General features: G+C 39.1%; 7 protein-coding genes across 7 annotated transcripts in view; 2 read left to right on the top strand and 5 right to left on the bottom strand.

Annotated features, from left to right (window-relative positions):
* The window catches only part of LOC107188991, a 37105-nt gene extending 23763 nt beyond the window's left edge, over window positions 1–13342 (bottom strand). The window contains 2 exon segments of the mRNA XM_015577411.1: window positions 8960–10914; window positions 10917–13342. Of these exon segments, the coding sequence (XP_015432897.1) occupies window positions 8960–10914; window positions 10917–12684 (3723 nt within the window). The 5' untranslated portion in view covers window positions 12685–13342.
* Window positions 13343–33862: 20520 nt separating this feature from the next.
* LOC107188114 (microsomal glutathione S-transferase 1-like) lies at window positions 33863–34559 on the bottom strand. Its single transcript, XM_015576365.1, has 2 exons — window positions 34299–34559; window positions 33863–34216 (listed from the first exon to the last, which is right to left on the bottom strand). Exons 1-2 carry the CDS (start codon window positions 34425–34427, stop codon window positions 33893–33895), a joined length of 453 nt encoding a protein of 150 aa, XP_015431851.1. The 5' UTR covers window positions 34428–34559; the 3' UTR covers window positions 33863–33892.
* Window positions 34560–35249: 690 nt separating this feature from the next.
* LOC107189050 (ubiquitin-conjugating enzyme E2 R2) lies at window positions 35250–79759 on the top strand. The gene is made up of 5 exons (XM_015577486.1): window positions 35250–35781; window positions 56887–56973; window positions 76955–77052; window positions 78351–78485; window positions 78989–79759. Exons 1-5 carry the CDS (start codon window positions 35608–35610, stop codon window positions 79209–79211), a joined length of 717 nt encoding a protein of 238 aa, XP_015432972.1. The 5' UTR covers window positions 35250–35607; the 3' UTR covers window positions 79212–79759.
* A 2216-nt stretch (window positions 79760–81975) lies between these two features.
* On the bottom strand, window positions 81976–83897 carry LOC107189039 (glutathione S-transferase C-terminal domain-containing protein homolog). Its single transcript, XM_015577475.1, has one exon. The coding sequence runs from the start codon at window positions 83813–83815 to the stop codon at window positions 82097–82099; it is 1719 nt and encodes a 572-aa protein (XP_015432961.1). The 5' UTR covers window positions 83816–83897; the 3' UTR covers window positions 81976–82096.
* Window positions 83861–84691, bottom strand: LOC107189061 (protein JTB). Its single transcript, XM_015577497.1, has 3 exons — window positions 84492–84691; window positions 84128–84361; window positions 83861–84041 (listed from the first exon to the last, which is right to left on the bottom strand). The coding sequence occupies exons 1-3, from the start codon at window positions 84545–84547 to the stop codon at window positions 83879–83881; spliced, it is 453 nt and encodes a 150-aa protein (XP_015432983.1). The 5' UTR covers window positions 84548–84691; the 3' UTR covers window positions 83861–83878.
* A 910-nt stretch (window positions 84692–85601) lies between these two features.
* On the bottom strand, window positions 85602–89022 carry LOC107188142 (OTU domain-containing protein 7B-like). Its single transcript, XM_015576394.1, has 8 exons — window positions 88442–89022; window positions 87808–88039; window positions 87316–87731; window positions 86869–87240; window positions 86479–86792; window positions 86247–86405; window positions 86102–86177; window positions 85602–86038 (listed from the first exon to the last, which is right to left on the bottom strand). The coding sequence occupies exons 2-8, from the start codon at window positions 88019–88021 to the stop codon at window positions 85937–85939; spliced, it is 1653 nt and encodes a 550-aa protein (XP_015431880.1). The 5' UTR covers window positions 88022–88039; window positions 88442–89022; the 3' UTR covers window positions 85602–85936.
* Window positions 89023–138533: 49511 nt separating this feature from the next.
* Window positions 138534–144179, top strand: part of LOC107188642 — a 6907-nt gene continuing 1261 nt past the window's right edge. Inside the window, exon 1 of the mRNA XM_015576967.1 lies at window positions 138534–138822. Coding sequence (XP_015432453.1) covers window positions 138534–138822 — 289 coding nt within the window. The remainder of the gene's footprint in view (window positions 138823–144179) is intronic.

The following is a 144179-nucleotide window of genomic DNA, read 5'->3' as shown; positions in this document are numbered from 1 at the left end:
AGCAAAAGGAACGCGTTCCACGTTTAACCCAACAGTTTCTCCCGAGTGAAACTGGCGCATTTATCATACACAACGTAATTATTAAAAAGATACGTGTAAAACATGTTTCTTTAGATTTTTTATCATGGATAGAAGTAGTTCAGTTTTATTGTAGTAAAAAAAATATACAGGGTGAATCGATAAGAACAATCTAAAATAATTCGTTTGTAATGTTTTATTTTATTTTTAAATACCAAGGTGACTTTGAATTTTTTCAAGGTCGATGCATCCTTTTTTTTAATACCACATTGTTGTCGATGGAAGGGCGAATTCAACGACCTACAGCATGATGGTATTAGAACAAAATGCATTTACCTTTAAAAAACACAAGGTTACTTTGATACCACAAAAAAATAAGATACAATGTGATATTGCAAATAAAGTAAAGATATCGAAGAGCAGTGTGTGTGAAATATCATCAAGAAGAAAAAAACGTAGAACTAAAGAAGATAGTATAAGGAATAATGAAAGTTTCTTTATGTTTTTTTAATTCAATCCAGAAGCTTCGAATACTTTTGAACGGCACTGTAGATAGGGCGTGTCGGTGGCCGTTTGAAGATTGTACAATCGAAAACGGCACTCTTTGCGACGGCTTTTAACAAGGCGTGCGAGGGCGTCACGCGAGAATCGACGCTCCACGTATGCTTGGGAACCGTGCAACGACGACAGGTTGCGTTTGAAATTCAAGACAAGGCGGAAGAGAATATTGCGAATTCTTGGGGATGTCGAAGGACTAGCTATCACCCATTCAGCCTTCCGATAAAATGCTCGATCAATTTCGATACCGTACACTGTCGATCGTGTGTCGAACTATTTTAATAATGTATTAAAAAGTTACTAGGATGACGATATAATTTTTTAATTTCGATGAGAATGGCGACTGAATGAAATAAAGTAATAGATCTTTAGTTTATAGCGAATGTTTCGTTGAAATCTACACAGGGTGCGACCGAATAAAATGTACAAACGGGTACGAGGTGATTCCTTATGAAAAAATAAGAACAAAATATGAAATAAAATTTTTTCATTTAAGGCTTAGTTTTCGAGAAAATCGACTTTGAAAATCTGCTAGGTACGGGGCAATTGGACAGGGACTGGACTAGCGCGTCTGTTCATTGTATTCCGTTTCTACTTACTACTATGGTGAATACACATATTTCAGATTAATCTTCGAAGTCGATTTTCTCGAAAACTAAGCCTTAAACAAATTTTATTGCCTATTTTGTTCTTATTTTTTCATAAGGAATCACATCGTACCCGCTTGTACATGTTATTCGAACGCACCTTGTATGTGAGTTCGTAGTTGCGAAAGGGTTAAAACCCAGCAGTCTCTTCGAGGGCTGCTTAACGCCTTTGAGGACATTTATCAAATTAACATCTGAGCCGTTTACTTGCCAAAGTGATTAAGTCTACAAAATTTATGTATAAAATTCATTTTAAATATAGAAAGTTTAATTTAATTTAATTTCATATAATTAAAACTGAAAACGCCCTGGCACATAGATACAACAAATAATCAAATAGAACTGAAATGAGACATAAGAATAAAAATTACATAGATAATAAACTTAGTAATAATAACTGCAATTCCACTGTATCATAGAAAACACTACGTAATTCAAATTTAAAGTTATTTATGTTTGGTGCGAAAGTATCGATCGTATCGTTTTAATTATTTGCCGTGGTGCAAATTCTCTTTTAAAGCTTAAACACCACTCGAGTGGCCTGACATTAAAATTGGAAAAAATTGAAACATGGAGTTAGTCACTTTGGCCTCTGAACGGCTCATTTATCGAATCATAGTAATCTATTATAAATAATACACAACATGTTTTACGGGTATTATGTACTTACTATAAGGAGATACGATAGAAAATTGAAAATGAAATATTCATAAAATTAATCGAACTGGGCTCACTGCAAACGCGCGTGGAATCCAATTTCGATTGTTTCGTTAATTGGATCGGGGGAAAATAGAAGACACGAGGATCTGTTGTATTTTGCCACGGGGTACCTGTTGAATTCACCCCAGGGTGTTGAATAGAATTTATATTCGCGGAGAGTGTGTGTGTCTCCGGGGGAGAACGCACTTCGAGGTATTTCATCGACCACGAAATCAGTGTCGAGCTACCGGTACGAATCCACGTTAACGACGGAAAGTATTACAAACCAATGAGACATCATCGATCTATCCGTCGATGAGTCAAGACGAACGTAAATTTTTATGTCGCTATCCAGAATATTCATTAACCTTCGTGCACTGTTGTGTAAACTGTTGTGTTATTGTTCTTTGAACTGAATTGAGCCTGAATTAAAATCGAATTAATAAAATATATTTTTATAACATGTACAGAGTGACCCAAAAATCACTAGACCATTTCAAAATAGAATAGTTTTTTTATTTATTAAAAATTCATATTTATGTTTTTGTAAACAATAAATATTCTTCTTGGAAATTATTTTTAATTAGTTTTGTAGATTATGTGCTTCAAATGGCAACTACTTTTCTCGAACAGTGCACGAGAATTAATACGTTGACTGCCACAGTGAAAAAAGCCGGGCGTAGCCAGACACACTTTATTTCCTTTTTTAATTCGAAAATGCACGCGTTTAATTAACAAAGGCTGTCGGTCTTGTTTTAAGTTATACTACAATATTATTTTACGGAAAATTTTGTAACGGTATTTAAATAATCCAGCCTCTTTGCAATGTTCGTGTCACCCATATTTAAGTGACGTGGCAATCAAAGCGTTAAATGATCCTTTGGCAAAACTGTAGGAAATGTATTGGGATCTGGTAGAAAATATTTCATGTCCCTGGTTGGTTCTGTTCTACTATGTTGCTAAATCATAATAGTACGATGTAATTATCTATAATAGAATGACAATACAGGAAAAGACATAATTTGCATCATGGACAGGGTAAAAGGCAAGGTCGAGCTGCTCACGAATTAACGTATGTAGTAGAAATGAACAAAACAAACTGAGACATCCGATTACAAGGAAATATTGCGAACGATTAGAACGTGACGCAATTCAGACGCCCTTGTCATGTGCACCGATAACGCGTGCACGAGATATATGACGCGTGTTACCGAAATTCAGCAAAGAAAAGGTAATCGAGAAGAAGAAATTTTTAGTGTTGGAACTTTGACCGTCTTGACGATATCGATATTTGGCCGTAAATTCTGATCAGGCGTCGAGTAGTATCAAAAACGTAGGTACCAAAAAGAATTAATAATTACATACGAAAATATCAATAAAATACCTATTTGGTACTTTTATGAAAATATCGCTACCGAAAATTCCGATTGTTTCTAAACTCCGTGAGTTTGTAGGGGATTTCGATAGAAGCAACGGGCAATTTTTCGTTTACTTATACACTTTTATAGACCATAAAAAGCCATTAAGCTTTCATTCTAACAATTTTGCATATCTTCTACAGTTTGCAATATATACAGGAAAATAGAAAACACATTATCTTTTAAAAGGTAATTTCACCCTGAAGAACCGAATATCAGCAAATAACTAAAGAACTTTCGAGTATCTGATCGTATATAAGAGGGAGGGAGGTGTGATTTTTAAAGAGGAAGAAGCCTACTACACATCATAAAAGTTTCATTAAAACCAGTGATCCGAAGTTGGCCGTTAAATATCGAATTGTTCCAGTATCATCGATATCTATCGTATCAGTCCCATCGCTCGTAACTTCCATCGAACGATACACCTTCGTATAATAGAGACATGCACCCTGAAGGCGAATGAAATGATCCATAACCCGTGTTTACGTTCGATGATGTCAAGTCTCATAAATTCCAGCTGCTGGCTTCGTCGTTCGTCGAACGACTGGCATTATCAACCTGTGCAAGGTCACGAGAAACCGGCACACACGAGTACACTCGGAATTCCGTGCACCTCTGAGACCGTCCTGCACACGGTGACATCATTCACCAGTTTGGTTATTGGTAATTCACCTTGTCGAGGAGACGAGGAATAGCATTAACGTGAATAATATTTACGAGCTAGCTTTTCACATATATCGGCGTCATTTAAATGTAAACAAACGTCTTCGTAGCGGCTCCAACTTCTTTGGAGTGGATCGTAACACGAATAATATTTTGGACTCGTGTATGTTACATAGACGTGTGTTTCATTTTAAGTGTAAACAAACGATTTTGTAGTGGCTCGAACTTCTTCGAAGCAGATCGTACCACGAATAATATTTTGGGTTCGTACATGAGTGAGAGAATTTTGATCTGTTGGGTTTCGATTATTACAAAACTTTCTGTGAAGCTGAAAAAAACGTTTCTTCAGAAAAATCCGTCTTTCCCCCCCCCCCCCCCCCCCAAAATTGAATTTATTTCTTTGATTGCTATTTCTTTTAAAAATGAGAAACGTTAATTATCAAACTGATTCGTTTATATTTTTCCATACCCCTTGCTTTACCTATATTATAAAAAGAATTTTGGGGTCATCAATTTCCAGGTTTACCAATGCACCTACTTAAGGGTTACCTCTTATACACTGTTCAAAAAGTTGTTACATTACCATCCCTCGAATCAATTGGGAATAACATTGAAATCTACTAAAGAGAATATAATCGCCCAGCTGTAATAATATATTCCACTAACATCTTGATCATTCCAGGCATGCGCGACGCCTACAAAAAAATCGACGCGTGTTACAAACGATCGTGACGCTATAATGGGTTCAAGTAAAACGAATCGTAGCTCGCGGCATGAAATCCAATTGACCGCGTATCGAACAGCTCGCGAACGGCCGATGACATCACTTCCAAACTTGGCAGCAACACTCAAACGGTATACTTCCTCGTTTGATTAACAACAAGTGATCGCAACGAACCGATTTAAATGAACACGTTCAAAAGAAAACATCAAAATTTTCTCTCCTGAAACTCAATCATTACCCAGGCACCACGAAAAAAAATAACTCTCGAAATGTCCATCAAGAAGTTCCACGACTCGAAATTACAAACCTCGCGAAAGCAGGTGACGCGCGAACGTTGGTTCGAATCGTGTCACGAAAGCATAAAACACGTACCGCGAGAACGAACAAATCGGGTCAAAGGTAGTCACGCGTTCAAAAACGCTTGGATGGATTGCACGGTGAAAATCGTTCCGATGGGAGTTAGAACCACGAGAATCGAGACATCGTGACCTTAATAAATAAAACTCATAACTTTATTTGACGAAATTTTATAGAAGAGCAATAAAACAGTTTAGAATTAATTGAACTTGTTAAATTGCAGAAAATAAGCAAGTTTTTTGAACTGTGTTTAATTTACAGGAGTTGTGGAATTATTTAGAAGAATGTATTTATTTTGAGTGACACTAAAATGCAAATTGGCCCAAAAGTGGAGTTACGAGGTTTACTTATTAAGGTCGCGATATGAGATCACTGCCGAACATGGACGAGCTCGCGCTTAGATGCAATTATTGTCGCTTTACGTACGCTCGATTGAAGTCGATTGCAGGTGATTGCTGTTGCGTGCACACGACATATTCTTATCAGTCGTTTCACCAAAGAGATACTCGCGCCCATTTCATAACCGTTCCCTTATTAATTCTTATTCACGGGGGCCTACGACCGATCGCAGTTAATCACTGTTTACGCGGATCGAGCGTCAAATCCACGGCTCTCTGTGTACACAGTTCTCGGGAAGGATCGTGCGGCTGGATCGGGAAAATCATCGATCGTTGAACGATCTATCTGTAAACAGAAATATTTACCCGTCCACGGGAATCATCGCGATCTCGTTTAATAGATCGAGAGTTTCATTCAAGGGGACCACTACTATGAAATTTACAAAAACATCGATTTCTTTTAAATGCATTTTGATAAAGTTTAACTCTTCAAAAATACTATCTGAAAATTTGAAATTGATATTCGAAGAATTTACAAAGATACTGTGTATTTTGATTATATAAATAATTTCCAGGCAAACTGTAAACGCGTTTTCTCGAAACGACCTTTTTCTAACTGGCGGCGTACGATAACTTTGTGAATTTTTATTCAATGGACCTGAAACTTTGACAGGATTCTGAAAAGAAAATTATCGTCAATTGCACGTACGAATTTTAAAAGTAGGATATTTTCTTCAGAAAATTTCGATAAAAAAATATCAATTGCTGAAAATCTATTCAAGATATCGCAAAATCCATAGAATGTACATCTTTAGGTTTTGTTATGTAGAAAATAAAAATGTTGGTTTTTTGCTCTAGGTCAAACAGTGCAGTTGTGAGGTCAAACATCGTGAAGAACGTCGCTCGAAAAGGTATTTCCGTATCTCCGCTTGAACGCCGCCATTTTGTAAGGAAAGAAACAAACCAATAATACGACATTTTCTGTCGAAAGTTCTACAATAAAAGGCTTTATATTAAACATTCCATTTATTTCATTATCTTCCCCCCCAAAAAATTGCTGAAAACGACCATGACTTTGGCTTATTCAAGGTAGCCTAACCTCTTAATTGAAGGGCAAGCTAGATGATCGAAACGTGGGCGCGTGTCGAGCGTTTCAGGGGCCCTGAAAGAATCTGTGTTCCGTTTGCGACCGTTTCGAATCCGACACCGCTTCCATCGTGGGGAAAATTACAGGTTGTAGATAGTAGGTACTAGAAATACGCTCGCGGAGGCAATTGGATCGAGAGTAGGATTTATCGGCGTGTTCGATGCGTTTCGCAATCGGAGAGGATGCCTCCTGACACGGAAGGTATAATTAGCGCGAATGAAATCACAGACTGGAGATTTCTTTTCCGTTTTGTAACATGCCCGGAGGAGGGTCCGATTTTAGTAGGTTGTTCGAGGGACATTCTGATGACGTTGGAAGTAAACAATGGACGTGCATTTAGTATTTCGAAAGGAAACGTTAATAAGGGCTTTTCAACAGGGACTTTGTTGTTTAATAGGGGCAATTTTGGATGTGGTGACAATTTTGTCATTCTGTTTTTTAACGTATGTCAAGTTCAAAGTCTACAATTTATTATAATATCTTCAATTTCAATCGAAAATCGCATAAAAATAATTAAAATCCTCTACGAAAATCTTTATGATTACGTTAAATATTCTTGAATTGGCCTTATTATGAAAATGAGCGACTAGAACGTGTAATTTCGAACAATTATGATTTTTTCTTATTTCCGTTCGTTCACAGCACCATCGACATCTAGAGGAAATCATTTTTTGTTGCCTGTACCGCCTTTTTCCTTTTCAGAAATAAAAAAGCATAATTGCTCGAAATTACACCATCAACGTCGAACGTTATTTTCACTAAACAAGAAATCGGAAAGATATCCTGAATTTAAATTGTACTACACCCTTGCTGTAACTATAATTGTTACACCTGATATTTATTAAAAAAATTGCCTATTTAAAATATCGTTTACTGATGCCAACAACTTCTACGGTGACTTCGACATGTAACCCATTAAAATCAAACAGTGAAATAATACGATTTTTATACACAAGATTAATTATTCTTAACAAAATTATATGCCTCGGTGGAAAGAGAAATAATGACGAAAAAATTATTAATAAATTCCTGGAATACTCTTTCATAACCATAAAAAACAGAATTCAATAATGAAAATAGACTGAAAAAAATTAAGAATGAAATGTCATATTAACGCAATATTGGTACTTAATGGGTTAAGGAACTCAAACGTATCGATCTGAATCAACTATGAAATTAATCCTTGCACGGCGCGTTGACCCCGTGTACCAAATGTTCTCCATATTTCTCTCCTTCATCCTGACTAGATATTACGTCAGTATTATATTTGATCGAGCAACGCACGAGAACCTACGACCTTCGCCTGGTTTGGAAGTGAAAGTACCGACCGAGCCTCTTCCGCGAGGTGTGCAGCCCGACTTCGTTTTTACCTTATTTCCTATGGAACATCGACACCGCCGTAACTCGATTATACCATTGATTACAGTCTATCGGTTTGTTCATTGAGAAACCACTCTGTGACCTTATATAGAAGATGCCCACGTAACGTCCCCACTCCTGTTCTTGAATGGAGCTTTAAACACTCCCTGAAACTAAATGTTTTAATTGGAAACGTAGAGACAATAGTTAATCAATTTCTAGAATTCGGTCTTTAAGAAACAAAAAATTAAACTTTGAAGCAGAATTCTTTTAACGCTTATTAATAAGTAGACTGCGGATTTTTATGCAAGATTATATTTTCTAAAGTAATTTACAAAGAGTAGAGTAAATCTAGGAAAGTTTTTCTTCTGTAAACTATCTTATTGGGTTCAGAATAAAATAGAAATCTCGTTGCATGTGACGAATATTTTCCTTTTAATTGTATTTCACAGAGCTCTATTGGCTATAAATGCATAACATCCGCAGTCTATTAATAAGTATAATAGTATATATAATAGTAAGTCGAAAATGAAGAATAAAATTTTTTTGTGTGATGCTACGTTTTTAAGAAAATTGAATCTTTTTGCAATTGCTTTTTACAAATTAAGAAAATATTTGTTTTTCTTTATTTCACACAATCACAAGAGTCTATACCATGGCCGCCATGGAAAGAAAATTTCGTTAAGATGCTCTCACAAACGAACTGTAACTTTTAAAAAATACACATGTTTTTGCTCTATAAAAATATAGCATACTTTACAAATATTATTTAGTAAATATATATATATTATTCAAATTGATAAGTTCAATAGTTTTTCTTTAAAAAATTCCCAAAGATCGCCTTATTATATAGCCGTCACACTAGCATAGCCCCTTAAGAACGCCTTTCGCGAGAACGTTTAATTCAACAAAAGAACAGGGGGCCGGTTGTTGGTTCAGCGAGCGACGCTCCTTCGTGGAACAACGCGGACCACTGTACACTTCCTCCATCGCGAATAACAAGAATTCAGTAATGGCTGGTCGTTACTCACCACGTCTTTACGTGCGTCCGTTGTAAATTCGCTGATGACACGTTCCTCCACCACGTCCCGAACGTCTTGCACAGAGGTGAAGCTGGACGACTGATCGATCACGTAAGAAGACCGCTGGATCACCTCGATATCCGTAGAATCATTGATATCCCTGACATCGTTCACGTCGTGTTTTATAACAGAAATATGTGTGGTGTCCTCTTTTGGAACAAAAGGCTTATCTTTTGGTTTCTCGATAATTGAAGAATCCTTCGGTCTCTTTCCTTGATCTTTAGGTTTCTCTAGAACTGGGGAATCTTTCGGTCCCTTCCTCTGATCCTTCGGTTTCTCTGTACCTGGGGAATCTTTAGGTCCTTTTCCTTGATCCTTCGGTTTCTCTGTAACTGGAGAATCTTTAGGTCCTTTTCCTTGATCAGTTGGTCTTTTCTCTTGATCCGTGGGTTTCTTCCTCTGATCCTGCGGTTTCTCATAAACGAAGGAACCGTCCCAAGTCGAAGCCCCAGGCTTCGTTGGCCTCGTCGATCTATCCAACGTGCTCTTTTCCGGACTCTTAGGTCGCTTCTCTGGTGATTTTCTTCCATCTTCAGGCTGTCGTCGAGTTGGTGATCCAGGAGTTCTATCAAGAGGTCCTTTTTCTGGTTCGTTGGGACGCCTTTTGTCCTCCACTTGATGTGTAACCGTGGTAGAAAATTTATTCGAGTCCAAAACTTCCGAGTCTGACACGAGTGTACGTTCAAGAGTGGTGGAAGTGACGAATTCAGAGGTCTGCACGTCCTTCGAAGTGTCTGACAGAGTGATCGATTTCTCGGAACGGTATGTCGATTGATCCTTTGGCGAAATGTGAGTGGACCTTGGAACATCCTTGGGCGAAATTTGAGTGGAACTTGGAACATTCTTGGGCGAAATCTGAGTAGAACTTTGTTTATCTCCAGGTCGACGGGAGGCATCGGTGGGCGTCTTATCACTTGGTTTCTCCGCAGATTTTTCGTACACGAACGAACCGTCCCAGGTGGAAGCACCTGGCTTGGTAGGACGAACAGATCTATCAGTCTTCTCAGGACTTTTGGGACGTTTCTCCGTTGACTTCAGGTCTTCCGGTTTGGGTCGTTGACTTTTCGGTTCCAGAGGCTTCTTGTCAGGGCTCTTGGCTCCCTCCTCGATCGTCACACTCTTCTGAATGGTCGTTGGCACCCCATTACGGGTAATGACAGTCTCCATGGAACTAGAAGAGAAGTCCAGGTTCGACGAATCCGAGTAGCTCTCGTGCACAGTCGATTGTTCCATGACGATCGAGTTGCTGAACATCTCCGACGTGCTGGACACCTGAGTATCGTTGATATCCAATGTTGTATCACTAATATGTTTCTTGGGTTTCGATAGAGGACTCTCTGGCTGAACTGTATCGACTAAATTCTCTTTAACAGACTCCCTGCTAGGAGGTCTCTTCTCATCGGATGGTTTCTCCGTGACGAAGGTTCCGTCCCAGGTGGATGATCCAGGTTTCGTGAGCCTAGTGTCCTTTCCTTTAGGGGTTTTCTCGGGACTTCCTGGCCGACTGGACGATACATCCTGTCGTGTTGGATGAACGTCGTAAACGATATCATGAACAGAAGACAGACTGGAGTCCTTGACATCGGTGAAGCTCTGCTGACTGGACGAATGTTCGACAACGTAGGCAGCCGTCGAGATTTCCGCCTCGTTTATCGAGTTGTCCTCCGTGACGTCGCGGATGATGACTGAGTCGGTTGGCCGCCTGGTGTCCTTACGACGACGATCAGGCGGCTGAGGTTTCTCGTGAACAAAGCTACCGTCCCAGGTCGACTGGCCAGGTCTGTAACTCCTCGTGGTCGAGTCTGGTTTGATCGTTCTCTGTCGAGACTCATTTTCTCCTGTATCCTCTTCGATGATCGCCTCTGAAACGGCAGTCACCTTTTCGACGTTCTTCACCTTCTCATTTCTTCCGTGATGTCTTGGACGTCCACGGAATCGTGTCGTTTATCGCTCCTTTTGACGACAGTCTTATCCATGGGCGACCTCTTGGCGCCGTCTTGTGGCTTCTCATAGACGAACTGACCGTTCCAGGAGGAGTCTCCGGGTCTCGTGACTCTTCTCGACGGCGATCTATCCTTCGAGACGTCTCTACCAATCGGTTTCCCGTCGATGTAAACCTCCTCTGTGACGTCCCTGCGTTCCTCGGATATGAACCTCGAAGAGTCTGTGGCTCCTTGAACAACGTGGACTATATTCGAGGATTTTTTCTCGTAGGATCCATCGGTACTTTTCTCTGCGAAATCCGTCCTCTGAGTCGACTGTATAACATTATCTCCGGGATGCTGGAAGACCGAAGCATCGGAGACATTTCGTTTTCTAGGCTCTTGATGCTTCTCGGTGACAAAGGTACCGTCCCACGCTGATTCTCCAGGCCTCGAATGCCTGGTCGAACCCTTTTGGGGCGATTCGACAGTAACCAGCTTCTGTCCATCCGCGAAATCAATGGTATCACGGGTCATCGTGTCGCGATCGTAGCTCTGAACGCTGCCTGTTCTTCCCTCGTCGATTATAATCTTCGTGTCGTGGATCACAGTCGACGATACACGCTGATCGATGACGGAACTGTACTCGGAGACATGAACGCTCGACTCGGTGGTCTCCTGGGCGCCAGCTTTGGAAACCAGACGATCTACTTTCGCCACGTCGAGACCGGTGCTGTCCCGATCTCCCCGTGACGTCTCGACGTTTCTCGCGATGCTTCTGTCCTTAACCGGTCGCGTACTTTCGCTAATAAACGTGCCGTCCCACGTAGACTGGCCGGGCTTGCTGCAACGGGTGACAATTTCTTTCGTTGTGCTTTCACTCGCAGTGGATGAATCGTGGACGACCTTGTTACTCGGTCGTATGACGTCATCCGTGTGTTTAACTGGATGACCCAGGTCCGAGGGCACGACCGTGGTCTCGTTGTCGACGCTGCGGCTCTTCGAGGCCGTCGTATGGCCATTGTCATCGTGTTTCTCGCCTGTTTCACGGATTCTCGTCGTACTTGAGACCGTCTGGCCATCCTTTGTCCTCTCTTCGTGCGTCTCCTCGGTCGCTAATCGACTCTCGAACGACTTCGACGAGGTCTGCACCTGTGGCTTTTGCTCTCCGTTGGAGATCGTTGTCTTCGAGAGGTGATCGTGATAATCCTCCATCGACGACGAAGTCTCTAAAACCGTGGTCGATGAAACAGACTTTTGAACAGTCTCCGCTCGAGATTCACTGTGACATTGTGTTTCAGAGGATCTACACGTTTGCCCGGAAGTCTCGCCTCGGAGACGGTCCGAATGGATCTCGATCTCCTTTGTGTTTCGTGGACCGTCCCTTATCGGTTTTCCTTGTTTAACGGTTTGTGTCTGTTCCGCGGCTATAAAATCCTCCGAACTCTTCCCCATTTTATACGTAGACGAACTCTGACCGACAGTTTCCGGAGGTGTCTCGATGACCTTGATCACGTTACCCTTGGAATCCATGATGACCTCCCGACTGGCGCTGGTCACCTCGGTCATGCTGCTCCTGGACTCGCTCTCGACGATCTGCCTCGCCTCCTCTACCACGCTAGTCGAGGACACCACTTCAACTGTCTCGACGGTGGTCATGTCCGTCGAGTTCGACGACGAAGTGGCCATTTCTTTACCCGTTGTCCCTTTGCTCGTCACCCTCGTTCCACCACTCTTTTTACGTATAGTCATATTCACGATGTTTCAATCACACAACCCGTCACCACCGTAATTTCGCATACGAAAACACGCGCGCACCACGAACCCGAGGGAACAATTAAAAAAAAAAACAAACAAATTAACCAAAAACTGTCCGAAATTTCGTGTTTACTTCGTGTCACGGCGGGTCGGTGATACGCGTCTCGCGGCGATCTCTCCGGCCAGACTGAACGCTCTAACACACCCGTGACCGGCCCCGTTTGCAAACTCGTTTCTCTTCGTCCCTGAAGAGACTTTGTCCTCTGTCTGTGTATGTGTACCTTGGGATACGTTTCTTGTCTCACCGTTCCCCTCGTTTCACCTCTCTATCTATCACTGTGTCTTCTTGTTTTGACGTCGTTTCGACTAGCTAACTAGTGTGTATATCGGTGCAGTAAAGTGACAATAATCGCGTGTCCGACGCGTAACGTTGTGGGAGAAGCGATTCGTTGAACCGATGCTCTCGGTTCGGTACCGCGGGTCGATGTGGCATCGACGATCGCTCGCTGGCCCTAGTGACCACACGGTGCTACGTTCCTCTCCGTCACTACCATTCCCGCCGCGAGTACGTACGTGAAACGACCACGGCTCTTTTGCCTGGAGAACGCCACCGCCGTTGCCGATCCCCGCCTGGGCCCTCCCCTACTTTTCTCACCGCGTGTCGCCGCACGGCGTGGGATGTTACCACCGCGTGTATACACTCGTAGCGCGTGTGTTCTTGTGCGTATGCGACTCTTTGTGCGCGCGCGCGTTCTCGTTTGTGCTTGTACAACGCGCACACGTTCCTTCAGCCAGATTCTTATTTGTTCGAACTCACCGTTCTCCGTGTGGGTAGACACGGTACACACTGGGCTCTCTTTCGCTCTTTTACACTCGCGAGAGAACCTTCGTCCTCGTCCCCCATTCGCGCGTACGCGTTGTTCCTGATCGCCTTCATGCTCAGTCAGGAGGCCGAAAAAAGAGTGTTCTTTAGGAATTTTCTTCTCGAAAGCTATGACACCTTTTTCAAAAAATGTGCTTGTGTTCCAAAGATTGCAGTTTATAGTTTATAAGGTAATTTTTTTATTTGAAAATATTTATTGGTAAATAAATGGTGAGCGATATCCCGAGTGTCTCTTCACAAAAATGGGTCTTGGAAGGTTCGCATGATTACAGATGTGACGGAAATAAATATACGTTCATCGTCGGTAGTTTTAGTGTTAATACTAGAGAACTGCCAAAACTGTCGAAATGACGGATTTAGTTGGTGACTTTTTTAACGATGATTGCAAGTATTACAATAATTGTAGTAACAGTGCAAGGTAAAATTTTCCTCTGGGAAAACGTTTTCCTTCGCTGTAAATTTATATTGATTGGAAGTAGGTATTAATCATCCTATCCGTCACATAACTAATCATATGCAACGACCACTGTTTATTTTTTAAAATTTAGCAACCTTTTTCACCTCCTAACTTTTATTATTCATAAATTCAAAATCGATATCATTAAACTCTAAACAAGTACTTTCTATAAATATAAGTATCAACCCAAAAGAAAGGTTTCTCGGAGGAAAAGTTTACATCTAGATTTTTTTTGGATTTTATAAAATCACCGTTTTTTTCTTTGTAGAAAAGATATTCACATATCCAGCTTTGGTGGATTTAGAGATACGGTTGTCGTATCAGGAAACAGCTTGTCCCTTACATACGGTCACAAAAGAGTATACTGTTCAAATTTCATGTTCCTAGATATACAGGGGTTACATAGACATTGATGAATACGTTAACTTTTTATGTATATAGATGAAAATGAAGAAATTGGTTAATTTATTAATTTAACTATTTTCAGAAGATTGTTATAATTATCAATCCGACAGAAATAAATACAGGGTGGATGCACCGCTAAATAAACACGTACCAGTGAGTAAACAATCTACATAAAAGCGAGTAAATTAAGTTATTAAAACGCAAATACTACGATAATTAAATATTGATTTTGTTTCAATTTCTTGTTTCATATTCAAACAATTTTCGCCTCACCAGTCGCAAATGTTCGTATACTTAATAATACATTAATTATATGAATGTACATCCTTAATTAATTACATTTCGCCAATTGAAATCTATACGTTATAAAAAGGGTATAGACATTAAAAAATCTAATTTTCATGTGCCAAACATCTATTAATATTATCATCATTTAAAATTCGACTTTAATAATTACAAAATTTCTCAAGTGTTCATTATCAGTGCGTTCACCCTATTCTTCGTTGTTCTAGTGTTAAGGACGATCCGACACCGTTCGCCTAACCGCCCCCTCTCTGCAAGCGTGATCCATCTCCTCGATCAACGCTACAACATCGACGAACGCGTCCCGTCCCTCGTTTCCGCAAACTTTACAGACTGAACGCGCGACAACGATGCACACGCAACGCCCTCACACGTACATCAACAGCGTTCCTCGAAGAGTACACACACTGGATCAACAGTGCACATTGTATAACCGGCTGTTCCGTAGCCGAAGCTCGCGAAAAACATACATACCACGTACGCTTCTTGTTCCAGTTTCGTACTCGAACGCCTGCAATTATGAATGTACATTCTGGCCCCGGCTAATTACCGATTCCCGTGTACGCCGTCGACCGCCATGGCGGCAACTGCAGCCGGGTAATTGTTCGCGTCGTCGTCGTTTGGAATTCCAGGCGCCACGAGTATGTACGCCAGTTATCGTGGATTCATTCACGCGGTTGTATAACAGCGTTTCCCCCTTCTGAGGTGACGACACCTTCTGTTTCGATCGGGTTTTTTCTGCGGTAAACCGAAGGTGTCCTGTTGTCTATTCGCCGATAGTTACGAGGACACACAACAAGCAGGTTTTTTATTTATTGCTCGGGGATCGGAGATAGGAATTTCGTGGCTCTGTGTATCATTTGTACTTGTAATCTGAAGATGATAATTACATATATGTATGTTATGCAGGATCGACGTAGTTCTGTATTCTTACGGTATTATATAGGGTGGAATAATTGAATCGATCCACTCGAATATTTCGGAAACTGTCGAAGATACTACAAAATACTTCAGACGAGAATTGAATTGTTTTGAGAGGTTCATAATTTAATTTAATTTAATTTTACGGGGATAAACCCTTAAAGAACAATTAGAAACAACAAATCATTAAATGGAATTGAGGTGAGACATAGCAATAATAAGAATAAAAAAGTACACATAACCATTACATAGGTACTTTTTAAAAAGATATATGAATAAAATTTTTTTATTAAAGACTTCGTTTTCGAGATAATTGAATTTGAAAATCTATTGGATACGCGTGTAATTGAACAGGACTTGGCTAGCGCGTCTGTTCGTTGCAATCCGTTTCTACTTACTTCCATCACGAAGTGTCACGAACACACGCGTTTCAGATTAATTTTCAAATTCTATTTTCTCGAAAACGAAACCCCGAACGAAAAGAATATATCCTCCTTTTTCGATTTAATAACTACCGATCCAGTTATAACTCAATTTGGACAAAACCTGAAACGTTCCCTTCACCCAACTATCCGACTAAAACCAATTAAAACAAAAATTACGGTGTGAAATTGTACGAACACATTTTCATCGAAAAAAGGCTATAGTTTCTCACTGACACCAGCGAGCAAAACAACTCCAAGATTCAAGAGCATATCACGTTCGGGTCGTCGAGTCGTTAATTCGCCAAACATTCGTACGGGCCGTTTCACGGTGCATGGCTGGCGAAAAAAAAAAACAGGCCTACGGCTCATGTCTCTTTCGCCGCGAATAGATCCTGTAAAACGTGCCTCTCTATTTTTACGCGGCGCGTTCCAAGCTCGTAAAGACGTGTACATACCCACAGACGTTAGCTCTGTCTCTCTCGGTTCGCGAGTTACGCGAGAAACTCGTACGAGAAAAGTATTCCCGTTCGACGTTCTCGCTCTCCTCGCTTCCCGTCGCGTAAGATTACGCCGGCAACAACGAGCCCACGTACGTTTCCCCCCCCCCCCCCCACTCCACACGTCGTCCCAGCGGCCCTGGTCCGTGCACGACTCGTCTGTGATTCGATGCAGACGCGAGGACAGCATTTTCTCCCCGAGCCGCCTCCTTAAACAGCAAGAGGAGAGAGGCAGCATGGTTCCCTTTCATCGTGATCGATTAAAACTTTCGACATACACCTGTTGTCTCGGGACGGAGGCGTGTAACCGTGGAAAATGAACAAAAAAATAACGCTGCGCCCCGAACGGGTGTGTTGCTTCCGAAACATCGCGCCGCGGCTTTCTCATTGATTACTATTTCACACCGTCTCAAGGTTCCCGTGGCTGGTTTAAGCAATCTCTCCCGCCACCGATCGTTGTTTTCTATTCGACTCCTAATCTATTTTGCAATAATCCAAGCGCCCATTTTACGCCCTTTGAACAACTTTTCGTTATTCTTTCCCTGAATCGAATCATGGTGCCTTCTGGGATTCCATTTCCGCCGTTTCTGTGCATTCTGAAATCGGGGAACGAGCGGATACTCTCCATTATGGCGAACCAAAGTTCGACTTGAGTACGCGAAATGGAGATCTCGTTTTTATTTTCCTTCCCGTGAAGCCTCGCGTTTTTGCGTCTACTTTGCATTCGAATGATGGGCTCCATTCGATGAGCGAATTTAGGTTAGAATTCCTCTACCTCATCCGAATCCCTCTAAAAGCTCGTTTAACCGTGTGATACGGTGTTTTCGTGTTTTGTGGAAAGAGTTCTCGCGAGGGAGCAAGAATACGAAATGAACTCGCGGGAGGAGCGGCAAAGGGGGACACCTTCAAGGAACCGGTCCCCTTGTGATGCCTCGGCATAAACCGAGCGATGACGTAGCCCGCAGAGGCTGCTGCAAGCAGCGTCGTCCCCCTCGAAGGTGTGGGGGCGCGGCAATCGTCATCGTTTTCGCGTGCATACGTCGGTCTGTATTATCAGATTGGACGATTTATCGCAATTTGGACAACTTTTGAATTAAAATTGCGATGAATTTTTTGAAAAAATCGAGTCACAAAATGCACGATTCCAATGTATGTACTGACATTTTCTAAAGTACTTTATAGAGGCAGGCGCAAATGTAGAAAATTACTTTTTTGAAAACTCATTGGATCCGATGAAAGTTTTGTCTTTTGTTGTATTTCACATAGCCCTATAGGCTATAAATGCATAAAATCCGCAGTCTAGTCATTATTCAGGAGTGCGGTATATCATGGCCATAGTGGCTGATTGCACACAGCCGGCCACAGGCCCCGTTAACGAGCCCGAAGAGACACGAATTATCGTCGGACTGGGCCGGTAACCGGTGAAATTTATCGCGTGAGGATCGACTTATCTGCTCTGCTCGAGGGGACAGACTTATGGCCAGTGGCAATGCCACGTTTCCGGGATCCCCGAAATCCTGGCCGTCCTTCATTACAACGATCCCGACGATTTCAATCGATGTTCATAGAAATGATGTTCGGTCGCGTTACATAACCTCGTTGTGCAACGATCGTGATTTTTGTCCGGCGATAACGTCGCTGATGAGCTTTTCTTCGGATCACATCATTTCCAGATTCGTCGACCGTTCAGGGATTACACGAAACGAGCAAGAATCCGTTTGACCTTGTCGGGAAAAAATAAACGAATGATGCAACAGGAAATGCGACGTTAAGAAGGAACGTTTAAGGAGCCGGCCGTTACTCGCGTAACTTGGATCGCAATCGCGGTACGGGCAGAAACGGACGATTTATCGATCTCTCGCCAGGGACCGTTGAATTATCGACGTAGGGACGCGTAGATCGTTGCGTGGGCTGAGCCACGATGCATAGGAAGTATGGTCATTCTTTAGCCTCGTGGCCTTTAACTCTTGCGTCAATGAGCGTTTCGTATTCACTTATGCCCAAGGCACCGAGAATGACTGGAAGAAAGCCACGATATTGTAGCGTTCTGTGACTCGATAGTATCTTTGAACTGGACGTGTTGAGTGGAATGAAAGGTTCTTGAATTTTCTAGATACTAACACTTATTTGACAATAATACGTCTGTATAATTTCTGTCACGTAAGTGATAAAAAACATTAGTGAAATATACGTGGGGAAGATGTTTAGGAAAAATTTAGTGAGACCACCCCTTAAATTTTAATATGTGCTTTCCCATTTTCCTGTACATCTTGAAAATTATAATAGATATCAAAATACTGTTAAAATGAAAATGTAATGTATTTTCATGTACTATAAAATCATGTAATTAAATTGTTAATAATTTGTTTGTTTATTAATTATTTATTTTAAAAACATATCTTTACCAATTTTATTGCAGAAGTTTATAGAGTATAAAAATCAATTCAATTTTTATTGCAATAGTTTTCTTATATCTAAGATAATTTTCAAGATATGCAGGAAAATAGGAAACTACATTAACATTTAAGGGGTGGTTTCATCCTGAAGAACCGAATATCAGCGAACACAAAAAATTGCCCAATACTTCTATTGGAGTCCCCTACAAAACTACGAAGTTTAAAGAAATTTGCGGGGTATCGAAGTTCCCTAGTTAGTAAAGCGAATCTAATACAATTAGGGAAATACATATGACCATTAGTGTAAGCGAACATGCACATGATGAACCACGTCCTAGTCACCCGAAGGCACTAGACAAAGATGATTTCCAATCGACAATAACCATAACTCATTACATCGGTATAAAACAGCTGGGCAATGAAGTCTAATCTCTCGTAAACATGTGTCCGTAAGAAGAAAACACAAGAACTATTCGATCCAGTAGTTCGAAACTTCCTAGTGTGAACCACATTCTTATCATAGTCTAACGATCCACTGTCAACCGGGCAAACCCCGTAACATTCTTCGTTACATTTCTGGTGAAAACCACGAACGCCCAATAAGGTGGCGTTGCCTCGTCTCGTTCCGAGAACGCATCGTTCGCTCTCGATCGTCGCGACGGGTAACCAAAAAATCGGGGCCATCGAGTGCATACGATTGCTCCCGATCAGGGATTTCGGTTAAGGAGCGAAAGTACCACGCCCGTCTACGCGCGTTTCCCGTAAAAAGTGTCGTCGGGTCACCGCGTGGGCAGGAAGCTTGTGTGTGCAGGCCTCGACCACGTGAGAGACCAACTTCGGTGCTCCGTATTTGGTGAATGCGTCGAGGTCCGTAGGCGAACCAGTAACCGCTCGAGCGCGTCATCATCCAGGGACCGACACGGACGGAGGGGGGCCCGGCTAGCGTGTGTCGTAGAAACATCATCGCGGAATAAACGTTACGTGTCCTAACCTATGCATCCTTCTTCTGTTCCGCGATTGGCAGACCGTTCGTGGGACTTTCATCGAACTCGCGACGTGAGTCATTCCTCTCGAACGTTGCTCATTCGCGGGTATTAATTATTTTCTGTCTCACTCGCTCGAGACGCGAACTGTTACAAAGGAATACACTTGTGGGCGTCATTCGGTTACGATGACTGTTGATGGTTCTGGAATTTAGATTTTTGTGGAGTAACTTTCATGAGTAGGAATTCAACGGGAATTTATTTTTTCAGTTATTGGCTTTAGTGTGAAGTACACAGGAGAAAATGTTTTATTGAGTTCGTTAAATATTTATTTTAATGTGATTTATGGATTGACTACTGTTAATTCTCTGTGAATATTTATGGAATTGTTGCACGTTTTAATTGGCAACATCCAGTCAACGTGCACACTTTAAACGTTTGGAATGAAGACAGTTCAGACGTGGGCGTAGTCAGCTTATCAGTCAGGGGGTGGCAATGTAATTTTTTTCCTTCGGGAAAGGGGGCAGAGTCCAATTTTTTTCTTCTAAAGTACTGCGAAACCCACTTTTCCCGTCTGGCTATGCCCATGAGTTCAGATTTCGGTTGTTTGTACGATAAATCGGTAGTTTACTTAACTTTGGGTAATGTTCTTAGCTACTCCATTAGACATCGATTATTATTCTGACCTAATTCGTACACTTTCAAATTCGACAGAACTGATCCTACTTCAACGATATACAACTTCATAATTATCGTGGAAGTATAGATTCCTTGTATCTATGGTTCTTAGGTGGTTTCAAGATCAACAATTCACCAGTAAATATAACATTTCTTTTCATTTATACACGAATCACGTTCCATTACCGCTACACTCCTTATTGCAGTCAAATGACACAACATTGTAGCTACACAGAATAAATAAATAAATTTCATGTGACATCTTGTAATACTCGAGTCGACAATTATTCGCGTTGAAACGTTTAAATATTCAACGCTCGAACAAGCAGCTAAACGTCGATGGGATTCGACTTCGATCGACTTAATTAATCCAACTCATTAACAACAAACAGTAACCGGGTATGGTGTTACGGCAAAAACGATCGTCCACGCAAGAAGTAAAGATCCCTTTCCGATTTCACGTGGGTTCTCCGCGAAGAAGGCTGTCGAACGGATTCCAGCCGCGCCGCGACGCCTTAATCAGACGAGCTCCCGGGACGACGAGCTTTTGCAACGTTACGTGCACCGGATCGAAAATCGATCGTTTCTCACGGCGTGGCTGTCCGAGATCTTTATGGTTAACAGGGTTAAGTATATTTGAAGGAACAAAAAAAAAAAAGAAAAAGAGTCAGTTAGCCTCGCACGAATCAGGCTACCCTTTCCCGTACACCTCTCTCTCTCTCTCCCTCTCTCTTGTCTCCCAGGGGAATCGAAAGCTTGGCCAACTTGAAAGACGCTTCTCTCGGCCAGTCTCCCTTTATAATGGATCGCGCCATAATGAAGCACGGTACGGCGCGTTCTCTTATTAATTAACGTTAAAAGGGAAACTTTTGTAATTCCGCTTTTAAGACGAAGCGATGTACTCTGACCTCCTCCACGCGAACGCTACACCGCCGCCATCTTGGTTCTATCGTCGCCTGAGACTTCGATGTATCGCTGATAAATTGAACGGCCTGTTTTCTCTCTTGAATAAAATAAACAAAAAAATAAATAATTCGTTGTGTTTTCACCCGTCAGGTGATACTGTTCTTTATTCCCAATTCGATCGTATTTTTCATTCTCGTCTCGATCGTATCAGGAACTCTCCTAACCTCTAAAACGTGTCCCCGCCCCGCGTCGAACTCTGACAGGATTCTCGTTTTAGAAACTGAATCACTGCTCGACCAGCCGACTGGGTATTCACCATATACGGAATCGAAGTCGCGGAGAAGTTATTCTCGGTTCTCAATAATGCGTATATGCACATGCAGAACGTTATTCTTACGAATGCGTTCCTGCACCCACCCTCGACACGTATGACACAAAGCGAAACGAACGTACAATACCGTTCAGAAGTATTAAAACACCTGGTCTGCATGAACAGAATACGGTGTTCCATAAAAATTGTAATATTTTAGGCAGTGATGGGATTCAAATAATTTAACAACCGGCACGCAACTTCAGTGTCAACCCTAATAACCAGTTGTGTACTAGTTTCCAACAAATTGTCAGCAATAAGTGACAAAAGTTGTCTGAAAAACCATAGCCATCTGTTTCCGCATTTGACTTGGGTTCTGCAGGCAACGCCAGCTGAGAAAAGGGTAAAGCAAATTGGCAGAAAGTCTAGCAACATGACACATGTCAAATAGATAACATCAAACTTGTAGCCATAACTTTATAACAGACATTGGGCAAAATTTGGCTTTGCAGGTTTGACTGACTGGGAATGAAAGCAAGAAACTTATGATGAAAATTTTGTGAAATAACCACGTAAATATGATTAAAAGTACAATTTTAACAACCAGCTCAGCGAAACTACAAAACTCTTAGGAACCAGATGAGTAGAAACTAGATTAGAAAAAAAATGCGAACCACCTAAATCCTATCACTGATTTTAGGCATTGTTTATTACTAGACTGCGGATATTTATGCATTTATACGGTGCCCTGACTGCAAAACGTAGCTAATTAAAAATTCTAGTAAAATTGAATATTATCTGTGCATTATTATTAACATATTAAAACCCACAATATACAAAAGAAATTTTTGTGTAATTTGGTTTTTTTTCTATATTAGTATCCCAAATTGTAAGTTTGCATAAACATCTGCAGTCTATTTATTACCTATGTAGCATAAACGTTATCCCATCCAGGTTTTAATATCCCCTAAACAATCTTTATTTCATACATTCATCAATTTCGTGATGTTTTCTAACATTTACTGCATATTCGAAAACACTCATGAACGGGACTGTATGTAAGTACGACCACGCATCGCCGCTCGTACAATAGCATGTAATACGTCGTTTGGCTTGAAGAGTCATTAGAGGCGAAGTGTATTGTTATTCGTGCGCGCAGGCGGATAATCACTCTCCGCGCCACGCAGGTGAACGATTCACATCCACCTTCCGGCATTCGATAACACTTTCGAAACACTTTTGCCCGAAGAAATGATCCACCATTGCCTGACGATTTCACCGTTCACTGAAAAGTTCGTGATCGGCGCTGGAACCGTTTCGCTCGATGACTCATCGCAACAAGCCTCGTTCAGGGTATAAGGACACTATTAAGGGAGATTAAAATTCTTTTTTATCTCTATTACTTAACGTCACATCCACCGTTTAGTTGGGTTATTAGCGACGTATGGGATTAGGTTCATAATTTCTTACAAAGTTCAGTTTCTTTGAAAGAATGTAGTAGTCTTTGAATTGATTTTTCGTTCTTTAAATTGTTCTTTAAGATGGGCCTTATGTTGGATTAGTGTCAGTAAGGGTAGTACTTTTTGCAGTACAGACTGATGTGTTCCACTGTTACAGGCATGGTCGTAGCCATGTTATCAATCAGAGGGGGGTTTTAAAATTTATTTTAAGGTAAATTTTATAATATTACTTTAAATGAACTTTAAATTTATTTTTACATACAAAATATTAGTTAATATAATATTTTTATCCTCTGGGGACAGTGAGCAACATCCAATTTTTTTCCTGTAGGATAAGGCAGAGGCCACTTTTTTCCGTCCACGTAGAAAATTTCCACTCCTTATCCTCCTGGCTACATCCATAGTTACAGGTACAGTATATCATCGATGAGTGTTCAGACGTCATTCCCACCACTGAACGAACTCCCAACTCTCAACGATGATTTACTGTACTTTGGATAGGTCGCGTTCACGAAATCTATTAAAGAATACAGCCATAATGCCGGCTGGCAGACTCGCGCTCCGATTGGCCAGGGTTTTTCGTTAATATCTCGTTAACAAAGCCTCGGATAACATTTTCTCTAAGGAAAAATTTGTTTCAAATCACCTCACGAGTCTCCCATTTCCAGGTCCTCCAACATTTTTGTTACACCCTGTATATGACATGAGATAAAGACGGGGGGAGGATGGATTTTAATAAAATGCAGACAACAATGCTGAACGAATGCGCGTTAAACCCCGAAGAAGATCGATTGTCGAGAGCGGTTTAACAGGCTGCGGCGTAATGAAAAGTTCGATAGCGTTCGGAACGTCGACCGACATTAATCCGACGGTTATGAATACATACATACGTACGCGACAACGAGGACGTCCCTGAGTCGCATTGATTTACGTTAAAGGAAGCTGCATGGGCTACATCCGTGACAGGGAAACCGAAGGAAGGAAAAAAAGAAAGCGTTCGTCCGTGGTTGCAGAGGAACAGCCCATATGCGGACATACGAATTTAACGTTCAGCCCAGAATGGAAGGGGATGAACGGGAGAATGCATTTGCAGCCTGTGATGTCATGGACCGTTTCGGTTCGCCGCGTCTCAACTAGAGTGAACCGGGCAATCCGTAATATAGTGATAAATATTCGAGTGCGTTTCACGAAGCCCATCGAGATACGAGGGCAAGACGAGCGCCACCTAAGTAGGGACGAAAGGATCGTGTTTCTCCGTACACGACCATGACACTAAATTACCGACTTACGCAGTGGTTGTCAATCGTGCTCGCTCCATATACGCGCATCCAGACACAATTAATCATCTTTTTCGTGTACTTGAGTATGCCGAGACCCCAATTCGACTCGGTTGTTCTTGGGATGGAAGGAACCTTCGTAACGTAATGAGACATTCGAAGGCTTTCCATGCCGTTGTCAGTACTGAGACTTTGGGGTGCAGGGGAGGGGCGTGCAGTAGCGACCATTTTAGGTTTTTTTTTACTGTAGTTTAGGATAGTCACGGTGGAGATCAACTTTAAAGTGTTTGTAGTATAAATGGAAGTTAACCCTTTGCGCTCCAACGACCAATGTGGCTGGCATAGCAAATAAAGACGATCTACTTCAACCACCAGCTGTACTATTAACGCACTATTTTATTTTATTTCTGTTATTTTGATAAGTTCTGTACGCATATTCTCTATCTGCTATTATTGTTTTGTGAAAATTACGAATATCATTTTTTTTGCAGAACTTTAATTTAGTGACGTCTTTGGGTAGTGTACGAATGCAACCGCCAAGGGGTTTAATGAGAAATAATTTTTCGGAAGACTGTTACATTTTTTCCAAAGTATTGTGATTTACAAAATATGTGTTTTTAACTTTGTGAAACTCCAAATGTGAAATAGGACGAATGTGCTGGTGCAGAGTTCGACACTTGGATATGTGATTATTGCAAACAGCTATTTTCTATTTAACTTTTTAAATATATGATTTTATGACCAAAAATGCCTTAATCAATTTGAAGAATAAAACTATTTCCTGCTTGTTTACCATAAAAATATTGTACCTAATGTCATTGTTCCACATTTAGTTACCTACTCCATATTAGATACACTTTACATTTAGTTCACTATTGAAAATATCTATAACATTAAAAATATAAGACTGCTCTTAAATTGTGCGTAAATATATAATTGAATACCCATAAAAGTCGTTTATTCGTTAAATTTGATTTTGCACGAATGAGATTCGAAAAACAAAATGGTACTCCACATTTGGCTACTTTCCTCTACTCTTCGAGTATAGAAAACTCGAGTTCGTTGTAAAAGCCATGTACAGCTATGAAGTAACGACCGCGAGCCAAAAATCACAACAGGGGAAGTACGACGAATAAACTTGTTCGAAGCATATGCAGGACATCGATTAGTCTCTCGCCTCGAGTGCAACTGGAACGCCAGCCGATTTCCCTGTCACAAAAGGTGGCAGCCACCTGCGACGCCGACCGCGATGTCGACAGGAAATGTAATTACGATCTTGATATTAATTCCAGCGTGAATTGAGTCGTGGCCGTTGAATTGGCCCGCGTGACAGCTGATACAGAGAAATGCCATTTCGGTCTGTGCACACGCGTATAAAGAGGGGACGCTTTTTCCACCCCAACTGGATAAGACACCGTTTATTCAAATGAATTCCTTCTGGCTAGGGAAATCTGCGATCGAGACGAGACTTCTTTTTTGTGACAACTAAGGTAAATGTGTGTGGTGATTGGACACTTTCGTGAATTTTTCTTAATATTAAATTTTTTTGAAAATAATAGCGAACTTCAGAATAGAAAATAATTATCCTTAGTTATTTCTTATCATAAATCATACAAAAATGTTCGTAAAAGCGCGATGTATTATTTAAAAAAAATATTATCATTTAGCAATCATGAATTTGAGGCGACATGAGTGCCTTCGTAAATGTTTCGCTGACATTGAGAGAGCATTTCTTAAACTCGTAAATAATAAATAATTCGTGTGTTTCTATTAAGTAAAGGTTTCTTGAACTTATTAAAGTCTCCAGAATTGATACTAACTCTGTTTTAATAAAACCTTTTTAATGTCGAAATTACCGAGTTTATTTACTGGTACATCAGAATGCTGATTATGTATACACGGTGTCATGTAACTGGTGGTATAATCGAGTGAGGAGTGATTGTACGTGAACAAATAAGTCGAAAATATACAATAAATTTTTTTCATTCGACATTTCGTTTTCGAGAAAATGGACTTTTGAAATTAATCTGAAACGCGTATATTCTCCATGGTAGTAAGTAGAAACGGAATACAATAGCCAGACGGAGTAGCTAAATTCTATTCAATTGCACGCGTATCCAGTAGATTTTCAAATCCGATTATCTCGAAATGGGAGTCTCGAATGAAAACAAATTTATTTTATATTTTCGACTTATTTTTTCACGTCCTTCCCCTAAGCCCTGTATAGAAAATGGCTGGTTCCGAATAATAACTGGTAAAGCGTTATCGTTGTTATACAAAATAGCTATAATAATTACATATTTTAGGGTATTCGATCTTTTTCAGTAAGGGATGATGTTTTCAACTTCGTCAGGAACTAAGGTAACTGGGTCCTGGACGACCATTTGGGGAGTCCAGGTTCGAATTCCGATGGGAGCCATTTGCCAGGTACCATTTCACTGAACTATTATTATTCGAACCTGTACCTTGCAGCGTACCATTTGTCATAAAGTTCTGTCGTTATACAGAGTCTATATAAGCATTTCTTTGTACGAAGTGATTAGTAACCCATGTTGAAATGGCTCGACACATACCCAGACTAGAGTACTACAAAACGTCACCATAATTAACACGAAGCATTTCATCAGTATACAATATTTAAATACATGGTGTCGAATGTTTTGTGTCATTAAATTACGGAATAGAAAAATGAATTATTATTCCCACGATAGACTCCACTAATTTAATCGCATCAGAGTTCGTAAATGCGAATCTAACATGCAAACACATAAATTCTCGTCCACAAATACTAGAAGGCATGTTTTGAGTAGACGAAATGTATGTAGAATAAAATTTTTTTATATACAACTCCGTTTTTGAGAAAATCGAGTTTGAAGATTTATTGAAAATTATCTAGTTCAATAACCTTGATATTGTGATTTTATATCTACGCAACAAAAAAAAATTTTTTTGTATTCTGAATAATTCGCCAAGGATTGTTGAGTATATCATCTCAATGTGAGTTAACACACAAGATTTTTTGTAAACCTCTAAACCCGTCGAAAGTCATATATCGTTGATGTAACTTGTCGTTCGAATACTTTTGTTAACGATTGCATATGCTTTGTCAACAACTGCATTCCTTAGAATCCAACCAGGCAGCGAATGCGTTAAATAGCATTCTTCTCGTGCGTACAAGTACGGGAGAACTTTTTCTGCAACGCAATGACACAATTCGTGCATGAAAGGAACGCGAGCTAACAAGGGAACTTCGGTACCCCGAAAATTCTGACTTTTTTTATAAATTCCACAAGGTCTGTAGAGGACCTTAATAGAAGCATTGCACAATTTTCCGTTTTTACTGATATTCGGTTCTTCAGGACGAAACCACCCCTTAAATATTAATGTGTCTTCCTACTTTTCTGTATATCTTGAAATTCCCGATTTTTTTTAAACTCTGCAGGTTTGTTGGGGACCTCGATAGAAGCATTGGGAAATTCTTCGTCTTTGCTGATATTAGTACCTTTGGGTTGAAACCATCCCTTAGAAGTTAATGTGTCTTTTCCTATTTTTCTGTATACCTTGAAAATTATCGTAGATATAAAAAACCTGTCAAAATAAAAAATTAATATCTTCTTATCCTCTATAAATATATGTAATGAAATTGTTAAAAAATTCTTTGTTTATATATTTACTTATTTAAAACACAAATCTTTAACAATTTTATTGCATAGTTTTATACAGCATAAAAAGCCATTAATTTTTCATTGTAACAGTGTTATAATATCTACTATAATTTTCACGACATACAGAAAAATAAGAAAGGGCAAATTAACATTTAAGGGGTGGTTTCATCCTAAAGCACCAAATATCAACAAAAACAAAAATTCTTTGATGCTTCTATCAAGGTCCCCTATAAACATGCGAAATTTAAACAAAAATCGGAGTGCTGATAGTACCAAAATTCCCTCGCAAGTAATTCGCGGTGATTCACGCGACAACACTGAAATTCCAAGTTCTGGGATAATGTTGCCTCTTGACGGGTATCCCAGTGAGAATTCCACAGATATCGAGGTATTTCGGGCATCGATAGCCCGAATCGATAACCGCGTACAACGTTGGCACGCACGAAAGGGCCTCTTAGCTCAGAAACTCAAGCTGATGAGGTCAATACACTACGCTGCCGTGCAATCGGCCACGTAACCCCCGCGTGACTGACAGGTAATCATATTGACTGTTCGCTAATATTAACGTTTTTCGGAAAGACATTCCGTCGTCCTGGTGGCCTACATGCCGCTCGCGTGACAAAAGCAAGCGTGGCCCGTCTTGTTTGCGCTGGATTCCATTCGAGAGCCTTGTAACAACGGTGATCGCGCCTGTGCACCCCGCGAATACTATGTCTTTGCCACTGCAGATACGGTTACTATAGAGAGTATTGATGAAACAGCTCAGAGGTGCTTGTACGCGATACTGAAAGAGCCCCAGCCGCATTGCTATCTACTTAGAGGATAGGTGCATGTGATGCATCGTTTTTTTCTTTTTTTTGTTTCGGAACTCTGCGTGATAAAGGGAGCAAATCGTGTCTAATTGCTGGCTACTGGAACGTACTGTTGGGTTGGTGCAAAAGGTTTAAGTTACTTGGTAAAACACGGTTGTAAATGAAGTTGCTTGTTTTGAACTAATTTCGATTAATCAAGGCGGTTATTAACCCTTTCTGCTTGTGTAAGTCTATTTGGAGTCATTAACTTAATTAGCGTTTATAACCTGTTATATCAGCCTGAAGGTTGTATGCAGTGGTAATTAATTATTTAATTATGTGGCATAATAAATCATTCAAGGCATAAAGGGTTCAGTGTGAAAATTCAAATTTTGTATTATTTTTGATAAGTTGTAGTAAATGGATATAATATTATTGTATAATTTATGTAATATCTAGTGTTGGTCACGTGTGACCCAGGTTTCATGTCCGTCGTGCGAAAGTTAATTTGTGTTGAACACCTTGAAACCTTAGAGATATTTTTTTAATTTCGTTTATAACAAAAACTGGTAAAAAGGGAAAATTTAATTCCAAATTCAAGTTATCCAGAAAAGAGTTTTGAGCTTGAAGTAAATCTTAAGTAAAATATAAATTTCAATACTGAATTGAACTGTATGGAGGCAGACCTTTCAACGTTGAATAAGTAATGGAACGCAACCTTTGACATTAGACTTAAAGTGCACAAATGCAAATGTTAACATTGAATTATAGTAGAATTATTGCTAGAAATTTAAACATATGATATAGAAACAACTCCGCATAAGGTAAAGATTTGTATAATAATGACAAACAATTCGCACCAATTTTATATAGAGGAACCTACACACTGTTTAGTTGTCGAATAGTAGAAAGAACTGTATGAGTAATGCTACTGAGAACTGCAGAAGTTTTTGCAGTTAACTGCAGAAGCCTTTACGTTTTAGAAAAAAGGTATGATAGATGTACCAACGTAACTCACGCTACTAGAATGCGATGAATGGCAGGATCAACTACGATAAATATCGATCAACAGTTATCGCGTAGATGTACACCGACTATTTTCAAGGTACAACGCAATGCGTTTCGAGGAAACACGGTATCATGATCATTCCATCGAAAGTTTATTACTATCTTACGTCTAGAATGTATTTTCTCGTGTAATATCGTAGTATTTAACGAATAATTACGGGTCACGCTACAACTACCGGTTATTACTTCTCGGGCATCGATACAGTGGCTACACCTTCGATCTTTGTTTTTCTCGTGAGAATAATTAATTACGTTAATCATGATTGATCGATGCTCTATTGAACGCCTAAGGTCTTTAAAGGAGAACGGTTACGGTTATGGAAAATTGCAGTGTGTAAAGCCCCTGAAAGGCGGCGACCGTTATTGCATCGCTGTCAAGCACGCGGCATTGACATTAGCGCTATGAAAGCCTCGCGGTTGCTTCGGGGCAAGTTAATTGCTTTTCCATTTTAATAAATGTTTAACGGCAGCGTTGTAAAAAGAGTTTTCAATTTTTCGTGTTTCGTTAGAGAATTTCTGCTCTGATTCGGAGGAATCGTCGTGCATGAGAAACTTCCTTCAATTTTAAATACATTGCAATGGAAAAAAGAAATAACCTCTGTGCTGCGAGGGAAACACACTTTCTGGAGAAAGGATCAAACACAGGCCCATGTCTGATTTAATGCGGCACGCACAAAGAAACCAGTACTTTTACGCCGGAGTCAAAGGAAAACAGGAATTTACTTTGCATTCCTCAGTCATTCAACTTATCTCGTGCATTGCGCGTGAAGCTTAAGAGGTTGGAAACTACGAAGGACAACTTGTGAATCGCATTCTTGGACTCTCGTGTATTAATATCGAACACTATAAATGAAAGGAAATACTGGCTGTCCTATTTATAGATTGCCGGCGAATGCGAAAATTATAGTTTTCTTACTTAGACTTTCGAAATAAATCAGACTTATATTTCAATTTTTCGTTTCGATTGAATTCTTGATTATTACGAATGACTAAGCTATTCACACAGTCTTTGCAACTATCCGTTTTTCTCTATATGTCAGATCGGTATAATAACGTGGTAATGCAATAATAATAATGTCTGTCAACGTACAGAGCCTACTGCAAACATAGGTGATATATTAATAATAACACAAAGTAGTGTCACACTGTTACATAAGAACAGTAAATAATATAGAAGGAGAATAAAAAGAGGTAAGAAACAAAAATGTCCACGTGGGTTGCATAGAATGATTAATAATTAATATCAGAGAAATGTTTCAATGACTTACTTGTATGTTGTTCTACCGACGTTTGTACATAACGCATCGATGATCGAATTCAAGCGAAATGACAGCGGCCCTCAAATCATTCCCGGAACGCGACATGACAGCACCGATCGCCGCAAATAAAGGAGTTGATACGAAGTGTTTCTTTCGCGATAAAAAACCGATCGGATTGTTTGGTGCATATTCGGTGACGGCGAGACGCCGTTGCACCGACGGCGGTTCGCACCTCACAGAAACATCGCGACGTCTGACGTTCCCGCGCCCATTGGCGTCGAGACGTCGTCGTCATGGCGACCGCGCACAACACCATCTGCACATGCGCAATTCGTTTACACAGGGCGCCTGTTTGCGCGCCAATATTCGAGGTTGACGTGAAAGATTCCCTATCGAAAGTTTCATAAACGTGCTTTTCGAATTGTGCTTATTAAAAAGAGGTTAGTTCAGCCTGTGAATATCAGATACTTTTATAAAATATAGTAAGTACATACATATCTACAATTCCTTCTTACTTTCACAATACTCTTTGCTATGTCTGCATCATTGTACTGCAATCGTACCAGCATGGCTAAAAAATGTAGTTGTCGACCAATGTAATTATGATAGAACCGGTTACCATTGCTCTTTCTGAACACATTTTCAATTAGATATAACTGTATGAATCCTGTACTTTTAGGTTTCGTTAATATTTAATGTTCTAATTAGTCAAATTTTAACTGAGTTCCATTTATAGACATGAGAATCAGTTCTGTTATTCTTATTATATATTTAAACTGTTTACCTGTGATATAAAATGTAAAGGGAAAACTGTGAAGTAAAGTGATATGGTATTACCTAGAAAACAACTTCACCTATATAATTCCTAGGTCTCTTACCAAAATGTATTATAAATACACCATATTTGGTTTAATTGCCTTTACTTCGTCATAAAACCTTTGTGGGTAAAAACTTCAGGGTTCAGGTGGTGTTGTTGGTTATAATGTATAACATATGCTGATATCATAATGTTTAAATCCTTGGTCAATAATACCAGTTTTACCCAACATACAGTTTTGTTGTTTACCTAACAATTTCAGGAAAAGTTGTATATTTTTATAAAACTTCTGTAAATGTAACAATTTACATATATATAAATTACTGTGGACACTTCTAGGCCCATAAAATATATTTATTCAAATATGTACATATCTGAAAGTATCTTGAAGAACCATATTTAAATAGTCCATGTCCTTTAGAGCAACACATGTTAAATTACTTCCACATTCATTTATACAATGCATAATTCTACTTCATAATTTTTATTGAATATGTGGTGCCTGACCAGACACGTGTAATGTAAAACTTATTGTGTTTGCAATGTGTCTGCTCCTTGTTCATATGTCTAGCCTAAAACATAAAATAGTAATTTCTAGTTGGCAACTAGTCAATGGAAGTTAGTAGTTGTTAGTAGTTGTATTTACAATAAGAAAGTGTAATTAGTAAAACTTACAAAAACTTACGTGTTCTTGTTCAACCTGTAAAAGGAAATCTATGAAGTCATTGCATTTTACATTCTATTACATTCCTGATTAAATTCATAAAAAAGATGCTGACTCATGTATGTAACCTTACGCAACTTGAAATACTTAGATAGAAGATACATAGAAGTACACAAACAATATCTCCTAAAAAATACCTCATAGCTAGACTCAGAATCTTTATAATTTTTCATTATAAATTCCAAGAAATATGTCTTTTTCATATTTATTGTACACTTTTTGAAGATATTGTGCAATGTAAGTTTACTATTTAAGACAGAAGAGGTAGTATCAAAGATAGAAAAACTTTAAGTCTTGGGACTCCTTTAGAAGACTAGTAATTATAATAAAACAAGCACTTATAATTCATGATTGCCACTATACTCATATATAGAGAATATAAAATAAATTATATTGAAATTCACATTTGCATTGCAAGAAGCAGAATAATAAATTGTTTTCTATGTTTTATGTAATCTTTTCCAACACTGTTATTCATAGACAGATAAAACTGTATGATAAAGTAACCATGTATGTAATCAATGTTATCAATAGTTATCTGTGATTGGTTTTCTACATGGAAATGATAGTAGATAAGAATGTCAAGTGATCATGTAATATCATGCAAATTTTACAGGAGGTTTTATAAATATATTTAATACTGAAATTTTTAAACATATATTTATTCAATATCCAACAATTACATTTGTGAACATATATTTCTTCATTATCCAAAAATTCATATAAATTAGCTTTGTTCTCAGAAAAATCTTTACATTAAATATAAAAATATTGTACAAAAATATTTCTTAAAACTCTGTTATTATATTCATATAAAATGTTAGTTTCTTGCCTCTATCTGGTAACATTATCTTTATAGGGAAGGTAAAATAAAATTGTACAAAAATATTTACTTCTATTTGTCTTTGTCATTTTCAAATAACAAGTAAAATATCAAAAAAATAACCAAAACCTAATGTTTCTAATAATATTACAAATTATGAATAATAGAGCATAGTACTAATTGCTTGGTAGATTGTAATACCCAATCCAACAAAAAAGGCCAATGCTCTGTATGGTTGCATTGGATAAACAGCGTATACTAACGTATGAACAATCCTAGCAATTACAAAGGATTTGATTAAAATTCCAGCCAACCATGTAGAAGGTCCAGTAGTTAACCACAGAAGGGTAACTATATACCAAATAGGAATATTTTCTAAATCATTTAAATGTGCTCTGCGTACACGTTCAACATCTGGATCGGCATTAGTAATTTTAGCTCCTTTTATGCCTGCAGCATCTTCAGGATTTATAAACACCTGTAAAAATATGGAAATTATAATATTTTTAATTCATACATAATATTTAAATGAAAATTATTATGCGTTATAATGACTGTACCTTTTTCTGAAATCTATAACGTGCGGTTAAGACCACCATTGCGAATAATTTTAGAGCAAGTATACCGCCCCAAAAGCCAAAGACTTTCATAGCCTCTGAATCAATGGCTAACACATTTGAAGCCGACATTTTTATCTAATAAAACAAAACTTTAACAAGACACTTGTCAAGCTGACAAAAATTAAACTTCACGCACTGTACAGAAGTTCCGGAAAAAATGGATCTATCTCGCTGAGTTCTCCTTATAAATGCGAGATAATGCGAGAGAAGGATAGGAGGGAAGAATCTTCAAAACCGGTATAATATGTAGGATTTTGAATGTCATCCTACGTCGGCAAGTCGACAAGGTCAACTGAAACAATAATTGTCACTAATGTAGTAATTTGTAAAATATTGTAAATTTTTATTTTATCCCCCAAATTTTGAAATACGGCCTAGAAACATGAGTATGCGTATTTATGGAAATACATCGCTTAATTGCGTGTCGTCAACAATTTCATATATAAATTAGTATTAAACAACGAATCCTTAGTAAACTATTTTTGTCCAATTCGCTCCAATAAAAAACACGCGACATCGTAACTTCCTCCGATTGGTCATTGCCGTTGGCACGGTCACGACAATTTCAATGAACGTTCATTTTTAGAAGCACAAAATCGAGTCCGATGTATAAACACCCTTTCCCCGCCACGTCACGTGATTGGGGGCCTGCTTTCCAATCAGGAAACAGGAAGTCTAGAAATTTAACAAAGTTAAATACCAAATCGTTTAAAACGTTAAATCGTTAACCGGGATACAGGAAAAGGAAAACATTACTGTATATTGATCATAACGATTGAATTGTTCCCCTCTAATTTTCACAGAAACATCGCAAGAATTAAAGGGAAAAATAGGGGGAGAATTCTAATGCGCATGCGTGGAGGGCAACGCTGACGCAGTAGGTACGTCAGCTGTTTTGTTAGAGTTGCGTGCATCGGGAATGGAGTATTGTTGACTGCAGGGACACTTCACAATTCGTAGCTCCAACCGTATTTCTTTGTTTATCTCGTGTGCGAAACGGTACTGTATCAACGTAGGGAACGTTCTGTCGCGTGTGAAGTATCACGGCGCGTCGAGGCACGGAAAAGGGAACCACGGTGGAGGCTTCGAATTACCCGGTGGAGACCCGTTGGAAATTGATTCACCCGAGAAGAAGCAGTGTTCGCAAAGGCGTCCATACCGTTGTGGTGTTCCGTGCTACCACTTCAGGAGGTTTTGGACGTTCCGTTTTCTGGAACAGGCTGCGACTCGAGTCCCAGAAGGGAAAATAATGGCACAGCCGACCAGCAGCGCGCTCAGGGCGCTCGCCCTCGAATATAGGAGCCTTCAAGAGGAACCCGTCGAGGGATTCCGCGTGAAACTCGTTAACGAGGACAACATGTTTGAGTGGGAAGTGGCTATCTTCGGCCCTCCGGATACGCTCTACCAAGGAGGATACTTCAAGGTAAGTTATCGCAATTATTCTTAGATTTCGCTCGTTCCGGGAACCTCGTCCAAGAGTCGACTCCTTTGTGCTCTCTAGTTCTTTCTTTTTTCCTCGTGTGGGAATAATGCGAACGCGTATGCTTTCCATTTTGTTGGTTAGGTTTCTGATTTCTCTTTCGACGATGTGTTTATTTGTTGTATAAATTTGAAAGTTGCTGGCTACCGTAACCGAATGTTCTCCAAACATACCTGTGACTTTCGTTTTTTAAATGTAACGCTGACAGCACGTCGTAACTGTACACAACGCGAAGAATTATTTACATATTTTGCGTTCGTTGAATGGGCTGCTGCTGCGAAATTCGGGAAAAAAATTGAATAGTTTTCAGGAGTTCTTTCTAGACTGAATATTATATAGAATTCTGCAGTTGTATCTCGCTTCGTTAAGGCATATACTGTTAGGAAGAATTTTTGTTTTGTACGTACAGTGTATATGTGACATAGTATATACAGGACAATTGGATCGGTTAAAATTAAAGTAGCATTGCGTCGTTCCCACAATTTTCCTATTAAATCCACGGAAAACTGAAATTCGTTGTGGTCTATGACAGGTCTTTGGCAGTATGACGCGTGGAAATTACAAAATTTTATAATTAACAAAATGGCGGCATTCTAAAGAACAAAACATTACTCTTTCTTTGATGGACCAACAAATTTACCACAGTAGTTTATACTATAAATCAACTGTATACAAACACTCCTAGAAATTGGATTTTCAAACACATGCAAAACAAACTGTGACGTGTACTCGCAATCTGTTATTCCTTTGTCGTTCTTTCTCATAGAATTCATTTTGCACTACTTTTACAATTCTACAAGCTGTTCTGGTTTCTAAGAACGCGTGTAGCGTCTTGCGCTCCGTTTTCAATCGCGTCTTGTGTTTATTTTCTACACGGAGCTTGAAACTTTCACCGATTTCGCACTCAATATTTTCTGCAGCATTTTTTTGACCCAGCTATAAGATGCCACTATACAACTTTCCCACTTGACAGCTTTAGAAATGGTCCTATTGACAGAACTACCGTTACAGAAAAAGTAAGTTGAAATTAGTCATTCCAGATCGAAATATTTTTACAAGTGAAATCATATCAGGGGTCCAAATGTATTCTAACACCGTTGTCTGTGTGATTGCCAAATGCATCATTATCGTGAAATTTAAAAAAGCAGCTACATTGACCACATTTTTACTCCATGTATATGTATCTAGATTTTTCTACTAGTCTTATTATTTGCATTATATTCACGACACGTCTTTTCAATAAATCAGTTAAAACTTACACTGATGAGCTGTCTTTCCATTTTCGTTAATGCTCTGCTATGTAACCAGTTAAGCCTGGATTGGTCCGCGTTACGTTCTTCAAACGAGTCTCGCAGAAGCCAAACAGATGCGAGTTAGGTTTTTATACCAGCCTATGGCTGTATCTCGTCCTTTAAGCATTCTTTTCTTCTGCATGTTTTCATTCTTCGTATGATCCTTTTCGACGTGTAAAACGACGTTGTTATTATTATTACATTTCTTGATCGACAAGCTATATTCTTTCAAACTAACCACGAGGTTGACTTCTTTTCTACTGTATCTTTTTACACCAAAAAACAATCTATTTGTGACCGTGTTTTTCCCTGAACCTCGAGGAAATGTGTATAGCGGTTAGAAGAATTGTTTACAAACAGACACACTCTAAAAATAATCCCAGAAACGTTTAGAGTATATTATAAATATCATGAAATTTTAAATAATCTATCGATTACCGTTTAAATTTTTCCCGCTGTAATATGTTTGTGATAAAAAAAAAATCCCGAGTGTACAAATATTTCCTTGAACCGCTACGTCTCAAGAAGATGAGCGTTCTTTAGCGTCCCGCGTGAAGCGTATGTGCTGCCCATTGCCTTGACCGGAAAAACGGCAACTCGAGCGTCGTCGACTTTCCGGATTTCGCGGCTGACGAATGTCGCAGAATTTAACAACGACAACTCGCGTGCCACTTAATTATGATGCCATGAATTTTTGCACGGATACGAAACTGAGTCGGCCAACCGACTTCTAAGCAGCCGTTGAGCAATGCTGGAAACCAAGGATTACCCAATGCAGGCGGATCGGCTGACCTGCATTCTAGGGTAATTCTAAATCTTCGATGTGGTACCGGGTTTCCTACCGAGTTGTTCCGCGTGGACGGTTAGCAAAAGATTCCCGACTCCAATTTGAACGATATTTAGTCACTTTATACGACGACGGTATTGGATTCTATACAGGGTGAACCACGAATCATGATCAATAGAGATTACTCTGTTATTAGCAGTCCGATCGAAAATGGTTTTATCAGGTATAGCATGGTTTCAAGAGAGCTTTAACGTGATTATAGCAAAGTTTTTGTCAATTTTAATAATTTATTATTATTTTATATAATAATTAATATAATATGTTTAATTAAAAAATTAAGGTAAAAGTTGTTATGATATTTACCGAATTTGTCTTGAAATCCTCTAACAGATAGGCGTACAAAAATTATAGGCATATTTGCAAAAACTTGAAGGTGACCTTGAAAAATCATGGAAAAAAAAGAGTTAACAAAAAGTTTGCTATAATCACGTTAAAGCTCTCTTGAAACCATGCTATACCTGATAAAAACATTTTCGATCGGACTGCTAATAACAGAGTAATCCCTACTGATCACGATTCGTGGTTCGCCCTGTATACGTCACATTGTACTCGAATTTGCAGAACACAACACGATTAAAAATCTTACTGATATTTCGGAAAATTTCTTTATTACTTTCTTCACGATCTGTTGTAAAAATTCCAGGTGTTTTGGTGCATGAAAGTGTACGAATTCGTATAATCATCCGCTGTTTAATGATAATTGTGGTGAGTAATTTCGGTCTGTATTTCTGTAACCCCTGTGGAGCGTTCAGATAAAAATAAATGGCAGTCTTGTTTACATGGGCCGAATATAATACAGTCAACTGGAATAATCTTCAGATAAACAAATTGAATAGAGCAGTATCAGAAGACGAAACACTGATGTACGGAACAAGGAGTGACTTATCCTCTGTTTTTAAAAAGGTTAAAATTATTTTTTCATTTAAAGATCATTATCAATTCACGTCTTGAGTATTCGTGTTACAGCTAGATCCACGCATTTTCTCTTAGATCACGTTCATTACTTAGGCCGCGAATGTATATATATATATTTGTAAGTAGACTGCAGATTTTTTAGCAGAATTGCTAGAAAAAGCTCCAAAATAATTCATAAAGGCCAGAGCAAATGTAGGGGTTACTTTCTGGGGCCACTCAGGCTGTTAGTGAATTTTTCTATAATAAGAAAAATTATCATGAAATATTTCATATCTTTTCATTGGGACGTAATTATGATGTACAGTACAATTATCATACCGTGGGCCCTCGATGAACTACACTGCGTAATGATATATTTTCGACTTCTGAGGTATCTTACTGCTATTGACTTTATCAATTGTTTTCCTTTTTTTGCGTTTCATATGTCGTATCTTATTGTTTGTAAGGCCAGAGTTATAACGTTCGATAAGTGAAGCGAATAAAAATTAGATTTGTCAATAGACCGGTCAGTCGATACCAATATCACTATAAAAAGTTTATATAAATTGTCCTTGCAAGAACCAACATTGAATTAGAAGATGAAGAGTACTAACATTCAGCCTATTTTAACATTAAACATCGCTATGTGTCTCTTTAATTATATATTATTTAAATAAGTGTATATGTTTCGTTTTTATAATTAATTCTGTTGCCTCATAAATGTTATAAATCACATCTTATCAACATATATAAACAATGCAGTAACGTGTATCATGGGTGGCCCATGCAGCCTGAATGGAAATTCAGGCGAAATTATCGTGTCACTCAACGTGTTAAGTGTCTTATTGGGTTCCGTATAAAGTAGAAACCTCGTTGCACCTAATGAAAGTTTTCTAGGTCTATAAATGTATAAAATCCGCAGTCTCTGAGATACTTATATCTACAAGGCACGATGAAGTACAGGACATTTGCAAATCACTCGATCTGCTTATTTTAATTTTATATTAAAGAGAAAGTTACCGGTGCTTATCATTTCCTACTTTTTCTGTAGAAAACAGAAACCCCGTTGCATTTGATGAAAGTTTTGTCTCTTATTGTACATCAAACAGCCCTGTAGTCTATAAATGCATAAAACCCGCAGTCCATAAGATAGTTCAATCTTCGAGGTACGATAAGTAGGTACAGGCCGTTTACAAATCACTCAATCCATTCATTCGATGAACTATCTAACGATTTCGATGACGTTAAGTCCCCAAGGCAGAGATGGGCAAACTCATCCAGATAAAAAGTTTCGAATAACGAATAAAGGATAAAAAAAATATTTTCTCATTTTCAATTGTTTAAACGTGGAAATTTCAATTTTTATAATAAAATAATACATCTTTATGAATGAATCGACATTTCTTGAACAATTATTTAATCTCATTAACTGTTTAAAGCTCAGGACGACACCCTTAGATACTGCTGCTTTTCCCTGTGTATTATTCGAATAAAATTCTGCCCATCTCTGCTCCAAGGTTCCTACGAACTACAGACCGTTTACAAATCACCGAAACTATTCATTCGATAAAGTATATAACGATTTCGATGACGTTGCAATTTTTACTAAAGAGAAAGTTACCGTTGCTTATCATTTCCTACGCATTCCCCTACCTCTGTTCACCGCGGGACACATAAAGGCGATAGGGTTATACGGTTCGATCGGTTCCCCCACGAACGGCAAACGAATCTCAGCGGTGCCAAGCTCGCGAGCGGTTATATGGTTTTTGTGCAGCACCGGCGCGGCGCGGGCCGCTTTCTAAACCACTCTCCGCTTCGTTATGAATTTACGAACGCTTATTCACGTAACGTCGACGTTGCCCCGTCTTCCCACAGGGCCGTGTAAACCCTCCGCCGCAACGAGCACCGCCGGCAACACGCACCGTTATTCGCGAATCGTATCGTTTCCCCGAGTGCACGTGACCCGAGACTACGTGGGTGTTTCGAATGCTGTTCGAACGGGTTCCAAACCCGCCCCCCCCTTTACCCTACTCCCTGGATCGAGACTGCGAGTAAATCGTAAACGGTGTCGTTGCACGTATCACCGTGTTGTTACGAAGATTTATCGCGATTACGCGACACATTTGTATTAGCAATCATTGTCAGGCGACTAGAAACTCCAACCCCTTTGTTCGTGCACGGTGATTTTGTGTGGGCGCCATTGAACCACTGGGAAAAGAAACCGATCGTTCGCACACAATCGGATTGTAGCGGAGAACACTTATAAGGGAACTTCGGTAGCTGAGAAATTCCGATTTGTTTTTAAGAATTTTGCAGTTTTGTGGGGGACCTTGGTAGAAGCATTGGGTAATTCTTCGTTTTTGTTGATATTGAGATTTTTAGGGTGAAATCATCTCTTAGAGGTTGATGTGCAGTATAAATTAAATTATTTAAATGAATTTTTAATGAATTTCTATGCTCTGTAAAAATGAGTAATGGAATTGTTAAAAATTTATTTATTTATGAAAGAAACAATTTTTGAACAATTTGATTGTACAGTTTTATAGAGTTTGTGAAGCCATTATATTTTCATTAGTTTTTTTATATCTACTATAGTCTTCCAGGTATACAGAAAAGACACATTAACATTTAAGGGGTGGTTTTCCCTGACGAACCGAATATCAGCGAAAACGAAGAATTTCTCGATGCTTCAATCGATGTCCTCTACAAATCTGCGGAGTTTAAAAAACATTGAAATAAAATTTCTAATATCTTGGGCCAAAATGGGCCCAGATACGACCATCCGAGCGTTAAACATCATCATCCACGATCCAGCATCATTATGACGAGTGTTAAACGTCATTATCCAATAAGTAAACGTGTTCTCGCTAAACAGAGCTCAAATGCTAAACAGCGAACCGGTTTATAATCATGTTACAGCTGTAATTACGCGTGTTCGCCAATTATATCAATGATTTCTTTCCGAGGGCGCTCCATAGAAGATAACGCGTGCGTAACATCTCTAACGGAAACGATAATTCACTCGATCCGCGAAAAAGAAGTTCCGAAGGGGCTTTATCATTGTCCCGTTTGGCTCCGTGTTCCATATACGAGTTATCATAAACCGTCGGCTACTTTCTCAGGATTTACGATCGAGAGCCCAGTGGCGAGCAGTCGTAATATGTCCGTCGAGGTTACATAAAACGCCATCGAGCATTGTCTCGGTTTCTATCTTTGGTCAGGATCCCTCGAATCACCTGAACGACTTTCACCGAAACCCGTTTCACTCCAGATCAACACGAGAGTTTTCTCGCGTCGTGAGGAAAAGTCGTCGTCCCAGAAAACGAGATCATCGATAAAATGGGTCTCTTTTGTTCGGTGTGCGTCATTTTCTACGTCCACGAGATCATCCCCTCTTCGTCGATTCTGGCCCATTTAATCCTTTCACCTCACGGCGAGATGAGCATCGTACCTGGAGAGCAACTCGAACCGTGACTGTCTTTTCCGTGAAACTTTTACTGCCTCGAATCAACGTGCAATCGGTTCACAATCTGTGCACCTGGATGCACGTATGAACGTTCCATCGATTGTTCTCCTCGTCAGCCATATCTTTCGTTTGAACATCTTATCTGCGAATTAGAGACCGGGCGCAGCACAGGGATTTAAACTTATCACGAACAGTTACCGGAGACTTAACGGCGTCTGTTCGATAAGTGGGTACGTCGACCGGCTGCGATTGCTCGCAAAGAGGATAAATCAGATTTCCTCTGAATGTATTATGGATAGACTACGGATTTTATGCGTTTATGGGTATAACTTAGCGATGGGAACCGGTTCCAGGATGCACTCGTGAATGTCAGTCGATATTTATGATTCTTTTCAGTCGGTTCGAATACACTCGAAATAGCTTTACTTCGTGTACTTGTTGTGAGGTATTTGACACCGTTCAGCTGTTCTCGAAAGTCGTAATAAGTACATGTGTACATATATGGGTCGAACCTATTCTCGTAAATTCTTCGAACTCGTCTTGGAGCAAAGAGATAGTACTTCCGATAGGGTAGAATAATTTTCAGTAATTTCCCATTCGTATTAAAATAAATAAATGATACTTCCAATAGGTGGAATAATTTTCAGTAATTTCCAACTGGTGTTAAAGTAAATATGTATATGGTACTTCCAATAGGGTAGAATAATTTTCAGTAATTACCAATTCGTGTTAAAATAAATAAACGATATTTCCAATAAGGTGGAATAATTTTCAATAATTTCCGACTGATAGTGAAGTAAATGTGTACATGGTACTTCCAATAAGGTGGAATAATTTTCAATAATTTCCGACTGATAGTGAAGTAAATGTGTACATGGTACTTCCAATAAGGTGGAATAATTTTCAGTAATTTCCAACTGGTAGTGAAGTAAATATGTACGTGGTACTTCCAATAGGGTAGAATAACTTTCAGTAATTCCTAGCTCGTATTAAAGTAAATAGATAGTACATCCAGTGGGGTAGAATAATTTTCAGTAATTTAACTGAACTTTATTGATTTTGTCCGTGCATGCATATTGTGTACACATAAATTGTAACTGTAATATGCTCACGTGTGTGCAGTGCGCGAGTGAATGCGTACATACAAGTACTATTTTTGTTTTATCAGACGCTCAATAGAGGGTTCGAACATACACGATCAGGTTTCGATATTACTTGCAATCTGTATTTAGTTCCAAATTTTTAATTTTTTTATTTCGATTTTATTACTTTCGAATTTGCAACTTGTTTTCCCAGAACGTGCAGTTTCTGAAAAAAGTCAAATTTGAAAAAATAAAATGGCTAATTTTCAACCTTGGAGATGTTTTGTGCTTGTAGAGTAACAGTTACTCAGTTCCATTTTACATTGAAGAATTCAACAACCTGCCACACGAGGTCGATAATTGTTCCATTCAAAAAAAGAAATTTCTTTTCAAAATTTTCCTCACCATTTTACCTGCAAAAGAATAATTTACACCCTGTGATATCTCTCTTCAAACCAAACAACATTTGTAAAAACATGTTTTCGATTAGTTCAGTCCCTCACAAGATATTCCAACATTCCGAGTTAAAAGAAACACCTTGTATATAACGATCAAGCAATACACAAGTATATTTCCTTAATTCGATTTTAGTTCAAACTAATTAATTCAAGGAATAGTAATACAACAATTTATTGAACAATGCACAAGAGTTAAACATCATCACCAAGCAAAACCCATTCTAAAATCACCATTTAACGTCATTACAACGTCCACACCGTCATTCCTATAACTTCCTACAACAAGACACAGCCAAAAGCATCATCCTAATTACACCATGATCACGAGTTTCCCTTCTCTCCAAACTGTTTCACTCCATCGTGCTCATCGAATACAGGAATCGGAGCATTTGTTCCCCGATTATTGCCCAACCCCCGGAGCAAAATTAACCGTACCGACAATTGATCAATATCCAAGAGTACACACACGTTGAACTTGATCCCGCCGTTACTGGCTCTCGTCTCGCGGGCCGAGTGCTATTATTAACGTGGCTTATATCGCGAAATATCGTCGATCGCGGATATAACAGCTGCTAACGGGACGATCCACGGGCGTGCAAAATCTAATCCCGTCGAGTCACTTCGACCAGCAGAAAAAAACCCCCCTGGGACAGGAAGAGTTTCATTTAGGATTGAGGTTCAAGTAAGAGGAGCCGAGAGTTGGTGTGTTGTGCTTCGCTCCTAAATGAACCAGCAGCGACGATGCTCTCGCGAAAAAAAGAATAAAGTTATTTTGAGAGCGTCGACAAGAGAGAGATAGACAGGCACGAACGACGCGCGCATCACGTCGCGCGCTTCCCTTTTGCGCAATCTTTAAACGATTCACCGAATGAATAATGCAGAAATGTTCCTTACATAGAACCATAGAAGGCAGACCCGAGATGTTTCTATCTCATTCTGTCTGTCGTGGCCCCCGGGATATATCCTGAAGGTCGGCTCATCTCTCCGTGCCCCCTTATTGTTATCGGAACCGTGGGTCGGCCTCCGTATGTATTTTCCTTTCTTTCATTTAGCCCGAATCGCCCCTCTAACGGGCGACGTGCTTTCAATCTTCTACTCTCTTTGCCCCTTTTTTTTCTTGCTTTCGAGCAACCGGGTCTCCAGTCACCCAGGGATTTCGATGTGCCAGATATGGGTACTCCGTTTCCGCTTTCCTCAGTGGTTCTCTCCTTGGATGTCACATGAGAAATTTGTGTACGATCGTTGGTACTGAATTTGATTCGAAGGAGCTTGTTCGTTTTGTTTCATCTTCTTGTAATTTAGAGTGGGGGAAATGAGGGCTAGATGAAACAGGGGCCTTGATGATACAAGGGTCTAGACATTACAGAGGCTCTGAATGTTAGGGGGGCTTTAGACATTATAGGGGCCTAGATGTTATAGAGACTAGTTCTTGCAATGCAGTTTAACACGTTCACTACCGTCATGTGGTTTCTAAAACGTTCGTCACAGACCACTCTATAGGTATCCATCGTTCTATTCAACGGAGTATTCTTACTCTCTTGATTAGGAATACATAAAACAGAGGTAATGACTAACATAAGATTACAGTGAAAGTTAGTAGTTTATAGATGCAAACGTCAGTTCTGACGTTCAGCTCTGTAGCTTTGAAAATTTCGTGTCCCCATTTGTAGCAAATACTACACTGACGGGCAGACGGTATTCAGTGCACCTGTGGTAGGCGGAATTTAGTGCACGTTGGCCAAGACACAATAAAAAAACTGTTTCCGTTAACGAAAATGTTGGAACCGGTTAAATTTCTGAGCTATGTCATTCATTGAATACTTCCAGTAAATATTCATGAATTTATAGAATTTTAAAACTTGCCTTCTTCCAGGGTGACGTAAAACTCTCACGGTTCAATAAATCTTTGCACTGTCAAGACTCATTCCAATACTTCCCAATTGCTACACGTTGCTCCTGTCGCTCATTCGCTGCAACAAAGACACAAGTCAAAATTTGCAGTTCTTGAGTTATTAGTGTGGAAAAAACGGTTGTTAACTGTGTTTATTATCGGTTGAATCCTGTAACTGAGCTTCCAAAATCGACCGCATCAGAACAGTCACTACAGTACAAAATTATTGCTATCAAAACATTCAAAAATCATTTTCCTTAAAATTGTGATTTTTTAGTTACATCGTTATTGTAATAAATAAACGATTGTTTGTCTACTAGTTTACTTCGTTACCAACAGATTTTAGCACTTTCCTCGCGAGACATTACGAATGGCGACATTACGTGCTATACTGTATTAGATATAGTTATTCTACGTTCATCGTCGGTAGTTTTAGTGTTGAACAACATGAATATATTATTCTATTGTCCACATACCTTTGCTATCAGTCTCCAAACACGAACGCCTCCTCCCATCGGAATCAGTCGCTTCTCATGAATAGAACAACTCGCGTTTGCCTTCGCCAAGGAATCAAGTTAAAAGGACTCCAGGGAGCAAACAAGCCGTAGTTCGTCTTGTTCAAGATTTGGGTCACCGCCTGATCCTTCCGAACCAGGCACGAACCGCCACCACCGCTGCGTCACCTATATTGTGACCCAGCATCTCAGAAGCGAGGTGTAGGGTCGTGTCGCTGGAAATAGGTCGCGCAAAACTTGTAGGTCATGCGGCGTAGACGTGAAAAAATTGTCGAGTGAACGACCTCGTTTCGAATATCCCGATCACTCCGGAACACGCAGCGCAGTCGATCCGCAGTATACACTGCCAATATTTACGTAAACGAATTGGGCCATGATCGATCTTAGACGTCGGAAGAGGCAGATTTTGTTAGGATATTTGGATGATCAGGTTTAGGACGTTTGGACCATCAGGTTTAGGATGTTGGAACGATCAGGTTTAGGATATATGGACGATCAGGTTTGGGACATTTGGATGATTAGGTCTAGGACATTTGGACGATTAGGTCTAGGACATTTGGGTGATTAGGTCTAGGACATTTGGACGATCAGGTTTGGGACGTTTGGACGATCAGGTTTGGGACATTTGGATGATTAGGTTTGGGACGTTTGGACGATCAGGTTTAGGACGTTTGGGTGATTAGGTCTAGGACATTTGGACGATCAGGTTTAGGACGTTTGGACGATCAAGTTTGGGACATTTGGATGATTAGGTCTAGGACATTTGGACGATCAGGTTTAGGACATTCAGACGATCAAGTTTAGTACATGTGGATGATTGGGTCTAGGAGATTTGGATGGTTGGGTCTGGGACATTTGAACGATCAGGTTTAGGACATTTGGATGATTGGGTCAAGGACATTTGAACGATTAGGCTTGGGACATTTGGGCGATCAGGTTTAAGACATTTGGACGATCGGGTTAAGGACATTTGGACGACCAGGTTTAGGACATCTGGACGATCAGTTTTACAATGCAGACGATCGTAGCGTGCTACTTTTGAAGAAAAACAAAAACTAAATTTGGAGATTAAGGGCTATAGAAGTGATTTCCCTTCGACTTCTAGGGCCCCTAATCACGTATTTAATAGCGATAGGCGTATCATGAACCTGGAGATTTGGCGTGATCATTAATGAGTCCGCTAGGGGAGTGACCCTCTGGGAGCTATCACCCCCTGTGGGCCTTATCGTAGTGGCTTCAGGCCCCACACTGACCATAGTGAACAGTATCCGTGAAGAGGTCCCACAATAGGGTATACAGTGCGACTCTTCCTACTACATTGGAGAGGCCTACCGCCTGCTGTGTCGTTTAAAGCCCGTAGGTACACCTGCTGATCAGCCTATATGTATGTGTGACGGAGACAGAGTGGGAACAGATATTTTCTCTATCCCTGTCAATCACATTCTGCCGATATTTTCAACAATTACTAACTCGGAAACGGAAGTCTCTTAATTTCCGTCTTACTGGGGAAACTTATATGGGAGATGGTTCTTCAAAAAAATATTTGACACGTATTTTTTTTATCGGCTATCGTCCATGTCAAGGGAGCGATAAAAGCCCCCAAAGTTGAGGGATGAAAATATATTTTTCATAAAAAAATTAAACAAAAAATTCAAACTTTAAATACATTATTTAAACAAATATTTTTTCTTAAATTTTTTTATGTGACCGAGATATGTATTCCGAAAACTATATCTTCATCCCTCAATATTGAAGGTTGTTATCACGTCCTTGACATGGACGATTGCCGAAAATGAAGAATATGTATAAAATATTGTCTGAGGAACTATCTCCCATATAAGTTTCATTAAAATCAACATGTACGGGTTCGGTATGTTCCCCTGTTCGACACGTATCACAGAATCCACCCTGTGAAGGTGTCTAGATTTTCATTAACACTCTGTATACTCCTTTCAGAACGAAATGGTTAAAATCAAAGTGTTATTTCTTCAATATCAATAGTGGTCCTTCGATCGAAATTGTTTTTAGTCGATACACCAGGTGTAAATTATTCACCCAAACCCGAACAATCATCAGATCAACACACAGGACCTCATTTCTCTTTCTCGAGCTAAATCGAACAATATCCACGAACCAGTAAAAACCTGCGCTTCTTGTCTTTTTTTTTTTTCATTGTCGATCACGGTATTGTCAAGGTAACGGTTCTCTGTCACGCGGCCGAGACCGCTGCATTATTGAACGGAATCGAATTGCACCACGCTCGCTACCTCGAGGCGCGTATGATAAGCATTGTCGCGATATATTATTATTTTTAACGTCTGGCGGGGTCCCTCCATCGTGCACATCATCGAATCGGTCGACGTTCTCCTGGTCGCACGTTTCCAGCGAATCTTGGTCAGCAGATCTCTCGAGATCGATTGGTATCGCGATCGAAATAATGCACGTGTTGAAATTATGCCGGATCGTTTCGCCGGCATTACGGGAAATACAGAGAAGTCCGTGTAGTTACGCGAATGATCGATCTTACCTGCCAGTTCCAGGGACACACGCTCCCTTCGACCCCCATCGATGTCATGCGAGATCAACGACTGATAAACTGCAGTCGATCATTGTGCCGTGGTAGCATTTGAAAACCGGACCGTTTGTAGTCTTATGTTTCTTTGTTATGAACACTTGATTACCGTTCTCGAAACGAACTGTAATTTGGGACAGATGGGGAAACCATGCTGCTTTTGGCGAAACACTTGCTGCTTTGTGACATTTGGGTTGGTCAGAATGTGCAAGGTTTAATCGGAAAAGTTCCGAGAATTTGTGTATGAATCATTTATTGTTAATCTTGACACATTCGCAGCCGCGGGCGTGAATTCCACGTCATTTTAAATTCTTTATCTGGGTGCCCACTGACGTAAATTCTACGTCATTCTAAATTCCTTTTCTGGTTGCCCACTGACGTGACTTCCACGTCGTTTTAAATTCTATACTTGGTTGTCCATTGTCGTGAATTCACGTCTGAATTGTTTCGATTTTTGTACAAATGGTTCTATGTATGATATGTTAAAACATTTTTTTTTTATATTCACTACTATTTTAATCATAGAACCCTGCTGCGTTCAGCTATAGATTTATGAAAATGTAGGCGTCAGTGCGAATGTGTTAACGACAATTCCATAGGATCACCAGGAGGATAATCTTCTTCTGCCCTTATATACTTTAGAAATCTTTTTTTCTAGTTTTCGTAACCATGGATCGAATTTTATTCCCAGTTATGGTTAATTTTGTGAAATTTTCCATCTTCTTCCCTCGCCTTAAATGGGTGCTTCAGAGATGATACCTTTATGAAAAAAGATTTCAAAGGTTTATAAAATCAGAAGGAGATCATCTTCATGGTGGTTCTATGGAATTATTGTTAAGACTAATAACAAATGATTTATATATAAAGTCTCCAAACTGTTTGATCAGACCTTCCAATGTCGGATTTCTGCAACAGATGCTTTTTTTTTATATAAAATACTGAGTAATTAAATACGTATATATTCTGGAAGTTGATGCTTCAATGCGTGATTAAAAAAAAACATTAAGATTGGGTCAAGTTTTCTTGAACTGACCTTATTTTGAAAATTAACGACGAGTAGATGTACTTTCAAGCAATTATGCTTTTTATTACCGGAAAGGGAAGAACGCGGCACAAACGACAAAAAAGATTTCCGATTTGCATGGTACTGTAAACGGACGAAAATAAAACGTAATTGCATGAAATTGCACCTTCTCGTCATTAACTTCAAAACGAGGTCGATTTAAAGAAATTTAACACAATTTGTTTGAATCAACGCGTTAAAGTGTCAGCTTCCAGGATATGGATATGTTTTATTAGTTAGGAGCAGTGATTTGTATTCACATAAAAAGAGCATCGTATACTGCATAAATCCAACATTACTTTTTGGCCAATCCAATAATTTAAGACTCGAAAAAAGAACCTACTTCCATTGGACGCTGCACTGCATTTTTTAAAAGCAGCTAAATTTTTAATAAATGTTCAGGAATAATTCAGAAAAAAGTGGAGGGTCCTATCGTTGTCCCAATGGTAAAGTTGCAAAACTGCAATTTTTGCAAATATGAGTTAAATACATAATCTTATTTGTTTTTCGCTATTTATTTAACTTAATACCTCGTCATCTATTTAAAAAGGTTACAAATTGAATATGAATACCATACTCGATGTATAAAATTCTTGTCTTCTGAAAAATGAAGTTTTTACAGTTTTCCAACTTTACCATAGGAACGTTGGTATGAGTCTCTCAGAAGCCAAACTAACAAACTCCATTTTCTATGAATTTTTTAACTTTAATAGTAAATACTATATTATTGAACCTACATCTTCATTAGTTTACAGTGTAACATTTATGTCCTTGTATTTCAAGAAAATAAAAAACAAAAGTATCTATATAATATTAACGACTTTCCCTGATGATTTGTTTCATCGAATTAATCGATTTGACTTCTGAGAGGCTCATATATCGTAGCCACTGTGCCCATCAATCCATATAATTCCCGGAATGTTTTTTTTGTAAGAACAAAAACAGGTGATTCTACTGCTCGGACAAGCCGTTAATTAATCAAACCTGTCGCGTTTTTTCCATTTCCTTTACTACGCTCTGACAACAAGACCGTGGTGATCTAATTACATACTAGGTGTACCAATAAGTCATCCAATAATTCTCGACGAAATCAGTATTCATTTGTATGGAAATCAACGATCTATACCAATTCACTTATATTCATAATGATATTCCAACATATCCTACACATTTTTTGCACCAAATTGAGAAGATTAAAATTGAGATAATTAGAACAAATAGTGGATTACTTATTGGTAAACCTGATATTTTCGACATATAGCAAGAGTTCACAGTATTTGCAAATTTCAAAAAGCATACAGTTACGTCTACTCCCACCGTGTATTGGAAATATTCTACGATTAAAAAAAAAATAAAAAAAATGTTCTATGGTCATGTTATCTCTGCCCGAAAAGTTTGCAAACCGCCGATCACTGTTAGACATCTGTGTACAGCTTACGTTCGAACCTTTCGAGGCGAAAGGGTTAATGCGTCAGTTCTCGAAAAATGTTGAAACGCAGTGTGGACGATGAGAGTTGCCAGTTCCACGTTAAATAACAAAGAAACAGTTTAAACCTCAAGAAGCAGACATGTAATATTTCTATCTGGTGTGGTTACATATTAAGCGTAGTATGACAACGTGCTGATCGCTTGGTAGATCGTGATAAAGAGTCCGACGAAAAAGGAGACCAGTCTGTGGGGTTGCTTTAACACGACCGCGTAGAATAATGTGTGAGCGATCCTGGCCAGCACGAACGTTTTCATTAAAGTGCTGGCCAACCAAACGGACGGCTCCGTGGTCAGCCAGAGCAGGGTGACTATGTACCAAATGGGAATGTTCTCTAGATCGTTCAGGTGCGATCTACGCACGCGTTCGATATCCGGATCGTTGTAGAGGACCTTTCCGCCTTTGATCCAATCGCAGTCATCGGGATTCACAAATATCTATAACAAAATAAATAATTCTGATGATCCTTCTGTAGACGGAGAGACTATACGTCGTATAATACAGGGTGTCCCAAAATAGCTTCAACTCTCGGAAATGAGGGGTTCCTGGGATGATTTGAAACAACATTTTCCTTAGCAAAAATGTTATCCGAGGTTTTGTTAACGAGATATTAACGAAAACAACCCGACCAATCAGAGCGCATGTCTAATCGGCTGAGCTTCCGCGGTAGCATTGGCTATGCGCTGCGATTGGTAGCCAATTGGCAGACTCGCGCTCTGATTGGTCGGGATTTTTCGTTAATATCTCGTTAACAAAGCCTCGGATAACATTTCTGCTAAGGAAAAAGTTGTTTCAAATCACCCCAGGTATCCCTCATTTCTGAGAGTCGAAGCAATTTTGGGACATTCTGTATACGGGGTGTTCATAGTATACTAGAGGAGTCTTTATAATCGAAGCTGTATACAGCTGGTACAATGAAATTAATTGAATGATGGAAAGAAATTATGGAAAATAAATTTTAAAATATTGACTGTAACTCTGCCCTCAACCTTTAAGGAACGGGCGGGTTTGTTCTAAACTTTTTATATTTTTAAATTAGAACTTTCATATATTGGTTATAATGTTATACTATGAAAATAAGCGACCCCTCTAGAGCCTAAAAATAGGCGTCTAAAGGTTAAAGACGCTACAAACAATCCAGTACATAGTGAAAAATGATTAATGAGGTGAAATAATTGTTCGCCAAGTGTCTGCTCAGTCCAGGAAAAAGTATTATTTTATTATAAAAATTGGAATTTGCACGTTCAATTGATGAAAAATGGCGAACTGCTTCCGTTTCTCTTTTATTCGTTGTTCGAAACTCTTTATATGGATAATGACCGTCCCTCGTTATTACTGCACAATGAATCTAGATCGGACACGATGTCGTGTGAGACGTGTTTTATCGCTTTTGAGCTGTCCTATTATCCTATTAGATATTTTAACGTATGTCTAGGACACCCGAGTGTATAGAGAACCTTGATTATAATCGAGTTTCTCGGATAGTAGAACCACGATAATAGGAAATACACAAAGTACAAGGAGAGAAAGTTATATTTAAACTTCCGATAAAGTAATTTTCTATGCTGATTCTGGCAAAGAATGTACAGTCGCCTCGTACTGTCTACCACATAACTCAAAAACTGTAAATTTGAGAAGGGAAGCATTTGAAAAATTTCTATTCACTAATATTTGAATACTAATCTGATCATTTATTTAAATTCATTTTGCTTTTGCAAATATTTAGAGTACGCAGAAAAGGGCTACACCTGAGTTTATTTATACAGAAAAAGCAAAAAATCCTTTTTCTTTTAGTTGTGTCACTATCAAAGTAACTCAGTGTGATATTTATTGCTACATCGAGTATTTTATACACTACCAACAACAATTTAATTCCTGCGTCTATTTTCTACTCTATTGTCTCGATATTTTCTTGATATAGCAATTTTCAATCATACCTAATTTTTTCCATTAATCGATCAGAGTGATCTATAATCGTGATTCTATTTGCCGTATTTCGTTGCGAAACGAGGATTACCTTCTTCGAGAATCGGTAACGGGCGATCAACGGTATCATTCCCACCAGCTTCAGGGCGAGCACGGAGCCCCAGAAACCGTAAATCTTAAATAGGTCCGGATCTATGGAAGGCATGTCCGTGGTTCGATATAGTTTTCTATTTCGAGGGGTATATCCGAACACTTGTATACGGCACAATTCACACCGGGGTCTGGGATAACACTTGGTCCTAGTCGAGAACTCGACGGAAGTCACCGGCCGCGCGTAAAGCTTCGATGAAAAATGCAATAGACCCGACGAAACTACTCTATATAGCCGGCAAGAAGTTTAAAAAAAGTTGGGCGGTCAACGGAAACAAATACTATATCCTTGAACATCATTCATATCGGGAACCTTGATTTCAACCGCTGATCGTAAATAGCTTCTTGACGTGATTTTATTAACATAAGTATTACATTACGTTACGATTAAACGCCGAGCCGTGTGCAGATTGCACGTGATAATTATTCTAATATTACATGTCCTGTGCAATGAAGTACCTGCATGCACACTTAGCCGTACCCCGTGTATTTATGTCGGCGCCCATTTTAATAGTGTGACGGTTACAAAGAAGGAACTTACAGAGAAATTTGTTTAATTTCTAAAGTGATTTAATATACATACAAATATACAGGGTGGGACAAAAACTATGTCCACTTGGAATATTGCCGTTATTTGTAATAATATGAAAAAATGTTATTTACAAAACTTACACGGTATAGAGGGGGGCATATTGTGACACAAACATTTTCTGCGTGGGTGAAGGCATAGAGGAGATTTCAAGGTCATCTCTATTTTTTTCAATGGAATGCTATGTTTTTTTATCGCGATGTGATAGCCGGTGTCGAGACGACTTCAGCGAGCTATCACAGAACGTCATGCAAGGTCAAATGTGGTAGTAAAATAAACTTTCTTACATTACAGGAGATGCTCGAAGTGGTGACAATTTGCGTTAATGCAAAGTTGCAATCTTCATATCACTGTAACACGTGTGTGTGTTATTGTTTCTGTATTTATTCAGAATACTTAGTGATTTTAATTCAGCGATATGAATATTGCAACATTGTATTAACGTAAACAGTCACCACTTGGAGCATCTCCTGTAATGTAAAAAATTATTTATTCAGAATACTTAGTGATTTTAATTCAGCGATATGAATATTGCAACATTGTATTAACGCAAACAGTCACCACTTGGAGCATCTCCTGTAATGTAAAAATGTTTATTTTACTACTACATTTCACCAAAAAAATTCGGTACATTCCATTTTCTTCGTGTCGACAAGGTTCTCGGAGATAAAAGCTCGAACCAGGGCAACAGAAGGACCTCGAATACGAGTTGCGTCTCTGATAACGTTCCCCGTACCTATTTACCGATTAAATATCAAACAGTACAACACGGAATGTACGTCCAGTGACTCGTGAATTTACCGTCCCTCTAATTAATCTGGGAAAGATATGACCGATAGGGAGAGATTAATCTCCTTTACAGAAACGTAAACACACGATTCGCGACAGGAAAGTATAAGTTAATTCTGGAACACCTGGTATCCCGAAGGACGAGATGGATATTTGGGCCATGACCAGGTTGCGATCAATATAGCGTCCCGTCGGCGAAACCATCGACGAAAGTCCTGCCAGCAACGGCGGGACCACCCTTACGTACATTTCGCGAAATGGATTCGTTCCGTACTCTGGTAGAAACGAGCTGAATAAGCTGAAATGAGACGTGTCTTTTTTTGAACGTCCTCTACATGCTAGGCTAATTGTCGATAAGCTGAGAATTTAGCTTCTTTTTTTTGTTCATTATCTACTGCTTGGTTGTTGCGTAGTAATCGTCATTTTGTGAACTGTAGAGTTTAATTCCCTCATTACCACCCGCTATATCGTTTCGAAAACATTTGTCACAGACTACTCTAGGTCTCCACTGATCTCTTCGGTAGAATGTTCTTACCTTTTTGATCGGATTATTAAAAACGACAAAACAGAGATAATTAATAACATAATATATAGGTGAATATTAGAGAACACACACTGCTTATCAAAGTAAAGTATGTTTACTTATTGTTAGAATTTTGAGCGTCTCACATACGTTACTGTTCGTAGGACAGAGATACCTACATACAGTGGACTCTAACTATATTGCCATGGTCGGGGCTGTAGGGGAGTAAAATGGCAATGAGTTCAGAGCCCCCTCCATGCTAAGTCCTATCGACATAGCCTTGGCCTCAGCGCCTGCGTAAAAGCTGGATTGTGGTGGGAGAGCGAATTTGTGTGCTCGAAAGTACGTGTGAATAAAATAGAAATTATGAATAAAATATGAGTGAGAAATGGGATCATTTGCTAATACGTATTTACACATATCCTATAACCAAATAAATAAATGTCGAACATATAATAATTGAGAAATAACATATTTATATTAATATCAATTTATAGGATTAAATGAGGTTTCATCATTGAAATATGCTATCAATTGCGGCAGTACTCGGTTGCATAAAGCGTAAACAATGTTGTTATGAAGTAGTCGTTACTGATAACTGACCACCAATCGTATCCATTGAGCGAACTTAGACACTATCAAAGAATTTTCCGATTACCAGTAACAGTGCTAGGGTTAAGCTTGGATAAAACATAATAATACAGTTGTTACATAATCATTAATCTTAATAATAGCGAACTTCATTAACCCTTTCGCTACGAGAATGTAGGCTGACAGGAACGATACGTTTAGTTATGCTTTCGTTACTTCATCGTTTTAATCCCTTGTGTGACCTATTAAATATAAATGTACCCTTCTTTTAAATGTCATAAATTAGTTGGGTAGTTGATTCTGAGGCAACACAAGCAACAATGAGAAGTAAACAAGGATATTTTATTTTAACAAAATGGAAAAAAAAATAGAATTATGGACATAACATTCGATTACGATATGTCTAAAAATTTAATAGTCTCTGATCTATCTTAAAGTCTCTTTTTCACGAACTGTTCACGGTTAGTTTTCGAAAAGCAGACGTCTTTGATACAATAAGAATATTGGAAAGAGTTCGACGAATGGAAGCCTGTATTCTCGCAACATTTGATAAAAATCTTTAAACGCTTATAGCTTTTCAATAAAGCATTTTCAGACATAAGTTTATACGAACTATTTTTTTCCCTACTAAACCTCATTAAGACGTAGTATAAGTTCGGCCCCGATCTTTTTGGACACCCTGTATACTTCCATATTATCTACAACAGTACAAGCAATTCAAATCACAAAAAGAAAGTAGACATGTTTTCCACCACATTCGGTTATTGTACAGACTTCTCTCGATTATCGTGCCTCACTTGGGTCGAGCAATACGCAACTTGTAAATAATTTTCTAGAACGAACATGGCCGTTCTTTGATCATCCTCCTGTTTTTTGTTTCTTATTTTAACGCATATCGAATCTTTCTGTTTCAGGCACACATGAAGTTCCCGCCGGATTATCCGTACAGTCCACCGAGCATTCGGTTTATGACGAAAGTTTGGCACCCGAACGTGTACGAGGTGAGTAAATAGGGGAATTATCGATCCTCCCTTCATCCCCCTTTCATGTTTCGCCCTCGCCGCCCCACGTGTCCACGTACTCTCCCTCTTCAATCTCCTCTCTGCCTGCTCTCTCTCTCTCGTCGCATGTTTTTCTCTACCTTCCCCCCGTGTATATACGGGGTGTTAATAAAGAAAAAAACGCGGGTAAATAATTTTCACAAGGGTGAATTTTGCATGCAAAACTAAGACGCGAATTAAGAATAACGAGATTGCATTTCGAGGCTTCGTTTTCGAGAGTTATTAATTATTCAAAAAACAGGGGCGAAATACGTGTGAATTTTTAGTTATGTATTCTCATTACCTTCACTTTCATCGTTCTTTCGTCCCAATTTTTATTTTTTTTCAATTTTGAAATCAAATTGGCAGTTTGATACATAATTCGGTCAAATAAACGTGACAGGCTTATGCGAACAAATTTTTGAGTCTCTGTCATGATTAAAATTGAATAAAACTTGAAACCCTATGCTTCCTTCTTTCTAAACATACTTTCGATCTAGATCATTAAAAAATACCTTTTTTTATACGACTAAATATGAACAACCCCTGGCTTATATTATATTTACAAATCGATGAGTTAGATATGGCGTTTAAACACTCGAGTCCAAAAGGACCCGGTCACCGTACTCCAAGGTTTAATAACTCGAAAACGAAGCCTCAAACGTAATTTCATCATTCATGATTTTCGTCTTAGTTTCGCAATGCAGACTCCACTCTGTAAAAGTGTCCCATATTTTTATCAACACCCTGTATATCTCTCATCTACTCTCTATCCTCCCGTCACTCTCTCTTTCCGCCGTGCCTCCCTTTCGTTTTCTCCCGGGTCCCTCTTTGTCTCCTCACCCTCCTGTTCGGTTGCTTTCGCGTCTGGCCGGTCTCCGCGAGACCTGCAGCATCTCCCTCTTTGCAGTTCGGTTTCGCCATGGAAATGCCGAACGAACACGTCTGTCGGAGTTCACGTGTCCCGAGGGACATTTAGCCACCGTAATTTTGATAATTGACGGGTCCTGGCTATATATATATATAGGCAGAGAAATTTACCAGAGCCTGTGTGAAATTAATGCTCCTTTCCGGAGGAGTTTTAATCGGGCGTCCACGGTTCACCGAAATCTTTCGCTTCGCTGTTCCCCTATTGTTGGAGGGGTACATTGCGGATGATTCTTGCGAGGGTATACATTTTACGTGGGATTTAGTGATATTTGAATTAACCCTCGGGGATTGTTCGAAAAGCTACTATTTACTGTTCCTAAATTGAATCGGACCAAGGTTGATACTGAATCGAGAAAATAAGTTTCACTGAATGCTAGATTGTTGGGTATTGATGAGTAATCCCTCGTTTATTTTTAATAAACTGATGACACAGTCTAAAACATCTTTCTATTCGTTTTCTTGATTCTGAATGGCGGCGAATAATCGAAGAACGAGGACAAATATCACTGAACTTTCCCCTATTGTTGGTTTCTCTATTGTGTTGGAGGGACATCGTTGCGGATGATTCTTCCGAGGGTATTCATTTTACGCGGGATCCAGTGAAATTCGAATTGATCCACGTGGATTGCTCGAAAAGCTACTGTTTACGACTCCTAAATTGGACCCAGGTTGATATACATGCTTTAAGAATTCGTTTTATACAGTAAATATGGTTTGAACAGTAAAATTACTGTTCTTTCTTTAGTACTATATCGTAATCACTTTACCAAGTCGCGTTTTTGACACTCAGATTGCACTTTCATTTTTCAGAATTAGTTTTCAGATACTAGGTACATAGAAACACGTGTATTTCTTTGTTTCTATATAAATCAGAGTCTCAATTTAATAATATAATTTTGCGTATACAATTCTTTATACGTTACGTTTTTATTAAGTGAAATAAATAAAGTGGAAGTATTAGGGACACTGGCAGTAATTGGGACACTTACACTAACACTTCTATATTCACTTCAGAACCTGGTGTTTTTCTTACCACTGTGTTTCAAAGATGTACATTTTATCTGTTATTCGTTACTAGAAACTAGAGATGACGTGCACAATCACTAACGGTGATTTATCACAGTGATCGCCGAATCACAATCACGGTCGTGATTTAACTTCACTCACGACCGTGATTGTAATTTTTTATCTTGAGTGGATTTGCTCACTGCGATCGTACGTCCTTGATCTTTAAACAGAAAAACGTATTCGATATGATTTTACGATGCATTATATTACTATTTGTGTTTTCAAAAATCAGTAGAAAAGAACAAGAAATTCTAGAAGAATGATTTGCTAGGTAACATGTAGATTATAATCTATAATCATTAATTTATTCATTATTCTTCATTTTTTCTAATTATTCCTTCACTTTATACGATACAACTCGACTTTTTGTTCTGATGTCGTTAAAATAAAATATACAGGTTATGTGTCGCGTGTAAAGAATTGTTAGGTTTCGCCACCAATCAGAAACAATCACGATCACTGTGAAAAATCACCATGATTGGGAACGCACGTGATCACTCGTGATTCACAAGTAGCAGTTCACGCCATCTCTACTAGAAACTCTTTATCCAGATAATCAATTCGCCCATGTACCTCCGTCGAAGGCTTATCGACCTCTTCGAGCGCTCGTATCTCCCGTGTTTGCGACCCTTCAGCGTCCAGCAAAAGAGTCAACGACCGTGTCCAAAGCAGGCTGGACACATGTGTGTACCGCGTGTTCTGTCCAGTCCGCTTTGTCGCGTTGGAACGTGGTTGGGGGACCTAGAACTCTAACACGCCTAACGGGTTAACTGAGAATAAACTCGCGTAAATTTCATGCATCGTGTAACAGGCCGCATTAATTATACATCCCCGGAAGCAGAACGAACGGATAGGATTATTACACGAAGATTCCCGTGGTTTATCAGTCATCTGACAAAAATGGCGAGTTAGGCGCATTCTTTTCCATCGTTGGTTAATTGCTGCAGACGTGTGATGTGAGAGTGATTCTCGTTCTCTTCCTGGGTCTCTCGTGTACGGTGCATACACTACCAGAGGCGGATAGTTTCACTCGAAAGCGATCGTCGACGGGGATGCGTGTAGTGATGGGATTGATACGATATATAATGATAATACGGTAAATACTCGATGAGTGATCGAAAGCTCCTGGACACAGAACGTTAAATATTGAAGGTTTTGGTGTTTTTCCAAATGGACTTTTGATTTTAAATACCTATGTACAGTGAATCCTCGATGAGTGCTCGAAGGTTTCTCGGCACTGAATATGAAATATTTCATAAATTAATATGCAGTTGAAACAAATATTATTCGCTTCGGAATTCAAAGATCTATTCCTGTGCTGAAGATCATCTGTGGACGTGTCCCTGTAACGAACTCCTTTCTAACAAATGGCGTGAAAATCGTTTGAATACAAAACAGGGAAGAAAAAAAAATTAATATTTAATGAATTGCTTATTTTAATAACATAATTCTCTCGTTTTGACATGGTAATGTTCATTCACTGGTGCTTGTTCATTAATCTACGATACCACTCGATATCTGATCGAAATTCACGGTAAAGTATCGCTAGTATCAACGCAGTATCAGTCCCCACGCTAGTGGCGTGCCTTTAATAACCGTCCCCGTGCCGCAGTGGAAAAGAAACGTCTCGTCGTTCCGCGACTCTTGAGTTCACCCAACTTTTCCCTCCTTCCCTCGATGAAAGTTCCTCATCGCTCCGTTATATCGTGCGAACATGGTCGGCTGTTTGAGAGCGCGTGCATGCTATTTTCCGCGCGATGAATACTTTTCCATACGTCCGCGTCGTGTCTTCCTTTTCGACCTCGTGTGGCCAGAGGCCAACGTACTTTCGCGACCGTGTCGTCTCATGCCTCTTCTTTTGCTTCTTTTTTCTCTCTTCTCTTCTCTCAATCTGCTCCGTTCCCTTCTTGGAGAGAGAGAGAGAGAGATTAATCCGCCTCGAGAGAGTGTGACGTTGAACAAGAATACGTGTAATTTGTTTAATGAGTATGTAATGGGTGCTCCGGTGAACATGACGCGAATTTCCCGTCACCTCGGTGAACTCTGTAACCTGGGACCCACGCGCGATTATCAGTCAATCGAAGCGTCTTCTCTTGGGTGATTCTCTTTTTTTGTCGACGGTCGAGGACGGGTAGGACGGGTCGGGTCACTGGGCATTATGATGGTCTCTCATCGCGCTGTACAGGGTGTTTGAAAATTATACATCACGGCTACCATAGCGTTATTCTACACCTCTGGATGGGTGAAAATCTGCAAAAGAACGTCACTCCAAAATTGACCTTGACCTTGAAATTCAAGGTCATAGTTTTATACTATTGCATCGTATTCTGCTCGTCGGGAGGTTAAAAAATCTGGAAGGAACCATTGGTCGCAGCTCAACTGGTCTCTTGGAAAATTATGTTAAAGTTCACACTCATGTAAATTATTTATATAAAAGTGTCATACTTTCTGCTGTTTGAATTGTGCCTTAATGTCCCTTATAATACGATGTAAAAAATTATATTGTTCCATTTAAAAAATCCCATGGTGTCTCTGGGTTCACTTTGAAAAAAATGTATTTTCGAAAAGTTCGTCATCGTTATGTGTTGTCTACTTAAAACGGATAAATTTTAGTTAATAACGTTAATTGTTTTTATTACACCCTATCGAATGGTTCAAAAATCGTGGATACCGTTAAAGTGAATTCCTTGTATAGTGTTGTATCTACCAGGCATCATTCGTGTATTTATGTAAGTAATTGTTGGTAATAATACTGACAGCTGTCAACGATTCTTCAATCGGTAGCATAATTACATACCCGGAGTTTCTTTTTTGCATGTAAATAATTACAGAAGTTGAACCCGTTCATTAGTCATAGCGACTGTAGTCATCGCTGTGAACTATTGCTATATACTGTATACTCAGGACTCTAAAGGTTAAATATAGTCTCCTGTCAATTCCACTCGGTTGAACCAACCACGATTTTCAATAAATATTTCGATTTAATCAATCGTCTTTCGCCTCGATGACCTCTTAAAATAGACTCTTCTAAATTAATTTTCTCGTCACATCTGTTCTGGAAACTCGTTTAGTACTGAAGACGACCCTCCGAGCCTAAAAATGTAGTGTCCCTTTGTGACATCCAGTGGGTTTGCTACCTCGATACACCATTACTACCAAGTGTACACACCAACAATTATACCGTCCATACCAGCGGCTCCCAATCTAGGACACGTGGTGCTGGGTGTTTTAAGGGTTCGCGAAAAAAAATCGAAATAACAGCAACTATATAAATTACAACCATTTTTGTAATATTAGACAGTACAATTTAGGGACATTGGCTGTCAAGTGGTACGCAAGTGAAAAAAGGTTGGGAACCTCTGATGTATACGGTTATATTAACCTACACTACGTCTAGGCCTTGAAGTACATCCTTTCATTAAGAAATCCTTCGGCCACAAATGTGCAAACAAACTTTGATAATTTTTTTCATCTGGGTCGAGAAAAGATTAATGAAATATTCGAACTGTAATATTACAAAGAGTATCGTATGCTACGCCATTGTACGCGTTCCGATGTTGAGTTCTTGCCTACTGTTTGTAAACATTTCTGAACATTAATGATATCTACTGATCACGATTCGTAGTTCACCCTGTATACCAAATTACCATTCGATTTAACATTTATTTCAGTGCTTGAAATAAATTTATCAAGTGGTAACAAGACCTTCCTCGACAACACTTTTTCCCCTAACATAAGCTGAGTTTGCACGTCAGTTTACAACGGGCTTCAGTAAGACGGATTAGAAATTTTTACTTCAGCCTGTATAATCACTTAAACTCATAAACCCTCTTTCTTCGAACAGCCTGTAATTGGTCAGAAACGCGACACGTTCTCGTTCTACGTCAACCAACGGGCCCCAAGGTGGACAGCATGCAAGAAGAGAGTACAGTACTCTCTTCGAACGGGACAAGCTCGTCCGCGGATGTTCCATCGGAAATAATACGCGGTGTACGTTATATCGTCAGGATGTGTCACGTAATTCGAGTGTAAATTGCTGGAATCTACGTAACGTGGGCACGTTCAATGGCGACCGAATGACTTTCCAACGAGCTCCCTTTGTCCACGATCGTCTCGCCACGTGACTCACGTGCGTGAGAGATTTCTTACTCCACGGGGGATCTTAGCGACCGCCTGTACCCATACATACACGCGTGTACATACATGCATACAGGAGGACGCAGCCAGACAATAATGGCACTCCGTTTGGATTTTTCCCTCTACGGTCACGCTGGTATTGTTCGTTTGAAACTGTTTGTCGAATGACATGTTGTTACCACTAGAATCTAGATAGTGTGTCGTCTCGGGCTCGAAAACAATGTAGAAATGGCGTTTTATTCTCGGAGTGATAAGACGCAAAATGTGGAACGGGCCAAGTTGATGTCCTTTTGCACTTCTGTTGCGGACTTTCTGCTCCTGCGACACTGGGTTTGACAGTGATACCTACTAACCCATTTAAGGACCAATGTGGTAATGTAATATTTTCTTTGCAATTTGGTTCTCAGTTAATTTACATTATTGAATAGTATTTTCTAACGTTGTGATTATGAAAGGAGATTTCCGGGGGGTTTGCTTAATAGTACTTACTTCACTATTTCTTCTTCCACTTGGGTATATAATTTTACAAGGAATATAAAAATTGGATTAATTCACTGTTTATAGGAAACTTGTCAGAATGACGAGTTGCAGATTCCTTACTGAAATTATAATAGTGTTTTTGGGTCCATTTATGTTGACCTTTAGTTTACTGTACATTTTATGTCATACTGTATTAGGGTAAATTCTATTATATATTATGTATATCTCCGTATAATTTAATTTAGTATGCATGCAAGGCTGGTAGTTCCAGGGTTAAAGCTGATAATTTAGTATTTCTGTATATATTTGTTATGTTGTAAGGCGGGAAAAACCATTTTACTCACAAAGGAAATGAATTTTTGCTATTTGCACACGTTATTGATGGAACCAGATATCTGGAAACAGCGATTACTATACGCAACTCACACAGATACGAGGTGATTGATCGACGGAGAAGGTTGAGTTTTCTTTGTTTCTTTGTGTTTGTCTGCCAGACAGCAGACTCTGGTAATACGATCCTATACACGAGCAATGCATTGCAATTGTTTTTCACATCGTTATACCTTTTACTTTCCACGTGTCTCCAATGACTACTCCATTTTGCTCTAGTCCAGGTAGGAGTTCTAATCAAAGTATAAAAAATATTATTTGGGGATAGTACTGATCCAGAATTGAAATTATAATCTTTTTCAATTTCCTCAAAGGGTTAGCCCACTTAGAAGTCCCCCCAAATCAAAGCTGTTTTTGAACATTTTCTTCCCAAAAATCTTGAAGTAAATGGGAAATGTATTAAAAGACATTCATTGCGAAAGTATTGTTTTTTTATTTATAACAACTTGGCGATGCTCTTAAAATAACTTTGATAACTTGAAAACGGTTTAACCTAGAACAAAAAGCAAAACATTCTTATTTTCTACGTGTCATTTACTAAAGGAATTCTGTAAATCCTCGATAAGTGTTCGAAGACTCCTCTGCACAGGTAAAAGAGCTTGGAATTCTGAAGCCGATGATATTTTTTTTCAGCCATATATGACCATTAGTTTATGAAATATTTAATGTTCAATGCCGAGGAACCTTGGAGCACTCATCGTGGATTTACTGTTCATACTAGATCTGTTGGTGAACATACTGGAACACTAAAAATTTTCAAGTAGTACTAGACGGTGGTCACGCTGGTCTAATCTCAGCACACGTTGCAAAGTCATAGAGGCTCTTGTTCGCCCTCGCGCGGAGAAGAGGTCGACGCCTCAAGATTCGACGAACCGTGAAACGTCTGTGACCGACCGGGCGCCGCGTGCATACGTACACGTGCATCGCACGGGAGATCAATCCTGTAGGTGTGCCTGCCTGCCACAGTAAGCCCGTGTCTCGGTTCTTCTGTACGGGGTGTGTGTGCGTAAGGTGGAAACGGTCTGCTCGGATAAGGTCGCGCTCAGGACCTCCGTGGCATTAACGGGACACCGGGGGCCCGACGGTGGTACCATGGGAACCGAAAGGGGACGAGTCGAACGGAGCGCCTGGATTCGCTTCGAACCGCTGCGTATACAGGGTGTATCGTTTAGATTGGGCGAAATTTTGGGGTGTCAGTAGCGATGGGCGTTTGAATTAGAACTGTAAGTATTCGGATATTCGAATAATTCGAATAATCTCAGATACGAATAATTTATTCAAAGAATTCCAATAATTTGAATACATAGTACGAAGTATTCGAATAATTTGAATACATAGTACGAAGGATTCGAATAATTTGAATATTTCGAATAATTCGAATAGTGTTGCTATTGGAATATTCGTAGTAGCCCTAGTTTGAATCCCAATTTTTAAGCACTTCCTTATTGTCTAAGGAACAAGGAGTTAGGTTTAAAAAAGTTTCTGTTGCTATTGGAAAATAAGGGGAGGTTGAGAAGTAACTCGTCACCCCTGGTCTACCGTTAATGGATACGGCCAGAAGGTGTACCCTTGTAGGGTTGAAGCTCCTGAGAGTCTTGAATCTTGAGTCTTCAAAGTTTCGATGATCATGAATGTCTCGACAGCCTTGAATCTTGAGTCTTTAAAGTTTCGACAGATCCTGAAAGTCTTGAAAGTTTCGATACCTCTTGAAAGCTTGGCGAGTATTTAGTATCTTACGAAAGCATTTTGAATGTTTACTCACACTCATCAGGAGTGTTAAGTATCAAATCATTGGTACTTAACACATCTTCGACAATTTTTAAATCACCGAATTTGATATCGCCCCACTGGCCTCAATGTTAATGTCAACTGCGTACCTCGCATCATTCTAAGGTTAGCTGTTCCTTATTAGGTGTTGGTATTTGAAAGGTATTTCTGCATATTACTTCAAAAGTGGTGCGTTTCACAAAAATGCTTCCATATTGTTAATATAGACACGTTCGTTTTTTTTTTATTTTCAATTTTTGACTTATACTACTTTCATCATCGACACATACCTATTTTTATACGAATCTTCGTTCCTTATTTTGACACACAAAGCCTGAAATATATAAATTTTACGAAACATCACACTTGCTCCGTACAAACCAAGTGTTCTAATACTTATGAGTGGCAGTGTACTTTATTCGAAAATACAGTCACGTCGCTCGACGAATTCGTGGAAGCTGTTCAATCCACAACCGACTCCGGCTTCTCTGCCTTCTGGAAATTTAATTAGAATAGCCCCGTGTCTTTTCCTCTTTTCCGAGGAACCTGATGACGTGTGGACAAATTCATTATATCTAGATAAACAATTTCAAATAACGAATAAAAGATAAAAAAGTACTAAATTATTTTTAACTGTTTCAATATGGAAATTACAATTTTTATAACAAAATTATTTATTTATTTATTTACTTACGGGTTAATTCCCATTAGAATACAAGAGAATAAAAAATGTAAACATATTTATACAAAATATAAATCGGATGAATATTAAAATAATACTTCTTGAGTAAGTAGAATTGTAATTTGGTAAATAATTTGGTCCAATAGAAGTGACAGCCATTCGTGAATAAACTGGAATCACTGCATATAATACTTTTCATACATTTTTGAATGTTCAAGAGTATTGTACACTTTTGTACAATATTTACAAGCAATTGTTACAAAAAATGTTAACCTCGAGCTAATGCCCTTAGATATTGCTGCTTTTCACCATGTATTACTCAAATAAAATTCGGCCCAACTCTGACTGACCAAGAAGAGTTTAACCAAATTTTCACGGCCGAGTGAATGTTGGATGGTTGCTTCTCTCGATACAGCGCGAAACGTACTACCGGGAGTATCTGTGAGAACGGTGCTAACTGCCCACGCAACCTTCCACGAAGATATTTCGAAACGTTTTTGATCGTCGACGGGGAAGGTGCTTCCTGTTTGGATCCGCGGGGGGGGGGCAGAGTTTTCTCTATATCCGTGGATCCCACACACTCGTAATCCGGTATGATTCATCGTCGATGAAAGCGTGGAAATGGTTCGATCACCTCCTCGAGGTCGGTTTTAACTCTTTAAGGGGACACTCTAGTTTGACGTTCTGAAAATAATGAAATTTTTTAAGACCAGACCAACGAAATTATTAAGACCAGAAGAAATATTTTTTTTTCATTTTTCAGGTGTATTTAATTAAAATGTATTTATAAATATTAGCAGCAATCAATTAGTAGAGTGTCTTGTTTCGTTGGGGAATTTCCTAGTGAATATTCAATTACAATTTTTGGATGATGCTTGAATGAAAGAGAAACTAAACGTATATATTTTTCTTTTATAATTTCGAGATTTTGCTAAATATCATCATAATATTTTGGGAACACATTTTAAAGACCCCAAACTATAAGGAAATGCAAAAAAAAAAATCGATTTCTTTGACTGGTTGCACTAGAATATCTCCTTAATTATTATCGAACCACGTCGATCGACACGATCGTTCAACTCGATCACGTGGCTTTGAGTATTCTTGAACGCGTCTGGGAATCTTATCATGTCGTTTTTCGTACTTAACGGATCGCAATTTATTTGTTTGTATACGGAGAAAGCGCTTATGCACGTGGATTACATTTTGTGTTGGGAAATTCGTGCGAGGTAATATACAGGGTGTTCCTAATGCATATTGACATGCTTCAACCATTAACTGATGGGAATTTTATTACTTATTGTAAGGTCTTACAGTTAAGGGTTAAGGGGTGGTTCGAAAGCTTAAATGGAACAAATGGAAAAATATTCTACGTCGTATCCAATCTACTTCTGTTTCGTAGTAATAATGCCTTAAGGTTTTAAAACATTTTAAGCTGTTCACAATATACTAATAGGCGTAGGGTTTTTTCTAACAATGCAGGTTCATTGAAAAGAAAATTTAAAAGAGATAAAAGAGCATTGTGGGAGATCTCAGAGAAGAGCTACTATAATAGTTTTTGAAGGTTAAATCTGTTATAGCTGAGTAAAGAATAATATAATATTATTTGCAAAAATAAAGTCAGCACTATTAAACGTAAGGTTTGAAGCTTGTGGTTGAGTAACAGAATATTTATTTGCCTTTCCAGTGCATTTAAGTTAATTAAACAGTGGTGGGCAATAGATCTAATTAGACGTTCCTGTTATCTTTTTATTATCGAACGCACATCAACCGGAGAAGATCGACGCGGCTAATGACCGCCACTGTATTCACGCGATGCGTTTTAGTCTAATTAAAATCTTGCTCGTTCCGACTGGATTCACGAGAGTCTCGGGGAACCACACGATCTAGTTTACACTTCTCGCGATAGTTCCGATCGAGAGAGGCGATCTATTTTCGAGGCTGACCAGCTCTCGACAAGGTTCTCGTCTCGTTCGAACGGACCTCTCTGTCTATCTCTATCTCTTCTTCTTTTCTACTTGCGTCTCTAATTTTAAAAATTCCGTGCATCGTTCATTCGCAGCGCAGTCTTCTTCTCGGCCTGAATTATTAAAAGTACCACAGTAAGTTATTCGTATTTGCAATCACACTGTACTTGAGTGTAGACATTTGCTAAACAATTATTTAATCTTATTAACTGTTCAATACTTGGACTTGCACGTCACCTTATTATTGGTGAAATATACACTGCAAACTGGATTATTTAAATATAGTTACAAAATTGGTTGCGTAAAATTAATATCGCAGTATAACTTAAAACAGGACCAACAATTTCTATTAACTAAACGCATATATTTTCGAAGATTTAGGACATACAAACGAAGTAAAACGTGTCTGACTAGTATGACCTTTTTCACTGTAAGACAGTCAACGTATTAAGGGGGTATTCTAATGTAGACGCCATATTTGAGGAATACATATTTGTAAATATATATTCCTATATAATTACTGAATATAATTACACATTATACATATTTTATTTTTCTTCCGATGAATACAATAACGTGAATCGTGACCATTCAGAGCGATACGCTGCAAAAAACATGCAATATTTAACTTTGTTGATATAAAAAATAATCGTACAAAAATTTCACTCTGCTTTCTTGAAATTTGACAAAAACATCTACGAAAGTCTACAAGTTCCTTGGTCTATTAATTCTTAGTTCTAAAAATAGCGCCTCCGAGAGGGAATACCCCCTAAATCTCAGATACTTTTCACTACGTATTATTCAAAGAAAATTCTACCCCACTTTGACGGGGGCTAAACAAACGAAAACTTGATCGTGGATTCGAGCGATAATCTCAGCAAGAAATCCCGCGACCTGTTGCGTGGCACACACTGAAAAACGAACCGCCCAGCACTCCCAGCAGGCGTCCGTCCCGATCCATCGACACCGTTTTCCTTTCAACTCGGGGTTTCCATGTTCCCCGGGCGGAAGCTCAGCCAGAAACTCGGTCGCGCGCTCTGAATTTCTTCCGACGACGAAAAATCCGTTCGGTTTTTCCGCGGAAAATTGGGTCGCGACGCCGCTTGACCCCGATTTTTCCTTTTCAACAAAACTCCACTTCGCTGCTACATTGCTGCTGGACGAGCTTCGACCAATTTAGGCAATCGAATGGTTACCTGTTTCGTTGGTCGACGTTAAAATTCGTGAAGCGTTTAAGATCTACTCCGATGATGGTTCGATATCGATGGCCTCGTGTTATAGTTCCTAATTTCTTGGCCCCGAAAATTCGGAATTTCCAACGGGCTGAGAACCAGAAGAACACATTCTCTTCGGAGCTGGCTGCACGCCAACGGTACCCACTGCAATGTACAGTGAGAGTCAAAAGTAACAAGGGAGGCACGATTTGTAAAAAAAATTTTTAAAATGACCTTTACTAATTTCTTCCCGATTCGGACCAATAACAAATATTTAAAATTTTTTTCACACGTCATTTAGTAAACTAATGTCTCTAACTTCACAAAAGAACTCAAGTCATTTGGACCAATTTTGAAAAGATTGTTCCGTTTTAAGGGGTGTACGAATACTTTTGACGCCCACTGTATACATATGTACACCCTAGTGCATCTGTCTCGACGTCGACAGAAAGACGGGAAAGTTGCATCGTTCCGCCAGGTATCGATGGGCCCGGTCGATCTTGATCTGGCAACGCTTGTTGGTTGGCGAACAAGATGCAGCGAATTCGTAAAATTCCTCTGACAAGGCAACTTTGATATCCTGGAAATATCTTTTATCGAGGTCCTCCGAAAACCTGCAGAATTTCTAAAATATGGGGGTGAAGGGGAGATACATTTTTTTTAAAAAGTAAATAAATAACAATACCTAATAATAATACAGGTCGATTCTTAAGGGCCAATTTTATAAGTTTTTTATATCTTGTCCACTATACTCTAAGCACTTAACAGAATTTCACGATTTCTCTGTCCGTTTTCTCCGCCGTGGTTCTTACGAAATGGGTTGAGAGGGATTTCGTCACGAATAGGGAGCATCGTTCCACGGATCGGTAACCTGCAGTGGTGGTGGGATAGAAACCGGTTCGAACAGAAACACGATTCTTTTGAGCCAGATGTTTTCCAACCCCCCCACCCCGCGAGAATTTTTCTGTTCAGCGTCATGTTCTAATATTTATCGTGATCTACCCGGTTTCAAGGGCCGCGCAAGGTCTCCCAGAAACTTGAAATGATTGCTCCCTCGAGAGCAGCTCCGGTTGCGTCGCGTCTCGATAAGAAATGGGTCAACCGTGCCGTAGGGCGAGGCATTCGTAGAAACAGTCGACAGTGGAGGGGTGTTCCTGTTACAACGTCCGCGGGAAAAATCGAACGACCTAGTTTTTCTCCATTCGATTCGTTTCGCCAGTCGCGAATTTTAATTATCGATCACTTCCGTTTTTCTTTTATTTTTACACGTGAATATTCGATCGATCGTGAAGTGAACAGTATTGTCTTCAAGCCAGATGTTCATGACGCTGTAAAGCAGGGTTGGGCAGAATTTTATTCGAATAATAGTGGAAAGGTGTACCTAAAACCGTCATCTTGATCGTTAACCCCTTGACTTATAATGACGAGTCAAACCCATCGTGACGATATTAAATTGAATTTAGTAACTTTGAGTATTACCAGTTTAAATCGAAGTGAAATACTATTTTGCTAATTTTTATATATAACTGTAGGGTAAGTGTATATTTACGATGACCATGTAATGGATTTTGCTTCTGGAAAATCATCAATAGTAACGTAAATCCAGTGTGCAAGGTCGTCCAAAAAATCGTAAGGGTTAAACAGTTAATGAGATTAAATAATTCTTTGCCAAATGTCTACTCATTCTAGAAATATTCTTATAAAAATTGGTATTTACACATTTAATTAATTAAAAACGACGAAGTATTGTTTTTGTATCTTTTATTCGAAACTCTTTATCTAGATAATGAATTTACCCGCCTCTGTAGCAGGGAAACCTAGGACAAAGTGAGACATTCGAGGTTTAATGAGATATAAAACTCGCAAAAATAATAGGAATAAGCCCGTCTTACGCTATATTGTTTACAGTTTTATCCTCTACAATCTATAATACAAATACCCTGTCGCTTTTGGAATTGCATAAAATATTTGTTTCATCCCTTAACTAGATGCACTTGTAAAATCACATAAATGAGCGAATGGGTCTGCGGTGACTTCAAATTTCTTTTGACAACGTAAGTAAACTAGCAGGTATTAAAACATAAAAATGAATCAGTTTGATAACAAACGTTTATTACTTTTATAAGAAACACACACCAAAAAAATAAATTGAAGTGGATGTGACCCCATGTGCCTACTTAAGGGTTAAGAATCTTCTGCAGTTTTGTGTTACATAGAATATTCCAACGATCTAAAGGAATGATTATCTGATAGGGCAAAGTCTAATTCATTGCGTAGATAGATAGTATATAATCTGCCTGTCTAAATAGCGTAATTTTCTCAGAAGATTGATAATCTTTACTCGTACGTAACATCGGTATTTTCTTATAGAATTTAAAAAGAAAATTACACAGTAAATAGTACCTGTCCACTAAATCAGATGATTTTTCTTTCGTCCAGTTGAAAGGTTACGGAGACACTCTGCATAAAACAGTGCAAACCAACAGCACAACAAATTGTATCGCATAAAATCGAGTGTAATAGTTAATGAACATAATATAATCAACATTTTCCGTTGTACTGATTAGAAGTTTCAATAGCATTCTGCTCCACGATTTACTTTCGATTGGGATAGATTTCCCAATTACTGCCACCTAAACCCTTTAAGGCCCAGACAAATCGTTATTTCAAAATTATAAGATTAATACATAGTTTGTATCTTGTTACTTTCAAGAGGAAAATATCGATGTTAAACCAACCTATTTTTCAGCATTTTTTAACATTTATTTGTAACTTTTATTTTTACATAACGAATTCTGATAAACTGATAGCTGATAAACACATTCAATATTTTCAAACAAATTTTTCTGCTTCCATAGACAGATAGGCTATAGAATCCAGATGTAGACTACTACAGCTCTCACGCGTTCAAAGTTCAAAGTGCTCTTCGGAACTTCCGGCCGCGAAAGTGTTACCAAACGTTCTCATGCGGCGCGGTTCGTTCAAGAAAACAACATCGTTCCGGAAAATGGACGATGGTGAAAGTTTGCCTAGCAACGGGCACTTTTCCTCCACGTGATATTCACCGTTTGGACACGAATTTTCCTTATGTTTTCACAGCTCGCGATGAATTATTCGTAAGATAACCATGTACACCGACGTGAAAACTCGGGACTTCCGCTAGGGGAAAATGTGGCGTAGTAGAAGGGCTTCGTATCGCTTGGTAAATTTATTTCAATTACTGAAAATTTATAATAATTTATTTCCACAGGACGACAGCCCATTGAATTACAAAACATTACTTGCAGGGTGTCTTAACTAACTTTATCATCTCGAATAATGACTTAAGAGTACACTTTGTGAAAATTTTGAGACGTGAAACTTAAATGGCATCAAGAGGCACATATATAAGGTGCGTGCTTTTTTTGTAGCTGGAGGCATTTTAGAGATTTCGGGGTCACCTTGTTTTTTTTAAGGGAATTACTTATTTTTTGTACCCTAGATCGATATAGTATCAAATTCTGAGTAAAAATCTATTGATACGTCCTAAACCTAATAGTTAACGAGATATTTACAAAATAATTTGTATTACGTATTTACTATCTGGAAGCTATAGGTACTCTAACTGATGCCCCTCAACTTCAATATAGCAATTCCAATACAGTGATTATTTTCTAAATATCTCGTTAACTATTAGGTTTAAGACGTATGAAGGTCAACACATTTTTACTCAGAATTTAACTCTCTATCGATCTATGGTACAAAAATAGGTCATTCCGTTAAAAAAAAACAAGGTGACCCCGAAATCTCTAAAATGCCTCCAGCCACAAAAAAAAGCACGCACCTTATATATGTGCCCCTTGATGCCATTTAAATTCCACGTCTCAAAATTTTCGTCAAGTGTACAAGTCATTATTCGAGGTGATAGAATTAGCTGAGACACCCTGTATATGAAGAGGACATACAAATAACTAGCTTACAATTTGGTGCGTTCTACTTTCAGATAGAATTTACGGTTGTATCCGTAGTAAAAAAATCAACTTGGTTGCTATAATTGTTTGCTTACGTACAAATTCTATTTATCGAATCGCTATTGTTAAATCTGGATGTGTTATGGGTGAAGGTCTAAAAAGTGGAGGAGCTTTATCTGGTCGGCCAGGAGTATTAAATTTTTTAACGCCGTGATCTTCGTACTGTTTATTCGACCGTTAATAATTTTGTCTAGAAAATAGAATAATATCCTCAGAGTGGAAGGGACGTGGGACGAACTTCACCTCATCCAAGTCGTCTTGATAGCGAAGTCTTCGATAGCAACATCGAGCCAAACGTGGGCTGTGTTCGCTTTTATACGGAGTCGTTTCTAACGCCGATCGATCGGGTTTAAACGCTTCAATGAACCGGGACGAGCGTTCCACCCGAAAACTTGTACGGCGCTAGAAGTCTGTCGTGTAAATGCTAATCGAGATTACCAAGTAGATTAGCAGACGTTTCGGCTGACTGGACGCGGAAGTGGTCACTGGTAACGGTTGACGGACGAGATACTGGCGCTACTGCCTCTCGATGGCCGACAGTGTCCTCGCTTTGTTCGACTTACTCTTACGATTACATGTAATTAGACTGCGGATTTTTATGCAAAATGACATTTTTTAACACTAGAACTACCAAACAAGTCAAAATGACTTGTCAGTGTACTCCTATAACGATGATTAAAATGTTATACCAATACATTTTCTAAGATCTTTGGAACTTTTATTACGACATGAAAGTGAAGAAATTAGTTAATTTATAAGATTGTAAATTTCCAACAGCTTGCCATGATTATCGATCGATCAAATTAGACGTGCGATTATCATCGGTAGTTCTAGTGTTAAAGTAATTTTTTAAGACAACAGCAAAGGTAGGAATTTCTTTGTTCTCTGAAATACCTTATTGAGTTCAGAATAAAGTAGAAAACACATTGCATCTGACGAAAGTTTTTTTCCTCTTATGTAATTTCTAAGGGTCTAAGGTTATTCTCTCCCCACGAAATACGATCATGCATAGGTAATAAGAATTGCATAGGATTTTCTCTCCGAACACCAAACTCTCAGCAGATCTCCTTTGGAATCTTATCTTTTTTTAAAATCCACGCAGCTACCGAAGTATATTTATTATATTATAATCGATCTACACTTTGACTGGCCTAGTTTCCAACGAGGCTAAGATCCATTTTTACATACGACGCTCGGTATAGGATTCTGTACAATATTACTCTTGTCTGACGTCGAGATTCTAAAAAACAATGGACACAGTTCTGACATCCTTACATCGACTGACAACTTGTCCCGTCCTTTTCTCTTCTCGATCGCTCATCCGTTTGACACGCTACGGATGACGATGCTATTAAAAGGTCAACAGGCCGCGATTATCAGGAGAGAACATCGTACTCAGCGATCCTGTAGCCAGTCGGATAGCTCTAAGAAAATTATCGGCTTAAGAGCAACAGCCCACCCTCGACATCTAGTCCATCGGAAGTAAAGTTCAGCCCCAATTCGTTCTCCAGAATCTACTGGAATTTCCATTTAGCCACGGGGGCTTCGTGAATTATGTTCCTTCGCTCGGGCAAACAAGCTTTCCCAGGTTGATCTTGCTTAACGTCCCAGGTAAACATTCCTTTACGTCACGAAGATTAGCGTCGAGCGTCGTAAGCGAGAGCTTCGAACAGCCTGCGATGTCACGGGATTCGTGCAAAAGGGAAACGAAACCGTGTCCGTGCAAGGGGACGCCCTAGAGAAGCTCCTCGAAGGACACCACCGCGAATATAGTAAATCCTCGATGAGTGTAACGCTGAATTTTTAATGAGGTTTAGCACAGTGATAAAGGTAGGTTTTGTTTCAGCATATGGCCATTAGTTTATGGGATATTTAATGTTCAGTGCCGAGGAGCCGTCGAACACTCACCGAGGATTTACTGTAATACACGATCCACCTGCCGCGATAGATGCTCCTGGAAGTCCTCGACGAAGACCACAAATAATCTCGGCTTCCGCTAGGGGAAGAAATGAGGTGGCGAAGGGCCTCCTACTACGTTTCTGTATTCTGTTTATTTTTATATTTTCGACTTGCTTATAAAGTAATTCCCATTTTTCAAAATCTCGAAATTCCCAGGATCATTTATATCAACTCTCAGAATTACTCGAATTCCAAAAAAATAGAGCCGGGATCCCGGGATTGCATTCCCTAGTTGCAAACCACTCTCGAGTTCATTCGACCCCCACGAAGGACATCGAAGAGGAACACGAAGAAGCGTCGCTGAAAAGCGTTCTCGTGGCTTGGAACACCGAATATGGCGTGCGCGCGCAGAGGGGTCCGGGATACAAGGATTTTCAGGTCCCCGCGAGAGAGACGCAACCGTGGTTTCGTCCTTCGGGGCCCAGACGTTTCCACTCCTCCTCCATTGGGCGACGCGCTCTCAGGGACGACCAACGCGGAACTGAACCCCCCCTCCCCCTACCCCTCGCCTGGAACTCGAGGGTCTCTCTGCGTACGCAGCGAACACTCGATCGTTGCCCTTGAAAACTTGGTGTGTTTGGTTCGATGGAACACGTCCGACCTGTGTCGGAACGTGCACATCTACGGAGCACATATCGAGGAAAAACGTATTTCACGTTTAAACGGTCTTTCGCTGTAACGCTTTCGTAAACATGTTTTCCATCTGATTCTAGTTGCGGATAATGTCGAGTGAGATTGTTGTTCCGGGGAAATGTACACTGACGAGCAAACTCGACTTCTTCTAGAGGAAAAAAGTGGCGTAGGGAAAAGGCTTTCTACCATTTGAATTCGGAAGTTTCTGAAATTTATGCGACATTACCATACATTTTAACACTTATTTCAGTACTTGAAATAAATTTATCAAGTTCTAGAAGGCCCTCAACGTACGTCAGTTTTTCTCCTAGTGGAAGCCGAGTTTGCTCGTGGGAGTAGAATCAGTGAGTGCTTAAGTGGAAATGGTGGAATATATCCTGAGGAATTGAATATACGAAAGAAATGTTCCGACGAAAGTTGTTCAGTATTGAAAGGCGCATTGTGTGGTATAAATCATAATTGGAAAATAGAAAAGCACAAATTAATATTTAAGGGTTGGTTTCTCCCTAATGAACCGAATATCAGTAAAAACGAAAAATTGCACAATGCTTCTATCGAGGTCCCCTGAAAACATGTGAAGTTTAAAAATAATCAGAATTTTCGAGATACCGAAGCTCCCTTGTCAGTGGATCGATAAATAGTGAATATAATTACGTTCTGTTTACGGTATAACCGTCTAATTCTGTTATGTTTGGATCCATGCAGAACGGAGATCTATGCATATCGATCCTGCATCCGCCAGTAGACGATCCACAGAGCGGTGAACTGCCATGCGAGAGGTGGAATCCAACACAGAACGTCAGGTGAGTGTACCAACATGGAAACGTATGCGAAGCTTCAATTCTAAATACATTGGACGTCTGGTGTACGCCACTAATTCAATTGCTATCGAATCAGAGTTCAAATCGATACGAGTACCGGTGTTACTGTTCGATGGTATCAGATTGAAATTACATATAAAAATATATTCAGTTCACATAAAAAGATAAGTAACATTTATCAAGTACAGTAGAACTCCACGTATCTGAACTCCTCGGGAACCAGACAGTTCATATTATTGGGCTGTTCAAATAATAGTATGTGCACACAGTCACATCTCTGGAATAATTTTATAACTTCTTGGATTATATGAATCGAGTTGTCTTGCTCCCATCGACATATTTACGATAAAAGACTCGAGTGCGTCAATACTTTTTGTGTTCACCTTGTACATATACATAATCGGCCAAAAGTTTGAAATCACTTGCTGATTTCTACCAGAATCAAATGCTCTGGTAAATTTTGTCCTGACCTATTTGTTAATATACCAGATGTTAACAAGAATATATTCTGAGACATTTTAGCATTTTCTTATATTCAAAATATTCTTATAAAAATCATAGTTCAAATTTAAGACAACGTGTGGCCTAATAACCTTTCGTTAATACCTGGAAAAACATTCTGTTTTCCTGTTATTTAGGAACACATGGATTCTTCTGTTTATTAAAAGGGGGCCCAATGCTACAATATTAGATTCTAATGTCTAGAATATTTCAGGTCGTCATTAAAACCAATACCGATTTTTGAAAAAGTACCCATTTCTATACAGAATGGTACAAAATATAAAATATGTTGCTTATTAATTTTTTGACAAATGAAACTTCCTCGGTCACTCTAAGACATTCACGTTTTCTTAAACAGAATCCGATTTCTCATAACACATTACCTATTGGCTACTGTTTTAGTAAATACTAAAACAGTACAGGTTTAGTAAATCCAACTTTTTTGTTTCCTAGGAACTGTTATTAAAAAGTTCGATCACAGTAGCAAAATTATATTCATGAAAAATGGCAGCAACTCTAATAGACTAATGTAACAATTTCTTCTCCAACCCAAATCTAAGGGTAAATTAATAGGTTCTTTATGTATAAGCACTGAAATTTAAAAGTCTATTAATAGGCTACCGGTCAGTAAACCGTTGATCCCAAATTTTTGGCCGATTGTGTACACAATATAAACTATTCTCGGCAGTTAGCCGCAAATATTTAACCGACCACCGTACGAGGCATCGAAACCGCGGGCAAAAAAAAAATGCTAAACGCGTTATGTTTTTCCGCAATAGGACGATCCTCCTGTCGGTGATCTCGCTACTGAACGAGCCGAATACGTACAGCCCAGCGAACGTGGACGCCTCTGTGATGTATAGGCGCTGGCGCGACTCCAAGGGTCGGGACAAAGAGTATGAAAATATCATAAGGTACGGTAAATATCGATCTATCCCCTCGTCTGCCCCCTATTTCCCCGTCATTTGCCCACTCGACGATCGGGCCGAGATCCAATCGTCGTTCGAACACTATAGATTGTTTTTGCCCGATTTTTCCGTGGACGCGCGTGACGCCCAGAGAGATTGTATTATCCAACACACGCGGAGACGGAGTAGTTAACAGAGAACATTTACGCGAAAATGACATATTGGTGTCGTATAAATGAAGCCGTAGAAATTTACAAAGGTTATAAATTCGAACGGATTCCAACACGCGCATCCCGACTAGTTGAAACAAAAAAAAAAAAAAAATCACGGTTAATGAAAAGAGAGAAAAAAAAATTAGAAACGCCAGCCCGAAGGTCGGACAAAGTTAACCGAGCGCTCGCGCGCACATTTCCGCCACGTATGTATGTATGTATGTATATATACGATATATGTACACGTTTCTGCCTGTCCGTCGACGAAAACCGTGTGGTGTTTTGCTCGTTCCGCAGAAAACAAGCACAGGCGGCCATGATGGAGGCCGAGAAGGAGGGCATCGTCGTGCCGGTGACGCTCGAGGATTACTGCATAAAGACGAACGCGAGGCCGGCCGAGCATCAACTGGACATGACAGACTTCTACGACGACGAGTACGAGCTGGACGACGACGAGGACGATCAGTTGAGCGGCAACGAGTACGAGGACGGGGACGACAGTGGCAACGGGGAGTCGTGATCCATTCCCTAAAGGGGCCGACACAACATACACACTCCACACACACGGATACACAGAAATACACGGATAAAATAAAACTCGAATATTAAAAACAACAGGAAAAGGACAAAAAAAGAAATCGCTAATTATTATCAGTTCTGTATAGATTAATAAATTAACGGGCTTCTAAACCGGACACACTCACTCTCTCTCTTTCTCTTTCTCTTTCTCTTTCTCTTTCTCTCTATTCAGACGTGCCACCCTATAAATTCAAGTACACGCGTAATCGAACCACCTTATCTATCTGTTCTCTCCTCGTTCTCATTGTAGCGGGACCCGCGGCGAGTATATAACACGTATGTATTGTATTTCAAGGATGTCGTCAATTATCGCGCCGTTTCACTACCACCATTCACGTCACGAGGTGTTTTTTTTTGTTTTTTTTTGTTTTAGGGTAGGATGAACACCGTGAGTTCGCGCCGGTCCGACGCGCGTGTTTTCCTTTCTTTCTTTCTCTTCCCCCTCCCCCCCGGTCGAAAGAGATACACAGGTTAGGTTGTCCCGAAATAGCTTCGCCTCTCGGAAATGAGGGGTTCCTGGGATGATTTGTAACAACTTTTTGCTTAGCGAAAATGTTATCCGAGGGTTTATTAACGAGATATTAACGGAAAACCCTGACCAATCAGAGCGCGAATCTGCCGGCCGAGCTCCCGCGGTAGCATTGACTGCCAATCGCAGCGCGTAGCCAAGCTTGCCACTCTTAATATCTCGTTAACGAAGCCTCGGATAACATTTTTTTTTAAGGAAAAAGTCGTTTCAAATCATCCCAGGAACTTCTCATTTCCGGGAGTCGAAGCTATTTTGGGACACCCTGTATAGTCGGCTCGAGTCGTCGACGTAAGTTCCGGCCGAATTAACTCGCGAACCGTGAACGCAAAACGGAACTCGAGATCTGTCGCGAGATCCTCGAACAAGAAATCTCGAAATTGTAAGAATTATCGGGAGAACCGTCGAGATTTTGTCGTATTTACACACAAGAGCTCCTTTGACTTAACCCCAATATTACATACACGGTGTACGATGATAATCGGTTAGAGGAGCACCGCTGTTGTGCCTGTTGTTGTTGTTGTTGTGTTGTGGTCGGCACGTCTATATCTTTTTAACTAGGCGAAAACGAGAAACAAGGAAAAAAAAAGTGTGCCGAAGGAAAGAAGGACTAATTGATTTACCTCACTCTCGGGGGGGGGGGGGTACGGCGCGTCTGTTCGATAAATGAAACACGGAGAAAAAGCGTTTCAAAACCATGTGATAATGAAGTACACAATGTGTGATCGGGGGGGGCCTGGCTCAAAAGTAATCCGGTGTATCATATGTATGTACAGAGTTATCGGTGTGGGTACATCAATTGATCCCGCGGGCGTGTTTTCTCTTTCTTTTCGAGACTCGGATGACGTTGATATAGATATTTGCATTCGAATAAAAGCGCGAAATTCAAACTCCGTTTCGTGTGGATTATTTATGCTACGAAACCAAACAACACGGCTCGGTTGGAAATTCGATGTGTAAGCGAGATAGAGGAAAGAAACAAACTGTCAGTGATTGCCCCTGTGGTTCGAGCGTAAATTCGTGGACTCGAGACACCCCGTATTGTATACTCGATTTTTCGTACGATTTACCGCTCAGATATACTACTGTATACGCGACAAGATGTTTCGCGGATTTCTCGGTCCGAAAGTTCAGAAGCTACACCCAACGAAACGTCTCACTCGCTCTCGCAGGTCATTGACAGCTTGTTTGTTCACGATTCACCTAGGACACGTAGAACATAATTTTTTGCTATGGACGATATACATACATATAAATATATCTTAAGTTTCCAATTTGGTTTTTTTTGTCATTAATATAAACATTGCTAAATCTTTCGACAAGGAGCGCCTCGGTCGCGTCCGCGGTGTCTCTCCGTATTTACGTGCATTGCGCGCTACATCCCACAAAGTTAGTTTAGCTTATACGACATTTATTAAGATCTCTTGATGTTTAAGTATTATCTTTCACACACGGGAACAGAAAGCTTTGTAGGAAGAAGTTGAATTTAAACGTAAGCTAATTTACTTAAGTGAAAGGAATAATAATATCCCGGATACATAAACGGCTAACCCTACTCTGTGGGTGGTGTATCTGTGCTCGTACGACTGAAAAAAAATTGTAAATAGTACACGAGACCCGAATCTTTAACGCGACACGAAATGATGTAAATGGTATTGTCTTGTCTTCGTTCGTCATTAGCCCGTTTTATTGGAAGACCAAAATTAAATGTTGAAAGTGTTAAAAAGAGAAACGATTTAAAAAGAAAAAAAAAAGAAAACGAAGAATAACGAAATAAAAGCCAGAAGGTTATTTAAATTTCGATAATTGTCTGAAAGATGCATATACTCAGCGCTTTGTAGTGGTTAATAGCGGAATAAGTAAAACTATCCCTCCCCCCCCCCCCCCCCCCCTAGTTCCTGACATATATTTACGAAAACCTCTTTCGTTTCACGTTGTCCCTTAGCTACTTAATAATAGACGAAACTGTGTAAGACACCGACGTAACACTAATAATTTGTATACTTTATAATTCTTTCCTCCTTTTTTTGTACATACCAATAAAAGAAAATCTCTTCGTACAATTATTAATAAAAAAAATAGCGGAATAATATCACAACGCTTTGTTAATAGATTGTAAGGAAAAAAAGGTCACCGTACGATCGTACTAAGAAAATGAACGCCGTACGCCTATTCTCGGGTAAGTAAATTTTATTCGCAAGAGTCATTCGGTTCGATATAACAAGAATAGTACCCAATTCTTTTTCCATTGTACAAGATCATTAGAGAAACACACATAAATTCGTGGAAATGCAACATAATTAACTTACACACTCTGCGTTCGTGATTTCTTTTCTAGGGATTCCCACTAGTATGTGATTTTTCGGGGTACATGTCATGGGTATGAATTTCGAGAGATACACCCTGTACCCGAATTGCTCGGCCAGGATCTTTCTATCGGTGTCCACGATCGCCATGCACTCGTATCCCTGCTTTGTTTTCACATTTTTCTCGTCGTGTGTCTGATCGGCGGCGTGACTGAGGACCATGTAATTTTCCCGGCTCATGCCCTTCTTGAAAACGTTGCTCCTTGGGTACGTGAGGTGATGGCAATCGTGCAACGAACCGTAACAGCACGGGCAACAGACGAAATTTGCCCGCCTCCTGATGCACTGTTGTATAACTAGATCAGTCGCGACGCCGCACGCGTGCAGCGATAAACCAATATCAAAATCTCCCTTAAAATAGTCTAAGTTGCACTGATAAAAGTTTATGTTCGTCAAGCTCATCTTTTTCACCCGCTCTTTGGCTCTGTTCAACGATTCTTCTTTGTTCTCTAGCAATGTAATGGTGCAATACGGTAACATGTATGCTAGTAGAATGCCCAAATGACCGCTACCGGAACAGAAGTCTACTATTACATCTCCAGCTCTCGCTAGTTTCATTACAGGCTTGCACATGTTCTCCAATTGTTCTTGTTTTCTCTTTAGTCTCGCTGATGGCAGGGAACCACCTTCCGGAGTGGCGTGGAACGGTACCGTGGACCAGTCTAACAACAATTCCGCGGCAAAAGGCTCCTGCTCGAGCCGCGTTTCTATATTTAATCTCTTAAACAATCCCAACGATTGCTCTACATCGTCTTGCTTCGTGAAAATACGGCTTCTTGGTTTGTATCTTTTGGGATCACTCTTGTACAAACTTTGATTCGCTACTTGAGGAAGAGTATAAACGAGCCCGTTCGAATTTTCGCGTTTTAACACCGGCAGACATTCCAAACAGTCGACGATGGTTTGATCCTCGATCATTTTCTTGTACCATTTAGCGGTTAACGGAAGTAACTGCAGCGTCGACTCGCTCGAGAATACGGTTAGTAGGTTATGCATGCAGACAAATATAATTATATCAGCCAGGGTAACGTACGAACCCTCGGCGTACGTATGTTCCGACAAATGCATTTCGTCTCGCGAGATTGCGTTTTCATCGAGGAACTTTTTAGACATGGTGTACTTGTACAAATTGTGCAATCTGACAGGTTGCGACATATGGCATTCAAACCTGGCCATGTTGGAAGGCAGTTCGTTGCGTATCGTGTTATCTGCGTACAAAAATTTCATCGTCTGAATCAGATCTACCTCGCAGAATTTTGTCCATACACTTGCTTCGGAGCAAGCCGTTAGATACGAGTCTTTGAATCCCAGTAACTTTCGGCAATGATGCTTTGGATGTTCGGCCGTGACATCTTTGATTATTTGTCGCAGGATCGCGCAGAGGCCAGCGATACAGCTTGCCTTATTCACAACAATGATCGGCAGCTCGCACGAACTCGCAGAGTAAGGGATTTTATTTGCATCCATAACTTCGTATACAAAAGTGGAAATATCTATTCTGTATGCTCGTTCGAGAGGCTTCTGTTTACTAAGGACGAGTTTAATATTAATCTTAGAGTCGCAATACTTTACAGTGAATAAAGCCACTATGGTTTCTATGGGTGCTATGCATATTTCTGCCAAAGAGTATACTTCCAAATAGACTTTGTCCATTTTGATCAGTTGCCTATAAAACCTTCCAATTGTCCATAAAAGATGGATTCTGGTTAAGGCTGTTTACACACTAGCCCTTAATTGTCTTACTACTTTTCCTATAATCCTTTGCCTCAGGACATTTTCTCTCCAACAAACACTGATGCAGGAACTTAAGGCCAGAATAAACATGAACGCTTCAAACTTCCAAAATGCCCTTTCTTCTAACCAAGCTACCCTGTCACAACTAAAGTCCACGTATCATTAGAATAACAAATTCACCAGTACATATTTTTATAATAGTAGTCTGAATAATAGAATAGAATTAATTACCTTCTTGTTATTGTTTCACCACTTCTACATTTTAGTACTTCCTTGTATCTTGCATGGACACATACATCAATGCTTTTGCTTGCTACTTCAAAAGCAGAACAAGGATGACATTCTGAAATTACTTCATAATCATCACCGGACACGCATGTTGTATTATTTTCATAATTTTCCAAATACAGTTTGTTGGGGTTATCTGTCCAATGACTCTCCACAATTAATACTAAAACAGTTAACCTATAATGGAAAGTATAACTCTGCTATATACACATTTCGCAGTCTTACAGACTTTGGTAGTTTACGTTTTTAATCATTTTGTGTAATATTGCAGAAAATGATTGTTAGTAGAAGTATAAAAAAGTCTAACCCTCCTAAAAGTGTAATGCCAATTAACATTCGTTTCTTTGTACACAGCTCGATCATTTCGATGCACGCTATTTCGTGAGCTCCACTTTCCTGTCAAGTTACGTGACCCATATGAGAAATTAGTGAAACCTATCCGAACAGACGGAATGGAAACAAGTTCAGTCTTCAAGTCACTTTCCGAGTAAACACTATTTTCACTACATAAATCCTACACTAAATAAATACATAAAGATAACACGTGCTTTATAAGCAACGATTTTGTTATACATTCTTGTCACAAGGTGGCACAAACACCAGTCACCACCTACATAATTCCCCATGCGCAGGAGGCAAGGAAACTTCAATTATCACTATTAAGACTGCGGATGTTTATGCAAATGTAAACTTTTGTGGAGTAATCTGTAGAAATGTGTTGCAAAGTATGTACGAGTGCCTTTTAAAATAAAACCTAGCGTAAAATGCAGGATATAGTACGTATAAACAAAAGTACATACAAATATACATATATTCGTTGCTAATGCTGTATTAAAACCTAGCGTAAAATGCAGGATATAGTACGTATAAACAAAAGTACATACAAATATACATATGTATATTCGTAGCTAATGCTGTGTTTTTGAACTCAAGGATATTCACTTACCCGCGTTAAACAAGAAGAGTACTTTTCGAGGTTTATACATTTCTCTATGTCATAAGCACAAGCAGATCAAGGAAGCAATCAGAAACCAAACAAGATATAAAAATATGTTTTATTTTTCACACAGTATTACATGAACAGTAATTGCCATCAGGCAACGAGATTAAACATACTAAACGACTTGAATATCACTTTAACACCTCAGAATCGCGCTCTTTTAAGTAATCCCACTTTACAAACAAGTGGGAGTGCGAAACGCGATTAATTTGCAAAAAGCATTATAGTAAAAGCGGTAGAGATAGTCGCGAAGGAAAACTGGCTCCCCGTCGCGGCATCGAAGATCGAGTATTATGGTCGTGATTATGTATAAGTGGTTACTTCATTTTGTTTTTTACTTGTATTAATTCTGCGCGACAGAAGGCACGTGCAAAAAAGTCGTGAATTATTTGTCCTGTGTGAAAATACTGATTCATCGTTACCCGAAAATAGTTTCTCTTTTGGAATTGGTCTGATGTATAAGCTATGCACGAAAGACATTTACATAGTATGTATGTGTATATTAGTCGAAGAGAGAGTTGAACCCTGTACATCTGATATGCTTTTGAAAGAGATCAATACCAATGAATAGAAATTTAAAGATCGAACAAAATTAACCGATACAGCAAGAGGAAGAACATCGAAAAGGGCGATTATTTTTCTTAAACTTCCCTCTTAAAATGGCTAGTGTTAAGTCTAAATTTGAATACAGTTGATTTAATACGAACAATATCAAAGAATTATTATTGTCATCTGCCGCAGAGTCCAATTCCTCAGCGGTAACGTCGATTTGCCCAACACTGAGAACAATAGTATTCATTTTCCACTGAACCAAAGAATTGACACTCTTCGCTGCGACATTCTTTAATAATAGCCTGAAATAGACCTCAAATTACTCAACGTTGTAACTCACAATGGGCCGTTCGTTTAACACATACCCCTAAACTGTCGCTGTCATTCCATCGTTCCGGCCCTGGTTTATCAGATGACGCTTGGTCATTGTAAAATGTAGACCTACAAAGAACACTTACAGAACCTCTGTTAACAGTAACTAATAGAATTCTATTATGTACTTACGCATACCTAGAAAGATAAAGCGTACGATCTTTATTTGGATTAGTTGGTAATAGTTTGCTAACACTATCATGACTTCCTCGGTCACTGGCAGTGTAAAATTTGGATTTGCCAGCACCGTAATTCATTTCGTTACCAGTCTCATCGACTTTATGATCCTGCAGGTACCTACAAGACATTACAATTATTGTAAAAAATAAATGTAACTTAAATACGATTTAAAAAAGATGTAATGTAAAACCTTGCGTGAGCACATTGAAGATAATTTTGAAGCATCTGATCCACATACTGATGACGCCTGCTTCTGATCCTTATACATAGCAAACCTTCCATGGGAAGTCCTCCCGCTGTAGGAGGCGGACTCTTTGGTCTTTTCGTCATAGGCCATAGTTTCTTACTAACCGATTTACCAATCGATCCAAATTGTTTCGCAACGCCCAACAACTGTTTTGCCGTTTTAGATAATGAACCATCCGTGTCGGTTAATCTTTCAATTTCTTCCGATATAAAATTTTGGTATTCACAGTCTAGATACTCTCGTAGTAAGATTTCCATCTAGACGTAAACATTATGTAAATACATTTAAATGCATAGAGCAGTTATGTACATTTCCAATTGTAAAATTAACTACCGTATCTTGTTGACACACCAATAACTCCCGAGACCCTTCTTGCCAATCCCAATCAGGTCCGGGATCTACTGCAAATAAAACTGGTAATAATTGACCCGTATCGGGGTCAACTAAAGGTATGCTAACGCCTTCACTACCACCGTCTCCAAAATCACTCGCTCCGTCAACGATGACGAGCGGAGAGAAGTGAGCAGAATGATACGCTAAAAGCAACGGAGTTCTGTGACAGCGAGATGGAGGTACTTCTAATGGGAGGTATACACCGCCAAACGGTATTGGCGCTAAAGCTACACCTTCAGCATCCTTTAACATAGTCTCTGCTATAACTATAATAGGTCTCTTTAAAGCATGAGCCAATGCTAATACATGTACCTACAAGAATTACAAAAGTGTTAGTATAATCAAGAAGTTAGTATGTTTTGTAAGTAAACAAAAAACACTACATACTTCTTCGAGACTTTGATAAGAAGTGGCCGTCTGATTCCTGAAAATAGGGGAAGCCATATCTACAATGGTTTGCCATTCCGTTAACCATTCTGCTTCTGTATATGACAATCCTGCAACTGCATTTAAACCCATTTGCCGCCACTTCCATCTTCTAAACAAAGCGTGTCTGTATTCTCCTTTGGCCAAAGTACTATGCAGTGCTTCCCTTAGAGTAAGAAGCCTATCGTGAAAGCCCCACATGCCAAGAGAAGCTGCATGTAAAAGGCAATTGCCATCTCCAGATGTTGCCAGAGGCCAAAGCACTCTGTTGTTGCCATTTTTACCACTGCACCACCAGTTTAAACGACCAGCAGCTTCCAAAGAAGTTAAACATCCACCCTCAATCAGATCTTTTTCCAAAAATTGACGAAATGAATCTAAGTGCAAATGTTTATTAAATTAGCAAAATATCACAAGGAATATTTACACTTTGTACATTAGGATATAAAATACCTGGGTATAGAGTTAAATCAGGAAGAGAAAATGTAAATTCAGGAGTATCTAATGATCCTATCTGTGAACGAGCATAAGAAACTATGGCTGCATTTTCAGTTGCTCTAGATATACCTCTTGCCAGTTTTTTCGTAGCACCACTTGCATTCTCCAAAGTATTATTGGAAGTTGACTCTTTCTCCAACCCATCGTATGGGGATAGTCCAACGTTCATCACCTTGCTTTAATACACCTGCAAAACAATACACTACCTCTAATACTAAGAATATTATAACCACTGGCTAATTGTCATCTAGCCTTTAATCCAAAGCAACAGATACTTAATGTTCAAGCAATCTTACATAGGTATATATTAGTTCACAAAAATAGAACAAGGCTTCATGGTATAAATGCTTAAATGAAAAAGAAAAAAGTATCAATTAATTGCATGCTATCAAATGTACTTAATTGTCAACATTAACGGGTACGGATAATCAATTTGTAGGCAACATAGCATTTCGATTCTCGGAATTACGAAATATCGGGAGTGACTAAATCTAGACAGAAGTACGATTGCGTGTACACGATATATATGTAGATACGTGTATAAATCTATGCATCTGTGTTGGCTGCGATTACTTAAAAAAACGCAAACCTTGGCCCGTATATCGAATTAGCGCAACGGAATACAGTAGCAGGTTTTCGTTAAATGGTGTTCTAATTGTTTTACGACGCGCAAACTGCTCGTATTGTTTCTCATATTTCGCAGCACGGCGCCCGTACCGAAGCCTTGCTGGGGAAGGCTGTCCACGACGTGTCGAATACAACTAAGGATCTGTTCGTACGGGCAGTGGTATAAACACAACATAACCTAAAGTATGGCAGCCTCCGAACTGCAGCCGAGTAGGAGGGCAAGAAGCGAATTGAAGCGAATTATTATTGTTGCACACGGAAGTCACCGTGAAACTTTAAACCGGTCACATGTCAGACTGACGAGAGGGTACAAGTACACCGTTCTCGTATTTACGCAGTACCGTGTCCACTACCCACCAGTAGACAGGTTCGTCGGTTCGTCCGAACGTCCGACCACGGTAGTGCGATCAATTTTGAAATTCAAGTAAACCATTCGCGCACCCGTCCCTCTCGTAATACATATTGCGCTGCTAATACTGGCTAGAAATGCGTTTGACCTTGAAAGTATGCGTTGCATGCGCACACACCTATCCACCCACACTAAGGCGCTTCGTGTGTACACAGAGTGATCCAAAGTCATCAATATGCTCGAGTTGTTTGTGGTTCTTCAAGTATCGACTTCTCCACGTTAGATCAGCAGATGAAATCTATAATATTTGGCCTGTCGTCTATATACTACATATATCCATTCTTAGGGTTGACAGGTATATAGAAAACGAACATCATTCGGGATTTAGAGAGAAAAATAATTCAAATATTCGAAAAATGAATACTCATATATATAGGGTCTTACAGAACAATAGATAATGTGATTTTTGAATGAACAACACACCCGAAAAATGTATCCTAAATCAAGTAAGAATACCAAGTCGAAATGAAAGCTCCCTGGTAAGCAGTTGTGTGCAAGTTTCGAGCAAGTTGCCAGCAATAAAGCACAAGTGTTGTCTACAAAACCGTAGCTATCTGTTTCCGCATTTGACTACAGTTTTGTAGGCAACACTTGATGTCAACATATTTAAGCAAGTTGCCAGAAACTTTTGCTACAACGTTGATGTCAAGTTGAACGCAAGTCCGGTAGAATGTAGAAGGTTTGCGCTGTCAAAGCCCATTAAATTTTGTATGGGCATGCGTATATTCGGGAACTCAAGTGACTAAAGGTGGCAGCGCGATCTCACTGTCATGGCGGCGGTGGAAAGTATAAATTATTTAATATTTATTATACTATTACTATAAGAAAATAGATTTTGTTGTAGATTTTATAGTGCAATTAACACTAAACCTACCACAACTGGTCAAATGATTGGTTTTGCCATGCAAATTTCTATCTCCCTGTGGGATTCGATAGGTTTAGGGTTAAGAATGAAATTAAGAATTCATGACATAATTGATTATTATTGACTTTTTACGGGAATAAATCATTTTGACGATACTTTTATTATTAATATATTTATTTTTCTAGTAAATTTCTTGTAAGTTTTCGGAGCGAAAACGCACAACATCATCATTCGTAAGACAAATGAAACGTGCTACTTTTCGTAACGCACGTCGATGTGTACTTTTAGTCTATGAAACGATCCATACCTACAAATTTCTGTATACCCTAAATTTTATTTGTTATAATGAATAATAATTTGCCTGGAAAAATAGCTGATGGAATGTTTAACAACATACCCTGAAGATGTGATTGTTATAAGTATTACAGTATCGAAAATATTTAATTTATTGTGATATAATTTCACGTGAATCAAGTAAACCAAAAATACTGTTGCTAAAACTGTAACAATCATTATCAAGGACAATATCAATCAAACATCAATCAAAGAATTCCTACTGATCTACAAATTTTGATGAATTCCTTGCTTAAAACGCTACCAAGGCACATTTTCATTAAATAATATTTAGTTAACAATTGCCATAAACATTAAGACATAGTCATTGTTTAATAATTTGCAATAAAGTAAAAGTTATTACATGTAAAAGTTTATTACACGGTCCATATCTGGAAAGTTTCTGTATATTTGGATTTATATTTGTTATAAACAATAACAATTTGCATTATAAGACAGCTGACAGAATGTTTAACAATATTCCTCAGAGATGTAATTGTTATAACAATTACTTTATTAGAAATAATAAATTAATCGAGAAATAATTTTTGGCGCGCTCGAGTTTCCAGTGCACTAAATGTTCGCGCACCTGTCCGCGCACCAGTGCGCGCAAGCTCGCGGTCGCTGCGCGCCTATAAATACGAGCGCGCAATGAAAAATCCTCAGTTCACTCGCGTCCGCGGACCTCGTTGAGGTTATTCCACGATTGCTGACCACTGGTGGACACTGGTCAAGGGGTGTTCAAGGGGTCCTCTCTATTATCCGAACTCGACTCAGAGGTTTCTTTTTTTTAAATTATTTTAATTAATTGGGTTTTTTTAATTTATTGTAATTGTTATATTTTAATGTATTATAATTTGGTACTTGTGTTTTATTCTAATTTATTTTAATTATATGTTTTATTTTGATTTTTTTTAATTATATGTGTTTTATTTTGATTCATTTTAATTAATTGTGTTTTATTTTAATTTATTTTAATTAATTGAGTTTAATATAATTTATTATAATTAATTGCGTTTAATGTAATCCATTTTAATTCCTTGTGTTTTATTTTAATTTATTTTAATTACTCGAGTTTAATTATGATTTGTTTTAATTAACTATGTTTTGTTTTGATTTATTCTAATTAATTGTGCTTTATTTTGATTTATTTGAATTCAATAAACTCAAGAAAGAAGCCATCCTCCGAGGGATTTCAATATTTATAGTATAAGCGTATTTAGATATCTAAGTTGTTTGTAAGATTATTGTGGAAGGTGGATAGATGGAACTTGTGTTTCCATCTATCTTCCTTGGGTCTCCACTCGCAGCAACCTCCTCGTGGTGAGACTCGGGCAATTGGTATTATCTTCGGTAAAGTATTGTAAACCGAAGGTAATACCAAGCTAATGGCTGCGAACTTAAAAGTAATTTCTCTAGTTAGAAAAATAAATGTAAGATCGAATATTTTTGGTAAATGTTCTATCGTACATGAAACTTAGATTATTTTAAGACTAAATGTAAGGTAGAAAATCTTTGTTAATTATATGAATACGTGAAGCTGAATAATAAAGTGCAAGGAGTCACGTCCACCAGTCGGTGGCGAAAATTGGAACTAATTCCAGAACTTCTTCCAAAACTTAGAAGTTTCAGAATTAATTATTTTGTTATTATTTCTTATTTCTTATTACTTTTTTGGTTAATTGATATTAGGAATAGGAGTGGAGATAAAGCCAGGATTAATAAATAACGCATATTTATGATTTGATTGTTTTTTATTGAGAAAAGCGTTCGAAAATATACAATTTACAATAGTATTTCTAAAAATTAAACAACAATTGCCTTAAGTACTACTTGCATACATGATTTAACAATATATTTATAATAATATTTGTATAGATTCAATAGAAGTGCCCTAAGATACTTATTTTACTTAAATCCTACTTGTCTATATGATTTTACAATGTACTTGTAATGATATTTATATAAATTCAGAAAAAGTAGGCTTAGATATTATTCAAGCTTATAAAATATTATAACTTATATGCCGCAAATATTTCCCTCCCCTGTAATTTGCAAATCTTCCGTACCGTTTTCAATGCTTCATAAAGGTTTCATAAGTTTGTCGCCGAAATTTTTATTACCGGTGGCATACGATAGACGTGTACAGAAGAAACTCCGTGTGGTGAGAACGTGGGGTCGTAGAACCCCCGCAGGAGACGCTAAAGACCCCGTGTGATCACATTGTGGGGTCATGGAACCCCCGGTGGAGGCGCCAGGACCCGTGTGGTCAGACCGTGGGGTCACAGAGCCCCCACAGGTGGCGCCAAAAACTCCGTGTGTTAAGCACGTGGGGTCATAGGACCCCCGGTGGAGACTCCAGGACCCCGTGTGGTGAGGAAGCGGGGTCGTAGAACCCCCGAACATGCACCAGAGTTTTGAAACGTCATGCTTTATCGTTGTTGCTCGTACAATTCTCGAGCTCGGTCGAATGCTGCTCGTGCAACTGTCGAAATATGACCGACACTTGTGCGTGCTTCCGTGAGCAAATTATATAGTAACCCAGCAACTATGGCAGTTTCTGCAGATACTACTACAGCCCAAGTTTCAAAGACGTAGACAATAGTTAGTTTCTGTAGTAACCTGTTGAACCAGACAACTATAATTAGTATAGGATTGTACAATATTTATGCAGTTATATTTAAGACAATTCGATGAAATGAAGCTTATATTACCTGACGTATGTTTATTGGAATATACATATATACATATAAATTATAATGATATAAAAGTTTGAAATACAATACGATACGTTACGGTACAATACGTCTATTCGACTCATGCTTTATCGGTAACGTCGGGTATTAACACTAAAATAGTAAGAGGACTTCTGACGCCCTCGAAGCATGGGACAGAAAATTATATTGCATGTTAGGTCTATTCTTATATCTCATCTGTGATCTTGTCTGTAGGAAACATACATACATAAGGTAAAGAAGAAATCTCTATTATGATCAGTTGAGAGTGCAGTGTTATCAACTGTCAATAATGATGTATTCTTCATAATTTACCCTGTGAAAATTTAAGGTTCGATATTCATAACGTTATTAAAAATATCAATATTTAAGTCTATTAATACTGCGAATAACCTTGTACTTTCTCTTTAGAAAGTGGAATTTGAATACTGCCGTGTAATTGAATATAAAAAGAGCGTCTGGAAAGCACAGATGTTTACAATTATTCACGTAACTAATTAAAATAGTGAAAAGTTTGTTGAACGAGAGAATCAAGTTCTGCTGGGTCGAGGAAGCTCGTGTTTCCGCGTTTAAACATTCAAATCGAAGCGATCCAACGAGGCTAATATGTGTTTCGCAATGACTGTCACTCTTCACACGCTTTCACGGTGTTTATTGCACACGGTGTGCATGCGTGAGAGTACAGGAAAGCACAGGTGAAGCATGTAGACGGGGGAGTTCTTCCGCTTTTAGCAATCGTAAAGCGCAGGTGCAGCTTGTTGCACAATGAACAATGCACGGATCGCCTCGCACGATTGCCGTTCCCGTAACGGTCGAACTCGACAAATTTCATGCGAGTGAAAAAAAAAAAAAAAGGCAACATAAGACTGAACGGCAATAAGAAACACGCGGCCCCCGTTAAAGAAACAGGGAGCGTGTGACATTGGGGAATGTGAAACGAAGTTTCTTGGAGAGTTTGTATTCCATCTTATGTTGGATTGGCGCACACGAGACTGTAGTTTTAACTGAAAAAACGGAAACTACGGAAATCGCTCAATTTCAACTTTGGCAATTTTATCGAAACAATTAACATGGAATTGGATATGCATTTTTTGATGATTGATTAAGTCATTTACGCATTGTTTTATCTTGGTAAGCATTATATCTGAAACGGCGATCTCTGACAGAGTTACATAATCTTTAGATTAACGTCTTGACTGCCTGATAAAATTTTTATATTGTGAGACCAGTTCTTTAACTAATCGTACATTGTATAAAGCATTATTTGTAATAAATCTGATATTTCTATCCTTAGTAAATCTTGATAGGTTATATAAATGAATTCTGTTTAACAGTTTGCCATAAATAGGAATTTTTAGCTTTAGCTTTTAATCTGTTAAATGAAAATCTGTTAGAAAATTTGAAGTTAGTTTATGTATTTACATTGTCTTCGCAAAGTAATTTGCGTGACACAGAATATAGCGCAAGGTCGTGCAAAAAATCACACAATTTTATTACCATCGGTCATATTTTCCTAAAACCTTTCGTTTACATTTTTCGTGCAGGACTAATAAACGATCGTCACTACCTATGAATACCAATTTTAACACTTCTCGATATATCCCTGGAGAATGATACAAAGGAAATATCACAGAATCTGCAATAGTACAAGAACTATCCACATTCTTTTCTTTCGTAAATAGTCAAATAAAAATCCACGAAATTCACGGAATTTAAAATGAAACGTTTCGTAACAAAATCAATTCTTGTCAAATCCAATCGAATCCAATTTATCAGCCCGACGGACTGATAAAATCCAAAATAACTCAGTTAACATCGGTTCCCCGAACGAAACGAAGGAATGTTTACCAAAAAATATTAACAAAATCCAGTGTATATACGTGTTTCAGTTTCCTCGAAAGTGAAAACACTTTTAGCGTCGGTTCGTTTTTGTTATGAACTCCCCCTCCTCTGCCAGGCATAAATATTCATAGTCACGGGTTGGTGAACCCTCTGGGCTAATTGGAATGCATCGACGGGCTAGAACAACGGTGTGTATTAAATTGCGCGAAAATTTGAATGCTAATCTCGTTCGTTCGATCGAGAATCGCCCGAGAATTCCGTGAGTTTTGTGCCTATTGTTGGGGTTGGAGGGAAACGGGGGTGAGAAAGCAAAAAAAGAAAAAAAAAAAGAAGAGAATACGAGCGGCGACACGACGCCAACGACGAGAAACGTTGTTTCCCATGAAGCCATCGAAGCGCGCTGGGCGGACGGGCGATCCGATCGCGCGTGGAAAGTTTAAATTTCGTGAATTCGATAGCTCGATCGGTCATCGAGGACGCGTGCATCGCCGATCACGTGGACCATATGGTTCACGTGCCCCCAGCATGGAAGTAATGGGTCACGGTTACACAAAGAAGACCCTGTCGAACGGTGGACACGGTTTACACTTTCCGACAACGGCTCGATCGTCGATTTTAATAAAAAAATATAGAACGTTCCTTTTTTTTTTCTTTTAAATCGATTTCAATCAAAATATAGACTTTTTTTTTTATAAAATCAATTTGGATAAAAATGTGGACCGTTTTTAGGAATAGGAGAGAGGGGAAGGGAAGGGGAGGAATGGATGGAGAGATTAGAGAAAAGGAAGAAAAGAAAATTGAGAAGGAAGGAAGTAGGGAAGGGGGAGGAGAGAATTAATGGAATCAAAGAGGGAGTGAATTAATAGAGTGTGTTGGGGAGAGAAATGGAATAAGTGTAGAATAAGAGTTAATAAATAGATGGAATAAGATTAGAATAAGGAACAATAAGTGTCCTGCCTCGCATCGCTTCCATAGGAGTCCTCGGTTGCCCATCACTGCGATACACCTTGAAATTTCACCGAATACTGGTTCACATCGGCGATAAGAATAAAACAGTTTCGATACCCGAGGAATCTGATAAAAGTCTTCCGAGCCAACAATCTCGAAGATCGTTCGGTAAAAGCTGTCGTTTACAACGGGGGCTGTTCTCCTCGAACAAAAAACTGAGCATCCGAAACCATTTTTTCCCGTTGACAGCCGGAGGTGACACGTGCCTATCGATCGTTCCTTTAATCCGGAAGCGAATACCGGAGGAAATGTCTTCAAAGGATTCCCTCGGCCGTTTCCTGCCGGACGGAACGTACGATTATACATTGAAAAAATTACCCGCGAAAATGTTGTCGGTTGTTCTTGAAAACGCTTCGTAATTCCTGGATGAGGAGAATAAAAAGGAAAAAAAAAAGGCGCATCCAGGGAGGGCATTTGGTCCCCCTAGAAGGAAAAAACTGGCTTTTGCCCTATCCTAGGGGAAATAATTGGATTTTGCCCCCAACCCCCTTCTAGAGAAGAAAAATAATATTATGAAATTGACCTTAACCTTATAATGGCGAGGGTGATGTTTTCGTAACGTTTGATTATAACGTAAATAATGTAGAAATTCGAATGTTTAATGGAGTTAATTTAAGGAATAATGTGACAATTTCGTAATATGAGGAACAAAGTAAATCCGACATTTTTAAATGTGTTTTAGAATTTATATATGTTTATCAATCCGTTACGATCCGTGTTACCTGTTGTACATAATACATAATTTTCATTCTTGTGTATTCTTATTCTTCTATACTCTTATGCAGTCCTTTCTCTGTTTTCTATTCTGGTACTTGTTATTTTATCGATAATTATACATTTCTTTCTACAAAATCGTAACTTTCTGTATATATACTGAATTTTTTCTTTTTTTTTGTAATGTTTATTTTTGCAATTCTTTATGTAGTCTTGTAGAACTTCTGTTGAATTTCATTAAACTTTCTGTATAGGGTCATTCCACGCGAAATCGGGCAGTATTTGGAGTAACATTTCGGGTTTTCTTGACACTCGGATTTGTTGTAATCCTTAATAATATATAAACATATGTCAAAGGATTTTTTGAAAATTGACAAAATTTTTGATATTACAACTGAAATGGATTCAACAAACAGAAATATTACTCGTTTTCTTTCAGTCAAAGTGAAACACTAGTTTGCTGATATTAATATTTAACTTTTAAAGTAAATGACAATTGCAATAAGTACACGATCCTTTTGTTTCTGGGGAATTATTGACAAAGTAATTCTGGAGACTGCAGACATCAATAAAATCATAGCGCAAAGAATTAAGATAAATTTTAACCCCTACAAATCCACCCCCTCTCCCCACCTTAGACCGATAACCTAACTAACGCTCACGAAACAAACGGTCACTTTCGCACGGTTGTCGAGGGTAAAAGTATCTCGAAGGGCGGAATTACGTTCACGGAACATAAAGTTCACGCGTGAAACAAGTCGAGAAACGTGGTCAGGTCTCGCTGTAATGTTCGCAGGTGTAACCTGTAACAGAGCGACGAGTATAAACGCGTAATTTGCTCGCCGTTTTTACGTTAATCATCCGTCCCTCATTTTCCCAACTTAATTTGTCCCTCGGCGTCAGATTGATCCAGTGGTAAAAATTAATATAATGAAGTTATAAATAGTTAAGCATGCAAATTCTTTAAAGTAATTGTCACGAAACGTTCCCTAAATTTATTTACTCACGAAAGAATGTGTAATTATCATCGCGATTTCTTAGGAGAAAATTGTGTCAATTGGACGAGGATTTTTTACGAGGGTTAAAGCCTGCGAGTTAATGTCCGCGTAATTGCGCGCTCGGACCGAAGACGAAAATTAACCGTTTTCGCGGGCCGTTCCCCTGCGAAACATGTGTTCACGCCGCGCGTCTTGGCGGAGTCGTTAGGCGCGTTCTGAAAGGCGTTTCGCAGCATCCTGGAACCTTGAGGTTTTTTTGCAATAATATTAAAACACTCGGGAGGTTAATGACACTTGGATTACAATGTTCGATAAAGCACCGGGCACCATACAGATAATTATTAGTTGATTATTAAGACGGAGATACAATGATATGACGAAATTGAGATTGTTTTTCGAGATGTGGTCACATTGTTGACGATTCACCAATACATTTTCAGAGGTCATTAGAGTCTAATGGGGCTACCTGGGGACCAACAAGAGACCAAGTGTAGCATTTTGGATTATTTCTTCACTGATTTGTAGAGGTGGTTTTGAAGTGGGACTGTTAGAAACTGGTACCCAGAAGCTTTTGTATAGGTTTTCCAATAGATACTATAAGGTTTTGGATAGGTGCTTCTAGGGATCTGACAATCCATTGTATATCATCTAATAGGTATCATAGGTCTTTGGATAGTTACTTCTAGAGATCTGACAATCCATTGGACACCATCTAAGAAATACCATAGGTCTTTGGATAGATGCTTATAGTGATCAGACAATCATTGGATACCATCCAATAGATACCATAGGCCTTTGGATAGATGCTCCTAAAGATCAGATAATCCATTGGATACAATCTAATAGGTACCATAGGACCTATAGCATAGACCTATCATAGGAGCACCTAGAGATTTGACAATCCATTGGATACCATCCAATAGATACCATAGGTTTTTGGATAGATGCTCCTAGAGATCAGACAATCCATTGGATACAATCCAATAGGTACCATAGGACATATGTCATAGCCCTAAGATAAGTGCTTCTAGAGATCTGACAATCCATTGGATACCATCTAAGAAATGCCATAGGTTTTTGGATAGATGCTTCTAGTGATCAGACAATCATTGGATACCATCCAATAGATACCATAGGCTTTTGGATAGATGCTCCTAGAGATCAGATAATCCATTGGATACAATCCAATAGGTACCATAGGACCTATAGCATAGACCTATCATAGGAGCACCTAGAGATTTGACAATCCATTGGATACCATCCAATAGATACCATAGGTCTTTGGATAGATGCTTCTAGAGATCAGACAATCCATTGGATACAATCCAATAGGTACCATAGGACCTATAGCATAGTCCTATGATAGGTGCATCTAGAGATTTGACAATCCATCGGATACCATCCAATAGATGCTTGATTTGTCCAATGATCTTTGGATAGATGCTCCTAGAGATCCGACAACCCGTTAGATACCATCCAATAAATATCATAGGTCTTTGGATAGATGCTCCTATCCATTGGATTGATCCTCTAAAAAAATCTAGAGGATCGTGGATTCGAGACACCAGAGAATCTTGGATTGACCTACCATTGATTCGTAATCCAAAAGGATAGGTTATGGCTAGAAATTTCTAAAAGGCGATCATATGTGGTTCAGAAGGTAAGATCGTCGAAAGCATGGGAGAAGATAGGTATTCAAGGCGTAGATCCAGCGTATCCAAAGGGTGAACGAAGAATGGCGAATTTTTGTCGTACAATTCTATTTATGTCATTCTTTGTCTTTAAACCTCTGTGGTCACACCTCTCGTGAGTTCCGTCACGGTCACACGGGGTCCAATTGACCACGCTGACTTTGAAACGGTTGCAGTTTTTACAGCATTCGTTCTACCAGATTAAAAAAATTACGAGACATTACTGCTACGACGGGGTGTCCCCGTCGCACGAAGTTTTATTTATTTAACTTGTAACTCTAACACAAAACGATAACTATTTATCGATACAACTTTGTACAACGTAATTATACGGGGTGTCCCATTTAAATCGACCCACTAAAATATCACCGAAACTGTTGACGATGTTAAAAAATGTTTCAGACAACAGTCAAATGATATCAAAGGGCACACTTTCTAATCTGAGTAATTTTTTTCTATATGGACGCGTAGGTCATATGAAGGTCAACTTTATTTTTTTAAATGGAGTCGTATATTTTTTAACTCACTACTTGATGCTACTCGTTATTTCTTACATAAAGTAATAAGTCACTTATGGCGAATGGGTGCTTTAAAAAATATACAATTCAATTTAAAAAAACAAAGTTCACCTTTATATAACCTAGATATTATCTCAATATCTGCAATAGTTTCGTTTTTCATCGCCAGAAGAAGATGCAAATTTAATAATTTTTTGCTTTAAAAAATTTTTTCTCTGCTTCACAGTAACTTACAAGGTAGCCACTTTCATGTAGACTAATATTATCTTCGATCCTCAAATTTTCCGATAAACGACGTGAATCGTGATAGCTATTCAGAGCTATATGCTCCAAAAAGCACGTAACAACTTTGTTAATATAAAAGATAATTGCACAAAAATATTTACCGTGCTTTCTTGAAATATGAACAAACATGTACGAAAAACTACAAAATCCTTGATCCATTAATTCTTAGTTCTAAAAATCCATTAAGAACGACCTCCTTAAGAGGTTAGTTTCAACTTCATGGTCGACAACGCCGCGATACGTTTTGTCTTTCGATTGTATATCTACCACATTTACTCGCGCAGCGAGAGGAACGACGTCGGTTCACGCGCGTAGTTGTACGAGGGACGCGAGAGGAAGTTAAATTAACGAACAGAGGCAAGAAGCGGAGCTTGTTGCAGGAGGGAAGCGTTACCCGCTTCTATCTGGAATATGCAAATCCATAATAACGCTTTACCCGCCGCGTATTAGCCGGGCACGGGGTGGTCGGTGAAATTTACCGGAACGAAAGCCGCATCAGATAACGCTATTACATTATACACCGCTATTTTTCTTCCGTGGTACGCTGAATTCGTACGAAGTTCCTCGCTCCTGTTGCGTAATTACGGAGATGTCCCCTGTGGTCCCCCCTCGGGGTTCGGGACCATCGAAAAGACAACAATTGAAAAAGTTATAATTTTTTCTAGTGAAAAAAACTTGATTTTTAAGAATTGTTACTGCTGCGATTTTTTATTTTTTTGAATAGGTTAACATTAAGATTTTTAGAAAAAGGTGGTTGTTTCATGGGTTAAGACAGAGTTGGCCAGAATTTTATTCGAATAATACACAGTGAAGTGCAGGGGTATCTAAGGGTGGCGTCCTGAGCTTTAAACAGTTAATGAGATTAAATAATTGTTCGACAAATGTCGATTCATTCATAAAGAAGTATTATTTTATTATAAAAATTGAAATATTTTTTTAATTTTTAATCTTTATTTCAAACTTTTTATCTAGATAATGAGTTTTCCCATTTCTGTCACTTATAACAATTTAACACTAGAATTACCAGCCTTTAATGTACGGTAAATTGTACATACAATATAGTAATATGCATAATATATAATACAATCTGGCATAATATAGTGTAATATAATATTCATAGTGAATTAAAGGTCAACATAAATTCCGCTGAAAGGGTTGCCAAGTGGAGTTTGTTGATCGTCGATTTCGTGTCATTAAAAAGGTTGCACGCTTTCCCCTATATTGTCCAACGAAACGTGAAATTAGATCAGAATTCGATGTTCCAGAAAACTATTTAAACCCGTCGAAAAATGCCCTTATCACCGATTAATTGGGCAATTTTAAGTAGGAATTAGTCAGGGAGCATTAGCGACGATAACAACGTATCAATTTCCTCTTTAGTATTACATCATGTATGTGTATACGATCTTCGACTTTGAGCTCCAACGAATGCGGAAAAAAATCAACAGTCATCTGAACAAGTGCTTTTAATCTACACGTTATAAAATAAGTAACGCATGGACATAATCCACCCTTACAGAGGAAACCTGTATAAAACTATATGGTAAAGGTTCTGGGGCTATAATTTTATAATCATTTTAATTTACAAAATAAATTTTAATTTACAAATAATTTTTGCCAATGAAATTGGGCCAAAAACAAAAATTTCGCTACACTTCTCTTGAGATTCCCTATAAACCTTCAAAATTAAAAAAAAAATCGGAATTTTCGTGTTACCGAATTTCCTTTGTTAGTATACAGTCAACGCTAGCACTTCTAGTGTTAAAACTATTTTTACATAAAGATCCACAGTCTACTTATAACTCAACTGTCACGTACACAGCGGCATCATACTATCGGCGAACCACCGTTGTAAAGAAAGGGTGAACACGACGAAAATATTCGATCGGGAAGGAAAAGTAACACGGATAGACCAGAGGTCTGACGACCAGTCAACAGACCTGGGACGTCAATAGACGCCGACGCGTCGATATAGGAAATTCGTGTCACGCGCCATACAATCGACGTATGCATCCGTTCATCCCCCTTTTGCGATCCGTGCACCTTTCGTACGACATTGTGGGCGACCGATCGCCCGTTAAAAGTCCGCCGGTGGTCCACGAAGGGGTTGACAGACGACCCTTGAAACGTGTTCCATTGGCAGATGGTAGACCCGTGCCACGTCGATCAGAAGGTTCGATCTGTTCGAGAATATCGTGGGCCGCGACACACCACCGCGGGTGGAGCCGATTGCGATCGTTCGAATCGTCGCCAGATGACGATCGGCAACGGATAAACCGTCGAACGGGGTGGCTATCGAGCAGATGTATCGACGGTCGTTCGGATGTACAACGTGTTCGGCCGTTTTCGATATATTTTTTTAACGTGCGTTGGGCAAACAAAGAATCGATTGCAAAAGGGGTTGATAAAGAGAATAATACATTATCGCGTTACGTAACGCGATTGTACATTGAACGAAATTTCTATAAGGTCACTATGTTTTTTGATGAGTTGTTATTATTGTTTCATACCAATGGAAAATTTTGGTTTGGCAGTATTTTGGGATTAATTCGAGAAAGCGTACACATCGGTTTCAGAAAGTAAATATAACATTTATCTAAACAAAAAACAAAAATATGATTCAATAGAAAATAAAGTCATTTGATTTTTAGATAAGTAAAGTTGAAATTAACAATTGTTTTTCACTATTTCTATATTAATATTTAGTGTAACCTCCACGTTTTTGAATGAAAATACAAAAACAGATGCGACGGAGCAATACAATTGGTGGTGCTTTGAAAATACACCGGTCGAAATTTTTAGAGAGTTATCTTTATTTTCATATATTAACAGAATCTTTCTGAATTTTTAATTAGGCATGACGCCTTAAGGGGTTACATACATTTGAGCTGTTAAATAAGAGGAAAAATTTAAAAATTTGTTTGTATATGCAGAATTATTGTTTATTAAAGATTCAACATATACATCTTATTACATGTTATTTCCTCGGTAATTTCTGAAAAATATATTTATTAACGGATGAAAACGGCTGTTAAAAGCGTTTTACTGGAAATGCAGTTTTCAAAATCGGTACCAGACATATTTAAAAGGCTACTGAACCAATGTGGATCAAATTTTATGATAATATTCTTAAGACTAAAATCTGGTACTTTACGAAGCAAATTTTTCATTCGTGCATTTCTCCTTTTTGTTTTTAGTAACAGAAGAAGTTGAAAACTTATGTCGGAAACAACAAGTTTAAGTTCAAACAGCCGCAATTTTGTAAAATACTGATATTTTCAAAATCGGCTCCGATAAGTACTAGTTCCTTTCGTCTACTTTAATATAAAATTAAAAAAAACTTATTTCAGTTAAACGTCCACAGATACATATCCGATACCACAGATGCTGTTCTGATGAAATGGGTTATAATTAAATGGCAGCCATTTTCTTCCGTTCATAGCTATACAGCTCAATTTTTCAGAAATTACTAATGAAATAACGCATAATAAGATGTGTACGTTGAATTCTTAATAAACACCAATTCTGCATAAACAAACAAATTTTTTAATTTTCTCTTTTATTTAACAGCCCAAAGGTATGTAAACCCTTAAGTTGTCCGCCATTCAGCTGTAGTTGTTAGTGAAATACGTATCTTGCAGCGTATATACACTATTCTTCAGCCGACCATGCAATATTTCTTTAATTTGTCCGTGTACCCCACACCTTTCGGCAATATATCGTTCGAATAACCTTCGTTGCTCATTCTATTCGCGCTTTATTGCCAATTAGAACCGACGCTCGTCCATGGGGGTCCGTTACCAGCTTGCGCAAAACACGTGGCGTGTTCGTTCGTCTGATGGACGACAACGGGGACCGAAACGACTTCCAAATAAACGGTCTGAACGCGTAACGAGCACCCCCGCGAAGCGATGGTTTCTCGGCGAATTTACGAAAATCACCGGAACGAAAATTACAGTCCCGACACAATGGACCAGGGGTCACGCGACAGGATCGACAATGAGAACGGTTCTGGTATTATTGCCGAACGGGAAAGGACGAGTCGTTTATTGTTGGACAAACACCGCCGTCGAAAGGACTTATACAGGGTCGATTGAATCGAATCGGATCATTTTCTGTTTGATGGTAAAGAAATAATAGTTAAAGTTTAGAAAGATAATTATGTATTATAAATTCGTAATTGGTATAGATTTAACTTGAACATTAATAATGAAAGAATAAATAAAACTTGAAAATCTTTCTTTTGCAAATGAAAAATAAAAACGTGAGATATATCCAGAAATCTCTGGAAAAATTCAAATTTTCATAACGTCTTTAAATTAATTTAAAAAATATATTTTAATGATAATGGGGTCAAAATAAAAGGATACGATTCGCCTCGATCTACCCTACCACGAATTTTCGTCGTGGAATAAAGAGTAAATTACATTCGGCGTTCGAAACAGTGAACCGTTCACCTGGATGATCGTTCCAATGAAAAATGTATGAACAGTAATCTATTTTCCGAATTGACGTCTGACGTCTGTGTACTGGAATGAAAAACAAGCATTAATAAAAAAATGCTTGATTTAGAAATGACTTCATATCATGCCGATATGACATGAATTCGTTAATGAGCGAGATTATGTGACGCGTGTGTGTATGCGAGAGGCGCTTATCGATTCCCTATTATCTTGATTGATACGTTTTCATTATACATATTTAAGCTTTTCCGGTGCCGACAAACTTGTTTGTATTCGGGCTGTCATTGATTTCTACTGTGTTTTTTCGTAACTTTGCTTGGCATTGATAGCGGCACAACTCGAAAAATGTCAAATTTTATTTTATCGAATACAAGATACACGTTATATTTCTAGTTTTTATCATGTAAAATGGTATATTTATAATTCCATCTGTTTTACGTTAGAGGGCAGTTAGCCTTAACTATACAAATGTAAAATTGTAAATGCTTCTCCTCTAAAATTCATATTTTTTTAGTTGCGCCATTATTCTAACTTTTTATAATAAAAATTCTAGTTAAGGGTACAAGTTACATTTAGGGGATGCAGTTTCGATTAACCTTGACATATTGTTAAGAACACACTTCTGAGAAACCCCCACTTTTATTGTGCGAAATAGCACACTCGGAAATTTCGACGGCATTTAATCATTTTTTAAATATTCTGTTCGTGTCCATCAACAAATATCATTTGTAAAAATACCCTGGAAAAAGGTACATTTGCTCTCCGAAAATAAAAGGAACTATACCACCATTTTTCTAGGTTACTGAAATTCGATTTTCCGATTCACCCCCTCCTTTCATGGCATTTAACCATTTTTTAAATCTTCTGTTCGTGTCCATCAACAAATATCATTTGTAAAAATACCTTGGAAAAAGGTACTTTTGCTCTCCGAAAATAAAAGGAACTATACCACCATTTTTCTAGGTTATTGAAATTCGATTTTCCAATTAACCCCCTCCTTTCACGGCATTTAATCATTTTTTAAATCTTCTGTCCGTGTCCATCAACAAATATCATTTGTAAAAATACCTTGGAAAAAGGTACTTTTGCTCTCCGAAAATAAAAGGAACTATACCACCATTTTTCTAGGTTACTGAAATTCGATTTTCCGATTCACCCCGTCCTTTCACGGCATTTAACCATTTTTTAAACCTTCTGTTCGTGACCATCAACAAATATTATTTGTAAAAATACCTTGGAGAAAGGTACATTTGCTCTCCGAAAATAAAAGGAACTATACCACCATTTTTCTAGGTTATTGAAATTCGATTTTCCAATTCACCCCCTCCTCACCCCCTTCTTCCCAATAACTCCACATTCGGGATTTCGATACAACTTTCAGATACACAGTGATCAGACACGTTCCAGTTAGGAAGAAAGATTGTGGAACCGTGGAGGAGACAATGTATCGACCAACCGAAACGAACTGTAATCGTCGACGGATCGCGGAGCAGAACGGTAGTCAGTCGAAATTGCGACGGAATATCGAGTAGGTAAAGTACCCTAAGTTAGCCGAGGCCGACGCGACGATTCGAGGGGGAGAAAGAAGAAAATCGGGGCGAAACCGTGAATTAGACAGCTGCCAGGAACAATGGTCAGCGATCGGGAGGAGAGACGGAAGGGTTGCGTTCGTTTAATACACGGTTAATGTCGATTTTCGTGGGCGCGTGCAACCACATCCTGTGCAATTTTTGTCACGGTCGCCACGATCCTTTTTCCACTTCCCTCCCCTTCGTACACCCTCGCGTTTCTTGCACGCCCACGTGGACAACCCGCGGTACGACGGGTGTATTAATCGGGTTCCCGAACCACCCACGAGCCACAAAAATCACGAGAGGGAACGAGGAGGAGGGGAAACGGTTGCATTATGCGTTTGCCCGGTGGTCGAGAGGCCAAATCACTGTACACGCGAGTGTCGTTAACAAAAGCCTCGAGTCGTGATCGGGCAGAATTGAAAAATTCCGGAAAGGGGCGGTCGACGGTGATTGCGTTCGATAGACCGGAAACGGTGCTGTCGTACACCGAATGATTACTGGCGGTGGCAGAGTGGAATTTTTTTTTTCAATGCATTTACGGCAGACATGAAATACGTAAACTACAACAAAATGAAAGTTGTTATTGTGTTTAACCCATTAAGGGGGCAGAACAATGTTAAGGTATTTTTGGGATGTTTTTCCCAATGAAATTACAGATTTGATTTTTGTCGAAACGGTTGGAATATCTTATGTAAAATTGTAACAAAGGAAACAATTCGGCTTCTGAAAGAAATTCGTTGGCTGAGAATTCCTTCAACTTCAAAATGTGTATTCCTATAAAACCACAGTTGTTCCGTGCAAATATAAGACTTGATTAAGAGATAAACTACATCAAGGATACGTGGTTATTACTGTAAACTACGATCGGAGCCACTGAGTGTATACAAGGTCGAGGAAAATATAAATTTTGCGTGAGCCGGTTAACCAACCAGTGTATTCAGTTATTGATTTCCTTATGGCGAAAAAAAAAAAAAACTGAAAGAAAGGGCGGAGAATATTCCACGCGTTGAATCGATCGGTTATCACGGAGGCCCGAGATAAGCAGGTTCGAGTGTCCGACTGAATCACTGAATTTTATGGACCAGCAGATACCATTGCCGAACAGGGAACAATGATTCGTTTTCAACAAATAATTTCCTAGAAACAAGAAGTAAAAAAAAAATCGATCATTATCTTCGATATCCTATTAATTTCGTCCTTTTGACAAAAATTCGAACAGATCGTTAACATTGAAACTTTTTAAAAGCAGAAATCGATAAGTACCACGACAGACGAGAATGAATTACAAACACATATATAGAAGTCGATGTAAGCGTTAGATTAGCGATACATTATCTCTTCGGTCTGTCCAGAAATAAAGCGATAATTCCGTCATGAGCCATGGAGTAGAGATACGTAATCTTCCCCCTTTATATTAACAACGGCCACCATTTTCCTAGATTTCGACGTCTATCTGTGTAGTGGAAACACGATAACCTGCGGGACGCTCATAAGTGAACTACAAAGGGTGTTCAATTATTGAGTTTGGAAAGACGAAGACACAATTTGGGAGTAACCATGGAGCGAAGACAGGTGGGATTCCTGATCCTGTCGACTTTCATAGTTGCAGGTGAGCTGACGAAGTGCGAAACTGTTGACCCTATTCGAAAGTCAGTGATCTACAACGTCTATCGTCGCGGTTGAATTTTCAGTATCGTGCTACGCTATTCAAGAGCCAGAAGTGTACGAATACGAAGAAAGGTTATTTGCATTAAATAATGCAAAATCTCCACCTGAATTTAAGTATAAGGTCGAGAACTCGGATACGAAGATACCATGCACACTCGCCAACATGATAGTCACCCTCAAGATAAAATACAAAATGAAAGATGGCACAGTAAATATTAAGTATTGTATATCATCGTCGAATATAAATAAATATAATACATGAAACATTTGGTCACAGACAAACAGCACGGAACTGGTAGTCCCAACCGATGCTAAAGTAAACGGGACCTGTACGCCAGTGATATCGGAAATGTCGCTGGTTTGGGGTGAAAAGGATGCCAAGCAAGACCAGCAGAACGTGATCAAATTCGTGCTGATCAACGATCACACCAGTTTCTCGCTTTTCTCCGTCGATGCCAACGTTTATTTGGATTCGATAAACTTCCCCAATGCCACAGGTACAGTTTCCAGCTGATTAGCCAAACGGTCTTATACAGTCGTGTCCATTTTTTTCTCTTCTGTTACCAACGAATTTTCAATGCAGACGAAAGGCTGAAGATGAGGTCTGAGATAGACCTTGGTTTATTCAGCGCGTCCGTAAAAAACGGTCTTTATAAATGCCCCGAAAAAGAAGTGATAAAATTCGAAGACATGACACTAACGATGGCTGAAGTTTCTTTAATTGCATTCAATACGGACAAGGATTATTCCAAGCAGGCAGGTAATGTAACGTAAATTCTAATCCGATTGATTCGTTGCTAGAAGACATTGTCGTAACGTGGACTTCAATTTCCAGTGAAATGCGCTGAAAAAGATAAATCGAATAAAGCTTTCCAATACATTTATGAGAATACCACATTGAATTATGCTATTCGAGCGAGAATGTCAATATTCTTGAATGTCCCGTACATGGCGTCAGATAATAAGGTGAGTATTCGAACACACACCATACGGTGCACTTTGATTTCATCGAGACGTTACCGATAACAGAAATTATTATCGATGTTTTTACTGATTTAGCCAGAGAACAAAACAATTAAAGTCCCATCGACAGTAAAAGCAGAAGGACTCTATTGGAGAGATGATGAGTTCGAATTGTCGATCAACGGCTATCTGAAATTGACGTGGGAATCCGATGATAAAAAGCAGAACAGCATAATGTTTGACTTAAGCATACGCGATGATGGTACCTATATCACGGGTGTGGGCATTAATATTTTTCTGGACGCGAAAGATGTCGCAGGTACGTTCATCGAACTTTTACAACATGTACAGTAAATCCTCGATGAGTGTCCGAAGGCTACTCGGCACTGAAAAGAAGAGGTCCACAGGTGTAACGCTGAGTTTTTAATGAGGTTTAGCACACAGTAATTGAGCTTGGAAATCTGAAGCCAATAATATTTGTTACAGCTGCATATGATCATTAGTTTATGAAATATTTAATGTTCAGTGTCGAGAAGCCTTCGAACACTTATCGAGGATTTACTGTATTGGGGAAAGGCTGGTAGCCCTGGACATTTCAGTGTCTTCATTGCCAAGTCACGTAGATAAATAAATGATAGATTGTAACATGTCTGTCAGAGCCCAGAAACCATTGCAACTTAATCGTAGCGTGCACGACAAGCGAATTAGTAGAATGCGGATTTATAAGAATGTGAAATACAACATTAGACAAGGTACTTAAGAGAAGAAAAAAGTTTCTACTATTATTCTTGTCTTCATGAATTACTTTAAAAAATGTTAGTTTGCATAAAAATCCGCAGTCTACGAATTAGATATTGCAGCCACTGATCATTAATCAGTTTTCTTCCCGCTGAAGGTGATATTACCTAGGCCATTTAATTCCATCTATGCTTGTTGTCTGTTAAATATAAGTAATTATTACACGTTTAATCAATACAATACATCCAAAGGTTCGGCACATAAGAAATCTGTAAACACTGATCTGTCAAATTTATATTATTGGGGTCATCCGCCAATATTCGATTGCGTAAAAACAAAGGTTACGATTTATTGACTCTTTTCTAAAATTATTTAAGGAATGTGTTTCATTTTTTTTATTTTTAAAGTGTCAGGAAGTTCCTATATTTACTCACCAAAGATCAGTTTGAATTTTTTTATTCTGATACTTCGTTCTCCAGGCACCACTTACGCCATCCCTACACAATTTTTTCAAGGCGTTCACTTCAGCGCGATATACATATAAATAACAAAACTATTAAAAGTATAACAAACAATTTCCTTATATACTCTCAGTAAATGTCTTAATAAATAGTCAACACTTCGTTTATGTTGAACATTTCGTTCACTGAAAAAAAAATTCCCAAGAAATGGCAATTTTTTAGGACTTTACAGTGGCAAGCAACCCCTTAATAACCACCCACGCTTCCCCTACTCACGACAGATTTTTCTGTGTTTCTGTAAAATTTCATTTCAATGTAGGTCGTTCCGAATACAGGCCATTCCGTTTGTTCCCTACACCAACCAGCAACGGACTTTACAGCTGCTCGTCCAAAACCATTCTACGATTGGGCGATGTCGTCATGACGATTAGTGACGTTCTTTTCGTGGCGTTCGACAACAACAGGGATTTCGCATCGAAACAAGGTAAAAACTGTGCAAAGTGGAACATTATTCATTAGTAGACTACGGATTTTATGTATCTATAGCATAAAGGAGTATGGGAAATGCAATAGAAGATAGAACTTACTTTAGGTTTAATATATTTCTCATTTTATTCTTAATACAATAAACTTCCTAGAAGGCAAAATAAGTCTCTCTTTTTAATTCTGCCTTTGTAAATTCCTGTATAAAATTTTATATAGCATAAAGATCCGCAGTCTATTAATTAGTTAGAATGTCATCATATCCAATGTTTACGTTCGATTGTTTCAGTGATCGATTGCCAGACGGAGCAAGTCGTCGAAAAAGACTTCATTTACGTTGTGAAACAAAAGGAAGGTGACCCGGCCTGTATTCTAGCAAACATGTCGATCGCCGTAGACGTACCCTACTCGGTGAAGGAAAGTCCTGTGAGTCTCTAATGATTGTAAAATTTTTTAGTGAACCGGTTGATGACATTCGGTAATCTGACACATATCTACTAACAGATTACCAGGCGTAAGAGCATAAACGTTCCATTGGACGCGAAACCCAGCGGTCAATGCGACACTCCAATATCGAAACTGGAACTAACGTGGTCGGTAGATAAAAAAAATAATAATACAGTGAGACTCTTTCCACGTCGCGATTTAAACGAGGAACAGTATCATATATTCCTGGTCGAAGCCGAAATTTATCTGGACGAAAAGAATTTCCCGGATGCTAGGGGTAGGTTCCAAAAAAGATCACTCCGAGTCGCGAATTGGAGTTTTTCTTTTTTGTAGTTTAAAACGATGTTTCCTAATCAATTTTAGAACGCGGCCTCGTGATGCGGTCAGCCTCCAATACTTCTCTCCGTATGTTCGCCAGTCCAGCGGAGAACGGATTTTACAATTGCTCGGATGTTTCCGAGACAGTAAAAGTGGGGCAAATGTATATAACCATAAGCAACGTGATATTAATGGCGTTTAACGAACAAGACGATCTTAATACGAAACGAGGTACATAGTATGAAGTAATGTACACTGTAAAATAGTGTCTAAGCAATAAGTTTTAATATTTCAGCCTTAGCCTGTCCGAAAGACGAAACTAGTACGCCATCGCCATCACCGTCAACGCCGACAGAACCGTCATCGCCGACAGAACCGTCATCGTCGACACATACACCAGAACCCAATCCGTCCGAGAAAATATACACATATGTTGTAAAGGATAGCGACAATATCGCCTGCACATTAGCGAACATGACCATTTACATGACGATACATTATCCAGTAAAAGATTCAAAGGTAAGTGATACCCAAATATGAATTCACCGTATCGATCATGTCTAGACTGCGGACTTTTATGCAAAATGAAATTTTATAAAGTAATTTATAAAGACACGAGTAAATGTAGGAATTTTATTCTTGTATTAAGTATCTTATTGGGTGAAGAATAAATTAGAAAATTCGTTGCTTCTGATGAAAGTTTTGCCATTTACTGTATTCGGGAGTGTCCTATAGGCTATAATGCATAAAATCAACAACCTAATCATGACTTTCTTATGGTTTGTGATTACTAGACTGCGGATTACATGTGTTTATAGCGAATATGATTGTTTAAATCTTAATATACAGGGTGTAACAAAAATGTTGGGGGACCCGGAAATGGGAGATTCGTGAGGTGATTTGAAACAAGTTTTTTCCTTAGCAAAAATTGTATCCGAGGCTTTGTTAACGAGATATTAACGAAAAACACCGACCAATCAGTGCCCGAGTCTGCCGGCCGAACTTTCGCTATGCGCTGCAATTGATAGCCAACTTTACCGCGGGAACTCGGCCAGCAGACTTGCGCTCTGATTGGTCGAGGCTTTTCGTTGATATCTCGTTAACAAAGCCTCGGATAAGATTTTTGCTAAAGAAAAAGTTGTTTCAAATCACCTCACGAGTCTTCCATTTCCGGGTCCACCAACATTTTTGTTACACCCTGTATAAACATATTTAATGAACTTTGATGAGGTATTTGTTTTATTTGGAACCTAATAGTATCCTTAATAAGGCAAAGGAATTTCTGTTCGATGCCAGTTTTTGTAAAATAGATAATAAAAATCTATATTTGCATAAAGGTCTGCAGTCCAGTTATTACATTATTTTGTATCATGCTTAACATTTTCACTTCAGACAAAGAGTACGGTTGTGAAAGTACCAGAGAAAGGGGTGGAAACAACGGGAACATGCGACGAAGCATCACCCACGATGATCTTGAAGTGGACGGAAGTTTCGGAGACAGATCCCAAAGATACCGCTGATAAACAGAACGTGATCACCTTAACATTCGGAAGGAAAGATTCGAAATTCTTCCTAAGCTCGATCAATACGTCTATTTACACGCAGGGGAAAAAATACCCCGACGCGCTAGGTAATAGAAAGTACCGAGGAGGACAGAAATAAATCGTGTTCGGGAGAAATTTGATAATTGTTTTACAGTTGTATGCAATACGAATAATTTTTAAATTCAGAGCCAAGATTCAGCGCAACCATGGACAAACTAGAATTATTTTCCGCTTCCGCGACGGGTGGACTGTACAAGTGTGATCCTGAAAGCTCGGTGAACGCCGACAACTTTGAGGTTACGTTCGCCAAGGTCACTTTGATCGCGTTCAACAAGGAGACAAATGTTGCGTCGAGATCAGGTGAGATTGGTTTACCGAATACCAACTGATTTTAAAAAATTCGGATAATGTACAAGAACGTATTGTTTAACATTCTAGAGGAAAACTGCGTGGCTGAAGCAGGCGCGAACGTTGGAGCAATTGTCGGTGGTATTATCGGTGGTCTAGTTTTGATCGGCGTTGGTGTGTTCGGGTTTATGACGTGGAGGAAGAGGAGTCGATACTGAAGACGAGGAAGGGAACTTCACAAGTAGAAATCAGCTTCCACTGAAGTTTCGTTAAATTATAAAATAAACCACTTAAATTTACACTACAGCTCGTAATTATTAGGACATCTGGTCTGTATGAAGAAAAAGTGATGTTTCGTCAAAATTATATACAGGGTGAGTCAATAATAAGTACTATCTAAAATAACTCGTTACCGATTCGTTCTATCAAAAAACGCTTTAATGAATTATGTAGCATTTTAAGGAACGCATCTAATGGATACGATTTGACTTCTTTATACCTTTTTTTTTTAGATATCAAGGTGACCTTGAGTTTTTTCGGGGTCAATGCATCTTTTTTTTAAATACCATTATGATGTAGGTGGCTGAACTCATTCTTCCATCGACAAGCAACGTGGTGTTAAAAAAAAGGTGCACTGACCTTGAAAAAACTCAAGGTCACCTTAATATCTAAAAAAAAGTAAAGTATAAAAACTCAAATTATATCCATTCGATTCGTTCCTTAAAATGCTACACAATTCGTTGAAACGTTTTTTCTGATGCAACAAATAGGTAACGAAGTGTTTTAGATAATTGTTCTTATTGACGCACCTGTATTTCAGGCGAATATCTTTATATTCTAGTAGTACAAGCGATATCTATCGAGCTTTAATATTCCTCAAGCAATATTCATTTCAGACTTTCAGCAATTTTGTAACGTCTTGTAACATTTACAGCGTATTTGACAACTGTCCTGACACTTACGAGCAGGAGTGTATGTAAGGTACCATGTAATAGAGATGTATAATAGTTCCTCGTGGAGGAAGTCAAAAGAGTGTCAGGTGTACCAGGTAATGAAGAACACTGACACGGAAGAATGAGCTTGAATATATAGAATTCTTTGTACACGTTGTAGGAATAAATTATTTATACATTTGTTTAAACACGCTGCGTTTTTTGAGTGGGATGAAGACCGTGGAGAAGAAATAATTGAACTTTAAATCGGGAAAATATGTCAAATTGATTCAGTATCGTTGAAACTGTAGAAAGTAGATACAGCGATCCCTCGATGAATGCGACACGAGCAACGGCGTTATTCCCACCGCTGGAAGAGTTCCACTGTGGAACCAATCAAAACAGAGTAAACAGAAGCTTAGTTTCGGAGGCTTGGTTTCGGGAAAAAAACAAATTTATATGAGGTTGAAAATCTTTCCGCTTTGCCAATCCGAAGTGAAACCCAATACGTCGCATTCATCGAGACTTTACTATAGATGGAATCGTTATTGCAGAACATTGTGGAACTTCACAATGGGGATGATGTACCCTACCTGTAGGCGTAATTAATAGACTGCAGATTTTATCCATTTATAGCCCATAGGGCTCTGTGAAATACAATAAAAGACAAAACTTTCATCGGATTCAATGAGCTTTCCATTTTAGTCTGCACCCAATAAAATACTTAACAGGAAAAATAAATTCCTATATTTCCGCCTGTCTGCATAAGCTACTTTAGAAAATGTTATTTTGCATAAAAATTCGTAATCTAGTAATAATAATGGACAAATTCATTATCTAGATAATGAGTTTCGAACCCAATTTGCCCTACTCGTTACAATGTACGACGGTTGAAACGATTTCTAAGTACGGCCGGGTACAAAGCACCCCCGCGAGGCGGTGGTTTTTCGGTGTATTTGCGAAATCGCTGAAACGAAAATTACGGTTCCGACACAATGGTAAGGGTCACGCTACGAACCGACAATGAGATCGTTCTGTGTAACAGCTCTGTCTGCTATTACTTCCCAGTGGGCACGGGAGATATCGTTGACCGGTGGATAAACATTGACAACTATACAGGGTGTCCCAAAATAGTTTCGACTCCCGGAAATGAGGGGTTCCTGGGATGATTTAAAATAACTTTTTCCTTAGCAAAAATGTTCTCCGAGGTTTCGTTAACGAGATATTAATGAAAAACCCCGACCAATCAGAGCGCGAGTCTGCCGGCCGAGCTTCCGCGGTAGCGTTGGCTACCAATCGCAGCGCGTAGCGGAAGCTCGGCCGGCAGACTGGCGCACTGATTGGTCGGGATTTTTTGTTAATATCTCGTTAACGAAGCCTCGGATAACATTTTTGCTAAGGAAAAAGTTGTTTCAAATCATCCCAGGAACCCCTTATTTCTGGGAGTCGAAGCTATTTTGGGACACCCAGTATCTAGGATTCGAAACGGAAACCAAAAACTGGATTCCTTTTAATGAAACTCACATCTATCCTTCGAATTAACACCCGACATTCATGTTTCCGGTATGGAAAAAAGAAAAGAATGAAATGGTTAAATTTAGAAATGATTTAATTTCCCATTCATGACTCGTTCACGAATTTCTAATTAATCAGATAACGGAACATCGATAAAGTTCTCGTGTTATTGAACTTGCTCATGTTTGTGAACGATACATAACCGATAATTTTGTGCTCCGACAATCGCCACTGATTTCGACTGTGAGATTCTCGGAAGTGGATCATATTTGATTTTACAAATAAGATTGTTGAATGAAAGCTAGTATAATTATAAGGACTGTTGAAATTCGACTCAATGAAGGTGAATGATGAGTGATAGAAAGAAGGAGAAATCAGAGATTCATACTAATAGACGAAAATATTACTATTGATGTAACAAAAAAGGGATAGAAATTCAGAGTGAATCGTAACCATATGAATCCAAATAAACGCGAGATTGGTTGTGTCAGGAAAATGCAGAAGATCCTCCGCAGAAATTAAATTCTGAATAGAGTTAAGGATCCATAGAAACTGAACGTTTATGTTACGGGGTAAATTCTAAAACGTGGAAGATTTAAAAAAAGATATAACCAAGGACAGTTGATACATTTTTTCATGGAAACGACCGCCTTGTCGATAATCACTCGATCAATTATAGGCAAAATAATTAACAGCGTGACGAAGCGAGGTTCAATTACGAAAATATGGAAATCGATGTAAAAGCTAGATTAGCGCTATTTTATCTCTGTTTAGCCAGAAACAAGCGATAATTCCGCCGTTCGTCATGGAGTAGGGATACGCAATCATTCCCCTTTATATTACCTACGCCCACGATCTTCCCAAATTTCGACGTTGAACTTTGCAGTGAAGACACAAGTGAAGAGTCCAGGGTGTTTAATTCTTGATCTTGGAAAGGAGAATATACCATTTGGGAGTAATTATGAAGCAAAGACAGGCGCAATTCCTGGTTCTGTCGACTTTCATAGTCGCAGGTAAGTTAAGAAAGTGTCTCGACTAAGTGTAAAACCGGTGACCCTATTCGAAAATCAGTGATCTCAACGTTTATCATCGCGGTAATATTTCTAGTATCGTGCCAAGCTATTCAAGAGCCACAGGTGTACGGAAACGAAGTGACATTATTGGAACAAAGTGATGGAAAACCATCGTCACAATTTACGTATAGTGTCGAGAACTCGGAAACGAAGATACCATGCACACTCGCCAACATGACAGTCACCCTCAACATAGAATACAACATGAAAGATGGCAAAGTAAAAATTCGCGTAAATTCTTCTCTCGTATTGTATATCATCGTCGGATATAAATAAATATAATACATGAAACATTTGATCATAGATAGGAAGCAAGGAACTGGTAGTCCCAGCCGATGCTAAAGTAACCGGCACCTGTGCGCCAGTGATATCGGAAATGTCGCTGGTTTGGGGTGAAAAGGATGCCAAGCAAGACCAGCAGAACGTGGTCAAATTCGTGCTGTTCAACGATCACACCAGTTTCTCGATTTTCTCCGTCGACGTCAACGTTCATTTTGGTCCGGAGAATTTCCCCAATGCCGCAGGTACGGTTTCCAGCTGATTGCCAAACTGTCTTATACAGTCGTGTCCATTTTTTTCTTCTGTTACCAACAAACTTTCAACGCAGATAAAAGGATCATCAAGAGGTCTAGGAGAGATCTTGGTTATTTCGACGCGTCCGTGAAAGACGGTTTGTCCACATGCTCCAAAGAAGTCTGGATACAAGGCAGTGGCATGAAATTAACGATGACCAACGTTTCTTTAATTGCATTCAACGAAGACAAGGACATTTCCTCGCGGAAAGGTAATGTAACGATAATTCTAATGCGATTGATTTATCGCTCAAAGCCATATAGATCGGTGTAACGTGGATTTGAATTATCAGAGACAAAATGTGAGGAAAAAACAACATACAGGAAGGTTTTTAACTACGTATACGAGGATGATGTATCAGATTATGCTACTCTAGCGAGAATGTCAATTTCTATGGAAGTTCCATACACGACGACAAACGGTACAGTGAGTATTCGAGACACACGGCATACGGTACACTTTTATTCCGTGGGTACGTTATCGTTAACAGACATTTTATCAGCGTTTTTCTGATTCAGATCGCGAAACGAACTCTTCAAATTCCAACCAACGCAACAGTAGCTGGACACTATCGATTAAAGGGTGGTCAAGTAAACGCACGTATAAGTTTAAAGTGGACGAACTTAGATAAACACTACGTTTCATTATACTTTTATCTTCACCAAGACGATAATCACGACGCCTACATTAGCGGAATAGACTGGAGTATTGTTCTTCATAAGGACGTCCTTCCTAATGCCACCAGTGCGTTCCTCGATGGTTTTTTTTTATGACATCTACCCTCACAAACTCGGTTACCACTAGGGGAAAAGTGATGTGAAGGAAAGATATTCTACCACTTGGTCTCGAAGTTACTGAAATTTATGCCAAATTAATATTCAATTTAACATTTATTTCAGTCTTTGAAATAAATTTATCAACCGACAGGAGGCCCTTACCCCTACATTTCTTTTTCCCCTAGAGGAAACTGAGTTTGCTCGTTGGTGTACACGATATATTTATTATATTCTTTTTAGTCACATTTTTAATAAATGTACCGTGGTGATTGCAGAGGATGTATTACTTTCTGGACACATGCCTTTTCGTTTGTTCTCCGCTCCGAGTGGCAATGGACTTTACAGCTGTTCGTCTGGGACCACGCTACATTTGGAGGATGTCCGCGTGAAGATCAGCGACGTTCTCTTCGTGGCGTTTGACACGACGAGAGATTTTGCGTCGAAACAAGGTGAAAAGTGTAAAATTGATAAAAGCAATATTTAATTGCCAGGATTGGCAACGTTGTCGCTTGATGTAACAAAAACTTGAGGAACTTTATGTATAAATTGTTTATTACTGGTTTTAACAGTACGATGGAAATTACCTTCGTAGTCATCCTATGGAATTATTGTTCAGACTAATATTGAACGATAACAACTATTACCAGCTCAGTAACTAAAGTTCATATAGTAACTTATAGTTCTAAAGTTCATAAGTAAACTATAAGGTTCACAGAAATATTTGTTGAACCAAAATTGCACAGTACGAAGGGAGCTATCCGATGGCACTAATATTTGTTTTGCAGATGGAGGTAGTTTGGATATTTCAAGGTCACATTCGTTTTTTTAAACGGATCGGTATGTTTTTGTTTCTGCAAAATGATATAGGAGCTTAAAACGAGTTCTTAGAATTATTTTTCAAATATTTCTGTGAACCTTATAGTTTCGAAGATATTCGAGGAGATAATAGTTATTGCCACACCCTGTATAATGTCCTCGAACATTTTTATCAGATCTTGTATGTTCAATTTTTCAGTGATCGATTGCAACACGCAGCGAAGAATCTCTGAAAGCGATTTCAATTACGTCGTGAAGAAGGACGAAGCAGACGTGGCTTGTATTGCAGCGAACATGACAATCTCTGTAATCGTACCGTACGAAGTAAACAGTATCACGGTAAAACTTTTGAAGTATCAACCTTTTTTGTTGATTACTATCGATAACAAATTAACCCTCACACACCAAACTACTGCGATGAAAAATTATTTCTCACTCTCACGATTATTACCACTGGATTTCTCAGAAAATTTTACTTCCAAAAGTATGTTACGAGTTTAATTTGCTTCTATTCTCTTCAAATACTTTATCATAAAAAATTAAATTCGCACTAGTGTGGTGTTTATGTGCGCTAAGGTGGGGCGTGGTACCTGAGGGTTAATGATGGCACACTCTTCAATTGCAGAATTATACAGCAATCAGTGTTCCAACTAACGCCACAGCACAAGGTTTCTGCAATCCCTCCACCTCGAAATTAGAACTAACGTGGGCAGAAACGATCAAACCACAATCGCCTGGAGTGGATAAACAATTGAACAGCGTTACATTTTACATGAGTCGTAATACTGTAAAAGACATGTATTACATATCCTCCGTCGTAGCTGACATTTACAAGGATGAAACCAATTTTCCTGGTGCAGACAGTAAGTTTTGAAATGATCATTCAAAGTATTGACCTATGTTTTTGTAGTTTTAAAATGACGTTCTATAATAAATTTTAGAACCTGGCCAATGGTACAGCTCTTCTAATTTCTCTCTCCGTATATTCCCTAGCCCAGCGGTGAACGGATTTTACAACTGCTCAAACGTCACCGAATTAGTAAGGGCTGAGCACATGTATATAACCATAAGCAATGTCACCTTAATGGCATTTAACGAACAAGAAGATCTTAATACGAAACTAAGTAAGAAGTTTATCTCATGTCAAAAAATATTCTGGCTCGTGTATACAAAGTAACGAATCAATTTTGATATCCCAGGCTACAGTTGTCCTGGAAAAGGGTCCGACGCAACTACACCCAAACCTAATCCCGAAGAGGAAAAGTATACTTATATTGTAAGAGATAGCGAGAACAATATTGCTTGCACTTTAGCGAATATGGACATTTCTATGAAGATACGCTACCCAGTAAACGATTCCGTGGTAAGTGCTCCAGAATTTTAACTAACCGTATCGATCATGAAATTCCTATGGTTAGTTTGCGGATTTTATGCATTTATAGACTATAAATCTCTGTGAAATACAATGAAGGACAAAAGTTTCGTATTTTTTTTTTTTAATCCAATAAGATACTTAAGGCAAGAAAGAACGTCTTACGTTTGTTTTTGGTTTCATGAAAAACCTTCTAAAATGTAATTTTGCATAAAAATCCGCAGTCTAGTTATTACATTATTTACGTCCTGCTTAACGTTTTAACTTCAGACAAAGGAAACGGTTGTGACAGTACCAGAGAAAGGGGTGGAAACAACGGGAACATGCGACAAAACATCACCCACGATGATCTTGAAGTGGACGGAAGTTTCGGAGACAGATCCCAAGGATTCCAATAAGGAACAGAACGTGATCGCCTTAACATTCGGAACGAAAGATTCGAAATTCTTCCTGAGCTCGATCAATACGTCTATTTACACGCAGGGGAAAAATTACCCCGACGCGAAAGGTAGAACACTGGACTCTCACTATATTGCCACTAAACATATTGCCAAGCGAGGGACTTCCCCTTCACACGTACTTTCGCGAACATAAATTCCCTTTCCCACCACGTTGCGTACGCCGGCGCACCAGTTCGATCCAGCTTTTGCGCAGGCGCCGAGGCTATGACGACAGAACTTAGCATGGAGGGGGCTCTGAAATCATTGCCATTTTACTCCCCTACAGCCCCGACCAAAGCAATATAGTTAGAGTCCACTGTAGAAAGTATCGATAAGGACAGAAATAAATCGTATTCGCGAGAAATAGTATAATTATATTACAGTTGAATGCAATACGAATAATTTTCACTTCAGATTCGAGATTCGAAGCAACCAAGGACAAACTAGAATTATTTTCCGCTTCCATGAAGGGTGGACTGTACAAGTGCGATCCTGAAAGCGTGGTGAACGCCGACAACTTTGATGTTACGTTCACCAAGGTCGCTTTAATCGCGTTCAACAACGGGACAAGTATTGCGCCGAGATCAGGTGAGTTTGTTTTATCGAATACCAATTGATTTTATAAGATTCGTATGAGGTACACTAATGAATTCTTTAATTTTTTAGAGGAAAATTGTGTGGCTGCGGCTGGCGCGGATATTGGTGCAATTGTGGGTGGTATTGTCGGTGGTCTAGCCCTGATTGCTATAGTTGTGTTCGGGTGTATGATCTGGAGGAAGAAGAGACAAAGTTAAAGATAAAGAACGAGACTGTACAATTAGAGATCAGTATTGAAGCATTGTTAATTTTGACACTAGACTTGTGCGAGTTACCACTCTATATGTACGAGTTTTGATGAAAAACAATAGGACTCGGAGAGGAAATCGACAGAGTCTCAGGAGCCCAAGGCATAAGTAACACTGATGTAGAAGATTAAGCTAGTGTATAATTTTTATACATTGTCAGAATAAATTATTTATATATTTCTCCAATACCTTATGTTTTCTGTTTACGATGAAGATCTTGGAGAATGTACAATCGTGCTTCGATGGTTGAGAGTACAGTGGTCCATATAACACGGATTCGTATAACACGATGAAAAAATTGTGGCAGTGTTCTAATTTATACATACGCTCACATATGGCGCTGGGAAAATATGTTCGCTAATTATCCCGCTTTAGGAAAGAATTCGATGGTTCGGCCACTGTTCGTCACGGTTACGCCCACCCCAATTATCTTGTTACCTGCCGAACTTCGATACGCGTTACGTCACGTGCAGGCCGTGTGAACCGGAAATTGATTTGAATGCGAGAATTCGTGCTACTCGGAGTCTAGAGTCGCTCATACGAGACGAGAAATCTCGGAAGAAATTGTTTCATCGAATTCTCGGTGTACAGGGTGATTCTGGATATAGGGTAAATGTCCTAATTATTGTCAATTTAAGATTATAGCGTGACTACATTAAATCATTTTACGTACTGCTTAACCTAAACATCGTCTCTTAGTATTTAACAAACTTTTTTCTCAAAAAAAGAAACAATAGTTTTATACATTAAATATGAAGGATTAATTGATTATTAATTAAAATCTGTGAACGGTCACTTTGTCCCCCTGTCACCTCAAAAATTAAAGTAATTCTTGTATACCTTAACAATTCATCTAGGTTGAATAGCAAAATAACAGTTTTTGACGTTCAAATTATACTTCATTTTCATTTATAATTTATTACTCATTTCTCAATTATACTTTAATTTTTAAATACCAGGTACACATAAATACACACATTTCTTTGTTTTGATGTAAATCAGAGTCCCGATTTAATAAGAAAATCTTTCATCCACAATTCTTTATACATTACGTTTTTATTCAGTAAAACGAATGAAATATTGGGACAGTGGCAGTAATTGGGAGATTTACTCTAAACTTCCAAGTGAAGTTATAAAAATATCGTAGTGGAAAATTTTGCATTGTTCGACGAGCTATCATCCTGAACTGTACTATTTCTTTTAATAAATACATGCACTTCCAAACTGCAATTATACTTTTCTTCTGAACAGAACACTACGACTTTTTTGCATAAACTTATTCCTAGTCTCATTCAGCGTATAAAAGATATGAGATAAAGGCTATCGAAAACACAATATGTACTTACAAGGCCAGAATTTAAATGACACAATTCCATATTAGAAACTGAACAAAATTTAAATGACACTATTCCATATTTGGTCATTTCACTCTACGTTTCTCTACATTTCCCAGAATGTACTGAAGCTAAATAGATATTAATCTAGGAACGAACGATGGAAAAAGTGTCGGGTGAACGCGAACCCGTTTCCCAATGCGCGCACGGCCGGAAAAAGATCGTATTTCATAGCGATTCCGGGTGAAGCAGTATCAAACGTTGGACACACCCCCCATTTAGCACCTGGATATCATATCGCGGACAGCAGATGCGGTAATAAAATCCTCGATTATCTCCGTTAATTGCTGCCGCGAGAGCGTGTACGATCGGTGGTCGAAACTGTAAATCGAATTCCTGTTTACCGTGGGAAATAGGCAACGATTAGAACAAAATAAAAGAAAAAAAAAACCTATTACACACCGCTGGAATCACCCTTATCCATTGAACCGCGCACCCTCGCAAATTTCTCGACACCGATTCCCGGTTTCCCACGTTCGAAAATTAATTTTGAGCTATTTGTTTTGTTCGATCGTTTAATAGAATTTAACATTCTCAACCCTTCGTCGGTAAATATAATTTTTTACACTCTAAAAAGTATGATACAGTGAATCACATTCGTTCACATACTTCTGAAAAAAAACAGTTAACCCCTTAAGTTTTATTGAAAAAAATAGTTAAAAACAGTCATTTTTTTTTATCCGTGGAAATCATTATTTGAGCATGCTTTTGTGGAATATTTATACATACGGGAACAAGAAATAGAATATTTAATCGACAACATTAATTTTAGTTTTTCGAGTTGCACACGAAAAATGTAGACACAATAACTACGATGGTAAAAAAAGAAAAAAATTTGCGTTATTCTGTATGCAAAATGAGAAGTAGCTTGGATCGTCGATGACCCATATTGCCTAGAGAGAGGGTTCAATTTAACCCTCATCCGTCCCTTGTGTCAATTTGACACATTTTTCTTCTAAGAAATGAAGTCACTTTGTCATGTATATGTAAATATAACTGAGTCATCGTGACTTTTATTTTAAAGAATTTGTAAATTTAACTATTTACCTATTTGTTTTATTAATTTTTTACTATTAGTCCAATTTAATACCGAGGGACAAATTAAATTGGGAAAATGAGTTAAACGCCCATAAAGCGTGCAAGTACATAGCTTCGAATAATAAAACGATAATTGTCTATTCTATATCTGATGTAACTTACACAAAATGCATGGCAGTAAGAATATGTCGCACAATTTAGTATTTTTGAAATGTACTTTTACTTTCACTTTCCCTAGTGCCTTCTTTCATCGAAAAAAGGAATTATCACTGTCACTGTTAAATTTATTGTTATTTTTACTATCACTTTCAACACCACTTGTCACGTCTGACAATATATTTGTGCAAATTTGGGCGTTATATTTAACAGACTGATGCTTCGCGTTTGACTGACCGTTCACTACTGAATAGAAATATATAGAATAATTGCCATCCCTCGGTATTAGCCCTTCAAAAATAAAGGAAGTGGATTGGCGTCTCCCATCAACAATGTATTGTTTTTGCATGGTCTACTACCTGCGACGTAAGTAATTAGTACAGTGAGTCACACAAGTATTCGTACCCTTCCAATTGTCGATTTCAAGCGACTGACAATTTTGTAAAACGCAAGTTTTAAAATCCTTATCAATATAAACTTCATTGCAAAATAATAATTGAGTGTAATGAAAACCAGAATGTAAACTATCGCAGAATTAACACCACAGAGGTGTTCGTATTTGTATTGTTGCTATTAACCCTCAGACACAACACTACAGTAAATCCTTGATGAGTGTTCGAAGTCTCTTCGAAATTGACTCCAGTATAGCAAGGTTATATATATAATAATATTTTAACCGTTTGCACTCGACTGTCGCCTCTGAAGCAACAAAATGTATGGAAAATTAAAAATTCCGAGTGCAAAGGGTTAAAGAACACTATTTTCCTGTACAGTATAGACGTAGCTTAACACTTTTATGTCGGATGATGTAGTAGTACGTCTTTCCAAAATAAGAACTAGACTACTAAAAAAATAGGTAAGTTCTTATACGTAAAGTTTCACAAACAAAAGTTAAGTAGCGGTTTCTAAAAATTTTTAGAATTCCAACGAAGTTATATATTCGCAAACACAAAAACCGCCCCGTCAGCAAAATGTTAAGAGAACGAACAAAACTCGAGTATTCGTCGAAAAACGTCTTCTAGAGTCCATTTAAATACCCAGGCGATAGGCGAAGGGTAGTACACGGAGGGTATTCCATGCAATAAAATTTAAATACCCAACGTTCTCGATTTACCTGAGATCTCGGAAGAAGGCCTCGAAGAGGGCGGCTTAACCGTCCCGACAAAAGTAGGATTCGAGACGTCCCACGGTGTTCTCGATGGAACAATCGAACCCGAACCGTTTTTAAAAATTAAACAGACTTTTTTTTTCACGGAATATTCTGAAATTTTCAACGATAGTTCCGCAGGATCCTGCTGGAAGAAAATCATTTTCCCGCCATTTTCCGAGCGTCTCAGCATCGTATGGGCTCGACGAAAAATCGTTCGGCGGGTGTCGAGAATTTATCGACGGTACCTGGGGCCACCTTAGAACGACGTCAGCTGTTCGAAGGGGTCGTCCCTTTAAAGTTTAAAGGTCCCTGGAAACCCTATTATGCACCTCGTTCCTCCCTCGACGGGTTCTCTTTTACGATGTCCTGCGGATCGTAAGCCCCGGAAAATACCCGGGGCACACCTTTCTCTAAGACCGCGGCAAGTTCATGGGAAAACGGGGAGGGTTCGATTTTTCCAAGGTCCTTCTCCGACGTCTGGCAAGTGTTCCTTTCAATTGTATTGCGGCCCCCGGTTGGTACGGTGCACAAGACGCGCACGGTGCACGCTTCAATTATTATCGCCGAGAAACCGACGAGACTTTTATGTAAATATACCGCTCGGTTTACCGTGAGAACGATCGTATATAACGTCTGGTACACGTGAAATGGAATATTTCACGAAGAATCGTTCAAATAATTTATTGTTTTTTTTATATTGGAATATACGTACTTCCGTATAGAGTACCGTATGGAGAGTCCCAACGGAAAAAGGATCATAGTAAAATTTCCAGTAATTGAAAAATAAATTTTGTAAACTCCCTTCCTTGCTATACATAATCCGAAATTTAATATTCATATTTTTGATAATGGATTTCTGGGTTCGTTCATATATTTTACGAAAGTAAGGTTTGTTTTTATAGAATCTTATCTAGCGTTATTTTTATGAAAAGAAATATGGACTCAGATCAATTTTCTTTAGAAAGAAGATTCTTATTTTCTAACGGGTATGAAGATGACATGCTATGATTATGCTATGAAGGCTCCGACAAGAAAAGGTCCTAAGTATGATATAACGCTGACTTTTTAATAATATTTACGACAGTAATACAGTTGAAAATTCCGAAGCCAGTGATATTTATTTCAGCCACATATGATCATTAATTTATGAAATATTTAATGTTCAGTACCGAGGATCCTTCGAATACTCATCGATGATTTACTGCATACGAACTTTTCTTCTAATTTTAGTATGCTGAATCAACCCCAATTGTACTCACCACATATTCTGACTGACCTTGTATACCTGTTGAAAATTTATCTCATCGATTTGAAGATACAAGTTCGTCAGCAAGAAAAAGTCTGGAAAACGCGAAGGGCCGATAACGGGTCTAGTTTGGATTCGTACTCAGTTCCTGGACGACCAGGCAGCATCCCAATATCAATAAATCTCGAAAGAAGGGCCTGAAGGACCCAGGGCACGCGTGCCATAAGGAACGGCCACGTGGCTCTCCAGGTCCTCCTTCCAAGAAACGATTTGTGTTTTAACCAGAAACTCCTTTCTGGTCGGCTACGGTTTCGGCTTGGTCGTTGCGAGAGCGTGCGCCCCGTTCCTTTTAAAGCTTTACGAAGGCCCCGACGTGTGTGTCTGGCTTTCGTTAAACTGTCAGAAATCGTGACCTGGCAACCAGACGATTTCCAAAGTTTCTAGAGTCCAGTTCTACTTCAAGTTCTTTGTTTTTATGCAAATCAGAGTTCCACTGTAATAATACAATTTTGTACACACAATTCTCTGTCGTTACGTTTTTATTAAGTTAAATAAATGAAAATGGCGGTATTAGGGACACTGGCAGTAATTGGGACATTTTTTTGATTGGACAAAGCTTCAGTTTGCATAACAGTTGGGTAGAATTCTATTCGAATAATACATAGTGAAAAGCATGACTATCTAAAAGCGTCATACTGACCTTTAAACAGTTAATGAGATTAAATAATTGGTTACCAAATGTCATTCTACTCATTCAAAAAGTACCATTTTATTATGAAAATTGAAACTGTCATGTTTATCTATAAAAAACATAGCGAAGTAGTTTTTTTTTTTATCTTTTATTCGTTATTCGAAACTTTTTATCTAAATAATGCATTAGCCTAGCTCTGGTTCGTCTCCTCTGTGTCTGGATCAAGGACAGTTCGATTCGAATCTGTTTCCGTTCGTATTGTTTCGCGTGCAACGCTCGGTGCTACAACGTTATGGTGCGAAAATTGATCACGACTGTACGTCCGGTTCGATCGAAGAGAAAAGAAAGAAAAAAAGAAAAAACGCAAGTTGTGACGCCGTAACCGACAGTTTCGGAGCTTCCAGGCTTCCTGTCCTCTTCCGTCCTCTTTCCTCGTGACGGCGGCGGCGGGCGGCCGCAAGACGTTTTGGAAGTATGAGGGCGCGCAGATGGGATTGTGTTTAATGAAGTTTGGCCCGAGTTGCACCTGCCACTTTCGAGGCATCTCGGACCAACGGCCGTTACACTGCCTCGAGCACGCTTTAAGGAATTGGCGGGAACTCTGTTCCCAAGGCTCGAGGATGATTCCAGCCAGGCTTTAATTCCTTTCTCCCTTCTATACCGTCAAATTGTAATTTGTTATTAAATAATATGTATGTTAGCAGAAAGGAACGCGTATTCAAAGTAAATATCCATTGATGCTTGTTCTTTGTTTTTGTTATTCTTGTAATTTAAACAAAACTGTTTTTGTAGGACAGGTGGCTTAAATCTTTCGAGTCTTCTGGTCATTATATTCTTGTCTGATAAGTTTTGATTGTTTTTTCCATATTTAGTGCTGTATCGCTAGATTTCCTCTTTAATCGTTGGTATTTTTAGGGCTCTATGAATGGCCACATTTGTGATGTATCAGAATGCATTAATCTGACGTAGGAAGGACCCCAACTTGGCCACTTCGATTTTATCGACCTTTTGTGGGATGATAGAATACATATTTTTAATGATATGTGTGAAATCTTAGCCGTAGTAACTTGACAGTTTTGAAGATATAATTAATTAAAGTTGCATACCTAATTATATACGCTATAAATATTTTAAAAAATTAAAAAAAAATTATTTTTAAGGTACCCAGATTTACAAACCATGCAACAACTCACTTCCTCATCGCGGATTTCACAAAGAGACCCCTATATTCATAGTACATATCGAGGGTTCAGAAATAAATCACTTTAAGTCACTCTTTCATTACAAATGACTTATGTATCCTATAGATATGAATCATTTTGTATTTGTTAATAGCAAATATTACTTTTTACAGTCCATTTTCTACACAATTATCTCTGTTAATTTATTTTGTAACTTACAATGATTAGCTTTTGAGCCGTCCATATATAACTAGGTATGTAAATTTAATTAAGTTAAAACTATCAAGAAACTACATCTCAAATTTCACAAATATTATTAGAAATTATGCATTCTATCATCCTACAAGAGATTAATGAAATCGGAGTGGTATTTGGGGTCCTCCCCTTGTGAGTGCTTTGGATTAAAATCTTTGTATAATTTCCAAATTGGAATTCCTGGCAACTCGCATAACAGGATTCCTTAGGTTCACACAGGTTTGAAGACAGCTTTGTAGATATTTAATTTTAATATCTTTACAATCCTTACTGTTCACCAAGTCGTTTCCTCATTGTTCAGAACTTTTTCCTAGCGTTCGAAACTCTTCACGTGCAAAAAGTTCAACGTGTAAATCAGCCATTTAATTGATACGTTGAGAAAGATTCTACTGTTTGCTTAAAAAATGGTGGACAGTTGGATGGTCCAGGATCAAATTTCTTCGTATCGACGAGTGCTCGACGATGTATCGGTTTTTCTTCCATCGAACGGATGTGTCCTTCCGGCTTCTCGTTCGACCAGAGTAATATGAGAACCCACCTAATGCCAGATCGAATGGGAGTTCAGTCAGCGATTTAATTGACATCGACATCTGTCTACGACACGATTTCTAACCGTTGTCATGTGAAAAAAGACAGGATAGAAACGGTTGAACATACAAGTCAGTAATGATATCGAATGCTATGGGTGGTCACATCAACATTTACAATCTTATAAATATAATTAGCAGTAAAGAGATAATTAGACTGTGGAACTTTGTGCAACACTTTTCGAAGTGTTTTGTAAGGGTTGGGAAAGGGTGTCTCCGGGCCTTTAAACATTTAATTAATTACTTAAACACATACAAAGTCAATTTTCTTCGACTCTACTCTAAATTATTATTTGAAAAAAAGTTGTACATCTGGACAAGTAACAACTTTTACATTCTACTACTTTCTTTCGTCCAACACAGAGCCTCCGAAGAAAATAACGATACAGTGTGGAAAAAATAATAAAAATTTTTTAATTTTAAAAACTGACATGTGACTTGATCATTATTTATCAAAACTAAGAAAAGTGTGTATTTTATATCCAGAACGTTAAAGCACTACTTTTTTTAAATTCAACAAATCCCTTGAAAACTTTGTAACTGTTATTATTTCTTACAAAATTATTTTCAGATTGCTTTGCAAGTTACGTATTTATTAAGTGATGTAAATTAAAGTGGCAATAATTGGGACATTTACCCCGTAACGCACATCCCCATATCTGTTCCTCAACGTTCCCCGCGATCGTAGGATCTGGTTTTTGAAGATGGTAGCGGCCTCGAGGGCTGCCATCCGTCAAGCAACCTGAAAGGTCCTGCTCCTGTTTGCGGCGATTTAATTACCGACGGCATCTGGCGATCCTGCGTTTCCTGGCCGTGCTTCCTCTCCTCCTTTTTTCTTTTCTCTCTCCTCTCCTTTCGCATCCACCCACGGGGCTTCAACCGCTAAACGCAACCGCAACGCTCGGAAACTGGACCAGCGAGCCGATATCGTGACATTTACGAGGATATCCTGATAAATGACGGCTCACGTACCCGGCCCGATTCCGCTCATTTAAATTCGAGCGAAGCGTGCCGCGGGAGAACAGCTGCACGAAACCCGCGAACGAAAACGCTGAGAATCTGATAAAAATGCGCAGAGCCACGTGAGAAAAGGCTAGAGGGACCCTATGTGTAGGTAGTGATTTTTTAATTTTTCTCGAAATGGGGGGGCTGAATTCACTGGCTAGAAATCGTGGTTATTAATCTATTAAGTTTCAAAGAGTGAAATACTGTGATTTTTACAGATATGATTATTTATTAGTAAACTGTGGATGTTTATGCAACATTATGATTTTTTACACTAATCTGGAAAATATAAAATTGCACAGAAATTTCTTTTCTCTACTATGGATTTTAATATGGTAATAATAATGCATAAATATTATTAGAGTTCACTGGAATCCTCATTTTGCTACGTTTTGCAAGTCAGTCTATTTATTACTTATAAAAATGTTTATGGAAGAATATAAATATTACCAACAAAATTTTTTGGTCGGTACCAATTTTGGGCACCCTTTTTTTTATTGAAAAACGCAAATAAAGTACGTTGTATATTATTTCGCCGAAATATAACGAATGCATTCTAATATTAGACATTATATTATAGAAGCCAAAATTTCTAAGATTTAAAACAAAAATTGGTTTACCGTAGTGTTATAAACACTTCAATTTCTTCAAATTTCAAAAGAGAAGAATTTCTAAGTGCAAGAATAAACAGTGATGAAAGATAATATTAGACAATCTTTGAAATACTCTTTCATAACTGCAACGTGAAAAAGAGAATCAACGCTGTAAATTCACTGAGAAAATAAATTGCTAGTATACAAATGTTCGTTGCCCAACCCAACACGAATGCTTGTTTTTACATTCCTAATTTAAAAAAAACCACAAATTTAAATTAATTTCTTACATGTTTAGTCAATGGTTGTACGTAATGTAATTAAAAATGTATATCATCTTGTATTGCAGAAATAAATCTCAGTTCAGATTCTAAATGCTAATAAAAAAAAAAACTGAATGTTGCGTTAATGGAACGTTGGGTCGTAAGGGGTTAAAGGGCCGCAAATCGCAGAGTAAAATTATCTCGAAGAGAGAAAGAGAGATGGCTCGGACACGAAGGCTCTGTTTCTAAGCGGCGAACAGCTGTTCCACCCCCTCCGGGGCGTCTCATCGGGGAGAGATCCGCTGGTATTCAGTCTATCTGAAGAAACTATCGTGCGGAGGTGGTTTCTCGAGAGGGCAACGGCGGAAAGGTAGGGTACGGGCAGCTGGATCGGCGAAGCCCCGAAAAACACTCTGTCACGCCTTACTCCCGCATTGTTCGTATCTAATGCTGCTCCCTTTCGGGCCCCCGGGAAAAAGACCTCTCTCTCTCTCTACTACGAAACATTTCGTTTCGCCGAGAATCTGGTTAATTGCCTTCCTTAATTGCAACGCGACGAGGCGCCAGTGTTCAACTTGAACGAAATAATTTCCTAGGGTTTCTGGAAGGTTTTATTCGAATAATAGTCAAAAGCATCATCTAAGAGTGTCATCCTGACCTTTAACTCTTTGGGGTTAGGTGGGTTAAAAACTGTCCCACCTTTTGCTTAGCTTTTTATGCATAGTGGGATATATTTTAACTCACCTCGAAAAGTTGAAGTTAGTCATAGTCATACAGTTTAATATTTTATTTTTATATAATTTTTGTTATATTAAATTCTGTGCAACTAGGTTTTTTATTTTCTTTAAAATCGTGTGCCTCAAAGAGTTAAACATTGGTAGTCGGGTAGTCTGATGCTTCCCAGGAAAAAACTAACGCATTATGCGGACTATTTATTGACCTCGTCATGTTGGCCGGTAAAACTCAGATGTACACCTTAACTGTGTCATCAATTGTGTTTACTTTGTAAAACATTTAATGAGATTAAATAATTGTGTACTCTGTGTGGCTCCTGAAACAATATCGGATCCCACTGCCATTTCCCTAAACTTTTATATAAATAATCTACAGTATAATATGTAACATAATATTTTCTGTGGCTCTTGAACATTCAAAAATATATGAAAAGTATTTACAAGTGACTTACAAGTTTGTTCATGAATGGCTGTCATTTCATTTACCAAAATGACAATTCTATTTCAAAATTGAAATGATACCTAGAATATATAAATAGAAATTGCATAATAGTTTTAACATCTAATTGCTATTTTAGAAGTCTTTGGCTCTTATCTAAGAGTTTACTCTACACCTTCAAGAATAACCATCTAAAAATAAAAATTTCAACGTTCAATTCATGAAACATAAAACACAGTACTGTTTAATTTATTATGCATTACACGGAAACTCTTTACCCAGAAAGATTAACAAAAGATTATTCGGGTACCAAATTCGTCCATTCCCGAACGAAACGGAACCCCTCATCCACCGAACATACACCACTTCCCCGTTCGTTACGCATCCCCTTCCGAATCCGCCCCCACGTCAAGAGCTCCGAGCATCGTTTCGGAAACAGGGTTTGTTTAATAGTGTGTTTTTTCCACTCTCCTCTCGAAGGCGTGTGCCGTTCGAAAATGTAGAATTTCGTAGGGCATCTGCATCTGCGGGCAGCTGGTTCCCTCTCCACCCCCTTCGTCGTCTTATCCTCGCGCAGCACGGACCCGTCGCGATACACAAACGAGAAAATTTCCATCTGGCGAGGGAAAAATAGACGTCCGCTTTAACGGAACCCATCAGTCGGAGTGCACGAGTACCATTTCCTGGTGGGGGAGGGAACCAGGTAGAACGGGGGTAAAGGATTGTCAATGACAAGCATTACCGAAAATCCGAAAAGATTTAACTGACAAGGGAAGGCACGGAAGTGTCCCCCTCCGATTTTGATGAAACTTCGTATGTCTGTTATGCAGTCAAAAATAAGGGATACGTATTTTTTTTATCGGCTGAGACGCGACTTTAAGGGGTGAAACCACCCCTCGAAGTTTCGATCGTTCCCTCGAAATTTTTTGTTATAAACAAATTATATTTTGGACAATTTATTAGCACCATATTATTCTACATAAAAAACCGCAAACCTCGTCTATTAGAAGTTTTCATGTATCTCCTCTGGTTTTCGAGATAGTACTTTGGGGTCGAAATTTCAAGGGGTGGTTTCACCCCTTAAAGTCGCATTTCAGTCAATAAAAAAAAATACGTATCCCTTATTTTTGACCGCTTAACAGACATACAAAGTTTCATAAAAATCGAAGGGGGACACTTCCGTGTCTTCCCTGGTAAGTAGATATCGACACCTTTCTTCTTCGATACAAGTTATGACTAAAAGTATCGATACCTTTATTATCAAGTTTTTCCCTAACCAGAGAACGATTCAAACGTAGGGAATGGAATCGAATTTCGTTGTAAAAGCCCCCGCTTGTACAAGCCAGCCAGAAGGATTCTGTTTGTTTGGCCCGTTTCCTCCCGTGGCCTGGCTACGTGCACGTGGAAAGCCAGCTTTGTTTTCTTACGCGCGTGCTCCCGAGGATATAATGTCCCTACCTGAGTGGTGTACAGGTGATCGCAGACACGTCCTCCTTTGTTCGATCTCACTATCCTCGTCGACTCCAGTCTCCACGGAAATCGTCGCGACATGATTACACCGTGAACAACTTCCGGAGATCGGTATCACAGATCGGTCCATTCGCGTAAACACTGTCCAGATTCACAAGGTATACATTTCGTTGGAAACAGGAGGATCAAAACCATCATCAGGCGAGTAACAATCGAACGACTGGTCGGTAATAATCGGATTCTTATCGGTGGTTGAACATTAAACGACGGCCGCCGCCTTTGAAGTCTCGAAAGATCGGTGTACGTTACCATCGAGGACGTTAAGCCACGTCTACTTGACCAGGGAGCGTTTTCAGGGGGAAAGAAAAAAGAAAAATGAAATGAACAACGCCCGAGCTCAGGGTATTCTCCGTGGTGAACCGATCTGCCGGCCGTTTCTTTATTTCGCTCGGGAGCATATGCTGCCAGCTGCTCGGACCACGCCGGCCAAAAGGGTTGAGTGTTGTCTCGAAAATTTTCAGATTCCATTCTCGCCGATTTCCCTCTCCTACGATCCTTTTCGAGCCGTCTCTTTCATATTCGTCGTGGTGTGCGTTCGCCGTTGAACGTTTCTCTTCCGAATACGGGTATTCAAAGTATCACCGTGATTTTGTATATTGGAACGGTGGAAATAGACGGAAGAATGACTGAAACGGTTCGTAAAATTCGTACGTTGGGTATAGATGGTCTGTGGATAATCGTATTATCGGTTACGGGGCGCAGCAGCGTGGAAAATGATCGGTGGTAATCGGTGGCTTCGGTTCTAGTCGAAAGTTCGCGGGCTAGTTAACTCACATCCTGACACGGTGAACCCCTGCGGATCGGTTTCTCCACGAATTTTTTTTTCGTTACACGATGCAACTGACGTTACCGTCGCGTTCCCCCCGCGCCTCTCTGTTCCGGTCTGGGTGCTGGGGACCGGAAGCAACGAACTCGTTGGGGAGCATGGAGCCCACCAAACTGAAAATCCCCCACGGATATATATATATATATATATATATATATATATATATATATATTCATATATATATTGGTGTTCTAGCGTTTAAACGAGGCGAATGAGGAGGAAGTCCCGATATATTCCCTCGAGTGCTTGTGACGACGGTTTGCTCTTTGGGACGAGGGTGAATTGGAATCTGTGAAAAAACGACTCCCTCGAATGTCCGTCCAACTTCATTCATCGTATTCCTCTATTCTTGAGGAATACGGCAGCGAAGAATATTTGTTCCTTGAATCGACTCGAAATACAGTGATTCAGAAATTTCGTTCACGAACGGCTGCCAGATTTACATTACTGGCAAAAATTGGTGAAACATTGTCGAAATTCAATGTTACGTAAGTTTGTCTACCCTTTAAGTCTCAGTGTTACACCGGCGCAATAGCGATTTTAAAAGTTCGTCAGAATCTGTCGCTGGTTCATATTTTAATTTTGTCAGCAAGGATTAGTAGTTTAACTAATTAAAATAGATCTCGATGTTTTCGATTTTGAAAATACAAGTATTTCGTCAACAACAAAAATTTTAAAAATAGGTTTGTTTAATATCATATTTAAAATAACAATCTATATATGAGTCTCGTAAGTTTGAAAAAACGGTTTAAATACTAGTAAAGTCAATGTATGTTTTACTACGACATTCAATAATTTATGAGAGTATTTAGTAAGGGTGGGTTGGATCGTAATTTTTAAATTCTCGAAACTCGAATCCGAATTGAAGTGCTGATTTTGTTTTGTAAGAGGAATATTTTCTTTCAAGAACTGAAGTCATAACAAAATTTTTTCAGAAATCTTCATTGATCATAGTCGAGCAAAACACAAACAAAAACCTAACAATATATTCACTTATCCTGTTTTTAGCACCAACACTCGATACTTTATCAGTTCGTACTTGTTACTACCACTGAACAATACCATAATACGTAATTGAAAACTGAAGTTTGGAATAAAAAAAAAACCGATCACCGAGCATTCACGAAGCATCTCGCACCGAATATTGAATCGAACAATCTCGAGGCACGTTGCGAACAATTCTTCATTAATCCATCCTATATTTCTTCTTACCTAAGTTTCGAAAATTTCGAATCCCGAGAAAAGTGGAAATTTTTGAATACTCATAACTGTCTTGGGTATCGACGTTTCGAGAACCCAACCCCTAATATTCACAAATCTGTTATGTAATTTTTTTTTTCTTTTGATGATTTCATTATTACCAAGGAGTAACGATAATGTTGAGGCACTTCAACGTCGGAATGCGCAGCAAAAATCTCTTAAAACAATCAGAAACCTCGGCAATAATCGTTACGCCGGCTGACCATCGTGGTCACGATGTTCACCTGTCCATGGTTCGGTCACACACACGCGTATAAACGTGGCCCCTTGCCTGCACATATACGACGCACAGACGTCAAAGTGCCCGCATGATCCACGGCGTACGGTGTTTTTCAGCTCGCTTTCTGTAACGGTCGAATTTACCCCCATCGCTCCGGAACCGTGATACAGCCAACCAGGTCCGAGTCCTTGCTCCCTGATCGATCTACGAAATTGTGCTTCTCTTTCTGCGAGTAGCGGCTGCGCTCGAAATTGCAACATTATGGCGCACGTGATTATGGATACACGGTTGTACATATGTGGACTTAAGTGTACTTCGCCGACGTGTAAGAAACGATTTTCCACGCTGTTTTTGTTAGGGAAAACGTGTATTTCGTTATTGTGTCAGGGTAATTTTAACGTTCAAGGGGTCTGATGAATGTAACATTTTGAAAAGCAGCGTAAAAAAAGTTAACTGAATCAACCCAGTCTTTTGAAACTTTGCGTATTTATTAAGGCGTTATTGAACTATTTATTGGCGTTTTTTATATTAATTTATACGTATAGTTTTCCACGTGGCATGTTCTCGAAACAAAATCTACATTATGATCAACCGAAATAAAGAACAAATATTTCGATAAATTGTATGTTTGCAGTTGGAGGGTGAATTTAAGTTTAAAATTGTAGAATGAAAATTGCAATAGGAACAAATTAAAAATTATAATCTGAATTTGGGTCAAGTTCCAATTGTAGAAAAGCCTCTAATTTGCACAATAACCTTATTTTCTTCTAAAAATTTGAAACTTCCACGTTTAATCACCGAAAAATAGCGAAGCACTTTTTTCCCTATCTTTTATTCGTTATTCGAAACACTTTATATAGATAACAAATTAGTTCGTCTCTGGTGCACAAGGATTAGATTTATTAGACTCGATACATTTCCATTCGACTCCCATCAGTGGATTAATTGAGCTCGATGTCCAAGCGATTCGCGAACGCTCGGTGGATCACAAAACAAGGCCACGAACTAAAATTAGACCCTGACCTTGGACGCATTTCCCTGGCTGACATTCACAATGCGCCATAGAGAATACGAACCCCTATCGTGTTCCGTATCGCGAGGCCACGTAAGCTCGAAAGTCGCCCGGCCGTAATGGCCGCCTGCAATTTTACTCGCAGTTTACATTCGAAACGTGTTCCAATAAGGTTGTTCGACGATCGTACGATATAATATTTTATTTCGAGCAGACAAAACGATGTCACCCGGTCAATTGTTGCAAAAATATCCGTCAGCCCCCGATGAGGAAAAAGAATCGCGGTGTGTTTTTTTTTTTTTATTTTTTTTTTTTTTTTTTTTTTTTGTTATTCCTCCTTGGTCGCCAGAACGCGCGCCCGGGCTTCCCGCGAAAATACATATATGTATATGAGCGAGGAGACGTGTGTATTCACGGGAGCCGAACTACCCCTCGGCCGGTGAAGTCAGTAATTCCGAGTGATTGGTACGCCTAAGCGTTTGTAACCTGACGCGTCCTTCGCACAGTCCTTAAGAAATTCGATTTTTTTTTCGTTCTGGACCCTTCCCTGTCAAAGGGAACGACGTTCGTCCATCCCTCGGTACTACATTAACTCGCCATCAATCTTCCGGAGGGAAATCGCGACTAGAACGTTCGACGCAGTCACTCCGAAAGTTTGATGCAAGATACAGGATGCTTCAAAATAAATGTTTCGAAAGTAAACGCTATACACAGTGGAAATTTGTTTCAGTTCTTTCATAAAGAATATTTTAGTCGTTTAACAGAGAACCCTCCACTTTCAGACTCTTCTGACGAACTGTTTTGGTACGTCTTTATAGAATAAAATGTGACCAGGAAACGATCCGTTCTGTGATATATACAAAGTGTGTACGTTGTGTAGTATAGAAGAAAAAAGGGAAGAAAGAAATGACTCGAGGAGGAGGAACCACGGAGCACGTTCTCGTACACAAGAAGACCGCGATCGTGATCGCTCTATACGTGGTGCTACTTAGAAAAAAATAAAAGGTAGGCTTTATGGCGCGCGAGCCTCTTCCCTTCCCTGACCAAAATCGCTTAGCATAATCCGTTGGACGGTTCGAAAGCAGGCGGAAGAGAGAAAGACCGAGCGTTGAGGGACGAAACGAGGAGGTGAAGCGTGGTGTATAGGTTAGAAAAGGCGGGACGAACCTGGCGGGACAGAGACACAGCGTTGGTCGGGTTGCGCGCCATTTTTACCGCGCATCCATGGCCGCGCACCAATCAGATTTGAATTCGTACGGCCGGTGGAAGGGTCACGTCGGACCTCGTGGCTCCGAACGAGGAGACGGTGGTGGCTCGAAACGAGGCTCATCGTTCGCCTTGGAAGATTCAACCAGAAGGAGTCTGGCCGTCGACCGGTGAGGACCCAGAGTCTTGGAATCCCGGTTGTATCCAGTTAGTTCGGTGTTCGTGGTGGCGTACGTGATCAGAGAGGTTCATCGAGGAATCTTGACAGAAAACTCGACTAGAATCGTTCGTAATAATTGCGGTACGGTTCCTTGTGGATCAACGGATCACAGTTTACGAAGAAGAAATCGAAGAAGGCTCGTGCACTAATTCACGGGCTGTTGAAAGTACGAATAGGAAAGTTCATCGTCGCAACAAAAAGGGGACTAATCGTGTATATATACGCGTGACTCGAACCCCGTTGTTTTCCACGTTGCACACACACACACGTTCATACTCGTCGATTAGAGGAAATAATCGAGATGCTGGCAGCTTCCATCTGTCGCGAGGTTCACTTCACGGTGTTGTCCGGCACGACCATGGCATCGCGCGTACCACGTTGCCTGTTCGGCAAGCCGAATTCCCGTGAAACGGTGGAGATGCTACAGGAGGCACTGGACGTGGAACGGAGCAGATTCGCGAAACGTTGGGGCGTCGATCCGTGCTCGGAGGACAAGGAGAACAATTACCAGAGGAAGCACGTACAGGACAAACACGAGCCGTCGCCGAAGAAACGTTGCAATCCGTATTCCAGACAGACCAATATTCACGGTGAGTACATTACATAAATCACAAGCGTTTCCATGGAACGTCGCGGCGTTCGTCCGCCCGTCGCTTGGCCGATCCGCCGTCCCGTATACGCGGCGGAATTTCTGCGCGAAACCTTAAAAGATAATGGAACGTAATACGGTTTCTCGTACAGCATCGTGATTATGTCCACCGTGTATACGACTTGCTTGCGATGGAATTCCCAAAGTTTCGTGGAAATCATTCTCTGCTAACGTGTTCTACGAACGCTACTCCGTTTTATCGCACGTATTTCACGTGAAAATGGTTCGTTTCGAAATTTCGAGGTTATATAATTGGTCGACGCTTGAACGACGATACAAAGCCCTCGGAGATTGTTGATGAAGTAATTATTAATGTTTGTCGTGTGATTATCATTTGTCGACTAACGTGGGAATTTCGGTGGACGGAATTAGACGAGCGTATATACGGGCGTATAAATACATGTGATAAGCGATGGCGTCGGTGGGTGAAGGGGGGAAAGAGCATCGTAGGTTTTTGGCGGGAAAGCGCTCTGGCGTTTGGCGGGGAAAGGGAAGGTACGAGGGCGCATGCGCAGGCCGGTCGCGTGGCTCCGACCTGTTTTCATGGTCTAGCCTCGCTCTCCTCCGCGCGTCTCTTCCGCCTTCTCTGTCCCCCTCTCTCTCACTCACTCTCTGTTTCCCTTCAACTCCCTCCAATCTCACAGACCCTCCCCACCTAGTTCTAGCAGGCTTCTGGTTTTACGCGCACGGGCTATCCAGAAGAAACTTTCGGACGTGGGACCCTGTCGACCACTATCGCTTTCCAAAAATTACAATCCCGACGGTAGTTTGGCCCTCATCGACGGGGATCCGACGCTTCTATTCTCTTTCTTTCTCGTTCTTCGATCATACCACACGTGATACATACTCCCAGTTTCGGAGTTAAACAGAAAGAAGACAGTTGCAACGTTTGTGGCGTGGTTGTACATCTTGAATTGGGTCATTCCACGCGAAATCGAACACTTTTTAGAGCACCATTTCTGATTTTGTTCAAATTTGGAAATGTTGTAGTCTTTAGCGATATACAAACGCATCTCGAAGGATTTTTGAAAATTTTGAAAATTGTTGATTTTACAGCTGTTTGAAATTAAGGGGCAATCTTTGTTTAATAAATCGTAACTATTGAACTGACAAACTGGACGGAATTAGCTTTGCGGGTACTTACAGTGGAGACATAAGAGTATCTCTATGTAGAGAAATGAGAAAATTCATTATCTAAAGTCTAGGATTTAATAATTTTTGCTATGTGTCTACTCACTCAAGAGGAAATGTAATTTTGTTACAGAAATTGGAATTTCCACGTTTAATCAATTAAAGATTTCGATGTACTTTTTTTTCTTAACTTTTGTTTTAAATTTTTATAACAAAATTACACTTTCTATTTGAATAAGTAGACACTTAGCAAATAATTATTTAGTCTTATGAACTGTTCAAAGGTCAGGTTGACGCTTTTAAAATTTGCCCACTAGTTTTTTCTACATTTTCTTTAAGTACAACATCTCGGGAATAGTCTGTGCAACTAGCAAGGTAGTCCAATTAAAAATGACAGAGTTAGAGGCGTTAAAAAATGAACATTTTATATAAGTGTGTTCACTTGAAGCTTTAAACGCGTTTTTCTCGAAACTACATTTTTCAAATCGTAGATCAATATTTCTCGAAAACTACTGTGTCGATTTACATGAAACCTTTTGCGCCTTATTTCAAATCAGAAGAACTTGTCCTCGAAGGAAGGATTTTTTTTATCGTTCCATACTTTTTTTTAATTGACCAAAAACGAGTGATTTTTAGGTGAAAATCGCACTTTTCAGGAAAATGTCCGCCATTTTGTTCCTAATCAATATTTACCCTTACGAAGTTACAGTGATCACAGCAGGCCACTTTTTGTGAAGAGACATTCGGGAGATCGATCACCATTTATTTACTAAAAAATATTTTCAAATAAAAAAATTACCTTATAATCTAGAAACTGTAATCTGTAAAACACAAACACACTGTTTGAAAAAGGTCTTATAGTTTTTGAGAAAAAAATTCCCAAAGAACACTCTTTTTTCGGTCTCCTGACTGAGCATGACCCCTTAAACAAGCACGCGCGTATCCGTGGATACACGTCGATATGCAACGGGGCCGCAAAGGTTAGAAAGAGTAGAAAGTATCCTCGGTTCGTCGAATGAATCACGCGGGAAGGGATGAGTCATGCATGTTCGAAAGCGGACGAAAAATACCTGAAGGGTCCTCTGACTCATCGAAGGGCCCCATTTTTCGAGGAGTAAGATGAACTTGCGATCGCATTCCTTGAATACCTTCCTTCCTCCCTAACATCTTTGCGTGGCTCCGAAGTGATGCATCCCGACGGTCTCTCTCGTACCGCACAATGGATATCACAGACTGTCGACCAAAGTGCGAGTCTCGCTTGTGACCGTTCGCGATTCCGATGCACGTACAGCTTCACGTCGAACCTCATCGGCTTACAGGGTGCACGTGATGGTCGCCATTGTTCCCTTCAGAACGCAAGATTTCACCTCCTTTGTAGTTTTACAGAGTTGTAACAGGAATTCCCACGCTTCCGATTTTCTGTGTAACCAGAGAGCAATTATCTAAACGGTCTCCCCCTAACCACTTTGTATCTCTTCGGTTACGTTATCTTACCGTGAAATTCCAGCTTGAGCGAAAAAACGGACACTTTACATGCCCTAACGCGATGGTTACAGCTGAGCTCGAACAATCTTCACCACTTTCTTGGCATTTAGGCTTCCCACGTTAAGGGGTTCAGCCAAGAATCACAGCGGCCACTTGTAATCACGTCTAACTGCAAAAAAGACGAAAGTATGTACCGAAGTATCTTCCAGGGAAGTCCGATTCACCGTGATAATGAGTCTCTACGGGTGATTCTTGAGTTATTGGCGCAAGAAACGTTTCGTGAAGGCCCAACGGAGCGAGACACTGCAACGGAGCCCTTTTCCAAGCAACACACCTGTTCAACCCTCGCCACACACTATGACGACATCGGTGTCCCTTTTTCCCACGATTAAATCGGTGTTCGCGAACACGCGATATGGTAGCCGTGAACGGGACCTTCCGAAGGTCGTGCACCACCTGTCGCGATAGGTGTTTTCTTATGGACGCGCATTTGCATTTACACCTAGCTGGTTCCTTCTAGCCCTATACGAACCCGGTTCGCTCGATAATTCCCAACGTTGCGATTTATAGACCTATTTGAATCGTCGAAACTACATGTACCTGTTCCTCCTTCGTCGTGTCTACCCGCATATACATCTCGTGGAAAATACTGTTGGTGTGATTGTATTTATAGTTTAACTGATTGCTGAGGGAAATGGAAATATTATGGATTCACGTGGAAACAGAGTAAATGGATGTACTCCAAAAAATGTGGCTCGTTATTATAGGGATAGGAGGACAAAATGGTCCAAAATTGAAATTTAGCCGTTTAGACGATAAAAAACAATTTCTTTTATCTTCCAAAGAATTCATTTTAACTTATTATTAACTGTAGAAGATTTGTTTTGGGTATTATTGTTCCCCTTAGACCATCTCGTATTATCAATTTCAGTGAAAAGAAAAAATTCAGACTTTCATGAAGATGTTGAGAACACTAAAACACTGTTGGTGTGGTTGTATATATAGTTTAACTGATTCACGTGGAAACAGAGTAAATGGATGTACTCCAAAAAATGTGGCTCGTTATTATAGGGATAGGAGGGCAAAATGGTCCAAAATTGAAATTTAGCAGCTTAGACCTTAAAAAACAATTTCTTTTATCTTCCAAAGAATTCATTTTAACTTATTATTAACTGTAGAAGATTTGTTTTGGGTATTATTGTTCCCCTTAGACCATCTCGTATTATCAATTTCAGTGAAAAGAAAAAATTCAGACTTTCATGAAGATGTTGAGAACACTAAAACACTGTTGGTGTGGTTGTATATATAGTTTAACTGATTCATATGGAAACAGAGTAAATGGATGTACTCCAAAAAAGTGGCTCGTTATTATAGGGATACTCCAGATGGTCTAAAATGGTCCAAAATCGAAATTTAGCAGCTTAAATGATAAAAAACAATTTCTTTTATCTTCCAAAGAATTCATTTTAACTTATTATTAACGATAAATTTGTTTCGTGTATTATTGTTTCCCTTAGACCATTTCGTATTATCAATTTCAGTGAAAAGAAAAAATTCAGACTTTCATGAAGATGTTGAGAAACACTATTGGCTAATGACGCCGTCCTCGAAAAGGATCCCTGAAATCGTTAAAAATTTGTACATATATCTAATTCTATATAAAATTCTAAGTTCCACAATTTTTAATTGTTCGAGCTAAACAATCATACGAGCTGCTGAATTTCGATTCTGGATCACTGTGTGGCGTGTCGTAATTTAAAAAAAAAAAAACACCAGGTCGTCTTTTCATCCAAATAGTTTCCAGTCTTTGTCACGGCGAGGAATCGAAAGAAAACGTAAATAGAAAGTCTGATCGTTTTTCTACGCTTCGGGAATCTTGAAAAATTCTAGATCCTTCTTGGGAAACTTGGGGTGTTTGAAATAGAGCGAAGGAAGGAGGGCGAGGGGTTCTTCGCGTGTGTTCTCTAAAGAATCGAACCGAAACTGACCTCCTTTCACCGGCTCCTCGGGTGGAAATCCCCGGGTTTTGATTGAAAAACGCTCGAGAAACGAGGGAGGAGGCCCCACGATCCTTTCATGGACAAAGGTGATCTCGATCTTTGTGCCTGAATCTAGCTACGGAGGCATATGGACAGGTAGGAACGCCAAGATCCCTCCGAGACGCAACGTTCTCTAGGATCCTATATATTTTTGTGGTCTAGGCGAAGCAAACAGATGTTGACAAATGAAATATCCACGGCGGAATTCAAGCCAGCGAAGAAACCAGAGGCCGGTTAGTTAAGAAAGCTCGGTTTCGCGCGCCATATGGCGAACAGGGAGGACCAAAGAGAGAGAAGGGATCAACGTGTCCTCGACATATGGCCGTTGGCTTGACCGCTTCTACGTCTTGGGCTTGTTTAAATCTCAGACACTTGTCATCTTATATCATTCGTTGATTTACAAATCGAAATACAGTAAATCATCGATGAGTATTCGAAGGCTACTCGGCACTGACAAGAAGGGATCCCCTGGTGTAATATTGACTTTTTTAAATTTATTAAGCTCCTCGAACCATTATTGGTTTATTTAGCTTTATAAGTATAGAATTACAAATACATCATATTTTACAATTAAGTGTACAAATTACAAACTTCGAGGAAAAGATAAATACAAATACAGGCTTCGATGTTAGGTTCGCCTATG

Source organism: Dufourea novaeangliae, unplaced genomic scaffold (genome assembly GCF_001272555.1).
Source record: "Dufourea novaeangliae isolate 0120121106 unplaced genomic scaffold, ASM127255v1 scaffold16, whole genome shotgun sequence".
Lineage (NCBI taxonomy): Eukaryota > Metazoa > Arthropoda > Insecta > Hymenoptera > Halictidae > Dufourea > Dufourea novaeangliae.
Note: the sequence above shows the minus strand (reverse complement) of the source record. Positions and strands in the feature narration are given on the sequence as shown.

Excerpts from the sequence above, each read along its gene's own strand:
- LOC107188114 (XM_015576365.1), bottom strand. The coding sequence starts at position 34,427 with ATGTCGGCTTCAAATGTGTTAGCCATTGATTCAGAGGCTATGAAAGTC. Across the intron at positions 34,217-34,298 it reads GTTATAGATTTCAGAAAAAG|GTGTTTATAAATCCTGAAGA; the intron begins GTACAGTCATTA and ends ATATTTTTACAG.
- LOC107189050 (XM_015577486.1), top strand. The coding sequence starts at position 35,608 with ATGGCACAGCCGACCAGCAGCGCGCTCAGGGCGCTCGCCCTCGAATAT. Across the intron at positions 35,782-56,886 it reads ACCAAGGAGGATACTTCAAG|GCACACATGAAGTTCCCGCC; the intron begins GTAAGTTATCGC and ends TTTCTGTTTCAG. Across the intron at positions 78,486-78,988 it reads GAGTATGAAAATATCATAAG|AAAACAAGCACAGGCGGCCA; the intron begins GTACGGTAAATA and ends CTCGTTCCGCAG.
- LOC107189039 (XM_015577475.1), bottom strand. The coding sequence starts at position 83,815 with ATGGACAAAGTCTATTTGGAAGTATACTCTTTGGCAGAAATATGCATA.
- LOC107189061 (XM_015577497.1), bottom strand. The coding sequence starts at position 84,547 with ATGATCGAGCTGTGTACAAAGAAACGAATGTTAATTGGCATTACACTT. Across the intron at positions 84,362-84,491 it reads GGCATTACACTTTTAGGAGG|GTTAACTGTTTTAGTATTAA; the intron begins GTTAGACTTTTT and ends TTTCCATTATAG. Across the intron at positions 84,042-84,127 it reads GGTGAAACAATAACAAGAAG|TTGTGACAGGGTAGCTTGGT; the intron begins GTAATTAATTCT and ends CGTGGACTTTAG.
- LOC107188142 (XM_015576394.1), bottom strand. The coding sequence starts at position 88,021 with ATGAACGTTGGACTATCCCCATACGATGGGTTGGAGAAAGAGTCAACT. Across the intron at positions 87,241-87,315 it reads CTTATCAAAGTCTCGAAGAA|GTACATGTATTAGCATTGGC; the intron begins GTATGTAGTGTT and ends TAATTCTTGTAG. Across the intron at positions 86,793-86,868 it reads TGGTGTGTCAACAAGATACG|ATGGAAATCTTACTACGAGA; the intron begins GTAGTTAATTTT and ends GTTTACGTCTAG.